Genomic DNA, 143155 nt, shown 5'->3' on the forward strand with positions numbered 1-143155 from the left:
GCACAGTGGGAGCCTAACTGAAGTCTGGGCTCACTGGATAGATCCATGTGGTAGGATTAAAAGGATAATGAAATTATGTTATGTATATGGGTTCTGCTTTAATGGCATTGTTGCCTTATTTGTATTTTGACAGATGGAAGCATTTAAGAGCTGGTTTGGTATTTTTATCTATTTCCACAATTTTTTTTAAGTCTCTTAAATAATGGTTCTTCTCTGGTTAGTGATCACTTTTAGGAGCTGTCAAAGGTGGACCTCCAACAGTAAGATGTCATTTTCACTTTATATCACATTCAATTTGCTGAAAATCTGTTTCTGAACTCTTCCCTTGCAGGTTGGAGTGGGTGGAGATCATTGAGCCCCGCACACGGGAGCGTATGTATGCGAACCTTCTGACGGGGGAGTGTGTGTGGGATGCTCCGCAGGGTGTTAGAATTAAGCGGACTGGTGAGAACCAGTGGTGGGAGCTATTTGACCCCAACACCTCACGCTTCTACTACTACAATGCTTCCACCCAGCGCACAGTGTGGCACCGGCCCCAGGCCTGCGACATCATCCCCCTGGCCAAGCTGCAAACTCTAAAGCAGCACACTGATACTACCACCTCCCGTACTGCAGGAGGAGGAGGGAGAGCATCAGCTGACAACAGCCCGGGACGGAACAGCGGGGTCAGTCGAGAGGGAAGTACTTCCTCCTCCCTCGACCAGGAGCTGTCAGATAAACAGGGCAACAGAGAGGAGACAGACAGGTAAGGCTGTTGGTTGGAACAGCTAATATTAACACTGACTTGGTCCCTACCACAGCAGCACAGGCTCCAGTCTGTTCTGCAACTCTTCGCTGCATGTCACCCCCCCACCCCACCCCCCCATTCTCTACCCATCTGTTCTGTCTCTCTCGTCTAATATGCCTACAGTAAAAATAAACAAAAAAATTTTGCTGACGTGATGCTAATCCCACCAAGATCATGTTCTGTTCCTTAGTCCTGAACTGTGCACTGAGCTGTTTAAAGTCAGGGTAAGAGTTTTAAATTTGTAACTAGTCCCTTATATATCATTATTATATTATTTCCTGATATGTGTTTAGGTCTATGTAGCATCTATTAGAATTATAATTAAAGACTACACGTCCAAAGGTTCTGCGTTAAACTAATGAGTAAATAGATGAAAAGGATGAAGAGAAACCACTCCATTTGTTTCACATCTCTCTCTCTTATCATCTCATCTCCCATCATTTCTTTCACTGTCCATTAATTCCCTTCAGTGTCACCTTCAGAACCTGTCGCCTCTCTATAGACTCATGTTTGTCTCCCTTTCTCACCCCCCAGCATCCTCTCTGCCCCCTCCTCCCATCTGTCTAACCAGTCTTGGTTTGCTGTAATCTGCTGCAGTCTGCAGTGATTGGTGGTAATGCCTTGCTAGGGTCACAGCGTCCTGTAAATGCCTTCCCTGCTTTAGCAAGAAGACACTCACATGAGCACTAGTGCAGATGTGCACATGCACACATGCTTGCACACCCACACACACAGAGACAGGTATGTACACACCGAATATACAGTGTAAGAGCACCCTAGCTTTTCTCACTCTTACTACCTATTGTGTAAAATTCTGCTTTTCAGCAGAGTTTTAACTTTTTTCAATGTTCTGGTGCAGTGTGGATAGCTGAGGCTGCTCTAGTGTCCATGTCATTGAGACACAGTATTAGAAATATTTGTACACACAGTAGGGAAGCCGTAGGCACACTTGCACTTTCTGGAAAGCTAAAGGCAGAACCGTACACCTAATGATAGGGATGTCAGTTGTTTCATGGGTCTGTTTCTCTGTCCAGCAAGGTGGTCCAGAACAACCTATTTGAACCTTTCTGGCCACTCCACCCACTAATAACCTATTGTTATTATTCAACAGATTTATCTCAGCAGGTCAGAGTAATGTACTGCGTCCTCCTGTCCAAGGAGTTTGAACTCTCAAGTAGAACTTTCAGAGTTTTAACTCCAAAAGAAATGAGTCTGAACTTGATGTATTTCATACTGAGAAAGGCCCTTTGTTCTAAGACATCATGACAGCAGAGGTAACCAACTTTATCTCTGGTCATGAGATTGCCAGAGAACTGAGGCATTTCACTTGTCTGGCATTAAAACACTGTCAGTTGGGGCCATTTTAGTTTTTTGTGTGCACACTGACTGACATGGTGTTTCAGTTAGTGTAAGACACAGACAAAGACCCTCATGTGGAGAAAGTGGCTCATCACCTGAACTTGTTGCTCCGCCACACTGGGACAGGTGGACGCCCTCCTCATATGCTATGTGTGAAAACCTTGGAAAGTTACAGTACTTGCTTTCACTTAAAAGTCTTGCTTTCACTTAAAAGGCTTTCACTGTTTGTGAAAGACTTTTAAGGGTTGGTGAAAGAACAGGTCATCAAGGTCACAGTCAGACCAGCTGCAGTTTTAAAAATTGGGAAACCCAGGTTCCCGGTAAATATTAATACAAGACAACATAATTTAGGAATCAAAACATTGAGATTATTGGCGTGAGCAATCTCTGGAGTTATTATTATGCATAACTTACATGTTGCATTTGTTTCACGCTTCATGGATATAATTAGATATTGCAAATAAAACGTTATCAAACAACCATTTAATTATATCACTTCTTGTTCACGTCTTGGAACACTTGGAACACACATACATGTGATGGTGCTTTGCCACAGAGTTTTTTTTTTACATTGGTCATTATGGAGCAAACAGTGCAGTAGGACGTGGGTTTCATTCTCTACTTCACCAAACTCACAGTATGTACGTAGTCTTTGATCTATTTCTGTTTCACAGTACCGTCCCGTTTCAATATGTAGTGGTTATAGCCCACAGCCAAACAGAGCACATGAAGATAGCTGGCTCTTAGCTGGAGCATACACAGAATATTTTTCACATTAATATGCAGATTTAAATTGACAATACATATGCAATTTTGCTTTGTAAGTGACCCTTTAGTTTTAAAATTTATCATAGCAACTTCCTTGAACATCTGCACATACACCTTCTGCCTGGTGATGTAAAGATGCTCAAGCCCAAACTCCAGGAGAAAATCAAGCATTTCTGATGCCTGTTGACCTTGTATTGAAACATCCCACATGAAGAACCTCCTTTCCAATCTATCATCTGGCAGTTTAAGCGTTTTATTCTACAGGTTAGTCATATTTTCTACCTGACTTCACATGGTATTCATCCCATGTCACCATTGACAGCAGTTACAAGAGCAGATTTATACTTTCATTAAAGTGTCTAAACCCCCAGACTCCAGTCTCCAGAAGAATAGTCCAGGATAGGACAGACACATGACTGCTATAGCTGGGTGTATGTGGCATAACCTATATTTCTTCGGGGGTTAGTTTTCCCACTTAGATACCGTGTAGGGCTCTACTCACTGAGTCTGCCAACACTGATATCCTATTTAAGAATAATATGCGTTCATCAAAAAAAAAAAAAAGAGAGAGACTGATAAGTGTCCTTGTCTGGGAATTCAGATTTGTTGATGCCAAAGCAGAACTGAAAATCACTTCTTCTCCTATTTTAATCTAAACTTGACAACCACTTCTCTTTGGGATTAATAGAAAGACACCATCCCTTTTACCCTTCATCAGCACGCATTTGGTGGGCCATTTTCATTTTCTGCCATCAATATTATATCAGCTGCATAAAGCAGATCAGTTTTTATGTCTCCACATTATCCCCACTCCCAGGAATTTAAGTTCTTTTGTCTAAATCATTTAGAAAAACAGTAAAGAGGGTTGGGGATAGGGAATCGCATTGCTTCACTCCTGAGGGTGTGGAGAATCACTGTTTTTGATATGCATTTCACTTGCCTTTTAAAGGAACTGAATGGCAGAGAAAAACATTTACCATTAATTCCTGTTGTAAGTAGGTTAAATAAAAGATCTCTATAAGCAGAATCAAAGGAATTTGATAATCAATATCAATAATCTATTTTCTTAGCTTCTATTTCTAACCACAGTACACTCTGTTTGTTTACTGTGTGTATATACAGGCTCTTGCTTTGTAAAAGCCATTTTGCTTATCTTCTGACAGGTGGTTGTGCTCTACGAATGCTATCAGTCTATGATTGAGGATAGAGGAGTACAGTTTATAAATTGTGCTGAGTAAACTAATACCTCTGTAGTTTAATGGCGCCCTAGGGTCATCTTTTGTAGACTTAAGGGACTAATAATTGATAAGCTAGGTGAAAGGCAAAATACCATGGTCAAAACAACACTTAAATAAACCATATAATACATCAGAAAATGCAGGCCATTTGAGAACTTCAGTGTGTATCTGTTCAATACCAAAAGCTTTTCGGCTCTTGGCCATTCTGATTACTTGCTGAACCTCCTCATTAGTTAACTCTCTATTCAAATTGATGAAGAACTTATACCTGCTTTATAATAATAATAATAATAAACTAAGACATAGCAATATCAGTTTATACAGTATAGGAACTGTGAAATGAGAATTTCCTCTTTTATTTTGGTGCATTTTCAAACAGTCATAAAATTAACATTTTGGTGTTTCTTTTTCTTTCCCCCTTTTTTTTTTACAATATTAAATGTAAAATATTCAACTTATAGCATGTTTTTTTTTAAAAAAAAGTAATTCTGGAATAATATAAATAACATGAAATTGAAATATACTGTATATAGTAATATACATTGGAGGTCACCCCTCTGTAGTGGGAAAGAGCATAAGTTGGTATAGGGGGTTGAACGCTACCAGCTACATACAAGGGTATCATATATAGCTGCATGGAGATGGATATAGAGAACGATAGATAATAATGTGGTTTATTTACCAGTTACGAAGAATTAAGCATAACACATTCCTTCACATACCGGCAGCATTTCCATTTCAGAAGAGGAAATGTTGATGTTAACTTGAGAGCCTCATTAATCGTTGGGTTTTTCTCCCTCATTTATTCACTTATTGACAAGAATGTTTGAAGATTTCCTAATGGCCAGCTGTCTGGATTTACTAGAGGGTAGGCTGGGACTCAAACACAGAAGACAGACAAGTCAAGGGTTAAAGGGTTCTATTGACAAGCAGGAGTCGAAGAGGGGAAAGGGATCCAGAAGGTCCAGGAAGTAGGGCTGGAGGGGGATGGTGCAAGTCAGAGAGACTGAAGAATGATGGTCCAGAAGATGGGAGAGCCAAAGCAATTAGGATGGTCCACAGGAACAGGGACAAAGCTGATGTGGCCAGGCAGGCTACTGGCTGGCTACAGTGTGACTGTAGACACAGGGAGAACAATGTAGAAACAAAGGAACAAAGAAACCAAAGCACGAGGTGAGAAGTCGGCCAAGAGTTAAAGCAGATATGGGAGAAACAAAACTTTTGCAACAATGGAGAGAAGAGGCTGGGTTCTTGTACTGTTGGGTGGATGAGGTGATGAGGAACAGGCGTGGTGATGCACTGGCTGGCTCTAACCCCTAACAGCTGGAGCGCTGCAGTGTGGCCACACCCAAGACACAGACAAGACGGCCAGGGGGAGACAAAGGAACCACAAGGGAAGGGAAATGCAGGAGAAATGCTAGGGACTCATTAAACAAATTTTTAGACATTTACATCCTCTTGGAAACTGTCCAAAAGAACAACCTGTTCTCTCTGCCTCTAAAACCAATATTTATATGCCTCTCTGAAGGGATGTGTACATATATCTGCATTTTTTTAAGAATCCCTAAAAATCCCTAAATATCTCTTTTCTCGTCTGCTCTCCTCTCCTCAGGACTTCTCCCTTCAGGTGGAATACAGGGACCAAGGAACGAATGCTGATCAAGGTGACAGATAGAGAGCCCAGTTTCTTGGCCCATCAAGGAAATGGTTACTCCCCCTGTGATCCCCCAAACACCAGTGCTCCTTCTGGAACAGGCACCACCTCACGCACCCGCCGTTCTTCTGGAGGAAACTTACCCTCAGACCCTGATGGCTCCCCTGTTCTCTACACTGATCGCCGTCAGTCCCCCTTTCTGAAACGTGCTGAGCTTGGTGGAACTGGCACCCACCGCCGTTCCTCAGCTGACTCCCAGCCTCCATCGCCTCGTTATGCTTATGAACCTCCACTGTATGAAGAACCTCCATCAGAGTACCAGCCCCCTCCCATCTATGAGGAACCACCCACCGACATGCAATTCTCTGACTCCTCTTCCATTTATGGCACTGGCAAATCACCAGCTCGTAAGTCTTCAGCTCCACTCTATCACTCTCCCAAGCAGGGCCAGTCACCTTATGGGCAGCTTGTTCTAACCAGGCAGAAGTGTCCAGAAAAGACCCAAAGTCTGGAGTACAGTCCTGTGGGGAAGGAATATGTCAAACAGCTGGTATACGTTGAGCAGTCATCTTCCAGCCCCCGCTTTAAGACTGCTGACCGCCTGCTGCGTTATGGCACCACAGGTGGCTATGGTGGTTCATATGGGGGGTCATATACTCTACAGCATAGCCAGTCTCTGATCAGGGACCCCCGTCTCCTGCTGGACTACAGTAGGGAGGGTGGAGAGGGAGCCCAGAGGTTGCTTTATGAAGACTCCATATCCTGGACGTCCAGCCAGACACATTCCCTCTCCTCCTCTTCAACAGGTGGTTCTGGGGCTTTTTCTCCTGGAGGTAACCGCAAACGCAAGAGTCGCAAGCCTTCCCTCCCTCAGGAGCTGGCACGCTGCATGGACTCAGAGGGGGAGCTGACAGGCACAGCTTCTGAGGCAATGTTGGCCCAAGCCAGGCTGGCGTGGGAGGCCCAGCAGGTGATGAAACAGAGGAGCAGTTGGGACTCAGGACAGGGTGGGGGGGCAGCCCAGAGTGGTAGCTCTAAAGATGGATATGAAAGTGACGGGGCAGTGCCTCTGCCTTTGCCAGGACCAGTAGTAAGGGCATTTAGTGAAGATGAGGCGCTAGCACAGAGCGACAGCCATCACTGGAAACGCAGCACCTTTGACCGGCTAGGATTTCCTCAGGCTTTGCTGGAGAAAAGCCTCTCCGTCCAGACCAACTTGGCCTCACCTGAGCCTTACCTCCATCCATCACAGGTACTGTTATAAGCTGGGAGTCTGGATGTCATTTCTTATGTTTCTTGCAGGACTTTGTGTTGATGTGAGCGTGTTTGAGTGTCTTTTTCATCTCTCTCGCTCCCTCTCTCTCTTCATAGGGGATATATACAGTGTATCTTCCCTCTGACAGAGATATGAGTATAGTTACACCATTTTATGTCAACAAATAAAGACAGTCCTCCACCTTTTATCTTGCCACTAGCTTTTAGCATCTGTCTGCATGTAGAAGAGTTCCACACAGGTGTCTGAGATGTTTTGATTCAGTCAGGTTTCAGTGAAGCACATGATTCTGCACTCACAATAATCTTTGCAGGTCTTCACTGAAATCTCCAATTTATCACTTATGTTTGGCAAGGAGTTGACATTTCCCATATTTACTGATGGAAGGAAAGGGCTTGTAGCTCCATTTCCTGGCCTTCACTTCTGCCCCAGCAAGGCAACCTCGAAAAGGCTTCTTTATCTCAGATGAGATAAAGTGGTGTATTCCAGATTTAGTCAGTTTTACAAAAAGAAGCTCCTCCCTTGTGTAAATTCTTCTTTCCACATGAACTTACATCAGTTTTTTTTTTTTTTTTTAAAGAACATAAAAAAAGACAAACTTATATGTTGACTGAGTACAATTTAAATGTGTTGATGGGTATATTGCCTTTTTTGAACATTGGAAAGAGCTGCAATATAAATATAAGTAAATATAAGCAAAGTCTTGCAGATTGTTACTTTTTTTTTCTTCACCTTGTGTCCTTTTGCTTACCTCAACTGAAAGGTTTGAGATCCATTCCTGCCAAATCTCTGAAATTGACTTTGCTGTTTGAATTGCAGCCTCCTTTGGCCATATGTGGGTATAGACATTTAACACATTGTGACTCACTAATTCTAATAAAATGTCTCTCAATCAATGTATGTGGTTGTAAAGTTAAAAAGATAATATCAGTATTCAATTCAAATCAAATTCAGAATCCTTTATTTGTTGTTTTGGGAAAAATCCATCAAAAGTGGCAGCAAAAATCTCCGTGATAGTTGAGGAGGAGTGAACAAACAGGAACTACTAACCTCTTTCCATGCAGTATCTACCTTAGGTCTCCTGAAGGATCAGGACATCCTTATCCTTGTATGAATGTTTTTAAATAACTCATCCTGTGTAATCTTTGTTGATCCACAGATTTTACTTCAAATAGGTGTTTGTTTGTTTGGTTTTTTTTTCAATCAAGGCCCTCAGGAATGAAGGGCTCTTCCTTACTCTGAAATAACCTGATAGATATTGATGTATTTACACATCAGCATTAATCCTAGCCACCTCCTTTTCACTTTGTCTTCCTTTCACTGCTTCTTCACCTGTCAGTCGGAGGACCTCGGTGCCTGTGCCCAGTTTGAAGCCAGTCGAAATGCCAGGAATATGATGCCAAGTGCCAGCTGTGGCATTTTCCCAGAATTCACCCTGAGAAAGCCCTCCTCGGAGACCGACATTGAGAACTGGGCATCCAAGCACTTCAACAAACACACACAGGTACTCAAGGGGATGAGTGTCATCAGGCATCAGATTTTGATGTTTGAAGCTGAATTCAAAGATACCCTGAAAATCAAAGTGAAGAAATGATGTGGCAGGCTAGTCTTTTTTGCTGAAATCTCAATGCAGCAACTCAAAATGGTAGTCTTTATGTCCCCCACATGCTTGTATGCATTCCCTACCAATGTCAGGGCATGCTCCATATGAGCCGACAGGTATCGCCGCCCAGATCTGGACCAGGCCATGACTGTGCTCCAGGACAGTCTGAGGTGCAACCTGGCCCTTAGAAATACCAGAGGACTACTATGCTCTTTTATCAAATGTGCTCCTCTAACCCTGCATGCTGCTCTCCTCTTTTGTTTTTTGTTTTTGTCCCATCCTGTTTTTCTCAGGGTCTGTTCAGAAGAAAAGTGTCCATCGCGAACATGCTTGCCTGGAGCAGTGAGCCCATCAAGAAGCCAATGATTGTGACCTCAGACCGCACTGTGAAGAAGGAGGCAGTGGACATCTTCAAGCTTATCCAGACCTACATGGGAGACCGTCGATCCAAGGCTGACCCCCTCTCAGTGGCTCTGGAGGTCTGTGGACAGCACTGAATATAATTACTGTGTGCTAGCTCACATCCCCCCTGCATCACAATCTAACCCTAACCCATCTGTATGGCATAGTGTTGAACAGTGGTGCACCAGGTTCAGATGGTTTCAACACCTGAAGCTAAACTGAAGTGTTATGCAGTGTGAGCACATTACAAAGTGAACCATACTCCTCTATGCAATCCTGTGTACATGAGGCATCAGCTCCACTCTTCATATGATTGCCACAACATTACATTTCATCTTTGCATTATGTGCTAAGAGCAAAAAAACACATTTTAAGTGAATGGGACAGACTGCAGTGGATCTACTGGTGATAAAGAATCCTTCGGTCATAGCAGTAATGTAGACATGTTCTGCCACAAAGATCTGTTCTGACACTATGAGACTTTATTTCAATATTCCACCTGAGTACATTGGTTCTGCTCTCAGCCAATGCAAAACAGAATGACTACACATTCTTTGCTCTGTGGCACATAAACCTTTGACAATGCATCTTAGAAATAAACAAAAAGGAGCTGCAACAATGGACCTGAACTCAGCTGAATTAATAGACAATATATTAAATTGCAAGCTGCACATAAAAAAAGTATCGAAGCTAAAATATCAAAACCAATTGCATTAATGAACAAAGCCAAAAAAACTATTAAATCAAACTGCACCATGAACATTATACTATGGAATCATGGGATTGGAGCAGAAACTACCTCATCTCTCTCATTTTCTCCTACTTATCCATCAGGGTGGCAGGGGGTGCTGGAGAAAATACCAGCCAACATTGGAGCCAGGCATGAACAGAATCAAATCTGTTTAAAAATAAATAAATAAATAAATAAATAACAGGTTCAATTAATTTGACCACTACATGCCTCCAGCTATAAAATCACTCCCAGGACCCCCTCCCCCCACCCCACCCCCTTGAGTTACTTATTTGTTGCTTGTATATTGCTGAGGATTTAGTTCAGTTTTCTTTTCTTTTTTTTTGCTTCTATGTTTCATTTATTTGCCATGTCTGAGGGCCTAACTCCACCTAGTTCTCATGGATGTCTATCTAATCTTAAGGCCTTTTTAATGTTATATATTATATATTATATATAAAACACTTTTGTGTTTTTGTTGAAGGATCTGCTCATGGCGGCCAGTGAGGGCTTGCCTGCATCCTTCTTTGAAATTGTATTTATCCAGTTTGTCATTTTTATCAGTGAAGCACTGAACACTTGATGCTTTCAACCAGATTTTGATGCAATGTCAGCACATAGCAACAAGTTAGCATTTAGATGCATCAGCATAGTGACTGGTAATCACCATGTGACATGAGAAATAATGTTGTTCCATGTCTGCAAGTTTTAGCCTTGAAAATTTGTATTATTTTGTATCAGCAGTACAGGATATAAATGCAACTTCTTACCACTTAGTCCCATTATATAATGAACATACTAATAATGATAATGCTAGCCATTTATTGGATGAAGGTATTGATGAAAATTTTAAAAAGCGAATGGAGAGTTGATGTAGGAGAGAAGATCAAAGTGTGACCTACAAACAATAATCAATATCATAGTAGCATAATTGTCGACACAAAATGTATAATCAAAACAGCACTTTAGCATTACTCAGCATTGAGAGTAGGTCACCTAGCTACGTACAATGTGCGTATTGGCAAGTCTTATTGTGTCCTGTGTAGATAACTGGAGTGTGTTCTATCAGATTTTATGCGATAATATGACTGAGACATCTTTGTAGATAAGCCTTAAGTTTCTGAAGAGGAACAGGTACTTCTATAGGGACCTCTGATTAGAATTCAGTACCTCGAATTATTAGACTACCCTCATTGTGACAAATGGGCAAGACAAAAGAATTTTTGCTCATACAGCGAACTCAATGGTTCTTTACCTCTCCCCATCAGGTGGTGGTGCGTGGGTGGAGTAACCAGGGGCTACGTGATGAGCTTTACATCCAGCTGTGTCGTCAAACCACAGAGAATTTCCGCTATGATAGCCTGGAGCGAGGCTGGGAGCTTATGGCCATCTGTCTGGCTTTCTTCCCCCCCACACCCCGCTTCCACACCTACCTAGAGGGTTATATCTACCGACACATGGACCCCCTCAACGACACCAAGGGTGAGCAAGCAACACACTAATACAATAGGTGTTGTCAATTTGAGGATTTCTTTTGACTTCCTTTGTGTTTTGTCTATGTGCAGTTAGCACTCAATAGCTCCAGACCATTTGTTTCTAGCATCAATTTAAACTTTAGATCCATCCAATACTTGTTGTTATATGACTTGATATAATCCATGGAAAGAACATCACAGATTTCTTGTCCATGTCATCTTCAAAAATTAGATTCATGCTTTATTCTTGAATGTGGTTCAGCAGCTAGAAAAACAATCTCAGTGTAGCTGTTCTTGAGAATTTGGATGAGACATTTGTGTTCAATTTGGCATAATCAGCATAGTTTTTCACATGCATTTCCTGAGTGTCAGTGTTTTTTAAATATATCTATGTAAACCAGAGACTGAACATACACAAACTGATACATGCAAATTTTTCACTGAGAGAACCTCCACCACTCCTTTGTCCATTATCCAGTGTTGGATTTCAGTGACAGAAGAGGGAATCGTGACCATATTTCCTGCAACCTGATTGCTGATGGAGGGAAATAATAGCAAGGCAGTAATTCTAGTTTTGCTCTCAAAGTAGCGTCAGCACTTTCTGAAGAGACCGTATTTGTATCCATGAGTCATTTACTGCCATGAATATAATATTGCCTCAAGTGGGTAAAGACTTGGAAATATAACCTCTTACTTGTTGCGTTGCTCTATTCCATCAGTATTTATACTGAAAACAGTGTGTTTGGAACCTAAACATTGAAAATTCAAACAAACACTATCTAAAGCAATTTTTGTCAGTTAGTTTGAATGCATAATGTGCCAGATGACCACCTCATTCTGGAGCAGGGCATGTCAGACCTTAGTGCATTAACAGTCTCCATCACCCTCTCTCACTGCATTTGTTTTCTATTGTTATTAATGCCAGGACTTAATAAAATGTATAGCTGGACTCCTCCTCGTCCCGATTCACTGATAATCTGCTCAGACGTTCTACACACGAGTATATTAACTTTATGGAAGGAACTCTTATGAGAAATGTGTATGAAGTCCAACATGAACATGGCTTCATACTGAAGAGTATTTTGGCTTTTTTAATGGTGCTTTCAGTAGTTTTCGAACAAAATGTACCATGTTCCACAGCTGAAAGTGTTTTTAGTTGGCTGACTCGCTGGACAGTTTTGACCTTTTCAGCCTTTCAGTCTCAACTCCTTCTCACTCACTAACAGATGAATTAATATCTTATATCAAGTTTACCATTGCAATGACATTAATTATGCATCTTGAAATTGTTTATGGAGGTGGTCAAGTTTTTATAGTGTGGGGAACATTGATCTGACCAAATCTCAAGCAGAATGTCAGTTGCAGTGGAAGGATTCATGTTGAATGCCAACATATAGGCTACCAAATATCATCGTCATAATTTAATCAAGAGACGCCATATAAATACAGCATTTCAGCACATTTTCATGGTGTTCCTGATGATATTTTGTTTTGAAATGTCAGGCAGAATAACACTGTGCTGGTACTCTACTTCCCCCTGCAGGTTTACAGGATAAATAACATGTTTAACCTCCTACAGGTGCTGTAGAAGTAATGCTGGGTTGGTGCTCCTTTGCAGGACACTGAGGGAGCTCTCCAGTGTTGCCACAGAATCAGACTGTTTAATGAAAAATCTGGAATATCTGGTAATCCAGCCTAATGGAAAAAAAAACAAACAAAAAAAAAAACCTCATTGACATTGCTTCTCTTCCAATTATTTCAACTTTGTGAACTGAAAAAGGGGGAAAAAACGTCAAACGAGCATATGTATGTATGAATGACTGCTTTTGTAAATGTATCTCCTTTTTTCTGCTCCAGGAGTGCCAATCAGCAGCTATGCGAAATACTGCCACAGGAAACTGACAAAAGCTGCACTGACTGGAGCAAAGAAGGTAAGAAATTTCTGCCTATCTTTGTGTTTTTGTGTTCTTTCCTTTGGAACTTTGGCACCACTGAATTATTACTACACTAATTTCCACAGGGACCACTACGGCATGGAAAGCACGAATACAACATGATTAATGCAGCAGACTAATCCACATCTGTTGCTAGAGTCAGAACGAACACAAGAGATCAGTTCATTGTCGGGTTGGATTTGGATTTAGAAATTTTCCATCTGACTTTCTCTGTAAATAAATTAATAAATGTCTCCATATCTATAAATAAAGGACTTTTGAATGACGTTTACAAAATCCATGCTATGAAACTAAATCATCCAGCTTCAAGGTCGTTCAGAACCACACTAGCACTTGTGGTGCTCTCCTGAAATGTCACAACTTGGCTCACTTAATCAAGGATACAAATATATCACTTCATTACAATTTGACATTTTATTTAATGAGAATGTGACCAAGTAAGCCCGTAGAGTCCCTCACTACTGCCTGAGCTCATCACCCCATTCAGCTGGGTTGCTGAAGGTTTCCTCGGGGCCAGTGAACCTGGTGCCCATGACGGGTCTGACCAACAGTGTGGTGTTGATCTCCCCAATCTCCCAAGTGCTGTGTTGTGCTCCAAAACCGGACAGGAAGTTAACTTTAAAAATAGGCTCAAATTAATACTAGGTCCATAATAAACAAACTTAATCCTTTACATTTCAAATAGCTGTGCTTTAAGCTCTTGACTGAGACTTGGCTCACTTTATCTGTTATTATTATTTATTTTAGCACTCAGAGCAGTGGTAAAGGTGGAGGGTTAGCCACTGTGCTTAAATCAACGTTTAAGTGTTGTCAGTCTGTACGAGTCACTTCCTCCAGCTTTGAGCTGCAGCTTCTTCAACCAAATGTCTTCTCTCCTGTGTTACAGGCAGTGGTATACTAATCACCAAAATTCAATAAGGATTTTATGCAAGAGTTCGCTGCCTTTCTAGTAGGAATTGCATTGGATTGTGATCATTTCCTGATCTATGTTGTGAAACCATTCCTATGGCTACAGACCTCTTATCACTTCATCCACTCAGTGTCTGACCCACGCATGAAAAGGGGTGCAGCTAAGATGTTGTACTGTCTCATGGCCTATGTGTTAATATCACTGAAGTAAACAACATATCCATATCTGACCATTGCCCTTGTTCTACACTGTGTGCACAATTATTAGGAAAGTTGTTTTTTTTGACGGTTAATTTTATTATTGAACAGCTACAGTGCTCTTGGTCAATCATAAATGTTAATAACCCTCAAAAACTTGAATATTTAAGTAAAAGTGGGGGTGAAAAAAACAAAACATTGACCAAATAACCACGATTCTTTTCAGTTACAGCCACCAGCCTCCCTCCATGGAGTTTCTTGGTCTGTTGATGATCAACTTATTATTGAACAGCAACCACAGCCTCCCAGACACTGTTCAGAGAGGTGGACTGTTTTCCTTCACTGTAAATCTCCCGTCTAAGAAAATCCGACAAGTTGTCAATAAGGTTTAGGTCAAGTGAGGAAGGAGGCCATGTCATTATTCTTTCATCTTTAAGGCTGGCCAGCTATGCAGCGGAGAACTTCAGTGCATGTGAGGGAAGTTTATTTTCTTGAAAGATGCAGAATTTTTCCTGTACCACTGCATGAAGAAAGTGTCCTCTAAAAACTGGCAGTGCATTTCAGAGTTGATTTTTACCCATCTTCTACCCGAGAAGGTCCAAATAACTCATTTTGAATATTACTAGCCACTTGCACTACTGACTTAGGCATTTCCTCAAGATGTCTCCTGCCGCTGTGGCTAACTATGCCCTGGCCTTTTAAACTGTTGACTGATCATTAGCTGGGCCTCCCCAGCTTTGTGGCAGTAATTGGGGGTGGCTTGGTAGCTCATCAGAGCCAGATGTTGGTGCTAGCTATTACAGAATCTGATTATCTCTGAAAAATAGTGGGCTAGATGTTGCATATTCACTGTAATGGCTGAGCAGCTGTGAATGGTGTCTATGGCAGGGGGCTCAGGACACATTCTTCTGGGGACCCGGTGTTGAAAAAGAGAATCTGCTGTTGGAGCACTATTACATGCCACACAAGCGTATATGTGCATTTTCTCTGTGCCTGTGTGCACATGCGCATATTTGTGTGTTTGTGCGTGTGCGTGTGTGCATATGTGTGTAAGTCTTGTGTAAGCAGATCATAACTTGGCTCGGACCATGTGTACTATGTTGTGCCAGAGTCTCAGCAGGTCACTAGTAGCAAACACTTGTCACTGTGAGGCCTCTGACTGGTGTAAATCTGCTGACCTGTCACAGCATGTAAACGAGCTGAATGTTTTGGATAGAAGCATGTATTTCTCACTGCTCCCACTGCTTCATGACCTTTATCCTTCATTTACTCTGCTGTTTAAACATCTAGGCCTGTTTGTTTGTGTGTCTCTTTTCAGGGTCTGCAGAAACCGTCCCTGGAGGAAATAAAACATGCCCGAAATGCCATCTTCAGTCCCTCAATGTTTGGCTCCTCTCTGGAGGAGGTGATGGCACTCCAAAAGGAGCGGTATCCAGACCGGCAGCTACCCTGGGTGCAGACTCGGCTTTCTGAAGAGGTTCTGGGTCTCAATGGAGACCAAACAGAAGGAATCTTCAGGTTAGTTGCTTAAAAGCAAGAGTAGAATAGAACTGTCTGCAGATGATACAAAAGACAGTGTTTAGAAAGTCTGCATTTCAAGAGACCAAACAAAAACTACATTAACAACCACAACAAATCCAGCAATACAGGAGCGACTTGAGTCAGTTGTCACGCTCCCATCACAAACCAGAACAAGTCATTTTCATCTCATTTTCTCAACAGCCAACCTCCCACATTCAAGTTGTTGTTGAAACTTACCAAAGAATCTTACCTGAAAACACAAATCACTGCTACAAACAGCAAAACAAGCAATTATATGATGTGACAGTGACAAACTGAGTAAGGTCCTTTCTTTTAGCACTGAAGAGACAGCTCTTGCAGGAACTATAGCACACAAAAAAGAGTGGAGCAGGTCTGCTGTTATTAACTAGCTGTGTGTCAGAAATGATTCAGCTCCCTCACTGTCCTTCAGGATTTCAGGTTTTACACAATTACTGAGAAATACAAAGAGGGAAAAAATGAGAAAGGAATGATAAATATAACCATCATATGACCTCTGTCCACAGAGTGCCTGGGGACATTGATGAAGTAAATGCCCTCAAGCTGCAAGTGGATCAGTGGAAAGTCCCCACAGGACTGGAGGACCCGCACATCCCAGGTGAACACGCTAACATCACTCCTGGACCTGTGTGAATACCATCAGCAGTAACAAGCAAATGTTCAGTGTGTGTGTGTTTTCTTGTGTGTTCCCAGCATCGTTGCTGAAGCTCTGGTACAGAGAGCTGGAGGAGCCGTTGATCCCTCATGAGTTTTATGAGGAGTGTATCACACACTATGAAAACCCAGAAGCAGCTGTCAATGTGGTGCTGGGTCTGCCACACATCAACAAACTGGTGCTCTGCTACCTCATCCGCTTCCTTCAGGTATCACAGACAATTATGATACGAGTTTTTCACTGTGTCCTCAAGTTTTGCACTTTGGTCACACATGGTCCAAACATATTACATGTGGGCCTCCTCTTATTACAAAATGCTCTTTATTTTTTAAACCATATTTAAAGCTACTGTGACTGGAATACCAAGGCAAATCTGAAATTCCCATCATGGCATAATTGTTGTTTGAGGTACTGATTTAATCAATGTACTTGCACAATAATCAGTCAGTTGTAGGAAGCAGCAGGAACACATGGAAGCATAAACAATGGTCATACAATGCACACACACCCAAAAAATAATAATATTAAGTCTGGGGTGCCGGTGGTGTAGTGAGGAGAGTTCTTGCCCCATAAACAGGAGGCTAGAATGTCAGACCTTGTAGACATAAAGCCAGAAAGAATCTTAAATAAATGGGTTTTATTTTATTTACTATACCTTGCCATTATACAACCCTTTGTTTGGAACTGCTGGTACTTATACTGATACTTGATTTAACGGAAACAATCGCTTCAAGACTCTTATACTCTGCTGTAATCCTGTGTTTACAGGTGTTTGCCCAGCCCGCCAATGTAACCATCACTAAAATGGATGTGAACAACCTGGCCATGGTAATGGCTCCCAACTGTCTGCGCTGCCAGTCTGACGACCCAAGGGTGATCTTTGAGAACACCCGGAAGGAGATGTCCTTCATCAGGGTGCTCATCCAACGGCTGGACACCAGTTTCATGGATGGGATCCTATAGCCTCGCCCTACTGAACACACACTCAAGTCCATCCGTCACCCCCAGCCTCCCCTGTGCTCCCTAATCCCCCTCAAGGCAGGCCTCTACACACCCCTCAGCACTGGAACATCATACATACATCATTGCTGCTCGGTGAAAACCTTGCATCTCCAACATGATGCACAAAAATAGAGATTAATGAGTAACACAGCTGATCTGAGTTTGTCCACTGTTCTGCATTTTCTGTTGAATCAGATGTGTTTACTATTTCTCTAGATGTAGTCTTTTAACTGAAATCTACGACTCAAAAATACTTGCATTGGAGTTATAAGATTTTCATAGAATAACAGTACTGTGTGTGCCTTCACATATGTTAATAGACTGAACACATACAGTATGAAGGAATTAGCAGGGATCTCATCATTTCATTGGATTTATGTTAGTTTCACTGGCACACTCAGGACCTCAGAGGTTCATTTTAAATACAGCTTATGTGTTTTAAATAAGTGTTTTGTTTTTTTTGTTTGTTTGTTTTTTTTTTTCCCTGCTGCACACGTCAACACACACTCAGACATCAGTAGGTGCACACATGTACATACAAACCTGCCCTAGGATTCCACCTTCTGGAGTGAACGATGCCATCAAGACACAAAGCAAGAAGTCTGCCACAGGTTTGTCACACATACAAACTAATTAACAAATCCACACATTTCAACTTCAGGATTTCACAAGATATACAGCACCATTCTACTATATTTTATTTTATGAGGATTGCCTTTGCTAGATTTACAGCTCGGTGTTAAAGGCAAATGTTTGACACTGCTGCAACTGGGAGCTTGACTTGTCATGCCGCCTTAAGATAGCAAACTTGCGCTGGCACCAGGAGAGAGATACGAGACAGGACATTTTGTTAAGGCTTCAGATGCCTGTCAGAAGCCAGACTGTAAAAGCAAACAGTGATGAGGTGATTTCTCATCAGGGGCAGAGAACATGGATTCTGAATCACCTGTAGTTTCATTTCAACACTTCAACATGATGGATAGAAACAGAAGTATAGTCTGTGTTTGAACTATCCTATACATTCTACATTTTAAGTATGACGTGAACACAACACACTGAACTCATGTCATCATGCTTTGGGGCTCGCTGCACATGGATCACTGGCTCAAAAAGCTGTTTCTTACATGAATACAACCACTCCTGAAATACATTGTGGCGAAGAAAAAACTGCAACCTGGCTGTTTTGCTAAATGTTTACAGCAATATCCCAACCACATACATTCTAAGTACTGCTGTAATGTAAGCTGGAAACACCAGATATGATGATGATACGGCTTCTTTTTGAAATATTCCACCTTAACAAGCAAACTATGTGGTCATTTTCCTGGTGCGGCCAGGTGACCAAGAGAAGTCTGCCATGAATATAATGATGCAGAAGAGCCAGTCTGAGTCCAGTCAGCATGAGGTGGTGCAGCTGAAGGGGCACCCATAAAAACAGTGAAGGAGAAGACACTAGAGTCTACAATGATATAAAAAGTGAATAGAGTTCCTGAAATTTTGTGCAGCTCCAAAGCATGTGTACTAGAGTACTGACATCCATCCCGCCATCATTTTGAATTGGATCGGCCTTATGTGCAGTTTCTTATCCTCATTCTACCTCTGTAAATGACACATTTTGCTGAGCCTCTCTTCTGATGGGCTGACTGTTGTCAGAACAGCAGATTTCAGGCAAACACTCAGAGAAGCCAAATCCCACAGCGCAGGATGGTTGGTCCAGGTGGGCTGGACTTGGTGCATGGCTGAGGGCAGTTACTGCTTTGTTGTAACATCGCAAAGTTACACAAGTTCTTTTTATTCAGCAGAATGTAATGTAAAGGCCTGGAAACCCTTCATACGTAACCTTTAAATTGAATTTACAAAACTTCATTTCAAGTTCAGTATTCTCCCTTGTCTGAAGTACCAGTAGTCTTTTATTCTAGCTGCAGGATAGTAATAGCTCAGAAAATAGCTGGAATTAATCATTTTCATGTGGTTATGAATCCATTCATTTGCGTTATTAAGAATACCTATTAACTAAAAAAACAAACAAACAAAAAAACTGAAAAATCTTTAATTTATTCTATATGACCCTTTTAATGCCACCAATGCAATCAGTCCAGACCATTAAAAATAAAAAGGCTGTACACTGCTTGTTGTTATCTAGTTCACATGAACAAATTTGGCTGCAGAGGGTTCGTTTTTCTTCCCCTTCATTCACTCTGGCATTAATATGGCTTTATTCTGGTGCCAAGTAGCCGGCCCTGGGCACTGAATGGTTCAACAAAACAAACAAAAACAAACTGTTTAATAGTAAATCAAATGGACAGGGGTCATACAATCAGTGATTCTCCCTACACCAGGGGTTTACAAAGTCCGGTCCAGAGGTGGATGTTAATTCATTTAATCCCTAACATGACGACTGGTCGTGCTACAAATTCTCTTATCTTAAAGTAAGAAAAGGAGCGGGAACCACTGCCTTATACAGCAACGTCTGTCTTAAGTGTGAATCACCATAACACACATTTGTGTATTAAACTTAGCAAATGGGTTTGTTTCTGACTTTTCGTTTTGTTAGTGTTTTTCGTGTAGACAGATCAGAAAACTAGCGTAAGGCAATCTGGATGGAATATAGCGACCCCCCCATCACTTTGGCTGTTGTAACACTCCATGCATGAGAAACAGGTGCAATAGCACGCCTGATAGCAGCACTGCCAGTAAGCTGGTACTTCCTTGGAGGGATTAGAGAGGAGCCAGCCAGCCAGCCCGCCCCCCGACACTGCAGCAACAGTTCACCGCCACCACTCAGCTCCAACAGGCCTTTCAGCTCACTAATGATTTGTGAATGTGACTACTTGTCTGCGTGCTTGTCCATCTATCTGTCCGTCATTGTTTACAAAATGTGCCGTCTCTTATATGACCCTTGTCTTTGAGCAAGTAGTAATTATTGATTTTATTTGACTTTTTTGCTGTATTTAACAGAATTTCTATGTTTTTTAACCCATGGTTTTTATATGATTTAATTTATTTATATTTATTTGAGATTTCCTTCATGCCTACTTACGCTATTGTATTCTAGGCCGTAGTGTGTGTTTTTGTTACATCACATATGATTGTGTGGATGTGATTTTCAAATGGTAGGGCACATATGTTGATGTACAGTATGACTGTATGAATCTTGCTATACCATTCTCATTCATTTGGGGCTTTTTTGTGAAACAGATGACTGAGTGCGTCATGGAGACACACACGGTCATTCTGGGAAAACATTGACTTCCATCTTGAAGGTCAATGATGCTCAGTTTCAGTACATTTCTGGCTAAAACAAGCTTTTCTTTGTTGAGAGACTGTAATGAGTGTCACTGTGTATGCGTAATGTGCCGTTCACCCACTCTAACATACACACTGCAGATAGAAATTGTGTATATTGACACTGTACAGATTATGTAAAAATGAGTATATACAGAAAGAATGAGGAAGCACCATATGTGACAGTGGATGTTGTGTGTGGAAATTATTGTAAGATGGTTTTCGTTTAATTTTCTTTTTTTACAATGCTAATTTTCTTCCAACTGGTGGAAGTCTGGTCTGTGGACACCCCAGGCTTCCACCCATCATATATTCAACTACCAGAAAGTGTTTTCAAGCCCTGATATCTTTAAACATGAAATTGATTCATATCCACAAAGAACTAATTTGTCAGGAGGAACACTTCCCATTTTTCAGTGTCTGGAAAAAAAAATTGGTGTCACGTGTCATTGAGATGATTGTCCACAGAAGCTGCATTATTATCTCCAAACCGGGCTGCTCACAAAGAGAAAACTAGCTACTAAGTTCAAGAAACACATTATGCCCCACTTGTAATTAGAACAACACCTCACATTTTGCGAAGCACTGAAGTGACACACAAAATGTATTTTAGAAACACCCGCAAGGGCAAGTGTGGAAATGATACTTCATCCTTACCTGCACTGATGTAATGTACAGGGTTTGCTCTTTTTTTGGTCAGGTCAGAATCTGCCTATGTGAAGAATTTTGTAGGCTTTTAGCCGTCAGGCAAACTTTCACAGCACCTCAAAAAAATGAAAAACGTAGACAGAAGTTCAACTCCACTTTCCATATTTCTGGACCCATGAAGAAAACGTCAAATGCAGTCCAACAGTATGGAGGAGTATCACACTGTTCAATGGTCAGACAAGCACTTTGTTTAAAGCAGACTGACAAGAATCACAGTCAGTTCAGTTTATATTTGTGGATTCCTTTAAAAATATGGATGGATTGGAAAACTATTCAGTTAGCTTAGCTTAGCTTTGCCAAAAAACACATTGCACTTTCAATTTTCTTAAACGCTGTCTTATTTACAGCTTGTGCGTTATTTTACATGAAAAGAATTAGAAACCTAAAATGGTTCCAACAGCTGCTCACAGTAGCTGTACATCGTCCTTATGACTCCCATTTCTACCCAAACCCCATGTGGTGTCCAGCACAACTAAAATAAAATGTTTCAGCTTAATCTTGTGCTCTGGAACATGCTGCCTTCTCCAGCCTTCATGTTAAGTCAGGAAATGTTTTGTTATGATGACGATCAGAAGATGTTTGATACGATGGTATCTCATGTTAGCTCATCTGTCCTTACAACCAATTACTTCAGAATTCTACCAGATCCCTCATTGACAAATTGACTTCTTTATGAGGTATGAGTGGAACACATTTTAGCTTTATTTCCTGTGAAATCACTTCAGAGAGAAGCAGCCCAGACTGAGATGTTGCAGCGTGTATGACTGTGAGAGTGTCTTTGTTTCATGTAAGTGATGGTTGTAGTAAGACCCAGCAAATCAAACAATTAGCATGCAAACATTGGGTCTCCATTCTCTCCAACTTGAATTTACTAAAACATGAGAATATAAAAGGAAAAAATACAGAATTTACAAAAAGGAAGTGTTAGAGTATTTAGGATTAAACATCCACTAAGAAAAAGTGTGAGCTCTTTTTAATCCGTTTTTCTGATTGTTTTTCTACTTGATTCCTACTAATGATGAATTGGTTGTTTGTGTTGATACTGTTCGTCCAGTGTAAAAAACGACAATGAAGAAAAGGTGTAAGACACTCGCTGCGAAAACTGCTCTTCACCTTGACGTCAACCCTCCAACTTTTTCAGTTGTATCTTTTGCCGTCTACTGTTATTGCTGTCAGAGACAAGTCTGGGAAGTGTAACGGACGTTGGTTTAATAAATTATTCAAATGTCAAACTAACAGCAGATGCTTTTTTTCCCCCCCACTGTGGACAACAACAAAAATTCAATGATGATGTTCAATGTTCAACTTTGAATAAATAGTTGTGATGCAAACTCTCACACTACTAATTACAAAACAAAATTTATTGTGCCATCATTTACACCATATTCATGAGCCAGACAGTGGAAACTGTATTTACAGAATTTTGTATGAGGATGACATTGAGTCCAAACTGACTACAGCTGTGAAAGACTAAATTACAAACTTTCCATTAAGTTCCAACTTTTTTCCTGCCAACTGCATTTCACTCAGAGGACACTTTAGTCTCACCTTGTTCACATGTTGCTGATGTGATCGACCATTGTGTCCGTGGATTTCCATTCTTCAACCAGCAGAGCACAGAATGGACGGAGTGTTTTCAGTGCTGCCTTCCACGTGTTAGGGTCTCGATCCCCCGGGTTCTTCCTGAGGTCAAGGGTCAGTCTGTGTCTGGGATGATCAGTCCGCAGTCTCTCAGCAAACTGCAACAACTCAGCAGGCTGAATGAAGTTGGAGCTGTCCGGAGCCAAAGACAGCGTGGGCAGATTTTCAGTGCATTAGTGTAACAATATTGGGACAGTAATCTAAGATGGCCTTACATTTTTGGTTTAAGTGAAATTTGTGTAGATTTTTAATGGACAGATTTATCACCTGTATTTTTGTGTATAGAAGTAACTGAGAAAGTGCCAGTATTTTAACCTTGAGATGAGACATGTCCATGTCCGCTTACTGTGCTGTGCAGCTCCTACCTGATGTTGAGTTGCTTCACTGAGCTTTTTGAAGATCCTGAGAACAGCTCTGCCAGGACACAAACATTCTTGGCTGTTGACAGATAGAGCGACAAATAATTTTATTTTAATATTTCTGCTTAGAAAGATTAAATTGAGACAGTCAACAAGAAGACATTTTTCTAGTAACTTTTCAATTATTTTTAATTCTCTTCTTTAGGTTGATGAAACAGACTCAGTACTCAATGATGTAATGTGTCATTTGCCCAGGATTGGCCAAACATCTGCAAATATCTGAATGAACTTCCAAGTGAAATTTTGATTATACTTTTGCACAATAAGGATTTCTTTACTCTTGCCTTTTGCAGCGGTGTGGTTCTCTGAAGAGAGGAGGAAGGAATAGGGCACCCAACAAATCAGTCAATTTTTAAGAAACAATCTTCATCTGGTACTCACTCATCTGTTTAGGTTTTAATTTTGATGAATGTGCTAAAAATGTGGCTTTTGTAGAGTTTAAAGCATAAGAACCCAGTTTAGAGTTTTGATTTACGGACAGATATCCCCAAGTCAAATCCTGAGACATGAAGGATGCAATTACCAAGCCGATTCTGAGCCAGGCCGAGTGTGTGGAGAGAAGGCACGGACTTTACAGCAGCCACCAACTCCTGCAGACTCTTCTCCTTATCGTCCCACTGCTCAAGAAGACGGCAGTCATTACAGTGCAGCTCTGAGAGATGGAGAGGAAAAAGACTCCACTGATGCCCGTTCTGTGTCATGAAAAAGGAGAAGAGTCTAATTTGTCAGACACGGCTTATTCTCCTTTTCTTACCTTCTAACTTGCAATCCTTCAGTAGGTTTAAGATCTCTGGGAGACAATCTGAGAGCTTCATGTCTTCCAAGGTGAGACTTCTCAAGCAGAGCGTGACCTCTAAAATGTGGTCACATATCATTAATGGCAGCACTTCATGGTACATTTGCTTTACTGTCAATTTTTTTTTTTTTTTTGGAAAAGACCAAAAACAAGGTGTTGGTTCATCCCGACCCTGATTTCTAATGAGTAATTTTAGATTTTACAGAAGAAATATTGCATCTGCTGCTTCCCCACTTTACTTTTTATCATCATTACATTGTTAGTCTGAAATGGTACTTGATTAATTCAGGATTGTTTCATTGACTTCTATCCTCTTACAATCTATAATGCCCTATTCTTTGTTTTATTTTCATTTAGGCAGTCAGACATTCAAAACGACATGGCAATACCTGAGAGAGTGGTGAAGAGAGGGCTGAGAGAGGAGCCAGTTGGTAATCTCATCCCGGTAATATGAAGAGAGGTGAGATGAGGAGTACGTCTCAGCACAGATGTAATGATTTGCAGATCTGTTTGGAGTTCAGTTAGTTTGACTGTCAGCTTCTGTAGTGGCAGCTCTGCTGAAAACAGATCAGAACACAGGTTGGTATTTCATGAACTACACAGCTGTGGTATTCATTCATCTTCTGGCATGGAACTGTGTTTTGCCTGATTGTCGTTCACCGAGACCTTGAAATGTTACGCCAAAAGCAGACAACCTACTACAGAGTCAATATTTTCAAATCAATGGTATTGCAGCAAAATGTTTGATCCCTTGTTACACAACACTCACATCTGGAAGGTGTTGCCATGTTGTCTCTCCCTGTCTGTTTTCACTTATGGCTGTAAGCAATGTTTGGCCTTCATTGGTTTCACACCGCAGGAAAAGCCTATTAGTGGAGCAGCTACAGTGAATAAGTGAGTTGTGTTGAAGGTAGATATTGCCAAAGTTGCCTTTAACATCACAATCTCTCAGTGAAATGACTAAAACCCCAAAATCTTATTAATAAGTTCATTTTTTTGATCCAGCACACAATGAACAAAAAAAAAAAGAAAAAAAAAAAAAAGAAGGTGAAGCCTGCAACTGCTAAGCTAAAGTAACGAGCAAATCTGTGTAAATAAGTGTTTAATATTAAAGTTAAAGGTTTGGACAAGGATGCAGATATTACATATACCCCTCTGTCTCCTCCACCTCAGATGACCTTACATTTCTCTGGAATGAATGGAATTACATTACAAAATTTGTAATTATTTCACTTGAACTACGATTTGTAAACTTCCCACCCAAGATTTATCCCAAATCTTAACACTCAACAGCCGCGCAAACAAAAGCAGTCAAGCATTTTGATGTGGATGCATATATTAGCCTGGAACCTCAAATAACTAAATATAGTTTAGCTCATATTTAAAATAAGCCAATATCCTTTTATCAGATCAATATTACAAACAAATACTGTTAGTATGCCTGTTCACTTCAAGTGTTACTTTACTTTGAATGAAGATTGACAGCACCTGAGTTTTCTGATTCAGCTATCCTGGGATGATGAGGTGGAAAGTCCGGTCGGCAGACTACAGTCTGGATCTCTACATGCAGGGACATCACTTCTGGGCTTGCATTGAGCAGAGTCTCCATGAGTTTGGTGTAAGGCAGGATGCCAATGTTGATGTCACGGAGAGAGCTGTGGGAACTCTCAGACAGCTGCTTCAGAGCTCGAGCCAGGCCCAACACGTCACTGTCCCTAAAGGTTGCTAGAGAACAAACAAATAATTGCTGCACAACTGAACAAATTCAGTGCATACAATATATTAGAGTTTACAGTGGCCTTGTACTTTAATTTCTGCGCATGCGATGTATTCATTCATCTCCTGACAGTTCCAATCTGTAGTCAAGCTGTTTTTATCAGTCCTAATCCCACTTTCAAAACAACAGATTCATTATTCCGCTTATTTGCAGATTAATAAACAAACTTACATAAACTGTGAAGAGATAGAGAGCAAAGGCAGAAAAATGTGGGCAGAGCAGAATTCAGCACTCGAAGAGAGTCAGAGCCACAATATCTCATTTCCAAGCGATGAATCTGTCCCCATTGACACGCCCCAGCTGAAAGACCATCACATGGAAGGTAGATCTGACAGAGAGCCTGTGGATCTACAGTCATGTCTGTTTTTCCAGATTCTTCCTGCATAGAATCCAAATCCATCTTGGAGCGTTTGTGTGGAGTAACGTCATCGTATTCATCTCTTGAAGTCCTGGTGTCAAGACGGGCACCGCAATCTGCTGTATCTGCCAATGCTGAGGCTGCGTGCGAAACACAGCCTTCCTTTTTGCTCTGCATGAGGTTCTTAAATTCAGGACTTACATGCTGAGATCCCCTTCCATGTAGGAGCCATGCCAGCGTGATGGGGCAATCAACGTCTATTACAATTTCTTGAGCCACCCCGTGGTCCAGTAGGCGATGGAGAACATACAGTGCAGTTTGTGTGATACTCTTTGATAGATCAATGGACTGCGTTACACCAACACTCCTGATACGCTCCTCTAGGAGGTTCAGAAGAGGTCGCTGGTCAGCAGTTAGACTTTGAAGGGCCACACTTGGCGTGAGTAAAAAATGTTTGATACATTTAGCTGCAGCGATAATGAAAGATTGGGTGTTCAAATTTGTGCTGTTTCTGTTGACGAAGGGGCTTCTGATGCCGTAAAATACAAGAATAAAAAGCATCCTCATAACTTCATGCTTGGCATCTTCTTCTGTATGAAAGTCGGCTGCCTGAAACGTAGCACAGACAAATGTCCCAAATGTGGTAAATGTTACTCTATATTATATTTTTCATTAAAAAAGGAAGCATTACACTTACTCGGTTGGGTCCACACAAATCCCGCAGAATTCCAGCCCATCCAGACAGAGTTGATATCCCTGAGAGAAAACAAAATATGAAATCCTCTATTCAAATTAAACCCGTACTGTCGCTACAATCCTAACTCTTACAGTTACCTCTCAGATTTAGCTGCGGTTGTAGTTCATCCAGCTGACACACAGTCAAATGAGGAAGGAGCCCTTTAATGAGAGGCACTGGAAGATCTGTGACAGATAAGTTACAGCATCTCAGCCATGGACACAATCTCCTTCAGCATCAGTGATCGACCATTAAAAACACTCAACAAAACGCCATCATTAGGAATTATTAAAACTGACTGCACCCTGCTTGACAAACTAATCAGTCACTTGTGTGTAAAGTACAGGTCTGGAATAAAAGTTTTCATATGAACTCACTTTTGAGGTTTCGGGGACCTGATTCGAAATAAATAGCATAGTGAAATGTTGTCTGGGCATATTTGCAGAAAAGGATAGCCGGTCGCTTTCTAAATGATCAAACGAGTTGAGTGTGACTGTGTCCTCACTCTGAAGTCGTGTTAGCTACATGAGCTACATGAGCTACATGAGCTACAGTCAGCCTCAGCGCAAATATTCGACACGTACCAAGAACAGCGTTAATGTCAAGAGCAGCAAAATGTTTCCTGACAGCATGATAACAGATCTCCTTCAGGCACATCTTCGGCTCTGTCGGCTTTGTTCTGTGGGCTGTCTCACACATGGTTCGTTCAGTTAAATTGTTAGGACAGATGTCCCCTCTCACCAGGTCCAGTCAGTGCTGGTCGCTGTCTTATGATGTCAGCGCTCTTACTCCACAGTAAACCTTTTATACAATTTTACAATAATACAATATTATACAGTTAAAAATCGAGGCGGGTGAAATGACTGCAGTAATCACTATTGTTTTATCGGCCCGGTTCAGTTTAGACCTGAATAAAACCACGTGACCCTGCATTTTTTTTTAACTTGTTCAGTCGCGACAGTATGACGCAGGCGCGTCGTGAGAGAGAACGTGTTAGAAGACCACGGACAGATTCCAACAGCAACTAACATCATTAATAGTTTTAAAGTTACATCGACGGAAATACAAAGAGCGGCAATACATCAAGAGCTGTTGCACCCGTTTCCAAAGCCAGTTTAGTCTGACCCAGTACAGTGAAAACACACCCACACTGGCTCCAAATCTGAGGCCAAACACTTTTTTATGGATTTATCTGAATTAGCAGGTGTACATATGTTAAACAGAGATTAATGCATACAGACTGAGCTCCTTTCAGCCGCCACTGACTTTCACTGACAGTGGACTGTGAGGAGTGATGGCCACACTTTACAAAAAAGTGATTAGTTATCCTTAGTAGTTGTCTTCGTGTGAGTTTCCATGCTCAGGAGAAAATCCAGTTTTTGGCCAAAGTATGTCTGACTCCACAACAATATGTGGGACTGTAACATTTTCAACTGGTGGGAATAAAGCCACATCTGGGCATCCCTTTTAAACAGAAATCTGTCACCAATCATTCATACATATCTAATAAAGTCAGTCCTTTATTCTTTCTGCTTTGATAAAATATTCAACAGAAAATATAGATAATAAATAAATATCACTATATACACAAGGGGCAGTATGGCAGGCAGCCTGGAGCATTTCTCCTGCTATACTGCACCCTTCTGTTCCTCATGAGAGCGCTGGTAGAAGACAAAGGACACAGCAGCATCCCAGGAGGCTTTCAACACTTGGTCCTTAAGGCCCTTCTTGCTGAAGCAGTGGTTCCACTGGGAAAGGTCACTGGTGCAGTCAGATTCATCTGCAGGTGGCCGAACTTCTCTGCCATTTACACAGCGGTGGCAGTGAAACCTAAGGAGGGCAACGAAGATGCTTCAATGTACGATGTACATTATGATCATACATTCCCGAGATGTGAAATATTTGAAACTGTAGATAAAATACTTCAGCAGTACAGTGTGTGTACGCTGTGCTTGGTGTGAATTTTATACAGGTTTCACATGCACAAGTTTCTAATGTAACTTTCTCTGACGTTAAAACATCATCTCTCTTTTTATCGTATCAGACATATTTAATGTCTTGCTGTAGCAGTGCTCTCTGCCATTATGAAACTGTGGGTTAGCTTTGAATGTCTGATTTCAAAGTTAATCCTGGATATGTCTTTTACTCAGGGAATGTCGCAATTCTCACCATAAACATTTAAGCACTGAATAACAGAGGTTTCTCTGTCATATTGGTCAGATCATGAGGTCCGATTGTTGTTATTTTCGTGCACTAGATATTGACCATGCGAGAGCTAGAGGAAAAATCCTACTGAACTTTGCTGTGTCATATTAATTTGAATTTGAGGGGTGAGTTTAGATTTACTGTCTATACTTATAAAGTTAATCAGTTCTCAGCAATCACATACATTTCTTTTACCTGTCATGTGTGTCACTAATGGTCTCTTCATTAAGAGTAAAGAGTTCTTTAAGTACACCCAGCGAGAAGTGACGCTCTACATCCGTCTCCTCATCCACCACACAGCTGCTCAGGGCTTTCTTATGGGCCTGCCTCTGCAGAATCTTCTCCTCAATTGTTCCTGTCTGTAAACAAAGATGTGCAAGTTTGGTATGAAACTATGCATCGTCCAACATGTCCTTGCTGCCCTGGCACATCTAATATGATAATGCATTAAAAGTCATATATTAATTTATTGAACTGACAGAGAGCAGTCTGTAGATATAGCATGTCTTTTTCTGGCCGTCTCGCCACACTCGTGCCATTGCTTGCTCATCATTGGCTGGATTCCAGTCAGGATCAAACATCACTAAGCGATTGGCACCAATCAAATTCAGACCACATCCACCGGCCTTGCTGCTCAGCATGAAGATGAACTCTGGGCTCTGAGAAGTAAAATAATTCAGATGCTAGTTAACTGCTTCTCAAAGGTTATACAGTCATTTAAAAGAAAGAAAGACTCACAGTTGAACTGTTGAACCTTTCCACAATCTTGGCTCTTTTCTTAATGGACATGGTGCCATCCAGTCGAACATATGGGTAGCTGTAAAAGGCCAAGAGAGTGTTGTTTTTTTATTTAAAGGGATAAATCATATAGCATACCCAATTAAATGGTGGTTTGCTAAAGATCACCTCCTAGCTCTGCACAGCTTTTCAAAGAGATCCATGGTTTGAGTGTAGTTGGAGATGAGCACCACTTTGTCACTTGTTGTTGTCCTTGTTAATGCTAGGATGTAATCAAGAACCAGCATCTTTCCTGGAAAAAGAGGGACATTTTCAATGAATAGAAACATGACAGTTGACAGACAGACACCTGAGTGTTTCAAAAGAGATGCCAAGTTGTTACAACATCAGCCTGGATGCAAATTCAGCCCCAGTTACCCCTTTGTCTGCCCCCACATTTACTTTCATTCTCTGCTGTCTTTATCTAGTAAGGCTGAACTGCTACATGAATAAAAGCTACCAAGACTGGTTTCGTTCACTTTGGAGGAGAAAAAAAAAAAAACCTTTCTAACATTGATCATTATAATTTGTTATGGCAAACTTGCAAACAATTGGTACTTGTTTTAAATTTCAAGTCCAGGACTCCCTCTTTTGACTAGGTTTCAGTCTTCACTTCCTCAGAGAAAATGTTTAAATCCCCTACATGCTCCACTGAGTGCAGGTGCACTGAACAACAAATCTTCAGTGAGCACAAAGATGATTCAGAGCTATAATGTGGGAACATAACGTAAACGACTTGTGTCAATAACTTAACGGAACATCAGGTGAACACAGTAGCTCCAATTATAAACAATATACATGGTGTTTTGCTATGGTTTTGTCTCTGCTCTTTTTGGAATCCTCCTGAAAACAAAAGGTTCATCAGTTCTGTTCTGTGCACTTAAAAAGCGAAAGGAAGAACATGGGAAAAACCTTATAATTCCCAGGGGATGTAGTGCCCTTGCCACCATTGGTAGGAAGACGCCGTACCAGCAGCCCCATCAGGTTTAAATTATATTTCAGCTGAACCTTAACTACATATGTCATGAAGCAGCAGTAGACTGTAGTATTTATACACCATGAGAGCTGGACTGAGCTCTGTTGTGCATTTTCTTACCAGACAGCTGAGGCTCCACAACTTTGGTAGAGTAGTCAGGTGGAAACAGATTCAGAGCTCCCTCAAAACCCTCCTCGCCCTCAACACACTTCTCATAGATAAGTGCAGGATCTGGGGGACAACAAATTAGTGGTTTCGTCAAGTGGCAGATGATTTTGAACGTGTGTGTGTGTGGGTACTATATGATTGATGATTGATGAAAAAATATATCTCAGCTTCATTTTCCCTTCAAGTTTTTTATTGAACTTGTGGGATAAAATGTTTCTTGAGAAACTGACAGTTAGGACAAACTTATGTTTATATCATCATGTTCAGGTTTTACTGTGTTTATTGCCATCATGTTGTTGTTAAAAGGTTTAAGCACTTACGATTGCACAGTTTCTTCAGTGACGTGATGGAGGACAGGGCAGACACACTAATTTTGCCCTCCTGTAATGTTCTTACAGATTTGGCCTTTCTCAGGAAGTGTTTATAGAGCTCTGTCTGCAGAGGAGTTAGCCTGCAAGGACACAGCCACGGTCATGTTTAAATCAAAGCACTCTGCAAATGATATACCGACAACATTATGAATTCTAGCTTAAACTTGGAATGTTTTTAGGTTCTGCTGCTGAAACTGGAACATCTAAAAAGTATGTACATGTGTACGATTTGTGACAAACACCTACAATATATTGTCATGCCAACAATTTAACAAGAAACAAACAAACATTACAGCTTTCTTTTTTCTTTAAATCTTCTCAGAGAAATGGATCAACCTACCTGCAACACACAACTTGCTCAATTTTCACTGGAAGATATTTGGACAAGATATCAGATGTTCTTCTTATCAAACACCTGGTGAGGCAGAAAACATCAGTTTTACAGAGGGAAAGAAATCCCAATGAGTGAAAAATCTGGGAAAAGTCTGCACTCATCACAATTCAGTGGATAATATGGAGAAAATCTTCATAATGTGAGCAATTCAGAAGGGACCAGCACCTGTTGACAATGCTGATCAGCTCTTTGAGTTTCTCCTCTCCAACCTCTCGGTCTCTTTCACTGGCATCTGCATCTCGACCCCTAAGGATGGGAAGCTCAAATCGTTTTTTAAACTCCTGTGCCGTACCTGCCACAAAGGTAATAAATAAATAAATAAATAAATGCGGAGAGTTTGCCTATTTTGTGCATCTAGATCAATGCTTACCGAGAATCCCAGCATTCACAAAGTGGACTAGGCTGAAGTACTCCAGCAGGTCGTTCTGGATGGGTGTGCCTGATATCAGCACTCTCCTCTGGGCTCTCATGGCATTTAAGGCCTGGTATGTCTGATTGTCTGAGTTCTTTAGCCGATGGCCCTGCACACACACAAATATTAAAGTTACACTACTGAGAAAACAATCAGTGAGACTTCTACAGTGTGATGAAGAGGATGCAGTACCTCGTCACAGATTACAAGTCCAACTTGGCCTTTGTGCAGCACCTCAGCATGGAGTCGAAATGTCTCATATGAAATGATCAGGACTGGTGTAGGGACTCTCAAACCATGCTGAGAGATGAAGTTCACTACAAGTTGAAGGAAAACAATCCAATTAACATTTTCTTTTTACTGTATTATAAATAAAGACACTGGTATACACAAAAAGCAACGGCCAATGACGACTGCTTATGATTTGTGTGACCCTGTGATATTTAGCCAAATTTCAAAGTGCCCACTGACAGGAACACCTGTTAAGCACCAAAGGAAGGTCATCAGATTAAGATGTCCAGATCAAATCAGTGGATTTTAAAGATAGACCCAAGAGAGTTTCAAGTCTTGAAGTCTTTTAATTAAGTGACTGAAATCAAGTTTAGATTTGATTATTTTCATTTGATGCATTATGTTGGAAACAGAGCTGGTATTTGCTTTGTTTTTTACTTTTGGCTTAATATTAGTGGTGATATAATGTGTGAATCAAAGAACAACACAGATGATGGTTTGATTATTAAAAGAGGCAATTATCCAATAGGACATTGTGCATGATGTTTCAAAATGTAAATAAAAGAAACATTTTAATTCCGTATACTTGTTTGACTAGCCATCGCATTGAAAAAGACATTAAAATGAGTAAAACACAAAGATCAGGCTCCTTCTGATCAACCTGTTGGTACATTACAAGGTACAAAGATCCCCAGATTTGTATGATCTTTTATGTGGGCATCAATACTGAGACAGGAGGAGAGGTAATGTACCTAGATCTCTATCGATGTTTTCCTTTGAACCTCCATCGATGGCAACTGGCGTAATGCGTCCTCCCAACCACTTTGCTACTTCATTGTACCAGTTGCGAACTAGACTGGAAGGTGAAACCACAATGGCCTTGTCTATCTCTGGCTTAGCATCAGGGCTTTGGCGCAGCAAAGTCCACATAAGGGTGATACATTGCAAAGTCTTCCCCAGGCCCATCTCATCAGCCATGATGCAGCCATATGATCCTGAGATGCGTCTGCCCGTCACACACTCCCAGAGGAATTTCACCCCCTTCAGAAATCAAAGACATTCAGGTTTCATGTGAAAGAAATATATTTTACTTTATGTACTTGCTTCTCATGGTTCTTCGTAACCCCTCTTACTGATGAAGGTGTTTAGAAGTAAGAGCTTGTGAGAAGACCATAATCAGCACATTATGTAGCAGATTCAGATCAGTGTTGATTTAGCATGCCTTGGTCCTCGCTGGCAGCATCCTGATCTAATGCAGGTAATATACTGACTATGCAAGGCTACATCCCAAAACCTCTCAATTAATGACCAGGGCTATCACTTCTACTTGTGTTTGTTTTGTGTTTGTCTACTATGTTGAGGTCAAGATTGAACTGGCCTCTCATCTTTCCAGAGATACACAAGTGTAGATCTTAATTAAAGCAGATATGGAAATTCTATTCTCACTTGGATCAGTAAAGAAAATAAATCTTTTACCTCTCTCTGGTGGGGTCTGAGCACTTTTCCTAAAACTGGATCCACAACAACATGGACTGGTAGTTTTTCTCTACACAGGAAAAAGACAGGTCCTGTTAAACATTTTTACCATGGTCAAGTCAACTACATATGGTCACTTCTGTTCAAATTGCATATGCTGGTGAATTTTGAAGTATAAAGCCATTCCTCTGCTCTGATACTTTCCATTTTTGTTCACTTAAAAAAAAAAAGAATGCAGTTGTGGTGTGTTCAAAGTAATTCCTTCCTCACCTCAGTGATCTCATTTTGCATACACACACACACACACACACACGTATGTCAGTGCAGCTGCATTCATCTTAACTATGAGTATTATCTAATAGCCGCACAACTTATTTTCAGAAATACATTTGATCCGCATAAATAATTTAATGGGACTGCTCTTAACTTTCTCTTAAACCAATGTCATTCATTTTGTAAACTCTTTCAAATTGTACTGAAACAAGGTTAATAATTTCTACTCAATCACTTGCTTCTATTTGGGGAGAGTTAACCAAGTAAGAGATGATGAAACCTATTGATTTGAACCTACTTGTCAGCTTTGATTAGGTCATGAGCACTCAGGGTTGGGGGATCATACAGAACCAAAGCATCCTCTGCATAGGGATCATGAAGGGCTTTCCTTACTCCTGCACGCTTGAGACCAAGCACCCTGATTCCCAGCGAGCCTGTGACAGATTCACCAAGAGAGCAGGTGAAATAGTCCTTGTAGTATGTAGTAATCACAACACAAAAGGGGAGCAAGTGATAAGAAAATTGTTACCTGTGTAATTTGGAATGGGTATCTTAAACGGCTTGGAGAGGATACTTCTAATAAACGCCTCCTGTAGAAAGGATTTTAAATATTTGACTGTGCCAGTGGCATCGAATTGTGATCATTGGTGTCACCAGCAAAGTGTATGCAAAGGTTAAACTTGATAGTCCTCAACAATGCTTACATGTTTGTCCCCATCCATAGAAGCGGGACGGTTGTGGAGCTGAGTCTGAGGCTTTCTGAAGGGGGAGATATGGTTTTCTCTGTCCGCTCCATCACCCTTTGTTCTTTTATCCTGTGAAAAATGATTAATCCTTTAGAGCAATTATTACAAACATTTGTTAACACTCGTGATTTTTTTTTTTTTTTTCGTTTTCAAAACAAACCAGATCTGGAGAAAGTAGTTTTCTTGATATTATGAAGAAAACCCATTTGGGCCTCATTTATCCATTCCCTATATGTTGGACCATTTGGACCAAATCAGCGAAAAAGGAAAACACATGATTTCCGATGACAGCTGAATTGTGCTGCAGGTGACAGACACGTAAACATGTAACGCGGTTTCATCTGTGAATGGCTTTACTCACACTCCTACATGTCCACTCTTCGTCTTCGCCGGAAGTCCCTGCTTGCTTTCGTTTAGCGACTTGACTGGGAGCAAGACTGCGTCTCTGCGAAAAGCATTTGAAATGTTTACCCTAAAGGACAGTAACAGTCGGAAGCGTCGTGGAAATCAACCATCAAACTTGGCTTGCCCACCATCTTTATTTTGCTCCCTGATGAATCCGTCTGTTGACTCGGCAGGTTACCCAGAAACAGGCGCAGGCTCGACCGCTTCACGGCCGGGAGGAGACGCCCATGTCCGTCTGTGAGCTCCCAGAAAGAGTAAGTGAAGGGTAAGCTCGGGTGTCAGGCTAAAGATTTTATTCACGCACTACCGTAACTTCCCCATGGCAGAGATTTACGCCGGGTTGCCATTCAAATTCGCGCTAAATGTTACACAAACACGGAGCTACGGCAAGTCTGAAAGGTCAAACAGACTGCCGCGCGGTTGCTGTGGCGTTCAACGTACTGCGATCTTATTCATTATCTTTTTCATGTTACATACTTTTTCACCAATATCAAGTCAAAGAGCTAATATTTTTTAACATCCAATTGGATAAATGATCTAATAATAATTTACTCAAAAATCTACATACATACATGTATATGAGGAAACATTTTTGACATTTCCATTTAGACCATTTATAAATATTAATTGGTTGCTTATATTTTTATATACCAGTTCCTTATTTATTTATTTTTTTAGCACAGAGAGTAAGCTTCGTCACTGTAGAACTGGGCGCCAAGGTAATGCCTTACAGAGAGATTGGTCTTAAAGCCAAGTACAACCTTTACCTGTCTGAGATCAGTTATGATATTGCAGCAGTATGCACATGTGCAGACGTGCACATTAAGGAATCCAGAGAGGGATCCCTGACAGAAACAGCACTCTTCATACTAAGTGCATCATTCCAATACTACAGCACATCGAACATTATTGGACTGTCTGACCTTAGTTCAACTTGAAGTGTCACTGATCTTTGAGAGATGTCTTATGAATTTCGTATGTCTTTATATATTTTTTAACTTCTTTTGTTATCTAGAGTTATCTAATTCTTTATTTATTGTTTTGTTCCGCTTTAATTAGAAATTGTATTTTCAGATTGCACATTTTAAATGTTTAAATTTTTATCTTGAAAAGATACTAATGTGCACTAGTGAACTTAAAAATGTTTTCATTTCACATTTTTTGTTGATGATTTATTATACAAGTGTGATGAATGCTGAGTGGATAGGCTCCCTGTGAACTTTTGCCTAGAAGACAGACTGCTGATGATAATCCATACTTTTTGACTATACTCTACTTGTGTAAATAAAGAGGTCTGTAAATAAACTGTTAAATACTAATTTTAAATCTGTCATACTTTTAATTGTCTTATACATTTGTTAATTTCACATGAGTGCTGTGCACCAGTTGTGCTGGAGGCAAAATACACATCCAGTGGTCACAGGATGGAGTCTTGAGGGATCCTGGTAGACTGTTGCCTCACTCTTACAAACATGGTCCAGCTTTTCTGTATCTGTGTTATTAGCCAGGTAATTCTGCTCCAGCTCTGTAGCTTCATATAGATGCTGATCGAACAAACCATGATTACTAGCATATTGCTTTGATAAAAATATTTACCCTCCAGCATGAGAGACAGGTCAGAGGCAGCTGACTTGTATCATGTAGTATTCATCATGTTTAATGTAGAAAGATATAAAGATGTAAATCAGCAACTAAAGATTTGAATACATTCAGATATCCAAGGTGAAGGACACTTGTAGAGGTATTCTCGGCAAATGTTAAATTTTCAATGTCTCCTCATTGTAGAGGTTTTATGAGGTTTGATTTGCAAAACTAACACTCAGCCAGGGCACCAAATCCATGTTTATTTACACTGCAACTAGGATAAGCAAAATTCTGTGATACAAGTGGTACAATGCAGGAGCCAACAGCGATATGTCAATATATGTGCGACACTGCCCACCTGCCCTGGCCAATAAGCATCACATGCATCTGGTCTCTCTCCAGTGACCGTACTGCAGTAGAGCTTTGGTTCTCTGCTGACAGAATGGTCTTCAAAGCCTTGAAAGCCTGTCTTCAGTTACTGAAGCAGTACAGTGTTGTAGGCCAGGAAGCCAGGCTATCAGCATTTTGCACCACAGATCCCATTGGTCCAGTCTTGGATAACACCACCCTTCACCAGCTTCACCAGGAACTCCTTCTCTTTAGCTATATTGTGAGTCCAGGACTGCAGAGGGGGAGAAGAACAGAAAGGAGATTTGGTGTAGACCGAACAGTACACTAAACAGTTGAGCATCAAAAGTTTGCTGCAGATAAAAAGGCCTATTGTACTTCAGCATAACATAACAAAAGAAATAAACATATGATTGCCAAAGCCCTTGTAATAGCAAGGATTTTTTTATAAATATTTATATATATATATGACTTTATATCCTACAGAAAACTGCACCGATAAAGTGTGGCATCTTAAAAAATCAGATCATCAGGTACCTTTTTTATGGCTGACATCATGATTTTCTCATAGTAGTGCAATGGGGCATGAGGAGTGCTCAGGTTGTACCCAAATCCAACCACAGCTACTTCATCACAGATATGAAGGGCCATCGTTATGGCAACTGTCCCCAAGGTTGGGATATTCTGAATAACAGACAAATTGAAAAGGTTTGTACAATGCATGGACCATGATTTGTAACCCAGAACAATGACTCTGCTATCTGTTTGCAAAGAGCCGATGCCGGAAGCTGACCACCTACATTAAACCTAAAAAAGTCTAAAAGCAAACACTGCTTTTAATATTATGTTATCACAAATACAAAAATGCTTCAGATCTGATGTGAAACACACAACGAACAGCTGTGGTAAAGCTGTCTGCTACTCCTCCACCTAAACTGAATAGAATGTACCTGCTAGGAAAACAATGGTCTCTCACCCCTCTGCCCATCTGTCCATTTTTGTAAGGTAAGCCTATCAGATTGAAAGATGCTTCCTGAATGAAGTAAGGGTTCAGGATGCGTATGTCAGCTGGCTCCCTTGGAACTTTTAGGGCCACCGACTTCCAAAAGCCTTCGGAGCTGCTCTGAAAGACAAAGCGTGAAAAAATTCAACCTGTTTTGACTGTGTATTAACTGCTCAGTACTTTGTTTCCTGCAGCAGGTAGCTGGTTTAATTGAAAAAGCTAATAAATTTACTTTTCCATGCTCTGCAACAAACTGCAGACAGACCCAGTTAACAACCTGCTCACCAGCTTTATGGAGCTTTTCATGCATGGAGACTGTTCCAAAGCTGAGGAGAATATGCCAGCTCACCATGTGAATGCATTATTTTGATTTAGATGTCATTTGGATAAAATACTGAACACTGAACTTTGAGGTTTTGTCCAGTTTTGTGTGGTCTGCATGCTTCAAATGAGTAATTCAGTGATCAGGGACATCTCCCACTTTTAAATTGAGCTTTGCATTTATGTTGTTACTAATGTATTTATGCTGCAGTGGCAAAACAAAGTGTTGAGCTACGTTACCGGCGTTTGGTTGAACACCACTTGTTGAAGCCATTTGAGGTCTACAGATTTAAAGGCAGAAAGGACGAATAAAGAATGCGCCTCATAGCGCTCTATCTTTTGGATGGCTCCCTCTGGATAAGTGATCCTCATGGTGGTCTTGGAGCCAACATCTTTCTCAAAGCCCTTCACTGGGGCCGCATTTAACCTGCAACACAAACCTGGAAAATCAATGAATCACAAAATGTTTTTGTAGAACACAAGAAAACAAAATACCCCGCCCCCCCCCCAAAAAAAAAAAAAAAAAAAATCAGACACACTCCTGGACTTTATGGGGAGTGTGCATTTTCTCAATATATGATTTTATCCTTTGGAATTTGAGGCTGTTCCTTTTAGTATTTGTGCTTTCACACTTGTATGGGACCAAGCCTTAGCCTTAGGTCACCCAGTGGTAGTAGTATGGATGTGCCATAATATACCTGACCACCACATCGTACTGATCAATCCTGTGTCCCAGAGACTTGTTGGATAGGATTCCTCCATTGCCTACAATGATGCATGTCTTACAGCTCAAACTGTAACACAGAGAAGATACACCATTTTGATTTGGTACAAGATTTCTTTGCAGCAAAAAACACATGTAAAGAAAATATTAAATTAAAAGTCTGTTTTTATGGTGGCATTAATAATGATAGGAAGAAATGTTGAAACATAAATTCATGGTTCAAAACCATAAAGTAATCATAATTAATTCCTTAAACAAAACAAGCATGTTTCCTAAAGCTATATATTGTGGAATATGCAGCATTCAATTGATTAAAATAGGAACAATACAGACATTGTAAATGTATCTAGTGTCTGCTGCCTTATATGAATGATGAACCCGATAGGTACTCAGTCTTTAAGAGTTGTGTGTGTGTGTCTCTGCGGGTGCCTGAGACCACAGTGCTTATGTTGTCAGAAGCTGCACTATGCACACACTCTGAATACAGATTACTTGATTTTATGAGGAAAAAAAAAGATTGGCACCTCAGCATCTGTACGTTCTAAAAAGTTTCAGACTGACTTGTCAACAGTATACAAGTACTCTAAAGTCCCTGTGTGTATCGGAGCAAGGCTAGATTTGCACCATTGTACCTTTCAAGCTCCTCTCCAAGGCCATAGCTCTTAGTTGATGAAAGAACAGTATCTAAGATTTTTCCTGCAGATAAAATAGAGAGGAGAAGTAGAGAAATGTAAAAAGTGAGGTGAGGATTACAGAAATCGCTCTCCTAATGCAATCAAATTCAAAACTAGACATATTGGCAAATGAGGCTGCTCTAGGTAAGCAGACATGTTACAATGCTATACAGCTATTAAAGAGAGGAACATGGGAGCCTTTATACACGTCCCTGGCTCTTTTGGGGCATGCGAAGAAATTGACAGCTGAGGGAAAAACTTAACCAAATGAGAGAGCGGATATAACATGGCTTTAGGATAGAAATCTTGTTGTCATCAGGTTTGACTTTGGTCTCTCTGATTTTTAGGGACGTGTATCATTTGCAGTTACAAAAAAAAAAAAAAAAAATCCTGGGTCACACTCTCCCTCTAAACTGTATGCACTTCACTTGGACAGCATGCCACCCACCGCACGAGTACATTCTCAAACTAAGCAAAACACTGAACACATGAGTCTTTGGGACAATTGGCTCTTCAAACAGCCGAAAAAGGAGAGGGGAACTGGCACTGTTGAAACAAATGAGATGCAAAAGAATGCTTTATCCAAATTAGTCAGCGTTTTTTATCCTTCAGTACGGTCAGATGCCAGGCCATTCAAATTAGTTTTGCAGCTAGTGGTTAGAAAATCCAATCGTAACTAGAGAGCAGTGGTCCTTAATTTGGGTTGATCAACTACAAAGACGCAAATGTGTAGACATACCTTGAGATTTTATTCCAAATGGAAGTAAATATTCACCAATCTTTGAGAATTTTTTGTAATTTGGATCAAGGAATATGGGTACCGGTTTGGAAAACCTGTTAATACAAAAGAAAAATATGTTACAAATATGCACAATTCATCTATTACAAATGTGTTTAACTGACTAGTATTTCTGGTGCCAACTCATAAGGGTAGCCAAGTTCAATTGCTAAGCTGATTAATCATCAGATCCTGATACTGAACAGAAGCTGTGACAAATTGCAAGCAATTGGTTTGACAAGTCTGCAGTGCCAACAACATCACACACATAGGGCGTGTATTCTTACTTTGGATAAATAGCAGTCATCTTGGCAGCAGCAAAACCAGGCTTACAGGAACCCTCACGGGAATTATTGTACTCGTAGATCAGCTCCAGAGGACTTCAGACATGAAAAAATTAAGTCAGACAATGATCTACGTTATGCCATCACTGATACGATGCATAAACACAGTTGCTTAGCTCCAAGACTTTGACTTGGTAGTGAATCTTATTAACAGTACAATGAATACTCACAGTTTACTATCCAGCTGCAGAATGAATCCTTGCTTATCATACACTGGAAAAAACAAAAGGAGGTAAGTAGGTAAAAAGAAATTATATGCCTGCATGTCAAGAATTTGAATCATCCAATAACAGTGAAAGTTGTTGTTTGAAATACAATAAAAGTGGGAATAAATGTGGCAGGTATCCTGATTTATTCCTCACCAGAAATTGCATTTTTTTAGAATTACATTTCACATGAATATTTAAAAGTCTTTTCTTCAGTTTCTTTGTTGCATTTCACTGTGTTCATGTGGTTGAAATCATCCGTGACGCTGATGCCAACACATTTTGTAATTGCCTGATAGTTCATATGAATAAAAGGAACTATTAGTAAAAATTACATATTGAACAGCCAAATCCGCTTCACCTTACAAAATTATAAGTCAGATAAAGCCCTGGTAAATGGCAAAAAACATCACCCATACCACTCCGCTATTAACCTCTGGATGCAAATAAACTTCCTCAAACTTCCTCAAATCTGAGCTGATCTTCAATGGCCCCAAATCTCTCACAAAGCCTGCCCACCTGTCCGCCCAATGCTTAGCCCTGTGTCCCCCTGCCCCCTTTGCCTCCGCAATACTGCCCATTTCTCTCCTTTTCAGCTGCTGAAGCTCTGATTCAGGCATTTCACTTCACCGCCAATACCATGACCACATCACCCCGGTCAGCTGGGCCTCCACTGGCCTTCAAATCCCTCCACAGGCTTGCTCCCTCCTACCTCAAAGACCTTCTCCACCCATACACTCCCTCCAGTAGTCTCCAACCATCGGACGCCAACCTCTATTCCACCCTCTCAGGACTAAGCATCAGACCTAAGGGGAACAGAGCTTTTTCAGTTGCTGCCCCCACCCTCTGGACCCTGCAATAGTTTTTGCTCTGATATATAATGTCAGGTTTAAGACTTTCTATAGAAAGGCATATAACTTTGCAAAGCATGCCCAAACAGCTGAATTTACCACCTTAATCGAATCGAAACAAATAAATTAGTTGCCAGTCTGCACTTGGTGTTACCTTATATATAGGTATATAGAAAATACAGAAATAAGAACCCTCTTTACAGTGCATCATCACACCCACTCTGTCCTGGTTTACCGTGTTTACTTTAATTTCCAACATATGGACGTTTTAAGGAGGGCAAATAATCAGATACGTGTCAATAGCATATTACACAGTTCACTGTGGCCCTGCATAAATATAGCATAACACACAACATCAACATCAATTACATCAACAAACCAGCCATGTTGTCAATCTTATTTGCGTTAGGAAGAAGCGATAGGTAATCTTTATTATTATTTGAGTAACGTTTCAGCTTACCATGAACACAGAGGATCTCGAGTCTCATTGGCTTGGCCTATTGTAATTTGTGTCATGTGCACTGCCAAAAATTTTGTTGCGGTGGGCCCTCTAGAGCAGTGGTTCTCAAATGGGGGTACGTGAGATTTAAAAAAATATATGTTAAATATAGCAATCAATTCAAATGCCCTTAAAAATGTTTTAGGGTTTTTTAGCTGAGTACCTCTTAACTGTTAGGGGGCACTGAACAATGAATATACATTCATTCATAAATTTATGTCACATTTATGTCACTTATATCAAAAATAATAGTCACAAAATAACACTTGCTAAGTAAGGCTTTAAAATTAAGAGATTTACATCCCTTCTAAACGCCAGTCCTATTCAATATTACCAATATCTTTATTGACCGATCCTCTCTCTCAAAATTGATTCGTAGGCAACTGGACTTGTATTTGACCAACCTTATTATATTGTTATATTGTTACTGGTTCCTCACTGGTTCTTTATCATGATATAAGACTTAAATTGCAATGAAAAACAATTTCAGAAGAGGAGTAGAATTGATTTTTCTGGCTTTTCAAAGCAAGATGTTCTGACTATAGATTAAGATTCATGGAAAATTGAGATAATCAAGCAAATTTACTGTTTTCGTCTGTTTTTAAGCATTATGCCTATTTATCAGAGGAAAACTCACATGATATGTGGCCCCTGCCTTGTAAAGTGATCCTCCCTGGTGCGTAATAGAGGATTCCTAGGGCCAGCATGGAGCACAGGCCCACGAGCAGGTTGCAACCAAGTTTTGCTCCCATCTCTAGCTAGCACATATGGCACATCCAACACAGTCTGTGTGAACAGGATATAAAACTGGAAAAACAGGACAAAAACAAATTAGACCTGCACACATACACACCATCTTACTACTTAAAACAAACACAAAGATTGCTGACTTTGTGATATTCTGCACCAGTCAACAGGACTATCAAACTCATCTACAGTGCAATTTTCCCAGACAGTGTCTTTATTCAGAATGATCCAAGCTGAGAAGTAGGGAGGCTATTTGTCTCCTGTCATGAGATGACATAAACACAACACTTGAACAGTGAACATGCTAATTTTCACTTCTTTTCTTCCTGTAATATCTTTCCAGCGATGCACTGTTAAACCAGAGACGGCTTGGCCACGGCTTCCTCTGAGAATAAGCATCAGTACAAATGTCAGTTCAGATGTGGGAAGAAGCCAGGCCATGCTCCTAAGCAACTGGAATTCTAACCTTAAACCAAGAATTGCACTGGACCTGTCTTTATTCAGTAACTGCTCATTTGTGCTTCGAGACAGACTCATTCTTCAAGTGAGAGTGTGTCAACTGTCGTGTTTGGATACAGACACACTCACGACAATATTTTTGAAAGCGATTGGGTCCTGTAATGATTAAGTTTGGGGTCATGGTGTTTAATTTGGTTCATGAATTTAAAATCAACTGCAAAAGTGAATGATCAAAGGCCTTGCTCAGCCCTACTGTACCATTGGGTCTTCAGTGAGGTATGCAAACTTAACAGCTGGTTTCAAAACGCACATCCTTCATCTCAAGTGACTCCTTTTCCACTTTGTATTTGTCGCTTTTAACACATCCTATTCCTTGGTCTGGCATCACTGTGCTTGCGAGTGAGAGAGGTGGAGTGGACCATGACAAAGCTGAAGGAATGATATTCATTATGAACAATATTTTATACAGTACATTTCAGAAATGATAATAATAATTTCCACCATTTCCTTAAAACTTTGAGTGGAGTTCTGTTGTGTGACAGAATTTCTGTCCTGGCAAAAAAATAAATGAATACTGCACATTGCAAGGTAATAAGGACCCAAAACCCCAAATCAAGCAAATATGTAGTAGTTAGACTGCAGCTTTGTTTTTCTGTCCTCACAGTAATGATCATTAGCCTGCTAGCCCGGATAACATTAGCTAGTCAGTTTTAGGATGCATCCTTCGACACACGCTATGAATGTGACAACGGAGATACCAAGGAAACGTCTGGATGTATAACAATAATAATAATAATAATGGTGATAATAATAATAATAATAATGATGATCATCATGAGTCGCTGCTAGCGGCTGTCCGCTGTCAGCCCTTTAAAACGGGTACCGTTGATTTTCAGGCTGACCTCGGACACGTCGGTATTTCCTGTAAACACGCCGGCCACCGAGCTTTTGATACACATTGCTCAATATTAGTATTAGGTGAAAACATCCTGCTGCTCTTTTTTTTTTTTAATCTCTACATTTAATCAACATACGTTTGGGGGGCCGATCATGTCCGTGTGCTCCATGAGGCTCAGGCCAGTCCGGACTGACTGCGACCCGATACTGCCGGAGGGACGTCACGGTGGTAAGAAATAAAGTTCAGCCTACCAGGACACGGCTGATGGTTATATTTAGGAGTACGGTTCTTCCTGTCATAATGTGCAGTATTAGAATACATCCAAAATATTGAAATGTCATTTTCTAACAGAGTTATGACTCAATTATATTACTAACTAAGGTGGCAGAAAAGCTGATTCCTCCCTCCGTCACCAAACCAACATTATTTTATTTTGTGATGTGAAAATTACATAATTGCCAAATCTTATTTAATAATAAAAACTAAATATGCTGATTCCTGTTTAATGTAGGCTATAGCAAGCTCGACTTATTAGATCATCAGTCAATTTGTATTTTCTATTAGAGCTGCTTATGACTGGAATGCTGTTTCCACCAGTATTAGAAATCAGAAAGTGACTCTTGGTCCACAAATACTGCAGCAACTATACAAAAGGCACAGCAGCTGCAAACCTAAAAACCTGAACCTTTTTTTTCTTCCTTACATTTGTGACATAAGAAGAACTTGTCAATGATATTTGTCAAAGACATTTTTTTGTGAAATATATTTTTTTATCGAGTATTAAAAATCTGCATCATTACGTTTAGAAACGCAACCTGCGCCAAAACTTTGCGTCGGGGTGCTCGGCAGAGTTGGTACCAAACAAGAGATGCTACTTTTATTTTCAGCTGGTGAAAGCGCTGAGTAAAATACTCAGTGGCATCCTTTCTTTTGTTTATAACTGTTAACATCAAGAGGCGGAAAATACTGCATTTAATGTTGAAAAGGACAGCAGGAGAAAAGACTGAGTGCGTCTGCAGAGTGTGTTGTGACAGATTTATTTTATTTACTTCCTTTTGCTCATGGAGAACCTGTTGATGAAACATCATTAAATACTGCTTGATTGTTCTTCACAAAGTAAAAAAAAAACAAACAAACAAACAAAAAAAATACATTTGTATTATTTCTCTGCTGATCTCTTCAACTAAAACGTATATGAGGCGTGGTATGGAAAACGTGGGCTGGCACGGCGCGGACTGGCTCTGTGATTGGCTGGGAGCTCTACGGAAGCCCGTCCTCTCCCAAGTCCATGTAAACAAACACACACTGAGCATGCGTCACTGGAATAATGGTGGACTGTCTTTTCTTCCCGGACTGATGATGTCTGTATTTCTACTCTACTACCCGTGATCTGAGAAAATAACTCGCCCATATTTCAACAAGTGTAAGTTCGCGTTTGTTACTTTGGAATGACTTCGGTTGTAGGAAGGAGGGAATAACTGTACGGATGTGCACAAGAAAGCGACAGTCAGCAACAATCCGTGTTTGCTAGTTCGTTAGCTGAGAGCGGAGGCAGCTGTCAGATCTCTGAGTCCGCTATCCAGCAGTTATGTCTCATTTGAGTCCATTACTTTCCCTTTTAACAGGGCAACTGTCGCAAATGACAACCAGTTGCAATTTAATAGCAACTATGACGGTGTCCTCAATTTTGTCGATTACACTTTTAGTCCCTGAGATGCATAATGTGCTAGCAGTTAGCATGTAGCTAGCTAAATATATTTTTCGAGGGGCAGTGTTGTCAGTGGGCCACGATATGTGGTGGACGTATTATTCACCCAATCACAGATCAAGGACCAGAATCTATCTAAAACCCTCCCGGCAGACAATGTTGTTTACTAACTAAAAGTTCCTCTGGTTATGAACCGGACAAAAAGGGATTGTTGTTATGTAGGGCACAGAAATAACGCAGTCGAGTTGAATGTTTACAAGGTGAGCGTTTAGAAGAGTAACAGCCGTGGTAGTTACAGAAAGTTACTCTTCTCTATAACTATACGTTACATAGATGTTTACGATTTTGGATGAAAGTTTTCTCTTTCCATCAGTAGATTAAAGGATTCAATGATCTGAAACCGGGTTTTAAATGGATATGAAACATTGGACAAGGTCTAGTAAGAACCACTGACAGCAGTGTCAGCGAAAATTAACTTCTCAGCTAATGTTACGTCGATAACATTAGATTAAACTGTTACTAAACAAAACATTGAATAACGTTCACAACATCCCATCATAACGTAATTTAAAGTAGTTTGTAAGTCTAGACAGGATCTTCGTACATCTTGATTCTTATAATGGTATTATAAGAATGACTGATGCAAGGTAAAACATACAAGCAAGTGTTTTTACTACTTACTACTTACTTACTACTTACTACTACATATAAAATGAAGGTTTCATAAAGAGTTCTTTTTTCAGTCAGTTTATTTATTTTGTCAAGGTTTGATGATTTCCAAACTCAACATGGTCCCATTTTGGGTAAGATCTGTATTTTTCTGGATGCGGCTTCTGGTTGTCAGCTTAAGCAAAGATGGATGGATGGATGCAGATGTGGGAACTTTTAAGTTGCATGTTGTTTGGCTGAAGAAAATAGCTTTTTTTTAATGATTAATTTATTTATTTATTGACATGGAGCCTAACAAAACTAATTCTAACTGCATCAATGGCCAGGAATTATTAGCCCTTTACTTTACCCATAACTCCATAATTGTAGACAAACTTGAGCTCAAGACGTGATTGTAAGATAAATTATGCAGATATGGACAAATGCTGAAAAATTTAAAGTTACTGTGTTCAAGTGAGTTGGACTGTTTTCATGATCATCTCCATGTTATCAGTGTTTAGGTCAAAGTAACAACCCTAAGACGAGATGACCACACAGGCTCAAAGCATAGCCTCCAGGATAATGACATTCACCCCCTCTAAAGAGGAGTTCAAGGACTTCAACCGGTACATTGCTTATATGGAATCGCAAGGAGCACACAAGGCTGGAATGGCAAAAGTAAGTAAGTGCTGTGTTTTGTCAGGTTGTTATGTGACATTGTGGTGACTTATTTTGGCCCGACTTTCAGGCATTTGAGGTCAACTTCTGCCCATTTTTATTACATGTTATGGAAATATGTCTTGCACTTTTTGTAATATGCCAATCTATTTCTCTGCTCCTTATGTGTGAGCAGAGGAGAAGAAGGAAAAGACACTTATTATTTATAAGGGATACTTTTAAGGTGACTTAATCAATGCACATTTATATTGCCAATCAATCAATGCAACTTAAATGTATGATTAATTTGGGCATCACCACTGTTGGATCATCATTATTTTAGTGAAATGGTTCTATTTAAGGTTCTGATCATACAGGATCATAAAATACATCCATTGTGAGGCTTTAATTTAGTTTATCTTTGTTTGCATGTTTTGATTTTTGTCACACTGTGTATTTTCAATTTGTCTACTTTTGTGGGGCGGATGAGTGAGAAAGAAAACTGTGCGAATCATTACGGATTAAGCTTGTGCGCTTAAAAAGAATGTATTAGTGCTTCTTGTCAAGTGGGGATTTTTAACAGTAGCATTCATTTTCATATTTTGACAGTACATTGGCCCATCATTGTGGGAAAACACTGGGATTTTCCTTAGTATGCACAGTAGGCAGTTTGACTAAGCAGGGTTTTATTACACCTGGAGGGTATATGTACGTAGTATACAGCCAGTTGTAGTTGAATATCAATATGCAAAAGGTCTATCCAACTTAATGATGAAAATTAATCTCACTTTTAGCCAGGTAAACCTTTTCCTTTTCTTTCTTGTGTAATCACTTGTCTCTACTTCATCTGTTGGCACAAATTAAAAAGGTCGTTGCAGTTATTATAATTTCACGACATTGCAGCAAAGGCAATAATGCAAAGCTTTTATACAAACAAGGTTGCCAACTGCTTGGAACCTGAGCCCATGGGCTGACAGACTTAGATCCATAGCGGTGTCTCAAAGTGAAGCTTCCTCCCCTTTTCATAACTGGTGGACGATTTGAAAGGAATTTTTTGGAGGAAAAATCTTAGTCACCAATGTATTGTGAAAGATAACAATGTTCCATATTGAGAACCAAAAGTGCAAATACAAAATGCACAGCACATTTAAAGAGGTTAAAAAAGAGAAAATACCCCAAAACCTTTTGGAGTTTTGTTTAGTTTTTTTTTTTTTTTTTTTTTTTTTTGAGTAAAATTGGTCACTGCCATGACGTTAGGAAGAGGGAAGCTGCTAATAGTTAAATGACAAGAGGGTGTTGCTTTGCCTTGGAGGGACAAAATATAAGCATGCAATGAATGCAATTTAAAAACAAACAAACAAACAAGCCCCCAAAAATACCCCAGACATGTTAATCGTGGCCTTTTAATCAAATGTGATTAACGTGTTAATGCTGACAGCCCAAGATAATGTCACAACATAGAATCCACGATACGGCATTTAACAAGATATTTAGAGGGTGGAATAAAAATTACTGAAAGAAATTCTTGGAAAAAATTTTATTCTATATTAATGCAGTATACAGCATGTACATTACAACTATAATGTGTACAAGATTTTTGTAATTTTATAGCTCTGTGGAGCTTGTGAAGTCCAGGTATCTGTTGTTATTGAGGTGCACTCTGCTTATTTGATGCACTGTCACTTTAGCTTTTGTCTCTTTATATAAAGGGGTTAGCACTGGGCCGCTGGAATGTGCCCGTGATGGAGTTGCATACCTGGGCTCTAGTATGTTCACCAGTCTCCTAAAGCCATAATTGTTCACCACAGAAATTATCTCAATTCCTTGGTCATGTATTCAGCAGTAGATCTAGTAATCTCTGGAGCTATTGTGCTGTTTGGGAGCAGTTGGGCTGCAAATGCTGGTTTTAGTTTTTTTGGCATGGCTGAAGCTTGCTAATCCCAGGCAGTTCTTGTAGATTTTGAGTGATTATGTTCTACATCGCTTCTCATATAAGTTGCATTTCTCGTAATGTAGTTTAGCATCATCCAGCAGTGCTTTCATATTGTTTGTCCATTTCCTTTTCACCATCTGCACTTTATGAAACAGGAGAGCACACTGCTGTAAAACTCAATAGAGCGTCACATATTCTCCTGCTCATTCGTTTTGATCTGCCATTTCTCTCTTGTGCATTGTCTTTCTCTCTCGTTCTGGTAGGCTTGCATGCAAAGAGTGATGGAATTCTATTTTTCACCTGATGCTGTCTCTAACATGGTGGAAAAAAAAAACTTTGACAATCTGCGAGTACAATGCTGCTGCACAAATGATCTACCCTTAATCTCAATTTTTTGCTTATTGTTTATACAAATAATGTATTTTAAACTTCAAGTCATTAATATTGAAGAAAACCCATTCAAATGTAACTAAAACACTCTCTACTACACTCTACACTCTCTAAAACATTCTCTCTGTTTCTCTCTCTGCCCAATACCAAAAAGATACAGGAAAAAAGAAAGCATGAATACAAGGAGACATGCAGAAAACAGTTCTTGATATCGGCAAAGGCATAAGTTATCAGCAATTTGTGCAGCTCTTCTTTAAATATTGTTGTCAATATGCCTATGCGGTCCTCATTTCTTGCAGATCATTCCACCCAAAGGCTGGAAACCTAGACGCACATACGATGACATCGATGACCTTGTGATCCCTGCTCCCATTCAGCAGGTGGTGACTGGCCAATCAGGACTGTTCACGCAATACAACATCCAAAAGAAACCAATGACCGTCTATGAGTTCCGCAAGACCTCCAACATGGATAAGTCAGTTTACATATTCAAATTGTTGTCGATTGTTAACCAGTTGTTTGAAAAAAAAAAATAAAAAAATTATATTGCAGGCAATCTGGTGAAGTATATGATGTCTTTATGCCTGCCAATTTGAAATAGGCTCTTTCTGGAAATGTAAGATTATTTTCACCAACAATCTCAAAACAATTCTTCATGCAGGTTCTGCAATCCCCGATATGTGGATTTTGATGAGCTGGAGAGAAAGTTTTGGAAAAATCTCACCTTTAACCCACCCCTTTATGGAGCTGATGTCAGTGGAACACTTTATGATCCAGTAAGTTCAGATACGTTGAATGATGACATCAAATAGAACATAAATCTCCTAATTGAATTTGTACAATAGTTGCAAGCACATCCAGCCATCACTTGTAATATACACAACCAGTGAAAAGTTTGGACAGACTTTCCTGTTCATTTGAATGAGAAGTGTGTCCTAATGTTTGACTGGTAGTGTATGTTAGTACAGTAGTCCCTCGCTATATCGCGGTACACCTTTCGCGGTCTCACTGAATCACGGATTTTTAAAAATATTCAATGTAAATTGATATCGCAGATCCCTCAGTACGTTGTGGGTTTCTGCGGCTGATTGAAATTAGGCTTACCAGATGATTTCGTGCATGCTGAGTGGCTTAGTGACTGCAGCCTCAGTTCCCAGCATCCTACGCTCAGTTTACTTAGTACGCACGCAAATCACTTTGGCCAATCCTGTTTCTACTTTGCGGATTTTCACCTATTGTGGGGGGTTCTGGAACATAACATCCGCGATAGTCGAGGGATTACTGTAATTAGTTAAAGGTGCTACATGTTGCATTTTTACTTCTATGTGATTGTGACTTACAGCTACGGAATACTTTATTTTCAGGATGTGACTGAATGGAACATTGGCTGTTTGAACACCATTTTAGACACCGTGGAGAAGGAGAGTGAGATCAAAATTAAGAGTGTGAACACCCCATATTTAAATTTTGGGATGTGGAAGAGTGCTTTTGCATGGCACACCGAGGACATGGATCTGTACAGCATCAACTACCTGCATTTTGGAGAGCCTAAGTCCTGGTACAGTTACTGACACATCACACTACGCTGGACTGACATATCAGCTTTTCAGTTTCTTGTTGCTGCACAAGAATAAACGTCATCTTTTTATACTGCCTAAATATAAAAAAATCTTGCACAATCTGCTGCTATCATCATAATTTGAATAACTTTTGTTACTACTCAGGTATGTTGTCCCACCAGAACATGGCAAAAGACTGGAACGCCTTGCCAAAGGTTTGTCACAGGTTTCTGAAAAATTACATAAATGTGCCACAACAGGCAGTTTTTTTTTCTTATATCCCCCATGAAAATGAGCTTTTACACTTCTCTTATTTTACTCTCTTCAACACATAGTGCTGAAGTGGTTTTAAAGAGGAACCCAAAATCCTACCTCTGAACAATACTGACCACAACAGCAAACAGTGTATTTAACAATCATAATTAAATGTACATGGACACAAGCAAAGAAGCTCAAATGGGCTGAAGTAAACAACAGTCATTATTTCCTGTATTTCCAGGTTTCTTTCCAGGGAATGCTCAGAGCTGTGAGGCCTTCCTGCGCCACAAGATGACATTAATTTCACCCTCAATCCTGAAAAAATATGGCATACCATTTGAGAAGGTAACCTTTTTTTTTTTTTTTTTTTAGTTTGTGTTGCTGTCAAGACTTTGCGGACTAAAAAGAAAATAAACCTCGTGATTAATTAATTATAAGGAATAGATCAAAAAGAGAGAAAAATTGATGAATTAATGAGAAAATAAAATGATGGTTGTAATTCTGTGTGTTATTTTTTTCCCAGGTAACTCAGGAGGCTGGGCAGTTTATTGTGACGTTCCCATATGGGTATCATGCTGGTTTCAACCACGGCTACAACTGTGCTGAGTCCACCAACTTCGCCACCCAGCGATGGATTGACTACGGCAAACAGGCGACCCTGGTACAGATGAACAGCTGTGACTCTAGATATCATGATTTAACACACGCTCAGGCTCTATGCTGGGTTTTCCTCAGATAGGCTACTTTCTTCAGCTGTTAATGAAAACTGCTTGTACTTCTATACTGCACACTCTACTTGGTGTACCGGATCCTTATTTATTCCTTAGCCTCCTTAAATTATAATAACATATGTAATAAAACCAGGGCTAAAGTGAGGTCAAATCTATATATCAATTCATTTAAATTTGTGGTTTAGAATTATTTATTTTGCATGAAAATCAGTTTTCTCTTTCACGACTGACGTGCCCCATGGGCTCCCGCAGTTAAGAGTGGGCTGAAATTGTCATTGCCTAGTGTGAGTTGCTAGTCAATTACACATGAACATGCCATCTTGGACAGCTACGAACAGCAACTCCGCCTGGACAAAAATGGCACACTATGCAACTGCGATTTACAAGAAAAAGCTAAATAAGATATTTTTGCACTTCAACTCAAAATCCCAGAAGGGATAATATAAACAAAATAAAATTAAAACTTGGTCAGAGATTGGACTGAGATTTAATTTTTAAACTATATTGCCCAGCCCTAAATAAAAGCAGTTTATTTGCTATAACAGGAGGCGCCTTGGAACAGTGTAGTGGAATGTGTGTAGTATGTAATCAGGGTATTGTCTAAACCTACCAAACTGGATGATTGTCTGATGCTGCTACATATTCTGAACATGATCAGTCTGCTCATAAAGTCACTAAAGACATTTAATTATGTGACCATAGTTGACAGGTAAGTGTAAACTTGCCACCGTAGGAACACAGGAATATATTAAGAAATCAAGCAGTCATACTGTGACTGCTGAAGTGCAGGGACTGTACATTCCAATGGTAACTTGATGATCTTGGATAATTATAGTACATAAACATACCGAAACAGTATTTTCTATCACAGAATCTATGACCATAGTTGACCCTCAATCTATTATTATTATTATTATTGTTGTTACTATTATGGTCTAAAAGCTTTACTAGTAGTAGGGCTGAAATCATCCCGAGGTCTGCAGAGGTTCAAATAATATCCAAATGTATCATCTCTTTTTTTCAAAGCACTGTTTTGCGTTGCTCTGGGTACAAGATTTCAAGCCCAGACTAAAATCTTGATTCATGTTTTCCTTCCAGTGTTCATGTCGTCAAGATGTGGTGAAGATCTCCATGGATGTGTTTGTACGCAAGTTCCAGCCCAACCGTTATAAGTTATGGAAGGCAGGAAAAGACAATGCTCCCATCGATCACAACAAAATCACCCCGGAGCCTACTGAGTGTCCGAAAGAAGACAAAACTGAACCTACAAAAAACATTCCCAGTGAAGTTGAATCTGAGGAACCCACTGCTCCTGTCCAAGAGAATGCAAGGTTTGGATTTACAGTAAATACTAAAATATTTCTCCTACACCTAGTGCAAATTCTACTGTGTGTTTCAGTTGCATATAATGGTAATCATCAATAATGCCTGAATTCTTAACAAATGCTTACATTTACTTACTCACATTTACACTTATATTGAACTAAAGCATGTGCTGAATTATCCAAACCTAACTTTTTTTTTTTAACTGCTAATGACTTTTCACATAAACATTAAAATATTAACATGTCCAGTACACACACATTTGTCACAGGAGTAATAGTAGTAGTAGTATTTGAATCTTGTCAGTCTTTATGAATGTCTCAATGTCCCCCATCAGTCCAAAGCGTCAGCTTGAAGCTGTTGAAGATGTTAAACCAGAGCTAATCGAGAAGGAGGCTGAGGAGGTGGAGCCAAAGAGGGCCAAGCTGTTGTGCAAAGGGTCTCCAACTAAAGTGTCTGTCAAACCAGAAAAAGGTACTGTACAGTTGGCAGAGGCCTTTGTTTATGCTGATTGTGTTAAGCAAAAAAAAAAAAAAGAAGAAGAAGAACTCACTGAACAGAAGTTAGTACTTGCATAAGTAAATAAGGCATAAGTAACCTAAAAAAATATATGGTATTGGTCAATCAGGGGTTTATTAAAAGGTAAAAAATTACCTTAGTTTTGCTTTTGGGGCTCTCTCAACTCATGGCAGGGTATCCCAAAGAGATTGAATTCTGATTTACAATGTCTCAATTTGGTTCAATTCAACTCGATGTCTGGGATATTTCAGTCACAATACCAATTTTGCTTAAATATGAAAGAAGTTCTCAGAGGACTAATTAATGCACAGTTTCAGTTGCATTGGAATATTTATGTGTACTTTTTATAGAGTAGATACCACAACTGGTAACTTTAGCAAAGTACTTACCAAATTATATTAAAGATAGACTATAATTAAACAGTTTCAGTAATGGATGTTTCTGCTGCCTAATAAACCAGGTATATTTAGTTCCCTTTAGAATTGCTGCGCTACCATAATACTAATATAATATATAATGTATAATACTAATATGTAGCATTAAGTAACTTGTTTTCTATTCTAGGTATAATAAACAGGGACGGTGACATATTTAGCCAAACAATGCTGCAATGAATGAGGACTAACTGCGGCAGTAGTTGTAATAATGTTTTCCATCTATGTGTTATTATTTCAGACAAAGGGAAGATTGAGCCTAAAAAGGAGAAAGACACCAGGCCCCAGTCCAAATCTCAGTCCAAAGCTAGCGCAAAGAAAACTTCAAACAGACGAAGCCCATCAAAGAAAGAGAAGAATGGTGACTCGGCTGCAGGGGTGTGCCCTCCTGAGCCTGTGGAGAGCCAGGTGGTGGCGGCCCTGTGCTGCGAAGGAGGGGGCAGTAGTGTTGAGCCTCAGCTAGGCAGCAGCTGCAGCCCGGCACAGAAACTATTTCAGAGAACACTGAGCCCTGCAGACGTCCTGCATGTCCACAGCTATGCCAAAGGAGACTATAGCGAGGGAGAAGTCCTGCCCAAAGAGGAGAAGAAGAATGAGAAAAGTGAAGACGAGACGGAGAGAGACAGACCTGTCAACAAAACAGTGAGTGGATGCAGATGTTAAACACCCCGAATACTGTTCTTCCCATGATAGCTATGGGTTTGTTTTTTTTATTTAGATTCTCAGCAACAGCAAAAATTTTCTGAATGTTTTCACATTTTCTTTAACCTTCAGCCACTGCCTTCAAGGATTTTTTGGTTTGGCATTGCATTCATAAGTGACGCCAGTTAGAAACATTGATAAGCCAACAAACAAATCACACAAACAGTTTAGTTCACAGACGTGGAAAGTGTGAATATGAATTTGTGGTCTGTGGCAGACATTGAAGCACAAGAAAAAATTAATCTGGTGAACATCTTTCTATGACGGACACTATGTGGTGCAAGGTTTGGGGCTTCATGCGAAAGAAATACTAAACTTACGCATGTTCTTCTGAAATGTTATGAGCACAGATGCTGACAGTAAGTGCTTTTCTCCAGCAGGTGGCAGAAGCGAAGGCTGAAGATGGAGAGCCAGAGGGTGATCTGGGACAGCTGCCAGGTCACCATCCACTCATAAAGGATGGCATGAGTGATGACGGTCTGTCATATCACCAGCAGCATGCCTAGAATTGGCACTTATTATGATTGACTAATATATAGAAATGCACTAAAGGTCTTTAACATTCTGCATGTAATTGTTAATTGAACTTAACTGTGTTTTTGTGCAGAGGCTCCAGAAGAGCCCCCTCCAGTAGAGGAGGGTGGTCTGGAAGGGGAGAACTGGGCTAAACCTCTTGCTCATCTGTGGCAAAGTAGACCTCCCAACCTAAAGAAGGAGAAGGAGTACAACCAGCGCATGGGCTCCAAACCTCCATACTGCTCCATCTGCATGTTGTTCCACACGTACCAACAGGTAATCTGCACTCACCAGTTTTTGCCACTCATCTATTAAACTGCACCAGCATGTGTCACAGAGAAAAGAAAAACCACTGCACTAAAATCCCGACAAAGGTCTAATGAAATTTTATGCAAGTGAAACTATGCATTTTATAGAAGAAGCCTGTGTTCCAGTACCCGTAATTGGAAACTGTTGCATATCTGGATTACAGGGCATGTTTAGGTTAATTGGTGACTCTAAGTCTGAGTGTGAGTGGTTGTTGGTCTCTGTGTGTTGGCCCTGTGATGGACTGGCGACCTGTCCAGGGTGACCGTGCCCCACCCAATCTTAGCTGTGATTGGCTCCAGTAGCCCCACGACCTGGAAATGGATAAGCGCTAGAAGATGAATGAGTAACAATTTGTTACATTACAGTAATTCAGAACATTAAAGAGTTGTAATGTCAGGATTGCAGCCTATCAATCAATGTATAATGTATTCAGATTTTGCATCCGGCAATACATACAAGCTTATCAACCAAGTGAACTTTTGCAACAGCAGAAATAACTGTTTTCAGTCAGTTATTCTTGGAGAAAAGTTTAATTTTAAAGATACACCATACTCAGAGGATATAATTTATTGTACGGTGTTGGAACATTTATATGTCTGTGTGCTGTGCCTGCTGTCAGACTGAATGTGCAAAGAGCATAGACAGTCCTGTCATGGTTCCTGGTGGGCGGATGCGGACCAAACCTCTGATCCCAGAGATGTGCTTCACCACCACCACAGAAATGGATTCTGAGTGTGAGCAGCAGCCGGAAACGCCTCATCTAGAGGAAGATGGAACCAGCCTCCTCATCACCTGCTCTCAGTGCAGCATCCGGGTCCATGCCAGTCAGTACACCCTTGAACTAATTAGTTACAAATGAATATAAACAGCCAGAAATTCCTCACATGTCTTTAAGCACATCAAAGGTCCCAGGATTCTCCTCATTGTGCAAACCTCCTGATTTAGCTGCTTTCCTCTCTGCTTGCCAATCACCAGGCTTTGTTATGGGGCACTGTTAGACCTGTGAAAATTACAGAAACTGTAGATGAAACAATCAGAAGTCAAGCTAGTTTTCAGAGAAAATACCCTGCGCCCTCCGCAAGTGATGACATAATGAATACAAACAGGAAGCAGGGCTGTTATGGGCCAGAAGGTTGTCTTGAAATCAGATGTAAGGATGCTGTGCAGTGCAGGAACCACAATAGATCCACAATGTCCCGGCTGGAATGGGCTAGTTGTTTTGCTGGCTCTCCTTTTCCGCCTTTCTCAAAACCCTGTTTACTTTTTCCAAACCTTCTAATTCAAAAATCCTCGTCCTTAACACTCAACACTGCACTTTTGGTCCTTAGGTTGAAGTCATTTGCATGAACAGCTGTCAAGAAGGCAGACATTCCTTCCTTCCTTCCTTCCTTTCTCCCTCCCTCCCTCCAAGCCGCCTGCTTCTTGTTACAGTTAGATGGTAGTGAGTCTCTTGGTCAGTGCACCAGTTTGTCAGGCTGCATTTTTTTTTTGTTGTTTTTATGTTACAGGCTGTTATGGTGTCGCTCCAGCTAACGTGAGCAAGGACTGGAAATGTGCACGCTGCAAGGCCAACGCCATGACTGAGGTCAGTGAACACTACAGGGATGACTTATGCCTCATTCCATATTGTTGTTTGAGCAGAGCCTTCTCAGTAATTGGCAGGCCAATTTGCTTCATTTGGTCATTTTTTCAGGGTCTCCGATGAGGTTTAATTGTACTGTCACTGACCTGCATCTCATCAAATATAAAATATTCCAAAGTATACAAAAAAAATGTAATCCACAGTTCTGTATTAAAACATAACTATTATCTAACTCACACCACTTGTGATGTACTTATGAAGAGCCTTCATGCATGAAAATGTAATAATTACCACAAAATAATGTTGCAGTGGACATTATTTTATTTTATAGTTACATACAGTGACTGTGCTGTTGACTGATAGACCGTGTGAGACAATTGCTGGTGAAGCAGATTGAGAACGAAAACATCATTTAAAAATGTAAAGAGGCAAATAGACTACATTGTTGACTTCCTGCTAACCATGATCGCCACTCTGTAATTGATAAGATAAAAACACATTAGTTGCATGTAACTCTTGTTGCGTTAATATATAGATAAAATCAACTGAGGTTGACCACAAAAATTTCTGTGGTGTAATAGATGGTAATTAAACTCTCGGCTGAATTTAATAGTATGTTTTCAGACTACTGCATGTCTGTTAGTCTAAATTCACTTTCCTCTGGAAGTTTACTGTTTCTGTACTGCTATTGTGTGCAGCAGAGATGTATCAGATGTAAAATCTGTTGCATTTGCAACAGTTTAACACACATAAGCATGACAATGACAAAGTGGCCTTTTAAGGCCTATAGTTACATATGTAACTAATACAGTCTTTCATAAATAATGTATTTGCATTAACTAATAAAAACTGCAAATATGGTTGACTTTATCTTGACTCATTTCATTGCAGAATTGCTGCTTGTGTTTGCTGAGAGGTGGAGCCTTGCAGAAAGCCAACAACAACAAGTAAGTTGCTTCGGAGATGAAAAAAAAAAAGGAAAGTATGTCAAGCTATTTCAACACATGTAGGGTTTTTCCCTGATAAGGTTATTTAGATCAAAGAATTGTTGAGTTTTTAGACAAGCTCTTCACCACCAAAATATATGGAAGGTAAGATTCATTATCATCTAATAAATAACAAGGGATATGACTGCTGATATGTTTATATATAGCAGAGAAAATGAAACTTCAGGCTACCCCCTTCTTATCACGTCCATTTTGGCCAAAAAAACGCCTATTTTGCCACACCCAAAGTAAATTGAATGCTATCCCTAAGTTTTTCTCGTGTATGATCAGGGCCTCATTAGAAAGCTGCTGAGGTTTGTATCACAAAGGTCAGATTTGTTACATATATACAGTGAAGCACTCGAAAATGAGGAAATGACAGTGCGAAACAATCAACAACACAAACTTCACAGGAGATCTGTATGTGACAGTGTTTGCTGTTTAGTTTCACATTAACCCAGCAAATGGACTGAATACGCAGCAGCTTGTCAGTTGTTTGTTTGCGTGTGTGTGCATATTTCAGGTGGGTGCATGTGCTCTGTGCTGTAGCTGTACTGGAGGCACGCTTTGTCAACATCACTGAAAGAAGTCCTGTGGATTTAAGTGGAATTCCTTTGCAGAGATTTAAGCTGGTAAGGGGATGAGCTACTTTTACATTCTCTGTGGAGAGTTGGTGTTCAAATAATCAATGCCTCTCAAATAAGCAAATAAAGATTGATAATAAAGGTGAGGTGGAGTGAAATTGCTTTTACTGTTCTACTTTGCATGATAGATAGGCTTGTGCAGTATCCAAAATGGAATATCTTGATACAGTCCAGCCCAAAATGTAATATACTGCAAATCTTTTAAGTTCTATCGATCTTACAAGATGTAAAGTTATAAAATGTAAAGCAATCAGCTGTGCTTCAAGCAGTCCCTGTTGGGTCATTTCCAATTTGCTACAATTTCCTGAGCATGACGTTTTTGGGTTTTTATCTCCAACAGAAATGCTACTACTGTAAAAAGCGGATGAAGAAAGCCTCTGGCTGCTGTGTACAGTGCTCTCATGGCCGCTGTCCCACCGCCTACCACCCCACCTGTGCTCAGGCAGCTGGGGTACTCATGCAGCCAGATGAATGGCCCTTTGTGGTCCATGTTACCTGCTGTCGACACAAAGGCCCCACTCAGATTGAGGTAAAGAACTGCTGCTACCACAATGTGCATTTCTTATACTCTTTCCATTTTTTTCTCTGCTTTGAGCAGAAGCTATTAAATCTACCCCACTTTATGTAAACTTTAATGTGCTCTCCTCCTCCTTCTGTGACAGCGGAACAAAGCAGCAATGCATGAGCTGACTGTGGGACAGAAGGTGATATGCAAGCATAAAAATGGCCGCTACTACCAATGTGATGTGGTGCAGCTCTCAAAGGAAACATTTTATGAGGTCAACTTTGATGATGGTTCCTTCAGTGACAATCTCTTCCCTGAGGACATTGTGGTACGTTTCCTTCGATTATCTCTATCATGATATTTAAGCATACCTATAACCTTAAAGGACAGAAGCTGGCTCCAGGTAATTTCCCAACCCTCAATTTCTTTGCTTTCATTTGTAAATAGTGTTTACTTGTTACTTGTTACTTGTGCAGAGCGTTACTTGAATATTGGCTTTTCAGAATTTATGGTAAATATTGGATGTTCTGTAACTAATATTGTTTTACTGAAATACCACAACATGAGTAGTTAAATCGAATCAGCTATCACTATTTTCCGCTCAAAGAAATTTAAGATAAAATAGATTTTACCTTGATGCACAATGTTCCCATAACATTAATATCAAGTGCCTTTGCTCATTTTGCTGAAAATAATTTTTTTTTTTAGAGCCAAGACTGTGCTCAGCTTGGGCCACCGCCCCAGGGTGAAGTGGTTCAAGTGCGATGGACAGATGGCCTGGTGTATGGGGCGAAATTTGTGGCAGCTCACGTCATCCAAATGTACCTGGTAAGAATGATGTGTGACATCACAATGAGCAGCACTTGGCAACAGGGAACAGAGGCTGAAATGACAGAGAGACAGGCCAAATTAAATATCTAAATATATTCATTTGATAAAGATATGTTCAAAATTCGTAGGTTGTACCCTTGGAAAGGAGGTGAAGTGATGATATGTACCTTTAAGTGCTGTCTATGTCCTGACTGTATTTTTTGCTTCTTTCTGGACTTGAGGTTGAATTTGAAGATGGATCACAGCTAACTACTAAGCGAGACGATGTTTACACTCTGGATGAGGAACTTCCCAAGAGAGTCAAATCCAGACTGGCAAGTGCAACCCCAGCCACTACATTTCACATGATATTTTCTGTCTAATCCTGTGTGCTAAATTATCAAAGAAGTAATTGTAACTCAGAATATGTACATGCCGCCCTAAAATGATGTTGATGATGATTTAAGCTTTTGTTTGTCTCTGCAGTCCAAAGCATCAGACATGAGATTTGATGGGATCTTTGAGGAGAAGGAGATCATCCAGGAGTCAAAAAGACAGAGGGTTATCAACTCACGTTACAGGGGCGACTACATAGAGCCTGTGATTTACAGAGCCATCATGGAGTAGCCCACACTCCCTATCTGCTCACCTACACACCACCTGCACTGATAGACTAAACTCTGCTCACTGTACCTTAACATAGCAGCTAGCCACTGAGAGTTTCACTCTACTTGACTTCTCTCAAGACTTGCTTTGGACTGTTCTGTTTTTTATTTCTCATTCATTCAATTTTGTAAATTCAAAAGAAAAATCTATATACTTTGTTTGAATGTGATAAAGAAAACTGTTTTATATTTTATTATTTCCGTAGGACTCCATGGACAGTGCAGTAGGCCACCCTACAACCATGGCATTACGTAACAGTAGGAAGCAATATTAAATTTGACATTCAATAAAGTAGCATACTAAAGCACCACCTAAAATGATGAGGCAAGCATCAAACTGGATGTTAAATTACCTGTTTTTTACTGAACATGACAGTGAACTGCCACCTGCGTTGTTACCTAAGCTAAGGATAATATTAGCATCATTTTATTTCTTTCCTGCTGCCATCAGTGCCTATGATGCAGAATGCAACAGGTATCAAAAGCTAAACTTTTCATTGTTTTTGTTTTACCCTCATATTTGGAATTTGTACATTGGTTAAGTTTTGCTATGAAATGGCTAAATTGATTAGCTTCAAGCGTTACCATTATTTGCAATTATTACTTAAGTTCCTGTCACCTCCACATTCTCAATTTTCTGTATTTTATTTGCCCAAATTATTCAAGTATTTAATTGTATTTAGCGATGAAGTTGCAGATTGTAGCATCGTTCCCTTTACCCCTGTCCTTCCAAGTGGAAAAACATGAAATGTTCTTTCTAGAGTGAGTGCTAGGTTTGTCCATTCTGGGCCACTGTGGAAACAACTAATAACATTGAAAGTGATTTTTAGTTTTCAGGTGATTATAGACTAATAAAAACATAAATGTTTGAAAGAATATTATATTACATTATTTGCTTACATTATTACCCATAAAAAGGAAAGAAATAAAGCCCGTTAGTTTATATCAATTTGCCAAATTTTATACCTGCCAGGCCTTCATCTCAGCTTTGCCGTTCTGCCGTTCGGAAGGTGTATTTGGAAACGTTACAGTGATGACTGTAGGATGAAACTTTCACACATTTAAATCTGTGGTAAAACAAACAAAACTAAAGTCAGTGTTTTCTCTCCATCCCTCCTTTTCTGTTTAATCACCTAGAAAGAGACAGACCAGTAGGTTCTTTGACAATCGTCTAGTCAGGAATGTGTGTACATCTTTCCTGTAGGAGTCATATGGCGCTACAATGTGAAACAACGACAGGGTTAATGACAATTATCAGATAATACATCAATGGAACACAAGCCAGATACATTTGCAACGGCATGAGCTGTCACAAATTGCTTTGATGAAGGTTATCTCTGTAGATCTCTGCCGAATGGGACAATGACATTGGCTCACAGAATTACCAAAAAATGTTCAGCCTTCACTGTACAAGGCAGCACCCTAATATTACTGAGTAGGACCCAGAGTCTGTGTGGTAGTGTAGTGGACCTGGGGGTCTGGGTTTCAGGGTTATGTCCCATGTTGCCCAGCTCGTAATTTTGCCTTTCTGACTTGCACTGCCAAATTTAAGATAAAAATCTGACTCGAGAACTTCATTACTTACGGTCAGATATCAAGTTAAATTAGTCATCTTTTTTCTGCACATCAGATTTCACAGCCAACAGGAGGGCCCCATGTCATATAGAAAAAGTTCTGTATGCAACCAAAACGGTGCTGAACAGGTCCGATCATCAGTCACATGCAGTTCCATTTATTGAAAATCATATTGCATACACATGTCAAAAGACTTCATGACGTGTTTATGGGAACTGTGTATTTCTTTAGACAAGAGTTGAAAGAGCTGCTTTTAATTTCATTGACAGTTGAAGTTACATTCTGTAAAATTATAAATCAGGAAACAAATTTGCACTGATATGATCCTTTCATTAAAGGAATAGTTCATCCAAACTGTTTGTTTTAGTTAGCTAGCTGGCTTTGATTGGCTAGAATGATGCACAGAATGATTTTACAAGTTATCCTTAAATAAAGAACAAAAGAGACGTTTCCTGCGACAGTTAAGTTGCAGGTGTTCAGTAAAGAATTCAAAGTTTAGAATCTTTTTAAAAAAAATTTTTAACTCAAGTGGATGGATCCTGGTCAGCCAATGTATATGGACATTGGCTGACCAGGATCCAAAGGAATCAGGAAAAAAAAAATTGCATCTTGGATGCTGCCAAAAAACTAACATTTCTGATTAGGGTTGAACAGAATTGACTTTTGACCTTAGCACCACTAAGACAGAAACTCTTTCTCTGTGTTTTCAACAGCAGCTTGAAAAGTTCTACTCTGTGGCCTTTGAGTTGGGATTATTCTGTTAAACAACCATTTGTCATTTACATTAGAATGACAAAGAGTGTTTCCAAGTGTTTTGGAAATACTTAGCGTAGCAGTATTCCCGGCTACATAAATGTAACAAATGGATACAACAGTGACAGTTTGTGGATGGATTATTTCTTTGAGTGGGACTAATGCCATTTCATTGTTACCCTAGCTAACTATTTAGCATTCCTTTTACATTTAAAGAAGTAGAACTGAGTATAGGTTTTACATGCTGACTTGTTTTACCAGCCTATTTATTAAGGTACTTTAGAAAAGTACCCTCTGCATTGCAAACACTAGTCTGAAGTAATACTTTAGATGTTTAGCTTGATGTTCTATTTTTTCTACGGTACATTGATGAATTTTCAAGAATCCATTCAGATTTTTAATGCGTGTTGTCTCTCCAAGTGTTTCCTCACTTGTCTACTGAAAGTTGTACATTGCACTTTTTAAATTAAAATTTAAAGTCCCGTTTGCATAGTTGTCCATTGCTAAATTGTTATAAGTCAGTTTGAGAATGTTAATTTTACATTTATGGAATGTCTTAAAGATTGTGAGCCCCTCCCTTTTGGCCAAGCTCATTTAGCACTTGTTACTGTGCTCTGGTGGCCTTCAGTTTTGTTTTGGTTTTTTTTTTGCCTGTGAACATTTTCTCATTCTGTGGGACTGCAGGGGAAAGCTAGTTTTCCTATCCGTTGCTGTCAGTTCAGGCACCCTGCTTTCATCAGTCCAATAGGAAATCACTTAATTTTTTCCATAAGGTAACAACATGATGTAAATGGGATGGAGGATTTTTGTATTCTATTTTATTGCATCGTTTTGTACAACATGTTTTGTGTATTTTCACAGAAACGTGTGAAGTGTAAATGTCATGTAGTCTATTTGAACGTTACCTAGACACAGGAGACGAGCTATCTGTTACTTGTCTCCTCCTGAAGAGATATAACTGAATTTCCAGATTATCATTCCAATATTTTGTAAAAATTGTTTGTTTTTTTGTTTCAGTAAAGAAATTTTCATTTGTAATATTCGTCTGTCTTCATTTCACATTTAACCTGTTTTCCTTGGTACCATTGTGTAAACGCAGCCTTCATACAGGGCTAAGCAGTTGTAATTAGGTTACCAGTCAAATCATCAACTGAGTTCTTAGAGCAAAGAGTTAATTCAAAGAATCTATTTAGTACAAAATACACAAGGCTCGTGACATTTTATCATGGTACTGTGATTTGTTAGTGATGATCAGTGATGTTTGACTGCTCACCTGGATATGTGACACTCTGATAAACGCAGCTTTACACCTGTGAGTGGTTTGAGAAGAGAAGATGAGATGTTTTACTGACCATTCTGTTCTGATGGCTGTAATTACTTTGCCTCAAACTTTGTTATGAACAAATGCCAATTATTTTTGGAACTAAAACCTAATTGACGTCAAGCAACTCTTTCAGTTTCCAGATCTTCCTGCCATTTATACAGTTCTTTCACAGCTAACCGGAAACACAGAAGGATGACATCAACTCTTACAGTTGTACAATAACTAGATAGAAATCCTGTTGGATTTGCTGAACCTCTCATTGTGTTCATCTGTGCTGTAGAAGCTGATGGACCCTCCTCCTGCTGCGCCATGCTCTGTTGAAAAGGATTACAGGGTCCACTTATACTTCAGCGTAGGCATGTCACTATATTTCACACAGGAATGTAAGGAAATGTGAATGAGGAGATAATGTACAATACTAAAATGTTACCTCTGTAGGTTTCTTTGGATCCCTCCCTGTGTAGACCAACCGCTTGCTGCCTCCCGTTGCCATGGTGATCATAGCATCAGGGCTCCATGAATGTTGGCTTGGTGCACGAGCCGGGTTAACCTACTCAGAGTTGATGGCTATAAGCTACAAGTCAAACATCATAGTTCCACAATGGCACAGTTTGAGAACCACTCAGCTGCCCTTCAGTTTCTTCATATACTGTGTGAAATGCTGATAATCTTTCTTTTAACTGGTAAGCAGAGAAAAAGGGGCATTGTATGTGTATATTACATACACCCTTCTGTCACCCTCAGAAATGCAAACAGGGCTACTGAGTGCCAGTGAAAGAAATCTACCATTTCTATATTACAAAACTTTATTAACATCAACATAATCAAGATTTTTTTTTCAGCTTTTTAATAACAAATAGAAAACAAGTCAGGTAAACAACATGTAGGACCGCTATAGCATGGCTTCATCCAGAACCAGTTCACTCTGCCATCTCTTCCAGTTAAAACCAAAGACCAATGCCGCTTGGAGTTACAAGTATGTTAGTCTGTAACACTGACAAAAGAGTTGAGCTTCATGTATGATGAAATGAGAAGATATTAAATGAAAGATATTAAAATATATATAATATTTATGATATGTTACGTTACAAAGACAGTAATGGGTCACTTTCCTGTGTGATGTCATGTTATACACTTTGCGCTCCCTTTACCTAAAAACACTGCATTTTTTGTAAAAATATAGTAATAACATCCAAAAACCTCAGATAATCGAAGCATTAGTACAGAAAACTTGATTTAATGTTAAAAGGAATTTGCATTTTCTAGCCAACGCACAGCTGGCCGACTGCAACGTAAGGTAACAGAGAAAATGCTTGTGGTGTGTGATTTTGTGGAGCTGGCATATAGCATCTTCTTTTCATATCATCATCTCACCAAACTTATGCATTTCTTGAAGACTTATTCTAAATGATCTAAACTTCAGCAAAACAAAGTGTTTATTTGGGACTGAGATTGAACTCTGTTGCCCAATCATACAAAATTGACAGAAAGTCACAGAAAGGGCCGTGGGTTAAAATGTTGTTTTAGGCCCATCTGTAGGTTGAACATGATAACATTTAACATTTACAATAAAGCCAGACAGAGTTTAGCAGTTAAACCAATTGAAGTCTAGACTTCAATTGTCTAGAAGGTTTTTGTATTAAATCATGGTCTTATTAATTTAATCAATATATCATGTGAGCTCTTGTCACGCTTATCTTGCAAAAACTCTGAAGAGGATTTCAGTCAACCTGAAACCCCTTGTGCCTAAAACCTTCCAAACCGATCTTCAGATCCCTGAGCCTATGACAAAAATCAGCCAAAAGTTATTGACAAGAAAACTCCATACTTCAGATGTGAATAGTGTTAGTCTGCAGTTTTATGGCCACGGACTTATTATACACTGTAGTCCACAAGGAGAAGGTCAAAGGTGAAGTAATCAGCAAAGACGCTCTCCAGTATTCAGCTTTTAAAAAAGTGAACGTACATGTCTATTGGGCTAGTAAAAATAAAAAAATATTCATAAAATCAAAGTAAGCATGTCTAGAAATGAAAATGGCAGAAAAAAAATGTTTTTGCTCTTGGGAGGAGGCAGAATTTGGGGAGTGATGGGAGCACTATGAGTCTTTTTAGGATCGTTTTTTTTTTTTTTGGGAGGTTTTGTTGTTGGGCAGAATGGCACCAGTCAAGAAGGAGGTCATGTTGTCCTCTTTCGTCTAATCTTCTGTGTTTTGTGCTGTGGTCACCTCTTTATCAGTCCTCCTGACAACCTTCTCATCGGGTCACAGGGACTGCAGGAGCTGAGCGGACACGGCTCAGAGGAGACTCAAAACGTGTCTCAAAGGAAGTCTTTCTGGGGGGGTTATGTTGCATAGTGATCAAAGCTTCCCAGGTATTCCAGAGCAGCCCGGTAGCACAGTAGGTACTGGTCCTAGGGTGAAAAAATTCAGTCTGTGGGTGGACAGCCATAAATACAAAACTTAAAAGTTTTTTTTAAACTTTGACGTTACATTGGGTTTAAAGTGTACGATACATTACATGTGAGGAAAACTAAACAACAGCATTACTGCCAGTAAGTTCTTTGATCTACTTTGTTGGCTTTTTGTTCGTTCATCTGGGTTTATTTGCATGTTTTAAAGATTCTTCGAAAACATGTTACATGCTAGAATTATCCCTATATTTATTATTCAGATTATTATTATATTATTATTTTCTTTGGTTTTCTTTTATTTCCTGTTTTTTGTGCACTCCAGCAGCAAGGTGCCATACCTCTGTCTGCACCATCGCTGGCCTCTGAGTTCGAAGCATCTTCACGGTCTGGAAGAGGTCTACCACTCCTTCATACCTCATCCTCTCCAGGACGATACTCAGGGTGATGAAGACGCCCGTCCTCCCGACACCAGCACTAATTAATACACATCATTGGAACGCCATTATGAACCCCCACGCCAATCTCACACACACACAGACACACACACACACACACACACACACACACACACACACACACACACACACACACACACACACACACACACACACACACACACACACACAGGCAAACACAGGCACACAGAGACACACACACTTACCTGCAGTGCACAGTGATTGGTCCCTCTTGTCCAAATTGCTCCTTAGTTTTATGAACTTGCCCAATAAAGTCAATGAATCCCTCTCCGGTTTTTGGCACTCCTTGCTCTGGCCAGTCAGTAAATTGAAATTGCCGAATTGTCCTGGACTGACCATCCTGACAAACACACAGAATTAGTGATAGTGATAAGTTCATCATTTTCATTTTCAACACTATTTATAGTGTTTTCTCTACCTAAAAGCCATTTCTTGGAATTGGAAAAGTGGTTCGAGTACATATTTGAATTCTGAGAAGCCCTCACTTCCCCTAGTTTATTTTATCCAGCTGTAGATAAAAGAACAACAAAGGCTATATTTTCATGAACCAATGGTGTCTGGTGCATCGTAGGTATATAGGACACAGCAGATTTTAGGGATAAATGTGGGGAAGGAAGCATTTCAGGCACCATCCACATATGTTGTATACCAGATCTCAGTCATTACCACTCACCTTTGTTCTTTACCAGTTGGAAACTCTGTTTCCTGTGTGAGGAATGCTCAAACCTAATCCTCTTTCTTTGTGTCTTTCTCTCTGTTACTGCCTCTTGCAACAGCAGCATAGATTTGCTTACCCTAGCATCTGTCACTTTGAACTCTCGCAGGATGTACTGAGGCATGTTGTACTCAGCCATAGGGTCCACGACGAAGTACTGGTAACGTGCAGAGCGCTCAGCAGGCCAGTACTGATGGCACTTTTCCTAAAGAATGGATGGAGAAGTTGTCTCTAACAGTGTCAGACTTTTTTTCATTTAACCTTTTAACTTATATAAAATATATGTATGTATGTGTGTGTCTTACCCGGCCCATCTCACGCAGTTTGGTGAGCATGACTATAATGGTAGAGTTGTACTCCCACAACATTCTCCAGAAGTCCTCTGTGGTCTCAGGTAAGGGGCCTTGAGTGGCCATGTATGCTTTCTTCTGCCTTCAAATTGAAACAGATTGTGTTCACTCTTCAGGTGGCAGCACTATTGTGATTTGGAATTTGACCTCTGTTCATTCCTTGTCAACTTTAGTGGTAATTGGTTCAATATTTAATTATTGGCTATTTTAATACATATAATTTGGTGATGCCACATAAATAATGGCGCTGCGTTTCATTGTTTTGCTGGGACAAAACAACCAACTCTTTCTTCTTTACTTGTGTAACTCTGATCTGATCGGTGAAGTTCTAGTTCACTAACTTTAAGGAAACACTGACTGATGACTATGTGGTTAGTGGCAAAATAAAATAAATTTCCCTTCATCTCTCAGTTCTTCTCAATTTATTTCAACTCACCTGTATCCATCAATGAAGCTGGCATTAATGTAGTCAGAGCCATCCACCCCTCTGATTGGCTGCAGACAGACACGGGTGGACTCAAATGGCATGATGTTCACCAGGCGGTTTTTGAATTTGTTACACGGAAGGCTGGCACTAATGAATCTTGAGGTATGCGCTTTGGAATTGGCAAGTTTCTGCAGAGGTCAAAAGGAGAACACAATCAAACTCCCAGTCCCGAGTCCAGAGGTGACTGCGCTGCAGCATCATAATTCCAACCACATCCTCCACTGTCCGCCTCTGCTCTTTTTAAGTGCTAATACAGCCTGGAAAAGGATGGTGTGGGAACGTTGGTGGAGGGCACTGGAAGCCTTATTGACACACAGAATTTATGCACTTTGAGCTGACCCTATTTGGTCTTAAAAAAAAAGAAAAAAAGACTGATACTGTGCTAGAAAACTTTCTGAAAACATTGATAAGTCAACACAAACTTGCGTGAAATTTATTAATAGCTGAAGTAGAGAGGCTTGCGTCATCAAAGGAACACACATCCCACCAAAGAGAATAAATCTTTTTCTGCCCAGCTTTTCTGGCAAAGATTTGCTGTGAGTTTCAGGTTTAATTACACTGGATTTACAGCAGTATGGCTGCAGAATTTTGGTTAAGTCACTGTTGAATTGCTAAGCACAGAGAAAGCAGCTGAAGATGGTGAAGGACTATATAGCACTCAGACTGTCCCCGTCTTCTTTCCTTGACTTTCTTCCTCTCTCCTGTATTTCCTGCACTCTCCCTCTCTTTTGGCCTATCATCATGAAGCTGAGAAGTCAAGCTCCTCCTCTGCGACAGAATTAATCTGTATTACACTGGACAAACACGGAAATTTTTCACTACATCTTGCAGTTAAAGGAGTACTTCAGCGATTAAGCATTGCAGTCTCATACGACTCTGCTCGCCACAGAGATAATCAAAATATGAGAGATCGTATTCCATTCACTGGTCAGAATGTATCGTGAAAATGGCCTACCAAACACTTCTAAGATTACTCTGATGAATTCAAGGCTGCAGACGTGAGGTCAGCAACATTAAGTGAAACAAGATGTCAAGTAGGAGATAGGCAAGATTTTGAAGCAAGGAAAAGTAAAATTCTTACATCACTTTGGTCTAATTCGTATATGAAGAAGCCTGTCTTGTCACTGACAGGACGCGCTTGTGTGATTTTAGGGTAAAAACATTTGTATTTTGGACATTCAATTTTCCCGACTCCTTAAGTTACTTGTTTCTCCAATCATATATTGCCAATCTGAGATAAATAGACATTTTAATTGGTAAGAGCATGAAAGTGAATCACATGAAACTTACAGTTTCATAAACTTTGTTTCAGTTTTATACAAAAAGCTGTATTTCCCCCACAAGCTAAGATAAACACAGCAGAGCCATCAGAGGACTATCAAGCTTTTCAATCCCAAACAAAAGTGAGCTACCTTAAACTCCAGTTCGACGGTGGTGACCGTGTCTCCAGGTTGAATCTGGGTGAGCTTCTGGATGTGGGTGTAAAGGTTGCGGGTGGGGATGTCAGTACTGCTACATGTTGCAGCTTCCAGCAGGACCTCATGGATGAAGATGTACTGATCCTCTGTCTGCACCATGTAGTTCCTCTGAGCCCGCATACATGTCACATGACCGTAAATGTCTACCGACTTCTCGTGTCTCATCCTCTCCAGCATCGCATCAATCACGATGAAACAGCCTGTCCTGCCCACACCAGCACTGACAAAACACAACGAGAAAATATGGATGACACTTGCATGCGGAATTCTTAATAATCGTGGGTTAAGTATGTAGTGCCCTCTGATACCCCTGTGTCTGGAAATACAAAACACCTTCCACAAATGAACAACCCACAAATTCCCTTAAACTCTTAAAAAGACGTTTTCGATCAGATTTCTTTTTGTAAACCCCACTAAGTACTTTGTGGATCTGATTTATAGGCTTTTGAAAATGAATTCTATGCACCACCTCCTCTGCAGGTCTTTTGGCTTACAGTCAAACTATCAGATTGGTTTGCCAGTAGTTAATTCACTTTGCAGTGGTTTTAGCTTGTGCTTGCGGATTTGTATAGCATATTTTCATCTGAAGCCAGTAAGGCCCCAGATGATGGCAAATCATAACAACACACATCATACGCAAACATCAGATGGTCAGGTTATATATCGGACAACTGTTCAGTAAATGGATGTTCCTTCCTGCTTTGTCAGATGTTTGATTCCCCAGTCATTTTCATTTGGCAATGGTACTGTAGTGTTTATGCTATTGTGGTCTTACAGTGTGATGACCTTTAAAAAAAAAAAAAAATTATACATTCATATATCCACACAAGAGATCTATTGACCAATTTTAACTACCTGTTCGTTTGTCTATATCAGAAAGTTAAAGAATTGATTATCGCATTGAGAAAAAGGCCTTATTTATGAGAGCTTATATGATATGATATATGCTTTCACTTTTAAAATATATCATATGACCCAATGCTTTGACTTCTGAAATATAATTATGGCTTTGTGTTGATGTGAGAGCTGGTTTACCTGCAATGGACCACCATGGGTCCAGCATCTGGAGGGTTGCAGGCTTTGACTCTGCGCAGAAAAGCTAGTGTTGGGGTGGGATACTCTGGCACTCCATGATCAGGCCATGCTGTGAACTGGAACTGACGAACCTCTCTCTTCTCACCTGAGCCATTCTGTCCAGGCACACATTCAGGGAAATTGCTAATATTTGGCCATAGATATGTATGTGGTATACCACAGAAAATAAAATCCATTAAACGCTTCAAATAAACCATCAATCAAAGTGTTCAATTGGAGATGCTGAGTGAGATGATGCATTTATTACTATCATGTAAAAATGACAATGACACATGATGTCATGATTTAATCTCTTCCGTCATGTCGACTTGATCTAAAGACAGCTTTTGACACGATCCTTCACACCATTCTTTTACATAGATTGCAGCACAGTCATGTTTTAATAAGCTTCGCTGCAAAGATTCAAATATAGAGAGAGGTCTTACCTTATAGATAGCAAATGTGCGTACATTGTACGTGGCCAGCTCCACAGCGTCCAGCGTGGTCACATGAATCATCCCATATGTGATTGTGCCACGACTGGGCCAGTACTGGTCACACTTCGCCTGGACACAAAAAGAGACAGTATTACTTCGGAAGTTGTGATGCTCTGACACCTTCCTATCACCTTCTTTAGCAATTTGAGCGCCAGCAGACCACATGGGCCAGCCTTCGTTCCCCGTGTGCATCAATGAGCCTTGGTGACCCTGTCGACGGGTCACCAAGGTTTTTTTCGTTGGACGGCTTGCGATATATCCTGAGCTCTGCAGAGCGGGAACACCGCACAAGAGCTGCAGTTGTGGAGATGATCTGACAGTCGTCTAGCCATCACAGTGTGCCCCTTCTCAAACTCACTCAAATCCTTCCACTTACCCATTTTCTCCTGTTTCTAACATCACCTTTGAGGACAAAATGTTCCATTGACAATGTATGAAATAAATTACCGGTAACTGTAACCATGTACCCTGCCACTGCTGCTGTTTCTATTCCACTCTTGGTTGTGGGAGGGATGGGCAAACAGGAAGAAGGAACATATATTTGGAAATCAGTGTCGATTTGAAGGGACTACTGGTTAAAGGCAGCAGGTGCTTGACATAACAGATGGCATGATCACGCCTCATAGACCTGGGTCAGTAAGGGGGTGGCAGTATGGGCTGTTTGGTGATGCCCTTAGGACCTTAAGTCAAAAAAAAAAAAAAAAAAAAAAGGACTATGTCATATTCATGTACTTTCATGAAGTCATGTTCAGGTTCCACATATCCAACCATGCAGACATTTTTCCAGAGATGGGATTTGAAGACCCCACAGACACAGAAACTGCAGGCATTTCTGATTAACCATTACTTCTTGTTTGGGTTGGCCAAGTGTGCATGGCCACCTCCTCCACCAACTGAAAAAGTTGAAGGTACATTGAGCCACACTACCACTGCTGTTTAATCAAGTTGTCGAAACAAGTGCAATTCATTTACGCAATCCAGACTAGATATACGTATATACTGTACAACCAAACAGCCAATCAGTCAATCATCTGATATGCTGAAGATCTAAAAGTTTAGGAGAATCATAATTTCTTGTAATATCTTAAAATGCCTTAAAACATCAAGTTTATGTTTTTCTTCAGTTCAACTTTATTTTTTTTTGTTTGCTTCATAGCAAACATTTGTATGAACAAAGTTGAAAATAAGTGACAAAGGTTTGAATGGTAAAACTGAGCCTGATTTATTCGTTTCTGTCATTGTTCAAAGCACTTTGAATGTAAGAAACTATCTCAATTGTGTATAATTTTTGTTATTTTTCATTATGACAGGCTCACCCGTGACTTCTCCTCTAGGCGGGTCATCATAACAATGGTGCAGGTTCTTTGCTCCCACACCATCCTCCAGAAGTCATTCAGTGTCTCTGGCAGGGGCCCCTGTGTGGCAATGTAAGCATTCTGCTTCCTGTATCCGTCTATGTAATTGGCATTGATGTAGTCACTCCCTGGAACTCCTACAGCAAGTAAATTTAGCGCACAGAAAACACGGTGATCACCTTATAAATATTTACAGTGAAAAATCAGCCTGTTTAAAATAAAAGAAGAGGAAAAAAGGTTTTCTGATGCATCCGCCCAAGAGAGAAAAAGTTTTCCTGTCTTTGATGCATCTGTTTTATGCAAATTGAGTTAAGTTAAGTATTTGGATCATCTAGCTCAGGATAATGGAAATTTCGTATTGTACTAAAAGGAAAATGGTGCTACTTATTTATATGCAGTAATTATCATCCATTCATTCCCAACTTTTTAAAAGGCTCTAGTCCCAGATCCACATGAGGATTTGAGAATTTGTAATATGTAAAGTCACTTCTCTTGAGATGTAGCTCACCATCTACGGGCGTGAGGATGACCCTGGAGTGGTCGTAGGCAATAACATTTGCATAACGGTTCTTTGGCTTGTTGACCTCCAGGTTGGAGTGTTCCCAGGTGAACTGCTGTCCTGGTTCAATAGACTGACACAAAGGGAAAAACAGACAGGCATATACAGAAGGCGAAACCATTTATTACAAACATGCTCGTACTTTTCACTGTTTTAAAGTACTTGCACAGCCTCACAGAACCCTGACATGTTGTACTGAGTTGTACGATATGTACACACAGCAATATTTTAAACTTCTACACCTATTGCTTCTTTGTTCCTGTAATTCAAAGAACTTTTATTTGAATTATTACAAGGTTGGAGTTATATCTGAGTTGGCTCATGCTGAGTCCAAGGAGTTCTACATCAACTGGAAGAAGAGCAGTATCCAACTCTGGACACGTATTCACAGCAATTGAGAGAAAGGATGAAGCCAGTTCCAAATCAGAAAGCTTGTTCCTACTCGCTGCTGCGATCAGTAGTAGCAGCTTTGGTGATGATTGACTACTAATTGCATGTCCCATACAACAGTGGCTCCATCTTCCATCCAAAGAAGCAAAAAAGATTGTTACATGTGGGGAACTTTCCTCATAGGTGGTATGACACAGAATACGGCAGCATCATGGGCTACACACGTGCATTTCCAGTCGGCAGCAACAACTCTATTTGGTTCAATTCATCTATTTCCTATATATAATTTAGTTTTATTCGATTTTCATAGTTTACATTTTAACCAGCCTCTCTTTTCTTGTCTTTATGGTATCCCCAGCTCACACTGGGTGAGGGCGTGGTCGCCCTGGACAGGTCGCCTGTCCATCGCAGGGTCAGCACACAGAGACAGACAGAGACCAACAACCACTCACACTCAGACCTATGGACAATTTAGAGTCACCAGTTGACCCAAATGATGGTGGGAGGAAACCGGAGTACCTGGAGTAAGCCCACACAGACACAGAGAGAACATCTAATGTCCTCACAGAAAGGCCCCAGGCTGGGAACCGAACCTGTGACCTTCTTATTGTGAGGCAACAGTGCTAACCACTATGTTGCTGTGCTTTCTATGCCCGAACAAACATATCTTCAAATTAATCAAAAGACTTTAAATAAAGTAATACATAGTATTTATGGCTTCATCTGAAAATGAAATATAAAGCAGGAAATATTACCTCGTATTCCTGAGAGAAGAGCAGGCCATCATTGACCTTAAGTCTCTCTATACTGTCTTCCAGGTCAGAGATCACAGTGGGAGGGTGTTCCCTCATCCCTGCAGTGACAGGTTTTATAAAAAAAAAAAAAAGGGAATAGTTCATCAACTCTGAGAAAATTTCCTCAAAGATAAGTGAACCTGGTTTTAAACGTTTCACCTGGAATGAAAGGACAGCACCATATCTCTTCTCAGGAGATTGAACCAGTTTCCAGCCTCATGTGACACCAATGATAGTTGTTCACACCCGACCTTGGGTGACTTTAATTACTCTGATCACAGTTGTCCCAACAACCAGAAGCACTAACCAAATAGTATCAATAACATGATTAACAATCCAGCCAAGGCAAGATATCTCCACTCAATCAGTCAGAATTAAGGAAGCCTCTGGGATCAGAGGTGAAGTGAAAGATCTTCAAGCAAACCCATTTGGTCTAGATGCACCATTTTCAGAGAACTCTGACTTGGATGACTGACAGCATTCACAGATTTCTATAGCAGTTCATCAGCATCACACACACACAACCTAACACGAATTGAACAACAAGTAACCAAACTGCAATGAAAACTGAAGGCCACAGTGTTATGATGTAACAGTGGGGGCGTTGTGTGCTGAGCAGACAAATGATACCCGACTGCAAAGCTTTTCAACAGTTTGCCATAATCACAAGCATGCTGTTGGTTGACAGGTGACAGGTGGTTGTTATGTACAGTAGGGCACCAATGTCCGGCCAACCAATTGAATCGTTCGCAACTGGACTTTGATTTGTCCGAGAAGCTGTTTCGTCTCTTATCCAAGGGGCTTCATCAGTTCTCAACGCATCCATCTGACTAGTCCAGTTGCATACGATTTAATTTGTTGGCTGGATATAATCGTGACCTGGATGAATGTGAATATACACAGACAGGGCACCAATGTGCATACACTGATACTCATTATTGTGTCATTTGATTTATTGGTGTCTTTCTACAGCATTTAATTTCAACTCACATTTCTTGAGAGTTTTGTGTGAAGGACAGACCATGTGAAGAGAAGGGAGGAGGAGGGAAAATTTGCAGAACACAAGGAGAATGAAATCTAGCTTGGATAGCTCAGACAACTCAGGGCCCCCTGTGGGGGAAAGGGGCACAGGGGTCATTGAGAAGACAGAGCCCACTGAGACGGGAGGTAAATGTCATATTTAAAGCCTGAAAATCATGAGATCCTGACTTTAATCCTGACTTTTGTCCAAATTCAAACTCTTGCATATTATATTCCCTAGATTGGGCTCTGTTCTAATTTGCGTGTTAGTAAATGGTAATTTGTTACTGCAAAGATGGGGCATGAGGTATAAGAACCAGTTACAGAAGATGTTGACACTTGTTGTGTGCACATTAGCATGACAACCACCAAGGATGTGATATAAAACTGCACATTTTGATTAATTTTAAGAAGTTTTCTCTTAATTTTCCTTCCCATCATAACTTTTTTCTTTGAATTAAAGAAAAAAAAAAGTAGAACGATAAGCTCTACTCACTGTTGTGTTCAGCTGCAATTTCATTTTAGAGGTTTGGCATATTTATAAAACATATGTTTTACAAATGAAAAACTCCAACACCAACAATTCCTGTCTACCATTGCTCCTGTAGCAGCCTTAGCTTCATTGGTGATGCAGCCGGTGTGTGCACCAATTTCTGCTTCATTCCGGTCCCTTTAAAAAAAAAAAACTAACAAAAAAAAAAACAGCCCAAAGTATTCTGAGGAGTTCTGCTGAGAGCCTGCTGTTACAGCTGCAGATTGCTCAATAGATGAAAAATTTTGATTTTTTTTTTTTAAATTCCATTAATAATAAAACCAGTTAATAGTACTATCCTTTAACCCTAACCCTAACCACTGAAGAAAAGGCCCAGGATCTATTACTAGCAGCAAAATCAAACTCTAAATGTGTTGTCAAGCCGAGGGCAAAAAGAACAAAACATCTAAATTAAGCTTTGTGTAAGGTCGACTAGGAAGACTCTTCACAATTCTCTCCTTTTCTCCCTCTTTCAACCCACTCATCAGTTAGCTATAGGTGTTCTAAAACCAATCAGGTTTCACTTCAGTTTCAACCAGTAAAAAGGTGTCACGCTCTCTCCTGTTGTCAGCTGTGAACACTTACTGATTGCATGTCTGTATATTAATAATCAGCGTATTGGAAGCAATTCTGTGTTATTGTTCTGTGATTCTACCTTGTGTCTGATAGTTGAGTCTCCTCATCTCAACGGGGTCCAAGGAGTGGGCCATCAGTGAGTCCTTCATGCCTGCCATGTGCTCCTTCTTGGCTGGAGAAGTTCGTTTCCTGCGAGAAAGAAGTGTCGAGAAGAGAGAAAATGACTACGGATGCAAATTAAAATGGGTTATGATGATGAACTCTTTCAGAAAAATAGATAAAGCATAATGACATTTTAAAGCGCTGTTGCAAAAAGCGTTTTAGCCATGGCTTCAACACAAGTTATATTGATGACTATTTGTGATTTCTCTAGCAGAAAATACAAAGTTGTTGACTCACTAACCTTTCTTGTTTGCTGCATCCAAAGGAAGCAGGCCGATATTGAACAATGGGGAAGAATGACAAAGGATTATTTAACAAGTTGGACAAACCAGACAGTCACAGTGAAAATGAAATACACCTGATGGAGCATATTAAAACTACCTGACACACCTACAAACTTTATGTTTTACCAACAAGCGTCACATTTATCAGTTTAATACATCAATATGGTCACACGACCAAGCACAACGCGAGAAGCTGCATTCTGATTTGTTGACAACGCACGTGAAATTTTATTTGACAAAAGCGGAATGACTGCATTGAAACCATACCACCATTTATTAAAATTTATCATGTAACGTTGCGGCACACATGCACATGTATAACCCAAAGTGTATGTGGGTGTCAGGGTTAACCCTAGGGCTACAACTTTTGTTATTATTTTCAGTGAGAAATGTTCAGAGTCTCATTCTAATGCGATTGACTTTCCCCTGACTCAATAAAAAGTTAATCAAATGTGAAAAATAAAGATTATTTTGGTTTGCAAGAATAACGCGCCAATAAAGTGCCCAGAGCCAAATGTCATCATAACACATGGTGCTGTTTTGTCATACTCACCTCTTGAAGAATAGAATAGCAATAACGATGAGGATGATGAGAATGACAGCCAGGACTGGACCCATCACCCACAGCATCTCTTGGTCCTCTGTGCTTTGGATCACCCCACTGTGACTCTTCACCAGGATGGGCTCAGAGAATGGGCTGGCAACAAATGTTGTGTACTGCAAATGATCAGACACTTGAGCAGTTAGTGCACATGCCACCTTCCACTGCAAGCTGGGAACCTGTGCGGGATGTTATTCCCCTCTCTCTCTCTCTCTCTCCCTTCTTACTGTTGGCCTCTCTGCCACTTACTGTTGTGAGATTTAAGGCAAAAAAGCCCCAAAAATATACTTTGGAAGTGTGAAATGAATGGCGGTGCTCTTAAAACAAACATATCCCTGTATCTAATTTTCACTGGTCTTATTTCACATGAATTTATATTCAAATGCTCACCGTTCTCCAAACATGCCTCACTGTATTAGTGAAAAGAAAAAAAAACAAACAAACAAAAAAAAACCCAAACGACAGTAACATTCTCTTTACTACGATTTACCCCCATAAAGAGAAAGTGACTTTGAAAAATAAGGCAAATAAGTGGAAAAATCATTATTACTTCACTATAAAAGTTTTCTTAAATGTGCTGCTGTGGCTGTACCTTCACTTTAGTTATTACATCACCGTTTTCTGTGAAAAAAACTTTTCTTTTAAGATCCATTCCCTCTCTAATTTTATCTTTTGTCCTACAAGTCTGTAGTAGCCAGTGTTATCCTGAGTGCTGATGGTTGCTGGTAGCAGATGCCAACAAACTCAAACTCATCTGTAAGGCCGGAGATGTTGTGTGGGTGGAGATGGATCGCCTGGCTGTGGTGTCTCCAGGGAAGGTGCTGGCTACAGCACAGGCTATTTTGAACAAAATGTCCCATCCTCGCCATGATGTGCTGGCAGAACACAGGAGGAGCTTCAGTCGCAGTGTCATCCCAACAAGATGCACCGAGTGTCACAGGAAATCCTTCTCCACCCCAGTAGCCTTCAGACTCCATATCTCTTACCTCTGACCTTCATAGCCCTCCTCTAACCCCTTTCATTTTCTATTCCTTCCGTCACAGCAATCAAAGCTATCTATTTTTCAATCTGGGCCCTGCTGCTCTGTTCTTCAGACAATAGTGTTAATTATCAACCGTTTGATGGATGTGCAGTTTGAGAAGGGGTTGCAACTTCACAGTGTGCTGCATGGTCACATACACATAACAGTCACTCACGGCTTCATGGTCCGTCAGGTCAGCGAGCACAAAGCAGCGATAATACTGCTGGCCGACGAGTGGTTTGTTGTTGTAGCCATCGTATTTCTTCTCATCACCCAGAGTGAAGGTCTCAGGCAGAAAATCCAGCTTGGCAGCAATGTAAGGCTGTCGCAAGTCATGGCTCAGTCTCCTGTCTCTTTGCACACTGCTATCAGCACCAGCCTCCAGGAGCTGCCAGAGGGATGCCACAATGAGAACGTTTGGAACGGGCATATCATGAAAGAGGGCATGGTAAAATGATGAAATTACATTTTAGAGGTTGTTTTTTTTTTTCTTATTTTTGACTTCAAATCAAAGGAAAGTGAAATATTCATATTACGATTTTTAATTTTCATTCATATTTTTGCCCAAAATATCCTGAATCTCCATTAAAAGTGGGTCATCCATTTCACTTCAGCCTGGTAGTTTCTTGTCAATAGTTTCTCAATCCTTATTTCTACAGCAGACTTGCTTGTGCATGAGAAGACAGTTGTTCCTCTTTGTATATAATATAATTGAAGACTGTTGAACAACGGGAGGAAAGACAATAGCTCAAATTATTAACTAAATTAATACAAATAAATAAGGCCAGCCAACATTGAGATGGAAGTCAACACTGTTACAGTGTGATGCAGGTGGAAGTTAATGGATCCTTTTTTTATTTATTTATTTTTTATGTAACACTACAGCAAAATTGGCTTTTACCTGTACAATCATGGAGAAAGTAGCATTAGTACAACATTACATATTCTCACTTTTTTATTGTGCACGTATTATGTGGATGAAAGTGCTTAATGGTACTCTATCTGTTAGAACGAATGAATTAGCCTTTCCTCTCCAGCACGATGGACAACATGGCATCATTGTTACCCTTGAACCACTGTTTTGACGTGCATCGTTTCAACTGCAATGGGCTCAATGGTCGAGGATATTCTTCAAACCTGTCCTTTTTTATTAAGCTCTGAGATTTAGGAACAAAATCTGCTGGAAAAATAGTGCAGGAAGTGTTTCAGTAGAGGGGAAAAAAAAAAAAAAAAAAAAGAAAAACTGCTCAGACAGCATGACCAACAAACAAATACACGTCCACTCACCTCATGTAAGTCCATGTCTTCGGGATTCTCCCATCTGGTTGGAGAAGCCACAGCCGGCACAATCACGATGTAGTAACACCTGAGCCACAGAACACAGAAACACAACTGCATCATGGGATATTCCATATTTGTATTCCATGTCTGCAGGAATCCCAGGACACACAGGGCCAAGAGACCATTATGTTTTCTTTCTACGATTAACATTCAATCATGCAGTTTTGCATGTTGAGTGGCTTCGGCCACTGTTGAGTACAGTAATCAAAAAGCAGTGTCAAGAAAAACTCAAGTGTCAGCCTCAACGCCCCCTTTTCAGGACAGTACATGCCCATAATGCTGTGCTCTTGATCTGTAGGCAGGCATCTATTTCTTACCACTGGTTGTAAAGCAAATTGACCCCTGGGGATAATAAAGATGCCTTGAGCCTTGAAAGAAAAGCCTATCTGAGGAGTGTTTATCAGCTTCTGGTCTTGTGTATATTGCCAGTAACTGTAAAGCAGCTATGAAGTACAAAGAAGTGATAAGCATCTCTTCACTACACCGCACCAACTCTACCTTCCCCATCTTTGACATCACAAATGGTCCATATTTTTTCAGCATGACAGCACAGACCTAGCAGGCGTTCCCGCCGTGACCCTGGGCAGACTGATGATCACTTGCCCCTCCTCTTCGACATCATACTGGTATTGAGCAGGTTTCATCTTCATCAGGTCTGGAGCTGTTCTGATAGAAACCTGCTGCTGGAGGCCACCAGCACCGTTCTCCCGGCTCATCAGCACAAAAGAATAATCAGTATCTGGCTGCAGTTTTGTGATTAGCTTCCTCCCCAAGTTGCCTTGGACTTCCACGCTCTGTTGGCCATACAGGATCTAAGACGGATTCAAGATTACATTTCTTTAATGAAACACCACAGTTTAATTAAGTACCTACAGTTAAGTACAATGAGAATCACAACTGATCTTTGAAGTTAAAACACAGTAAAATGAGATTAAATAGAAATATTTTGCTTAAGAAAAATGTGTTCAGAAAACTGAATATGGTACACAGTAATGAGTTTTTCCTTCTTTTGTGCATTGCACCCTCTGCCTTTAGATATACACTGTGGTTAAAGTGAGCCCAGAACCAATCAGCCTACTGATTGTTTACTCTATACACCAGTGAACTACGATCAGGGCAAGGAAGGCAGGCAGTGCTAAACAAATTATAACCTGCCTCTTAGGTCTGACAGAAGAAGAGTTTTCTATCCCATCAAGAATTTTAAGTCCATTTGCCTCCATCAAGTACTGACCAATCAGTGTTGTCCCTGCAAGTTTGCTTGACCTCCAGCTGTTTGATGTGTGACCATGGTGCACTCAGAAAGGCTGGAGCGCAGGAGGCAGTAGCCTTCTTCGGAGGTTTGAGGATGTGCACTGAGGGTAATCCTGGGATCTTTGATTAGTGATTTGCAATAGAAAAAGTGTCAAGTGCTTCTTGACTCAGCTTTGACCGTTCACTTGTTGTATTGCATGCAAGAAGTGTGCAGCCGCTTGTGAAAGCTACTCTGTGATTTATCAGCCCTGTGCAGGAGCTACAGTAAATTGGGTGTGCAGTTGGTTGCCCAGCTCTCCTAGCTGATTTGTAAAAGTCACTACACTGCTGTACACAAATGAAATGAACGAACCATCTCCTAGAAACTACCTTTAGCTACAACAGCGAATGTAAATGGAGAAATGTTTCACATTAACACCCAGTCTTGCTGTACAACATCCAGTCGCAGTGGCTCCATTACTATCAAAGTGTTCCGTTTAGATAGAGCTGTCAGAGCAGGGAAAAGATCCTCTACCTGTTCTGACAGATCCTAACCCTAACCCTCATCATCATCGACCTTAATCAATCTGCAGTTTTTCAGTTTGCATCCATCCAAGACCTTTGGTTTGTGGCTAAAGATAAAAAAAAAAAAAGGGCGTTGGTGTATATATTCCAGGCTAGCTGTTTCGTCCTGCTTCAAGTCCTCATACTTAATAATGAGTTCTATTTTAGTCCATATTCAAATAAATAAATAAATAAATAAAGCTATGAAAAAAATCCTAAACGCATTTAGCTTACCTTAAGAGGCACTTCCACTTTGTAGATTTCTGGCACTTCCCAAGTCAGGAGGACAGATGTTTTCGACACAGCTTCCGCACCAAAGTTCTTGGTGAACACTGCGGGAAGGTCTGGATAATTAATCAGTGGTCATTTCAAGTGGCTGCGTGTCAAATATATCAAAGTTGATGAATTGGTGCAGAAAGGTAAGAAAATGGTTGTGTATATCAGTTTTACGTAACATCTGAATGTTAATTTATTTATTTTAAAGGTTTTAAATCAAAGGAAGCAAAATTTTGCTTCCTTTGATTTAAAATGGTATCTAAATGGTATCTTTATCGTATATTGAATAAATCCTGTTTAAGTTTCCCTCTGCCAAACCTGCTTAACTAAATTACCTCTGGGATCCTTTTTCAAGGAAACATCTCTCCTCCAGTTGGGGCATTAGTATAACCTAACTCTCATTTCAGTAGTACAAATATTTAATACTTATTCTGCTTTGGTAGATGGAGGTTGTTCTGATCACAAAAATACCAACTAAAATTAAATCTGTTACTGGCTGAGAGACAAAAATGTATTTAGGTGTTCAAGATTTCTACTAGAAAGACTAAAGGTTTTTCTACATATCACCCTGGAGCAATTAATAACAATTTAAGAGAACACTAATGTAACATGGCATTGCATACACTTTGCTTCATCTGAACAATCATTGATAAATATTTGCAGTCGTAGGTCCAGGGCAGCGAAGCATATCCAAAGTATTGAGAAATTTTATGTCTCCATTTTTTGTTTTATCTTGTCAGCAGACTTTCACTGCAGGGAGCTTGGAAGAACTCACATAGAGGCAATTGTAGAGACACAACAATAAAAAGTGGTTTAAATATAGCGTGAAAAATTACAACCCGATCTTAACCAGATCATACAAAAAGGGAATATTTGTCATGAAATGAAATGTTTGAAGAGGATGCAGATACATAGATATATACACAGATATATCAGAAGATGTGCCATCAGTTGATGGTGATGTAATATACAGGTGCTGCAGCCATAGATTACATTAAAGTTAGCTGTCTTGAACAACAACGCAGGACCGGCTCTTACCTGGCATGGAGGTGGGCATGGTCCTGCTCTGGATACTAGGGCTGAGGGGACCTCCGCCCTTACTGGTGTGAGCTTGGACTCTGATGTCATATGTTGTGTCAGGCTGCAAACCATGGATGGTCACCTGCGCTTCTGTGGTGCTGTTTGTGTTGTTGTGAAGACTATTGATATCTCGATATACCACCATGTACTTCACAATCTTCCCATTCCTCTCAGCCAGAGGAGGGGGGTCCCAAGTCAACTGGGTGGACGTGGCAGTCAAACCTACCACACTCAGATTTAGTGGGTAGCTGCTGGGAGTGTCTTCAGGTGTGCTGATCGTCTTCATAAATTCCTCCCCATTTCCTGCTCTGTTTTTGGCGCACAATTTGAAGAAGTAGGTGGCCCCCTTATGGAGACCAGTCACTGTGAAATGATCATCTGTCTTTGCGAAGTCCTTGACAGTAAAAGCGCTCTCCTCTGCTCTCTTGTATTGCAGCTGGTATCCCACATGTTCGCCCACCATCTCCTTCGGCGGCTGCCACTGGATAAGTGCAGTGTTACCTATTGTGCTGATCATCATAGTTGGCTTACCAGGCACTGGAAGACAGATAATGTTCTCTAGCATTCACACGTCCAAAGAACGCTGACCGCATCAAACTGATGAAACAACAAACAACAACAAGCTATTTTTTTTCTGTTCAAATTTTACTTTATCAGTTGGGCAGTAAAAAGTGATAGTTTCTTATGATTCCACTTTCTTTGAAGCTTCAACTGAACATGGAAAGCTCCACAATAACCAAGTAGATTCTGTGTGAACGCACAAAAAAACCCCCGCTGTTTCCCTTTGCTTTCTCCCTTTTTCTTCTCAGTACCACCACTAAGAGAAAACATTATTGGGTGTCACTGCTAGGCTTGTTCTTCAGAGACCTTCAATTTTAGAGTAACATTAATTCTTAAAATGTTACTATTTTATTAAATTCTGATCATTAATTAATAACCTACCTACCTACCCAACTGTGTCTTGCAAAAAGGGATGCAAGGTAAATCTTAGACCTGGACATGTCAATTAAGGCCAATGAAATTTGCCAGGAAAGTGTTTACAGTGAGCAAGGTTCTATTTTTCTTATGAAAGACTGACATAAACTTTCAGAAGCAAAATATAGTATTGCGTCAAAGTTAACAACTCTGTTGGAGTTGGCAAAAATAAGAAGATTGACTCAAATTGTAAGGTAAAATGGTCATTTTACGTTGGGTGTAACACACCTGCCCCCATTGTGGTGACCCTCTTAGTTTTGCTGGGAGCACCACTGCCTTTGGTTGTATATACAGCCACGGTCAGAGAGTAGGTAGTCTCTGGGAGCAGACCTGCTATAATGGCATCCTGCAGAGAAACACAGAAGAAGAGAGAGAGAGAGGGAGTGGGGTGAGGGTGGGGGGTATATATATATAAAGAATGAAAAACAGAGGCAGGAGAAGGAAGAGAAACATTCAGGTTGATCCTCAGCTGTCACACATTAGGCAAGTTCAGCACACACAACATGTTTAGGCTTCACATTTCTCCACAGGCTTCACAGGTACGCCATTTACCTCTCGCAGTCTAAAGACATGCATGCTTGGTGGAAATTTAATAAGACAACCCTAAACGGTTAAACAATAAGAATGGATGGATGATTCTCAAACACACAGACACCCAAACGCTTAAGAATAAGTTAAGTCAATTTAAAGTTTTATGGGAATGAGTATTCCAAATATTATAAATTAGCATTTTATATCGGGTGACCGTGGCTGGCATCAGGTTGGGGGAGGCACAGGGAGGTGGCTCAGGTGAGCTGACTGACACAGCCAATCATACTCTCCTGCTTCAGACAGCAATCTCAATAAACACGTGCACTTCTTTTTTTTTTTTTTTTACTGCTTACTTTGATAAATTTTTTCCCTTAATGTGCCGTAAGAGTCCGATTAAAGAGTGACAGTACCTGGGGTTCAGTATGCGAGACATCCATGATGATTGGCTGGCCATGAGGTTCCCCATTCTCTATCCTGGAATAAACCAGCTGGTATCCTATGATCTGCCCATGCTGCTTTACAGACAAAGGAGGTTTCCAGGTCACCCTGAGGGCAGATGAATTTAGGGCTTCCACTTCTACCTTCCTGGGAGGAGCTGCAAGCACTGCAGTACAACAAAGCACACAAATTCCAATTAAGAGTCTTTGGAGATAATCAAGAGAAATAACAGGAGGTTGCACACAAAGTTAAAGCACGATAATCATAATTTATTTGGCCTAAAATCAAAAATGGTATAAGGAGCTGCAGTCGGTAAATCAGTGGTGTAGGTTTGTGGAAATGATTGTCAAACTAGTGAATGATGTGTGAAGGCCAATAAACAAAAATAAGGAGTATGGAGCTGCTGAGGTATGCCCTCCACCAGGTCCAGGTGTTCCCTCCTGCTGGGCATCTTCAACACACCACAAAAGGCACAGGCATGGCTGATGCAACAGAGAGCAGTGTTCTTTTTTTTTTTTTAACCTTGTTTGTCGAAACTAAAATATGCTCGCACAACAGTAAGCTGTTCGACTGAACACGGTTGAACACTGTTTTTACAAAATGACCCAAAGCATTGTTTTACACAGATTTTACATGAGTATCTGATAATCTACAGATGTCTGACAGTTGAATAGCTTTGACAGCAGCAATTGCCACCTAATCATCATGATTTCTACTTACTGTAATGGCTGTAAATATGTGACATGAGAAGTTGCCCCCCCCCCCCCCCAAAAAAAAAAAAAAAAAAGGACTGAAGCTCCTCTCTGCTGCAATAGAAGCGACACTGAAAACAGAAATACATATCACCTACTTACTGGTTTGGGCGGTCCTGCCTTCAATAGCTGGAGTAAAAAGGCCTACACCCGCCTCAGAACGTGCAGCCAGGGAAAACATGTAAACTGTGTCTGGCTTTAGACCATCTACTGCATAGGAGCCTGCAGGTTCGAAAGTGACATGAAGCTGGAGAGAGAAAAGCACATGACTATGAAGACAATGGTACATGATCATATAACGCACATGCATGAAAATGTTTATACAATTTACATGTATACAGTACCGTTGAAAAGTATGAACACACTTTCCGATTCAAACTAATGGAAAATATTGTTCCAGGATTAAATAGCTACAGCTGCTTCCTGAGATAATGATACAATGTTCACACAGAACCTTCAAATTCACCAAATAAAGAAACATTGACAGGAACTAAAATCCATCCTGCAGTGTTTCTGAGCTGGGGTTCACCTTGTTTGAGGGACTGTTAGCCTCCCAGTAGAGCAGTTCATAGCTAATGATGGGGTCTGTGACAGGCCAGTGCCACGACAGCATGATGCGTGAATCTAGCTCAGCTTCAGCTTCGAAATCAGTTGGTTGAGCTGGAACTGGACACATAAAAGAGGCGATTTAAGAAACAGACAGTGAAGGCTGTGTTTCCTACGAAAATTAACTGCATAGCAGTGTGGAGATAAGACTCTTGTCAATCCAGCCAACACATTTCCAGACACAATTTTCTATCCAAAGATCGCATCCATCTAATTTCAAGATATTTTAAAAAATACTTCCTGCTTAACCAACAAATTCTGTCTAGTGCATATTTTCCATGAGCCTTCGCTCATTCGGCAACACTAGTAATAGTCAACAGCAGCTAATCTGCTGGATCGGACCACTCGGGCCAGCTTTCATTCTTCACGTGTGTCAGTGAGCCTTGGCCATCCGTGACTGTGTCGTCGGTTCACCACTGGTCCTTCCTTGCACCACTTTTCATAGATACTGACCTCTGCAGACTGGGAGATGCTCTGACAGCTGTCTGGCCATCACAACGTGGTCCTTGTCAAACTCACTCAAATCCTCACTCGCCCATTTTTTTTCTAGCATCGACTTTGTGGATATACAAAGGCAGCTTGCGCTCACCTCCCTGCTGGGTCTTGATCTGAAGAACATCGGAGAGAGGTCCATCTCCCACAGAAGTGAAGCCCAGCACTCTCAGACTATAGGTGATGTCTGGAGTAAGGCCTGAGATGGTGGCGACCTGGCTGTCATCCGTGTTGTGCTTCTGCCAGGTGTTGAACGGGGTGTCATGTGCGGAACTGTAGTAGACCCTGTAGCCCCGGATTTGGCCATTTGGCTCCTCTGGAGGTTCCCACTGGACCAACATTGTGCTGGAACTCAGCATGCGTGCTTGGATGCGCAGAGGAGGTGATGAAGGTGCTTGCTCACTTGTACGGGTGTTCACAATAACACTGGGTGGGCCCCGGCCGACGTTGTTGACAGCCATGACACGAAACGCGTATTCAGAAAAGGGGCTGAGTCCCCCAATGCTGTACCGGGTGGTGGCTACTCCATCTACCTCCTGGAAACCATTGTCCGACAGTTTGGGACGGTAATGAATTATATAATAGAGCACCGGTTCTGGATTGCCAGAGTCCCAGGTCAGGGTGACACTGGTTGCTGTGGTTTCGGTCACGGTGAGGGAGGCTGGTGGCTTAGGCAGTGCTTTTAAAGGGCAGAGAAAGACAAGAGAATCACACAACCCATCCTTGCAGCAGCCTGTTCCATCTATCAGACATAAGGGACACTGACTGAAGCGCCTCACTGAAGGTTTCTGTTCTCCCCTCCACACATTAAGCTGAACCTGAACACCTTGAATTCAGTTCACAATTTTTTTTTCCAAATGAAGTAATCAGTTTCAGCATGCAAATGCGTTAGTACTGTAGATGGCGTGTGCATCTACTTAACACAAATTTTATCATTTAGGATTCATTTGATTTTAAAACATTATATTCTGTTACGACAAAAGTCAAACATTCATTTTATTCCAGTCTTATGTGTGATCTAACAATAATTCTATTGGATACTCCTACGAACTTTCAAATTCAAATCATTTTGTACCTTTGACAGTGACCTCTGCTGTGGTTTCAATCACTCCATTGGAGGAAATGGCAACACAGGTATAGTTGGCAGACTGGTGGATGTTGGTGAGCTCCAGGATATTGCGGCCAATAGGCATTTCCTCCTTTCTGGTCAACTCCACTTCACCAGTCATCCATTTGACATAAGGCATTGGGGCGCCAACTGCCACACAGGTAAGGTTGACACTGCCGCCAGGCATCACCTCATGATTTGGGGGTGGGATGGAGAAACGGGGAGCCACACGACGAACTACAGGGGTAAAGAGAGATAGCATGACACAAGAAGGGGAGTTTCGGTGTCAACTGAGTTTTTTTTTTTTTTTTTTCCTAAATCAATATGAAGCCATTGAAGACTTTGCACTTTCAGGCGATACATGTTATATTAGAGAATGCTGTTAATCAAAATTGCCTTTTAGAGATTAATTAGAATTTAATGTCAAAACATTTTAGTATAAAGACCTTTTAGTGTCAGAGACACTAGAACGTTTTCAATGCTATTGATACCAATAATTTAACTCAAGCATGGCTACCTGTTTGTTACTGACCATTGTTACCTCAGTTTGTAATCTCTTTACAAACTGCTTTTTAACATACTCAATTACTTTCATCTTCTCTTGCAGGAAGTCTTTACTACAGTCAATTATTAATACGATGTGGATGTTTCATTATCTGATATTATGCCAGCTCTGTTATTAGATGTTAGTTAAATTTGGCTGTACCTTTATCACACGTACAGTAATGAAATAAATTGTCAGCCTGATTTCTCTAAAGAATCTGTGGCTTTCTGCCAGGCTGCAGGACTTAAGTTGCATGTAGAGTGGCCTGCTCTGTTAATCAGGAGAATTTCAGTGGCATTTTGGCTCCAGCTGGGCTGCCAATACAGAGAGATTCTCCTCTATTGTTAGCAGAGTATTTGTGCAATCTAAGTAATGGGCTGCAATATGAGTTTGGGGATCAGAGACTTTTGGAAAGTTTTTAGCTTTCTAAAATAAAGAGGAGCAGTCTCAGTTCTGCACAGAAAAACCTGATGTGAGAGGTGATTGGATAGTTCAGCGTGACTGCACATTGTTTGAATAAACCATGACTGACATCACCCTCTGCGGGCTAAATGTTACTTTGCTGCAGGCATTAAGACAGACTCCAATGAAAACTAGAGAGCATGGTGAGGAGGGCATGATGGCATGAGAAGAGGAAGCACAGGGCTGAGAAAGGAGAAGTGTGAGAGGGGAGATTCAAGAACAATCTTGCAGGTCAGCTAAGCGAGGCCTGAGGGGAAATATATTTCACTGTGGCTCGTGAGGTGTTTGATATTTAAAAACATCTACATTGAGGCTTTGGTTACTGTAAGGGTACAAAAAAAAAATCCGATGAGAATGTTACGACCTCAACGAAAATACTGTATATAATTTCAGGGTGGACATTATCGACGATAGTAAAATTTCAATGTTACACGACTGTTGCTTATCAGAAGTTTTGGTTTAGTCTCTGTATGTTAGGTTGCATCACCAAGGGGAAAACACAGACAAGACCAATTACAGGTCACCTCACAGTTAAAAGTCAAAGCCGTTTGTTTCTTCCTTTCCGTGCTTTACTCATTACCCAACATGATTGTTTGTGTCATAATTTAACTCTTTTTCAATGTTGTTGACTTTAGCTAAAGTTGCTTTTGCTTCAATTAAATTCAAATAAAAATATATCTTATTGAGTTGAACCAAATGAGCCTACTGCAGTGGATTATTCACTATGGAATATGGCTTGGTCCAAAATTTTAAGTCTGGAGTCAATATCAATTAAATTCTTTTGCACATCAGACAAGAGAAATGTGGTGTAAGGTATGATTATGTCATCAGTGTGTTGCTTTATCTAAAGAGTCAGTGTTGTGCCTATGTTTCAGCAAAATGGTGACATGATCTCATCTTGACATCAAACCACCAGTATTCCATGAAGCCTTCGCTACTGCCTCTATCTCTACGCTAAAGCTGAGTACGTCACAGATATGTGAAAATGTATGCATGTCGAAACGGCGGCCTTTCTGCAACATTTTCTGTCAAAAAGAAATCAGAAATTAATTTATAATGAAGAAACATCCAACATTCAAAGCAGACATGCAGCTTTTCTGCAGCAGTTCACTGATGGCAGCAATGATGCAATGCAGATAGCGTGCTGCAGTGCATATGAGGCTTACCTGTATGTTTCTGTTTACAATAATGTGCAGTTCATACAAGAACCTGATTTCTAATCAACCAAAGGACAAAAGTAAAAGTTGATTTGGAAAAAAAAAACAAAAACAAAAAAAACAAACAAAACAAAGACAAAAGGGAACTAAGAAACTTGCCAGTAATTTGAAAGAATCGCAAACGATGTACAATGAATCCATATCACATATTGTCTCAGATATAGTCACAGTTTCAGTGATCACCCACTTACGCAACATTATGCAGGATGTTGTACTGTGACATTTTAGGGACTCGTGACATCACTCAGGATGGTGGTCTTGATGTGACGACAATAGCTTATTGCTACTTTTTTTTTTGTATCACTCCTGTTGTTTACTGCCATCAACACAAGACTGCATTTGACAATAGATGCAAATTGTAAATAGAATAGACAAACCCACATCTTTGTTGGCATGGCAGGGAAAAGAGACAGAAGATGGAGGGGTGGGGAAGTAGTGTTCAGTAAAGAATAAAGAGCGAGCCAATTTGAAGAAAGAAAAAGCTGGAGTTGCCAGAGAAGCTTTGATGGGTGGGAAAGCAAAGATTTGCATGCACTACCACATAGGTCGTGTGACAACATGCTCAACTGCAGGCTTCACAGACAGGGGGTAAACACGCACATGCAAAACATACTGTGAACAGGCTCTCTTCCAACTAGACTGACAACGTCAGCTTGTGGTTTCATGTTATCTCCCACTGAGTTTAGAGTTCTCTTCTTACAGCAGGTCCTGCTCAAGAAAGCAACACTCTAATTTTAATACTGTATCGATGCATATTACATTCAAAATGTTTCACTTGGCACGAGAGGTTGAAAATTCTGCTTGCTCAGATTCTAACCACACAGATAAACTGGAGCATGGATGTTTTTCCGATAACCCAAATTCATAGTTCAATTTACTATTCAATATCTCCAACAATACTCGTTTTAAACTTGTATAAGTTTTGTGTAAACATAAATTTGGATGCAATGCTGTCTGGGACAATGCACCTCAGGATTCTCTGTATTCAGCCAGGTAGTTTTGGAGTGAGCTCAACATCAATAGCTTTTATTGATATAGTTGCGCAAAATCATCGGTTGTTTATTTGCTTGTGTTTCCTCCAAAGAAAATCTGGTGAGAGCACGCATTGTTTCATTACAAGTCTACTCACAAATGTTCTGCTGACTCATTAGTTGAACAGTTCCAACCCTTTTCTGGCATTAACATCAGGACAAAAACTGTCTGGAGCTTCATGGCATGTGTTTACCTGCATGCAAACCTTATATCAGCAAGCACAATGCACGTTGCTGCCATAACAACTCCATACTAATACATATGCACTTAGATTGGGGTGTCATAAAAGCTCCTGTGTGTGACGTGTAGGCAGCCCAGTATTTTTGTCCGTATTGTGTATTTCTCTCATACAGAGTCCACCCTGGAGATGCAGCAAGATATTTGATGGTAGAACGGTGAGCAGTTGAAGGCCAGTAGATTAAGGAAGATTTGGTGTCCCACAAAGAACCTTCCATGAGTTGATCTCCCTCGCTGTACAGATATATAATCCAGGACAAGTACATGTTATCTGGAAAATATCAGGAGCAGGCCTGCTTGCACATCATCAAAAGTCCCCACAGCCTGCTGTTATTGGGTTACTTCATATTGTCATATTTGCTCTAGTTCCCAAATCAGCCCAGTCTCCTGAATGATATAACAACCAGGCTCCTGTTTAAAGTAAAGACCATATCTTTTCTTGCCTCCTCACCACCCATGTGATTGCTCTCTCTATTCTTATGAATAAGATAAAATATCAAATCCACATGTCAAACACAAATGTTCACTTGACCTCAATTTCTGAGCTACTCCACATTCCTCTATTACTGATACACCAATAGTTAGTGTTCACGCAGAGAAACTAGTTTTCTAGCAGACAGCATAGTGAAAGCAGTGCGAGCCTGTTGCTTTGTAAAATGGTAGTCAGACAGCAGAGCAGAGCTTAGACGAGTCATGCCTTTAAATTAGCCAAGACAGTAATAGCATGCTAGAGAAGATATCATTGGACTGAAACAGCTGCAAAATTTTGTGAAGTGAGCACAAACTCTGAACTTTGACTGTGTTGTCGATGACAATTTTCTTCATATAGAAAAATATAACATTCATTGTTTTCCTGCAAAATGTAAAAGAGGAGCCAAATGTTTATTTGTATTTAAATTAGATTTTCCCAAGAGTTCCCAATAATCACCACAGAAACCAGTGCAGTGTTCCTCCACACAGAAAAACAAAAGCCTTGTTGATTATTTAGATTATGTTACGGTTTAATTACATCATGTAAATTATATCTATATCTCCAGTTGGTATAGCAGATGGCATATGCCATCCCCAGAAGTTTCAGGTGCCACACCTGGCCTCCTGTTAACTTTTTTTTTTTTTTTTTTTTTTAAACAGGCGCCACTACTGCCTCAACCACTGATCTGATGACTAATATCATGAAGCCAAGCGCATTCCACTTTACATCCGCTCCGTTGTCACCGTTTTGTGTACTTTATCAGAGACACTGTTAGAACTATCTGTGCTTTTCATCAACCATCAGTCAGAACAGAGGACACATTTGTTGCTTGTGTGAAAATGTACTCTCAGCACATTTTTTGGAGATAAACGTTGGTCTCGGCCTTGAAGTGCCCTTTATAGTGCATTAATGTAATACATTCACTAGAATAAGTTCCAACTCTAAATCTACAGACCCTAGAGCTAGAACGCTAACCCTAAATCTGTCTGATTTACAACTCTTGCAACATCGGGGGTTTGGTCACTCTTGTTTAAAATAAATAAATAAATAAAAATTTTTTTAAATAATACACTCTTTTACTCATGTGTCATATCCTTTCCTGGTTAAGACCTGTATTGAAGATTTTTGGTATTTATAGCCTGCTCATTTCACAAAATTTCGGAGAAGCATGCTGCACTGGCCAATACATGATGAGGTGCAAGGCACCATATACTATAGCTGTAAGGGGTGTGTTAAGGAGGAAAGAGGTTGCATTGTGAGGGTTGGGGTACTGAGAGAGAGGCTGGGACGGGCCTAAGGCGCCGAGCGAGACGCTGGCGCAGCATGGCTCCAGTCTGCCAGGCCTTGGCATTGCGAGGGAAAAGAGTGAAAGAACCAACCTTCCCGTTGATCTGAGTGGTGAGGTTTGGATTGTGTTTTTGGATGGTGGGGTACAATGATAATGAGGAGATTTAAGATAAGTGAAAAATATAAATATCAAGAGGGGCAAAATAAGGGGTGAGAGGGGGAAGAAAGGGAAGAATAGAGAGAGTAAAACAGGCAAATATCTGCTTATCCATTAATGCTTGAGAAACACACACACGGCACAAGCAATGCAACACAAGACTTTCAAACACTCAGACCTAGACGCCAGACCATAATCAGCACGCGTCCAGTGTATCCAGCTAGCAATCACACTAAGGGACACACAGAAGCATATACACACTCTTTCACCTCCTTATCGTCAGCCTGCCTAAAGTTTGGCCGAGATTAGCCACAGAAAACGTTCGACGTCTATACTCCTGTCTGTGCAGTCTAAAGTCAGTTTACTCATCAAACCAAGGCAGAGTGACTACCTGGTGGTGGCGCCATGCAGACTGCACTAGATAATGTCTTAGCAGTAAAAAAAAAAAATACACCCGCCAACTTTCATTTTTCTTCAGAGATATCTGACAATTTGCAAAGCAGTTTTTGCGGATGTTGTGTTACAACTTATTTTAGAGCAGAGTCATATTCATTCTTCATATTCTCACATTTTTCTAATTATGTTTCATCATAATACAATGTTAAACACAGTAGTACATGGAACAACAAGAACCAATAAGTAAATAAATTGTGTACGTACACTGAGACTGACTGAGCTGTCGTGGTGAGACAATGGAAATGTGCATCTACTTTCACATATGCATCTCCAAGGCATGCGGGCACACACACACGCACACACACACACACACACACACACACACACACACACACACACAATTTAACAACATATGGCATCTTGTAGTGTTAAAAGCCACAATGAGGAATTATTAATTAGAAATATAAGATACCACCACACCTAGAAATGTAACCTTAGAAAGAGAAGCACACACACATACTTGACCATCGGCTCTGTCTGGTTAATTGGTAGTGTGTGTGTGTGCATGTATGAGAGGCTTCTATGGAAAACATTTATTCTTAGAAATGCAATACTTTGATTAAAAAACAACAACAACAACAACAACAACAACAAAAAACAAAGCATGCATGATTACATTCTGGTTTTTAGCTCTCAAAGGCAACTTTTCTCACATGTGTAGTCACTACAAACTGTTGGTGGTGTTGACAGAGCTGTGTGTGTTGTGATGTGCTGTGAAAATAAAAACGTGCACATGCACACACAAACTTAAGTCTGTGTGTGTATACTTCTGCGTCCATATTTTGAGGGAGGATAGCAGAAACACGAAATCTAAATCTAATCTAAATCTCTATATTAAACTTTAGGGCAGCCACAAATGTTTCTTTCTTTTGTTATGTTTGGTAAAACACTTAAGGATAAAGTAGGAATTGTACACAGCATGCACTGACGTTTTCTCTCTCTCTCTCTCTTTTTAAGGTAAATTATATAAAAGAGCAATGTCAAATGAATATGAGATCAAACCAGCAGTAAGTAAGCCCATGTTTCAAAAATTGCCTTTGAGACCAAGATGATATTGATTTAAGAAATTTGTGCTTTTTGCTGACAAACAGCTAATAGCAACTACCAACAGCCATAATGTTTTGGCTGAAGAATGTGAATCATCCCTAAGATAATACAGAGCACAGTAACAACAGGTCGGATTTTCACTGCAACTCAATCCAGGAAACCACTGTTTTGTTTTATTTTTTTTTAGTTAGCAATGACACAATGTTGATGAAAACAGAGGATTTCACTGCTGGAGGCGGTGACCTGGATGACAGCAGGGAGCGGTCAGTTAGGGACAAGAGGGACCTTACCTCGGACGTAAAGGTTAGCTGGAGCCGAGTAGCGAGTCCCGGCTCTGTTGACTGCTACGCACTCGTACTTGCCCTGGTCTGACTCATCGCTGTTCTCAATCTGGAGTGCTCCTGATGAGGGAGGCCAAAAATGTCACTGTTCAACAATCTACATACAGACATGGTGGCAGAGTGACCTGATTCAGACACACTAACACTGATCCTGCACACAACTAACCCCGGTCTGACCTTCATTTTATTCTGTACACAGCAAAACACTAATCGATAATACATCTAATATTAATTATTTACAATATATACGTACATGCATAACAAAGTCTTAGCATTATTAGGCTTATTTGCCTCCCCTTTGTAACATGCATAATTCATAGCATTTTTACAAATATTTAGCAGTTGTCAATAGATCAGCTTTAGGACTGAAAACCTGAATATATTTTTGGCAATTACACAATATTATACATTGACTATGAAGGTGACACATCACACACAAGAAATGCGAAAAATAAATGTTTCATTATATAGTCCTGAAATGCAGTATGGGATGGGTTTGTAAAACAAGGTTAAATCTAGGGAAGGCAGTTGAAATGACGTGTGTAATATCAGAAAGTAAGCCCAGAGACAGAGGAGGAACAAACCTCCGGTTGGGATGGAGTAACACACAAACACACACACACAGAGAGACACACAGACGCACACACACACACACACACACACACACACACACACAGAGACACACACACACACACAGAGACACACAGACGCACACACACAGACACACACACACACACACACACACACACACACACACGCACAGACACACGCACAGACACACGCACAGACACACAGACGCGCGCGCACACAGACACAGACACACAGACACAGACACAGACACAGACACACACACGCACAGTATGTCTATCCATCCATTGTCTATTTCACTTATCCATCAGGATTGCAGGGGGCCTGGAGACAATCCCAGCTAACATTAGGAACCCTGGACAAGTCGCCAGTCTATCATAGGGCCAACATATAGACACAGAGACAAACAAAATTCACACTCTCACACAGGCCTGCAGGAAATTTAGAGCCACCAATTAACCTAATCGTGCCTGTGGACAGTGGGGCGAAGCCGGGATACCCCGAGGGAACCCACACAGGCACAGGGAGAACAGGAAAACTTCACACAGAAAGGCATCGAACCCAGAATCTTCTTGCTGTGAGGCAACAGCATTAACCATCATTTCACTGTGCTGCCCCACAAACTATGTAGGTAAGCCTTTTAGCTAAATGGGGAAAGGCTGCTCAACAGGCAATTTCCAAATCATCAAATCACCGAAGCTGCATGTGCTTGGAGCGTGGAGGAAAGCCAGAGTATGTGCAGCATTACTGCATCAGCAGTTTGTCCTCTAACATTGTCCATAACAATGAGTTGTCGGGCTTCCATTGTTCTCAGTGTTGCATTCACACAGAAAGAGCTCTTCCTGCCAAAGAGCAGGTTTGTGGTACAGTAATATTGGATAAGCCAAATGTGATGCAGCACTTTCATCGACTAAACTCGTCTCCTGGACTCTAAACCACAATTTACACCTGGACCAGAATAAATATGACCACAGATTAAATATGTACATGACTTTGGTTTCCAAGCATATTTAATAATATTCACACAGGCAGGTTTGGTGTCTCTCTTCCAAGACCATGAAAACTACTCAAAACTTCTGTGAAGGCAGAGGAAGTGTGAGAACAAGTCAAGAGGCCAGATGGCTGGAAATGGAGACATGGTGTGGTGACAGGAAAAGGAGACAGAGGCGATGAAGAGAGGGGAGCAGTGAGGATGAGAAATTTTTTTTCTTTTTTTATATCCAGCATTCTTACCTCTGATTGGTGTACCACCTGGTGAGGTAATTTGAATGCAAATAAGATTAAAGATAACCATTAGTCTACAGAGAAAGACAAGAATGGCACGAAATCATAGAGAGGAAAACCAGCAGTGAGACGAGCCACTGTTATCTACCCAGTATAAAAAAAGAAACTCACCAATATTATTATTTATTGTGGAATAAGTCAAAGCTGAGAGAGAGATAAGCTGAATAATTTCTAATGCAGCAGAAGCAAGGAACTGTTTCATGCATCATGCCCCAGCTAGAACTGCCAGTCTGTTATTTGTGCTTTTAGTTATTATAATTTTACTGATTTGCATTACACACCTGATAATTTGCTCCACAGAGCTGGTAACCTGCATCAGTGCTGGAGTCCTAATAAACACTAAACTGATAACGCTGTACCTGTGGTATTCAACTTATTATTTGGGTTATTTAATCCACCTGCATTAATTCTGACTAATGGGGATGAACAATTAAAGATAAATATCTAATTGGAATTATCAATTAAAAATCCCATTATCTTCTCAAAGTTAATTGTACAACAAAGTGTAAAAATGTTAAAAGTGGTTCAAATATTGGAACTGTTTAAAAAAAAAACAAAAAAAAAAAAAACAAAAAAAAAAAAACATTGTAATTTTTTATAACCAGGTAAAATATTGCAGCTGCTTGCGGGTTTCTAACAGAATATCTGATCTTGGACTTTATTAGCGTGTTTTATGTTAATTCTGTTTAGTTGAAAGTTATGACTGCTGTGTCCTGCTGCTTGTGGATATCAGAGTTTTTAGGCCCTCATTTGAAATGTTACAATCATTCAAAACGGCAGATTTTTTTGTTTTTATTTGTCTTCACAAGCTTATGATCCAAGAATGATTTCTCATTCAGCCCTTATCCTGCACAGTTTAAAAAAAAAAAAAAAAAAAAAAAGTTCCCTTCTTTAATCCATTTGCCGTTTGGGGATATCAGGTGACATGCAGCCAAGAGATGAGAGAGGGATGGTTGCTATGCAGATGCCAATGATCTGAAGAACATGCCGAGTTGCTCTTGAGTCACCAGGAAGACGAAAACTGTAAAATAGGTGGTGAGAGAAAGCAAAGAGGGGAGGCCCTGGAAGCTGTGTATCCTCTGTGAGCTGATGAAGGGGATATCAGCAGCCTCCAAAGGGCGAAGCGATGCTAAACCCTGCCAAGTCTCTCCTCCTCCTTCAAATCCAACATCTAAATGACCATCAATTGTGTATATCACTATCAATTGTCTTGCTACAGAGTGTACTGTAGTATTCAGCCTGTGCCAACAGTAGTTTCATATTTCTCTGGTTCTGAAGGTCTGACAAAGCTGTCGTCATACTGCTTTAGACTCAGCCTCAGACTTCAACAGCGTAAGAGAAAGAGTGCATTCCCACCCTCCTCACCACCCTTGTTTTCATAATATAGCCAAAAACCAGTGATTTTTATTTCTTCATGCAGCATCAGCAATGTTCAATATGAGTCATGCATTCAGGTCTGAGCTTTCTAACGTGGTTTAGTTCATAGAGAGAAATATTTTGACTGTGAGAGATTTCTGGGTAGAACAGTTGTTTCCTCACACATTCTAAATCTCAGGCTTACTGGGCTAAAGGGTCATAAAGTGTATTAAAAAAAAAATATATATATATATATATATATATCAGGACAAATATCACGGCAAATGTTACTATCCCGTGTTAGTCAGACTATCTCTTCCTTTGCTCCTTCCATTTTGTGAGTGTCAGTGTGGATTTCCAGTTCTACACGACATTACTAACACAACCGCCAATGGGCATAAACAATTCAGCTAGGACCAACTTTATCATCTTTTACACTGTTTTCTTTTTTCTTTTTGCCATGGACATTGGACAGCCATCTCACAGCAATGTAGAATGTGAGAGAGAGAGAGAATGCTTAGTAGCAGTGATTCAAATCTGGTGAGCTCGTTTTACAGAGAAAGATGCTCCGTTTTCTGGACACCTCTCTATGCAGCTCTTTCATAAATCTGCCAGGGTGTCTGTAGTGTGTTAAGCACTGCTGACACACAAATAAGCCTTCTTTTAATTCAGATCTTAGACATTCAGAAATCATCTAAGTATAAAATGGTTTGACAGTGTTACAGTTATTGTGTGTTCTGAACAGATGCTGTGGGATGTGTGCTGCGACTGCTCTACCTGAACGCAGCTGTTTTATGCGTCCTTTGCTGCTGCCGATGTCCACAGGAAGGAAATCTTTGAACCAGTAGATCTCTGGGTCAGGGTTTCCACTGGCTGCACAGAGCATCGTCGCAGTACGCGTCCTCTCCACCACTTTGAGCTGGGGTCCCATGTCTATGGTGGGGAAACCATAAGGGATTTCATCCTCTGTGGAAAAAAACAAATATCCATTGGTACTCTGACTGCAGGACACGACTAGAAGACATTTAAGATCTCTGCAGTGTAAAATGTCCCTTTGTTCACACTGTGAGGCTCATGAGAGATCACTGCTACATACTGATACCGCCAAAGCCTCTGATTCAAAAAAAGTAAAAATGATCAATCATTGAGAAAAGAGATTGATCAACTGCAAAGAAAAACATTTATTTTCTGCCTAAAACTAAACACATAAAAAATAAACTAACCATTTCTTTGATCAACTGCAAAGAAAAACATTTATTTTCTGCCTAAAACTAAACTAACCATACAAAATAAATGCAAATACAAGTGCCACTGTGCAAAATTACACATTGAATCAAGTTTCACCAATGCAACATTTGAATAAAATAACTATATCCAGATTGTCATTTTGAAAATGTAACCTTTTTGTTTCTTCACAAATAAAAAAAATAAACGCAAATAGCCTTAGTGCAAACTAACAATGACTTGTCTTTTAACAGTGAATAATTAAAATAACTGTGTGCAAAAATAACCCTCTCTTCATGGAAATGAATCCTGTTCACATATCGGCATTCAGAAAAAAAAAAAAACAAACCTTTTGAGGACTGAGCCTGTTTGTTTTGTCAGTTATAATTTGTCATGCCTTGGAAAAGATATAAGCTGTAACCATGTCACGTATTAGCCAGTGGATGGAAGGAGCTCTCTGCCCTTTTCCAATTTCCCCCTCTTCTAGGGCAGGTGCTTGTAGTTGAGGATTTACTGAGGCCACGGAGGAGATGAGTTGATCCTTGACTTCTATGATCCACTTCAACATGTAAGAGGTGGAATTCAATATTTTAAAGTGAATTGACCAGTTACTGAAATTATATTGCATTTCCTTAAAGACTTTTGTGGGCTAAACAACATTAGTTAAAAATCATACATGATTTGATCTATTGCTGGGGACTTAAGTTAGTGTGTGCATGCGTTTACCTTGGTACAGTATTAATCTGACTCTCCTACCATGATGTGTGTGTGTGTGTGTGTGTGAGAGAGAGGAAGAGGTTTAATCATTCTATGTCACAACCAGTAGAAAAAATACAAAAACAAAACAGAAGCGCTGCTGTGTCTTGACCCAAAATGGAGAGGAAGACACAGTATATATGCAGCAAGCGTCAGAAATACATGCAGCACACAAACAGTAATTTACAAATTCTCGGAGCCTGGCAGCCTTCACTCCACTCCATTCTACCAGCACCGCCTGATTGCCTTCGCTTGGTCATTTTGTCTCGAGCGTCTGTCCTGGATTCAGTGTGGTGCAGCACTACCCTCCCTGCTTCGACGTTAATTTCACTCAAAGAAGCTTACAGGTGAAGCTCCACAAGGCAGATATTACCATCAAAATCTGTTCTGGACAAATGCAAAATCCAGGGAAACGAAATAAATATTTAAAAATGTATTTAAAAGAAAATGTATGAGCCTTGGCCTAATATATACTATATCTGATGAAAGTGCTTGTGTCCAGGGAGATGATTGGCCTATAGCACCTAAGCCTTACCGGTTTTCATTTTAAAATGCTTCCAAATCCTGTGAGATTACCTATAAATGAAAATGGATTAAATTCAAAACAGTTACAGTTTTCACCTAATATTACAAGTGTGATTAAAAATGAAATGACATTAAAACCTACATATTGACTCAAGCAGCAGTTTTTCACTAAATCAGTTCTCTCTCCTTTCCCACTGCAGCCTCTCTCATTTATTTTTTATTTTATCTGTTCAAACATTCAATAACTAATTCCAGACTGCAAAAGCCTCACTTTCACCTATTTCCAGAGTTGATCTACGGTACTCACTCAACTCAATCAGCTGTTCTGAACTGGGAACGCAGAGCCCACACGCTCTCTGTAACATGAGCTTGCCTGCTGCTGTGCGTGTTTTAAAATCTGTTATGGTCTTAGAACAATTGCGATGACTGTTGGATTTTTATTCATTGATTCTTGTTATTTCATGGTCTAATTACTTTAGATTTAATTTCAAACCATTCAGGCAGAAAGCCAGGACCATTCAGGCTGGTCCTGGGAGAGGTGCCATTTCAGTCCAATTCCTTTCCTCCTGTTTATATCTTTGCCGAGGAGTCTTTATTTGGTATTACACTTCAGGCGGATTTGTTTCTGCGTCGTGATTCTTTCGTTTTGTTATGTTGGCCTTGGCTCTTCCGGATGCAATTTGAAGCTCCACTACTGGCAATACACAAATTAACTACTGCAGCCTTTGACTCCTCATATTCTTCATCTGGCTTTATGTAGCTCCCCGCCCCTAGACCTATTTGAAGATGTAACATAAGGAATTTCATTGTTTCTGTTTCTGTCTTAAAGGCCATGTCTGGGCAAATAGGAAAATGTGTGATGACTCATGTCTTTTCTTACACCTGCTCCCAATCTGCTCTCCTGCTACAGTTTCATCTTCTCCTCTCACTTCTACTTCAGATATTTTTTTCTGTTTTTGCCATTCTTTTTTGAAACTTTCTTCCACTCCTTCTCTTGAGAATCCACATTTCCACATTCACTTCTGTCCTCTGCTCACAAGATCTCCTTTTCTATCTTCATCACATATTTTAGTTTCTAACTTACCTCCCCTCCTTGTGAAAATCATGCTCTGCTGCAAATGTAAGTGAAATGCTCACAGGCATAGGAGAACAGGATACAGTCACCATTTCTATGCCATGGAAACTATGATAGCTGGGTCCTGGAAAACACGCTAAAGCTAACACAGTGTCTATATAGTACCATTACTGAACACAAACAGGGATGCGGGAATCAATGAAAACCAAAGAGTGCTGAAGGTCATTTCTATTCACACAAGGAGAAGTTGCAATTTCATGGCAACATGGTGTCACGTGGATTTAATTGTCATGCTGGAAGACAGCAGGGGTGGGGGTAAATCCACCAGGGCATTTGGAATGACAGTTCACATACAGGGAGGAAAGGTAGCTGAGGCAGTCGGATCTTACCCTCTAAGACAGTGAGCTTGGCGCTGATGTTGATCTCTCCCACTCTGTTGGTGGCTGTGCATTCATAGATGGCTTCGTCCCGGTGGGTCCTTAAAGGCTGAATACGCAGCACTGAGCCTGAGCCTGAGCCATTATCAAACTCAATCACCTGGTCACACAGCAGCAGAACAGAATTAAGACTGTTATCTGTGATGATTGGAAATGTGTTTTTGTCTTCTGTTGCAGAAACACATCAGTTTTCAGGTAGAAGGACTCGGCACAAGGTGAACGTTCAGGTTGTTTATCTGGGAAAAGGTCAGCACATGGTAAGGCAGAGGTATCTAAAATGCTGGGCAACAGTTGGTGGTTGAAAAAACACAGGTCTTGCACAAAGGGCTGCACTCGGAGCACCCACAGGAATGGACACGGGAACACTTCAATGAGGACATTCTGGCAACAAGGGGGAGGGAAGAGGGCGAGGAAAAATACAGAAGAGGGCAGGGACACAAGACAGGTGCAACACATTGGGGCAGGCCAGAGTAATCTCAGAGGTGGGAAATCGACAAAGGGAGGAAGTAAACAGACGAGACAAAACAAGATGAGGCTATGAAAGGAAATCAGGAAACAGGCAGACATAACATAACTTAAAAACCATGTAACATGCACGTTAGAACAGGAATTTCAAGGTACTTTTCAGGACACTTGTATGAATCATTTTAAATGAGGTTATTTGTATTATTATGTTTTTTTCTTCTTCACTGTCCCCCATTAAAGGGACCAATGTGTGCGTGTTTTTCCCACAGTCATGTATGAGCAAAGGGAACTACATCGACTTTAACACTGTGCATGTGTGTCTGTGTGCAGAGCAAAAAATTTGACGATTTTTGGCTCAGTGGAGCCCTGAAACTTGGGATATTTATAACAAAATGATAACTCTTACAAGAAACTGACTAGATGGTGATCGCTACAAGTGCACGTCTCTCTAGAGCCTAAAATGTGGACAAGAGAGCGATGTAAAAACAGAGACAGTTCTGATATTCTCCCAGCAAAGTGTATTGGAGCGAATGGGATTGTCTGGAAATCTGTCTTGCATTGCCACCCCTGTCGTTTTCAATTTTGTTGTTGTCGCCTTGATAGTGCAGACCTTTCTCCTTCTCTCTGCCATATCTCAGAGCTCATACTTCCTTACTGTCCCAGGAGGTCACGTCGCTCTATAGATGTAGGTTTACTTCAGCAGTCTGAGGGTCGACTCTTTCAAGCTCAGGCTTAAAACTTTCCTGCGTGGCACAGCCTGGAGTTAGATCTGTATGCTGCTGTAGGCCAAGACTGCTGGTGAAATCACACCATTCCATGCCGCTAGTTTTAGTCTGTTTGTCCCCATCTTACAGGTGCTGAGTCATCTCTGCTCCACAACAGTTACCATCAGTTACAGTTACATACAATAAATCAATTCCCATATTCACTTCTTCTGAAAACTCCACTTTCAGTTACTCTTCATATTTACTAATGCACATTTAGCAGCATCGGTATGCTGTGCCCGCATTTTTATTATATCTTCGCTCCTCTCTCTAAGGTTTCTGCCTGTCAAAGGACGTTTTTCCTTGCTACTTTCTACAAGTGCTTTATCATGGACAGATGTGTTGGTTTTAATAACTCCAAAAATATTTTGGTCTTGACCTGCTCTATATGTAAATTGTCCTGATGTAACAATGATTTGGTGTTATATAAATACATTTTATTTGCTTTTGACTTGATTTGGATTTCCTTTTTTTTTTTTTTTTTTTTTTCCCAAGACACGAAACATTGAGAATAGCTCCCAATACCTGAAAGCGCTGTGAACTGACTTTCTTGCCTTTCTTCATCCAGATGATGCGAGGGCTGGGCTCACCTACTGCCTGGCACACAAAGGACGCCACTCCCCCGGATATCCCTGTCTGATCTTCTGGGGACTTGATGAAGCTGGGCATTCCTTACGGAGAGAGACAGCATGACAAATGTCAGGGAAACATAAGGGTACTAAACCCTCAAAATAAAATAAGTTCGTTTTTTAAACAAGTGTGTTTCTACCATTTCTGACTGACCTGGCAGTCACCACCGTTCACTCATCGAAGCTTACAGGGGACAATATTCAAATGAATAAACTTTTTTGTGGTCAGTTCCAACCAAAACTGATCCAAGGATAACCAGTGACCCAGCGCAGGGTCACGGCTCTGAGGAGTGAGACCTGGCACGTGTAGTCTGATCCAACGGAAGAGCTACTGCAGCGCAAATTATAGGAGCTACATCAGGGGTGACAACAATTCCTCTGCCCTTCTACCATTGATTTATAATAGCTGGGGACTGACACCAAAGAATGTGAGATCCTTTCTACAGTACCTCTGTTGCTGATCAATGATAACCACTGATTGGCTTTATTGATATCATGTCGCCATTTCTTTTACTGTTCTGCTCTTTATGAGCAGAACAGTAAAAGACTATAGTTCAATAAGTTGTCACCAAATAATTCCTGTACAGCTGATTTATAATCCATTACAGTGTGAGCCTGAGGGTGCCGTCCCTGGAGTCACAGCTTGCTGCAGATGGGAATCCCCACTCACTGATCTTTCTTGGTGATTAACAGATGGTAAGAAGGAAAAAGCACCAAGGTCGAATTTAGCATTACTAAGGTATACACTAGAAGTCAATGAAGCCAGAAAAAAAATATCCAACCAGACAATTTTAATTTCCCACTCTTTCCTATATTACCCCGGAGAAGGCAGTTGGTTCAGCAGAGTCAGTAATCTGCTGATTTGTATTTGTTCTGATAAATATATTGTTCTCACCTGCTCATCTTATTTCTAACTTGCAAAATTGCCTCCCTCACAAATATAGTATACACTATATTAAAAAAAAATTGGTTGTCAAGTCAAGAATTACATCAGGACAAGATGACACCATTTTTTTGAAGAATTGCATATTGGATTTTAGAAATAAGGAGCGGGACCTCCTCTCCTTTGGGTAATTGCCATATGACTTCAGAGTCTGGTGTGTTGTGCAGAGTGTACAGGAAACCCTGTTATCAAAGCTTCATTGAGGATCTGGAAACAATGCTTGCACCACTTTGGGCTATGACAACCCTTTTCCTTAACAATTAGCATAGCTTTGTTGTGCAGATGAAACGACTACTCACTGTCTGCATGAGAGAGAGAAATAAGTCTGGTCAGCAGCAGGAGTTGAAGCGATCCTATGGCCAATCGGTGGTCCATTCTGCCTTTTACACTCCTCTGGTCCTGACACTGCTGTTGAACGGCTATGACTTCATGCAATCACAAAATGACACCTGCAGAGAAACAAATGATGTCAATATATCAAGGTTTCATCGTTTCATTGTCATTGCATAATAAATACACAACGACATTTATGAGTGCTACTCAGGTTGCTGGGTGCTTAAAAACACACATCAATGTAAACGCAGTTCTTCACAAACATGCAGACACTCACACACATGCTGATAAATTTAAGAAAGTGTTGAAAAGGTATTTCACATGAGATGGGTGGGGGGGGGGGTAGATCAATGTTTTATTGTTCATTCAGAGCCTGTATCGCTGTGGGGAAAGAGCTGTCCAGGTTTTGAGCGACCTGTAGTGTTTTCCAGAGGGCAGACTGATCAACAAGTGGTGGCCAGGATGGTCACTGATGATGGCTGATGCTCTGCTGAGGTAGCGTGTGGCGGTGATTTGTTCCAGGGATGGAAGGGGCAGCCTATAATCTCTCCTGTGGCGTTGGGTCACCCTCAGCAGGGCCTTCTTGTCTGCTGCAGAACAGGCGGCATACCAGATTGTGACACTGTAGACCAGGGCACTTTCGATGGATGAACCTCAGAAAGCGTAGGTGTTGTTGGGCCTTTTTCACAGTGAATGAGGTGTTCGCAGACCAGGTAAGGGTGTCGGAAATGTGGGTGCCAAGGAATTTGAAGGTTTCAACCTCTTTACCTTGTAAAGACAGCAGTGGGAGGCTGGTTTTGGGCTTCCTCAAATCAATGACCAGTTTTTTTGTAATTAGCTTTACCTCCATTTCCTGTCTGCCTAAACACAGCACAGAGCTGGTCAACACATGCAGTAGTTTTCCAGGTTCTCCGTCAGGTTCACTGACCCTTCATGTTCCTGGAGAGCGAGAACACAGGAGCCAGTGGTCTGAGTCAGGGGTGTTTGTCTCAAACCGAGCAAAGATGCCGTTTAGCTCCCCTGCTAGTCAGACATCCATGGTGACGTGTGTGTGGTGTTGCTGCCCGTGTAGTTGGTGATGTTGCCATACCCGTCTTGGATTATTGTTTGTGAGATGGTCCTCTAAGGCCCGTTTAGTGCGCCTGATCCTTCTCTTCAGCTCTGGAAGCTCTGCACTGGGCTATTCTAAGGGTTTCTAAGTCCTCTTGCATGAATCAATCCCAGGTGGTGAGCTCAAAACAGTCCTACAGCTCTGAGGGGGGACCCTTGGGCCATATTCTGGGAGACTAAGCTGCAGCTTTATTTCTCCTCCAGAAAAAGGTGTTGCTGGAATCAGAAATAGTGAAAGTCAAGTCTAAGTGTGGTAGGGGTGTTGCTCTATAGCAGTGGTTCTCAAACTTCCCCCACTTTGAACAACTGGGGATTTTCAAGCCCCAGTGGACCCCGTCACCCCAACAAAAATTTGGACAAATTACATTTCATATTATTGAACTGCAACCGTGAATCCTAGACCATGCTAGCTCTCATATTTTCTTTTCGGTTGGGTTTTTGGTTGACTTGGCCCGTCTGTCTTGTGTGCATGTGTGTGAGATGGTGCTGGCTCTTTTATGGTCCGCCTCACAAATTTATCCATGTGGCTCACGGCTACCTGCTAACTTGTCCCGCTGCAATTATCATCCCAACGTCAATCACTGTTTTTGCACTTCAGTCCCAGGTTGCATTTTTCTCCGGGTCTCCAAATGCTCATTAATAATTTTAGCCATTAATTACGACTTTGTTTGTGTGTGGGTGTTTTGTTTAGAGTGGATTATCTTTATTGTCAATAAAGAAAAGCATTTACAGTAAGATAGGCATGAAATTGAAAATTTCGAAAGTTTGTTGCGCCCCACCTGTCGTGTCTCCCTTCCCCACACTTTGAGAAGCACTGCTCTGTAGGCATGCTTGACGTTCTATGAAAAGGAGAAATTAAGTGTACCTCTGAGTGAGTACACACTTATCTCTGGATATTTTGTGTATTTAAAATTGTTACAAATGTTTTAACTTCAAGTCACTTACAAATAAGAGAAATGTATTATTCAGCTCCCTTTACAGTAACACAATATTGTTTCAAGAGGCACTTTGAATGAAGCACGCAAAACGAAGCACTCTAGCAGGAGATGCTGAGCCTCAGCCTGGTAGCTTTACCAGCAAACGAGTACCATTACCAATAAAGTTACACAAATGGTGACAGGAGGAGTATGTCAGACTCCTCCTTCGCAGAGTAAAACTGTTTCAGCACAGCAAGGCACCTGGAGCATTCATACTGCCTGCCCCAGCTGATGAACAGGACGGGGGGGGGGGGGGGGGGGGGGGGATTTGCAGTTTAACACCTCTGACATAAAATGTCAGAGATACATGTAAACCAGATGACATTATTCGCATTGGTCATCCAGATACCCAAAGCTGACAGTATACAGCAGGGGATATGAACTTTAATCACTGAAAAAATCTCAAAAACATAAATGTAGACACATGGTTTTCATCAGACAGCAAAGATATAATTACTGTAGTGGTTGTAAGAGAGTCCAAAAAAAATAAAATTAAAAATAATTGGTATGTCGGGTCAAAAATATATATGTCTATATGCATACTGGCTCTTCATCAAGGGTCTGGGAAAAGAGCTTGTCATTGCTGTGGTCAAAAGCATAATGCCAGAGGACAGTTAGAGATGAGAAACTGCAACCGCCGGCTTTAAACCTAAGAAGTCAGGGAAAAACCACTGGGAACACCACTAAGTCTGCCGTTTATCATCAAAACAATGCACTCCCTCAGGATTTATTAGCTGCTGTAAATTTTTATTGCAATGCTCTACTGTCTAGTCTCCTAAAAGAGAATATATGTCAGCTACAACAGCTCCAAAACTTAGCTGCAAATGCACTGACAAAACCTCTGCATTGGCTACCTGTTTGCTGAAACGCTTCCTCGTTTTGGTTGTACTAATCTGTCACGCCAGCTTTTATCCTACTGGACAATATTCTGTCTCATTTTTCTTTTTATTACTGATTATCTTGCAGTGATCTGATAAACTAGTTTCATTGGATTGCACTTAGTCTACACACAGGCCTTCACATGTGCATGATGCCTGCAACATCACAGCTGATCTGAGAACGGTGGAAGCTGAATCTAAAGCAGTTTTACTCACTTCAGCTGAAGCCATGAACCAGTCAAAGATCCCAGATTTATTTCATCTATCCATCAAATCCTCTAAATCAATGATCCAGTTTTTATTTATATTTCTTTTCCACAAGAGCCACATTGACAGAGCAAAGTGAAGCGGCGGGCCAATTTTATGGCAATATACAAAGTCGCACACACAGATGAGCCTTTCTACATTTGAATGTGAGACTTCGCTGCACACAAAGGGAAGCAGAAAGCTGTTTTTCTTTCTGAGTTTACTGTCATAAGGACGGACTCCTTGAATTTTGGCGCTCCAAGTTGCCTTGTTTGAAACAGCTGTGGGGTTGTTTGCACATTAAGCACTGAGGTTTCATGCCATGAAAAACAAATAAGAAATTGTCAGTCCGTTTCTCTTGAAGTTTCCTGTGCTAGCTGTGTATGCCTCGTATCTTTGTTTTTTTACTCTGAACACCTGCTGTTTGCCTGCTTGCGCCCTCTCTGGTGTCTTCATGTAGATTTTTCATTTGCTGCATCTTCAGACTCTCTACCTTCACTTTCCTCCCACTGCTGTGTGTCTGTCTGTCTGTTTTTTGTCTCTTTTATTATTACCATTAGAAATTGATCTATTTTGTGGTCTGAGCATGTCACTCTGGCTCGCTCAGCCATAATGACCTGCAGGAGTGCACTGCAGTCAGGTGAGCCGCTGTTGAAAACAATGCTGTCAGCATGCTGCGTTGCCAGGTTACCCCCTTTTGATGGTTGTGTGTTGCTAGTGCATGGTTTAAAAATGCATTGATTGTGTTATTTTGATATAAGCTATGCAGGGGCCACCAATTAAAGCTTTAAGAGATGCACAATGAATAACCCTTTCTCCTAGAGACAGTGTGGGAAGAAATCAGAGTTCAATGCAATCTAAGAATCAGAGTTTCAGATAATAAATTGATTATTTTAATTCACCCAGTTAAATAATTCTTGGATTGTTGGAGTGTAATGAAAACATGAAATAATTAAACTACTTTCATTCTGTAGATCCAGTGGGTTTGAAAAACAAGATTTTATTTATAGAACTCATTACTTTTTCTACTATAAAATATTTTTGGCTGTCCACTAAAAATACAAATATAGCTCTGACAATGTTAAGTGAACTAAGGGTGTGGCCTGGGAGAGAAAAAAAAAAAAAAATCACTGACTTATTTAAACAGTATTTAATATACTGTTTATCGGCTTTTTTTCTTGGAATGATATTCCCCTGATACTGTGACATACACTTTGTTACGCCATATCCCTACCCATAAGTATCAAGGGGAGCAGCAGATTGCCAGGGCCCGGGGCTCTGCCAGACTCAGTGGGTCACATCCCCTCAGAGCCTGGGCCAGACTGCAGTCAAACTCCAAAACCAAACCTCCCGTCATCAGGGACATCATGCCACTAAAGGAACAGGGCCAGCGCCCTGCCAGCCCCCTCCTTGTTCAGCTCACAGCATACTGCATGGGCACATCATGTACCGCATGCATGGACATGATTTATTTCAAACAAGGAAACCGTATTTCTGACATTATAATCGCTCACAGACAATAGACAATTGTGACTAATACAAATGAGCTCTGCCCTTTGCCCTTTGTAATGTGTGCTCAAACATCTGATTTTGTTCATAAATGCATTTCATTCATTACGCAAATAAAATCCATTTAGCTTCAGGTTTGACACAATTTGGATTTGTGAGACTTGGATCCTACAAATGTCGCAAAATTCCAAGACCAATCAACCAGTCACGAGCTATGAACTAGAGCAGTGCTTCTCAGACGTTTCAGTCCAAGGACCACGAAGATAAAACTCATGAATGCACTATGGCACCTAACTCCCAAACATCCCTAAACCCAGCATTACTACGTCAAATAAATGTGGAAAAATGGGGGAAATGGAAAAGCATTGGAAAACAGCAAATAGTCCAGGGGAGCTGGAACTGGAGCAAAAAATAAAAAGTTGAATACTTTCTCCACTCGGCTATCTACTCACCGCTGTGTGAGACAGGGCTTATGCCTCGAAAACTGCAAGAGCAAAGAGCAGTGATCTTCATGGGGCACAATACTTGGTAGCCCAGTTTCACTCCCCTTCACCAACCTCTAATCACAGCCAGATAAAGGACACCTGTTGGCAGAGAGGAAACTCTCTTTGCCTTCACAGTGTGTGAACGGTGTGGCCGTTGTGCTGTTGTTGTGTTTGTTGGAAAATCCCCTGAGCCCCCGGGGCCTGTACCGCAAAGCAGGATTCACCACAGTAACCTACACGGCTAACGTGCCCTGGAGCAGGTTATACTGGAGATTGAAATCACTGAATATAAAAACACGGCACTCTGACCAATCAAGTCTCAGAAAATGACCATCCAAGGACAAACCCGTGGAGCTCAGACTGGCTTGTTTTCAGAGACTGACGAAACCTGTTTGGTCCCTCAGGGGAGTTTCTATATGAGAGATATCTGTTGATCAGATGGACTGAGATCAGTTTATCAGCTTTTGGAGAAGCACTGACAGTCTGTCATTAAGCTACTTTAGCTCAGGAGAGAACTGAGTTCTGTGGCTGGTGCAGAGATCAAAATGAGAACACTGCAGCTCCCCACAGTTCCACAGATAATGGTGAGGTTTGATGTATTCTCAGGATACATGTCATGTGAGAGGATATGCAAGTGGTCCCTTTCCAAAGAAAGTAAAGAATCTGACCATTAATTTATATTTTCATGTGTTTTGCAATGAAAATTGAATTTTGATTGAAAAAGCAAGAACTCTGTTTCCCTCCCAATACCTGAGAGCCTGACAAATAAGTGGAATGTTCAGAGGATGTTTTGCACTTCTGAAATTGCACTCGGTTGGAAAGAAGATATCCCCCCCCCCTCCAAAGAGTCGCAGAGTTTGTGGCCTGCTGATGACATTGCCGGGAGAGTTTTACAGGCAGACTACATTTATTGTAGGCTGTATTGGCATTAAGAGGACCATTTCATAAAGATTGCAACATCAAAGATTATTCATAAAAAAATAACAATAAGCTTTTAATGATACAATCATGGGCATGTCAAACTTTCTAGTTTTAAATAAGCTAAGTAAGAGTTACAGGGTCCCTGGGCCAATTCACTGACATTTAATTACATGTCACACTTAAAATCATAAATTGTAGGTTATTAATGGCCATTCTAGACAAGACCAAAAAAAAAAAAAAAAAAACAATTATTAAAACAAAAGCGCCGTCTGCATGAAGCAATAGCTTTCTTGATAAAGTTCAACATTTCCATTTATTGTGTGATTCAAGGGAGAGAGGCCAGCCCATTGTAGCAGCCTTGAATGGACGGCTGACGGTCGACAGTTGGCGACTGGCCATGATGGGCAGTAAACGACAACAAAACGTGGCTCCATTCTCGTTAATCTCTCAGCGATGGAGCCCAATAAGCACGCAGGCCGCCCTCACATCAGTAGCCTGTCACCGGCATAATTTAAAAGCTATCCAGGCCAGCATCCGAGAGCAGACCAACAGCAGTGCTGCGGTTGGTGTACGCCCATGAAAGACCCACCTGAAAAGTATAATGGTAAGAATGTTTCTATAATATGATGAATAAGGGAGACAACATATACTGTCATGCATAATTGTTCTTTGATTGATATGCAGATTTCTTCATCAGTACAAATATAATCACCTCTTAACTGATTTTTGTTTTTTACTGTTTCACTTTGTCAGGTAGTGCACACCCTTCAGCTCCTGGCTGTACTACACATCAGAGTTACTGTGATAATGAGCTTCAGATTGAGGTGGAAGGATTTAGTGTCTGGCGGACGTTTGCACACATATTTCTTAAAATGGACATAGAGGATCCTGCAGCCTGGCAAACCTCTGATGTTGAGTTTCTCTGGGTCACGCGGGTCCTTATGATTCTTTGTTTCTGGGTTGTGCGTCCAGCTGACATAGTCCATCCTTGCATTCTGGAGGATGAATGACGCCTGGCTCAGCTCCTGCTTTCCCTCTCTGCCTTGTCGGACAAAACACAACCTAACGTCAGCGCAGACCTTTCTAACTAGACAAAGGGGGGTATCAGGAGACGGCACTGTGGACTTTATCAGATCGAAATCAAATCAAAATGTTTTTATATTGCGCCAAATCATAAGAGTTACTTCAAGGCACTTTATAAAGAGTTTGGTCTAGACCTGCTCTATGTAGAGTTATTTAAAGAGACCCAACAATTCCCTCCAGCAAGCTTTTGGCGACAGTGGCAATGAAAAACTTCCTCTTAGAGGCAGAAATCTCAGGCTCAGGGTAGGCGGCCATCTGCCTTCCCTTGTGGGGTTGAGAGAGAGAGAGAGAGAGAGAGAGAGAGAGAGAGAGAGAGAGAGAGAGAGAGAGAGAGAGAGACGGAGAGAGAGAGAGAGAGAGAGAGAGAGACGGAGAGAGGAAGAGAGAGAGAGAGAGAGGGACGAATAGAGAGCGAACAAGAGCAAGTCGGGAGAGAATACAGTAAAAAAGCAAGTAAGCCATACAGACAGATGTCTATATGGATATACAGACGATTAATGTCTGCTGCCACAAAAAGTGCATCAGTAAATATTAGCAGGAAGTAAAAATAACAGAGTAAGCGATACTACAAATTCTAAATGAAGGCACTTAATGATGACTAACAGTAAGTATTGCAACAGCAGGTGCTGAGCAGGAACATGGGGCAACGATGATTCAATCCCTGCAGGACGAAAGCAGAGAGGGATAGGAGGGGAAAAACACAAACTACAGAAAAGAGAAGGGACAAAGTTACTGACGTGTAATGGTGGGATTGTGTGTGACAGAGAGATGCTCCGTGCACCCCCCTCCAGTAGTCGAGGCCTACATTATGAATTCCAGGTGGGACTCCAAAATCCATGGGTGGGGGTGGGCATTTTTACTCAACCTGTTGGGATTAAGGACGGCTTGGAATTGCATAATTGTTAGACTGGAACCTAGAGTCTGTTTTGACATTGAAGTCAGCTAGGTGACGGGGGATGCCAGACCGCAGTACAGGTCTCTGTGGCTGGCCGTGCTGTAACAGCAGCGTGTCATTCAGAACACTGACGGTGACGTTTTCAAAGTTGGACATCTGTTTTTGTGTAATGACGTCTCTTAGTGTTTTCATTGCTCATTGAGTTATTTTCTCTGTGTTGATTATCATCCGTCTCATCTTCAAGTTGAATTAAATCCTCTGGTATTAACTCTTTGTGCCCTTTCCTCAGCAGTATCCCAGTCATCAAAGTTTTCCTATTCATTATATAAATTAAATTAAATTATTATGTTTCCCATTGTTGCATCTAATTTGCTGGGGGATTTTTATACACGTGTCCCCTGAGAATATGACTGTATCCTGTTGCTATGGTTACTTACCTTAAATTCTGCCTGTAGCACATTCATTTGTAACAGTAAACAAGTTGTTCAATTAGAACTACGTGAGAAGTCAGCAAGTAAGTTCTTTGACACCCTCCAGCCAATCAGGATTATTGATTATTCACCCAGACCATTGCATAATTAAGTTAAGCCATTGACAGAGTAGCTTCCTTATTGGACAATGATCCTAAATATTTCAACACCTGAAATCTGTACTAATTGAACAAACAAAAATGAATACACAAGTATTTGGTCATTACCATTATGTTGCTCAGTTTGTACAGAGTTTACACAGCGGTCAGATAATAATTGTGCTAGTGCAATACCTAAAAAAATTTAATTTCATCTTTCCCTCTGTCTTTATTTTGTTGTTTAGTTAAAACAGGTTGTTGAGGCTGGATGTTGTGTACTCCATAGCCACATGATGGTCAGTAAGGGAGTCAGTAAAGAGCGGACAAGTACACTGGCCTTTTATGACTATCGGGCAGTCAGTTGACAAAAATGAACAATGCTGTGACAGTTGCACTGGTACACTTGGCACAAAACAACAGAGATGTTGTATTTAAGGGGACTGTGAAGGAGGTGTGGTGGGTGGAGTTCAGCACCGATTGAGAGGAGGCTGGTCAGGGCTGATTACTTGACATATGGTCAGAGCTTCATTACAACAGTACTGGCTGGAAGCCCAGTGGCTTCCAAAATGGTGGAACTATATTCTGCATTGCGACTGTTTTTAGCGTAGGTTGCTGTGCATGAAAAAAAAAAAAATAATAAATAAAATTGGATCAATATCATAGTTTTTCTGTCTGTACCGATATCGCTTATTTGCATTGTTATTTATTTTGATATTAAACTATTTTAGAGCACTCGCTTTATATTTAGTTAGTACATTTTCACATATTTCCATTTTTAAATGAATATTTACACTGCTTGCATTTTACTATGTTGGCTGTCAAATGTTATAGAAAATTCTTTTCAAAATGTATTTGTGTTCTTTTCACATTGAATCAACGGTATTTGTGGTCTATCTCTAGGAATACTATTAAATCAATGAGGAGTTCTCAAAACAAATATGAATAATTTTGAAACTTAAATATACTGGTAAGATTCACTAAATAATGCTACACCAAACATTTTGCGCTGTCGGGATAGGTTAAACAATGACTTGTTCATTCAGTAAATTAAGGTTATTATTTCTAAATAAATGTTTGCAAAATGAAGAATACTAAATCCAGTTTTGTTTTTTGTCACACCTTTTTTTTAATGCATGTATTTATTGTTTAACTTTTTCATAAATGATTTCTGTTCCCTGATTAGCCTATAAATAGTCAATGCTAAGATTGTCTCTTGGCAAATTAATAATTTTGTTGAAATACGTTGAGCATTAAACATCTGCAAGCTTAAAGGAACTGAAACAAATAAATGTGTGAGTAACTTTATTTATTTACTGCTTTTGTTTTTCATTAAAGGGCTAGTTTAAAAACTGCTCTGTTAGCCACTGCTTTCATTTAATGTATTCATTTTACACTTTAATTAGAAATTCTGTGTTGTTATATTGTTTGCATATTTTTTTCACTTATATTTCCATGCTTCTTTTAGTTCTATTAGGCACATTGAATATATGATGATGTGTTACAGAACAGTGTCATCTTCATCTGCTTCATCTGCTTTTCCACGACATGAGATTTCTCTAAATAATATCTTGCCATGTCTTTTAATGCGTTTATGTTAGAGATCGTAGTAAAGAGCATTACGTTTCTCCTCATATATGCGATGCCAATATGAAGATCGATCAGGATTTTAGAGCTCTGGTAGTTTGAGCCTGTAAGGAGCTAAGGAATAGATTATATTCAACAAGTACCCTCTCATAAAACGGTGAGCAGAGCAAAACACACATCCACATCCTGCTTTCCATCATATAGTCACAATGCCAGTGTTCATCTGATGCATAAATCAAGATACATGGACCAAATGCAGAGCAGAACGCACTATTTTTCCTGCCTTTATCTGCAAGCTGCATATATGCTCCCATTTCCCCTCCAGGCCATGTCCTCACTCCTTTTCCTTCCATCTATGGCACTTTCACTACCTGAACCCTCTGTCCTCCTCCCACAAGTATTGTGGCTCTGTCAAATCGTCAATCCTAAAACAATAAAGTACGGACAGCTAAATGACTCACTCATAATGAGCATGTAAACTCCACACAGACAACAGGGCAGAATTTAGGATGAAACTGGGGTCCAGAGTTCAGTGTGCAAGTAGGCCACAGTAAGATTGTTCAAGTCAACAGCCGACAACATTAAGTAATGCAATACTGATATTGAATTAGAATTAGAATTGAAACAAAACAGGATATAAGATGAAATCTATTTCTTGCATGAAACCAAGTCCCGTTTTCAAATTATTTTTCAGACAGACAGACAGACACACACACACACACACACACACACACACACACACTCAAGCATTTCATTTTGAATAAAAGTATGCAAGCAAGAAAATGATTTTTCTCGTGTTGGAATTGTTTTATCGGAGCAGAATCGTACTCACCATGAACAGAGAATCCGAAAAAGAAATCCACATCTTACTAAAATGCTTCTTTATATTAAAAACAAACGGCCAGTTCTTCGACATCCAAAGACTGGTAAACAAGCGAACCATCTGCGTATAAGGCATCTTTTTAATGAAGTCATTTTTGAGCCCTGACAAAGTCACAGAATGGAAATAAAACTGAGCCGAGGGGGAAAAAAAGCTGCATTTAAAACTGCTTCACAGAAATCGCCAGAAAAAAAAAAACGTGCATTTGCCAACGCACAACGGGTGCATTAATAAAAGGGTCTGATGTGAATGGCACTGGTTGTCCATTCCGACAGGTGCACGCGAGTGCTGGTGCTGAATGTGTCATTCAGTCTGCTGTGAAGTTCATCTGACTGCCAAAATGTCATCACACAGCATCACACAATATTATTTCAAAAGCGGTCCGAACTCACCATTTTCTCCGATTCCACGTTTGCATTCCGCCAAAGATGTTTCAGACCGGAGCGGCATCGATGTACTTGGATAACGCGGAGTTTAGGAAAGAGTCTCCCAGTCTTTAGTTCCGTCTCACGTCTCGTTAATCCTCCGAGGTAAACAGGAACAAGAAAAGGCTCCGTGCCAGCACACGAACCGGTGTTACTTGAAGGCACCTGGCCGGGTTTCCTCCCTCGGTGTCGGTCAGTGTTCCCGGTGAGGTCCGTCGGTGGTTCCTCCTCTCTGGGAGCGCAGCACACAACGCTCTCCTCAGTGTGCGCCTTCGGGCGTCATCGGCCCGACTCGGCTGTTTCCGGAGCCACCACAGCCACGTTCGCGTCCATTTGAGTTATTTATCTTTGTTTAACGGTTTATGAACACGGCCGCCTTACGTTTTCACAGCCACAGCCTTCCCTCACCCGGGCACGCGTGATTCCCTCGTTATTTCACTTACAAGGAGCACAGAAAAGCTTTCGACTTCATTTCAAGTGTCAGTGAAGCAAACCATCATTAGGCCGACAAATTAAAACAAACCCAGCAAAATTTAAAATGAAAGAAAAAAGCTCTGGTGAGCTCAGTCACACCAAAAGACCCGGGAGACTGCAGAGAGCTAATGTGGTGGATGACAGAGGAACCCTTTCTTAGTCCAGAAAAACAAAACAAAACAACCCCTCACAACTGCTGGCCAGATCAAGAACACGTATCTGTGTCAAAGTCAACACTTCAGAGAAGACCTCACCAGAGTGAATACAGAGGGTTCACCACAAGAGGTCAGCCATTGGTCAGCGTCAAAAACAGGAAGGCCAGATTGGCGTTTGTCAAAAAAAAAAACAAAAACAAAAAAAAAAAACAACAACAACAAAAAACAACAAAACATTGACAGGTGAGACAAAGATGAACTACCAGAATGACGAGAAGGAAAGATCCAGCTGATCAGTGACGCATGGTGGTGGTAGTGTCATGCTGTGGGCATCTACGGCTGCCAGTGGAGCTGGTTATCTGCTGACAGAGGCAGCAGGATGAATTCTGAAGTGATCTGGTCATATTCAGCCAAATGCTTCAGAACTCATCGGCCGGAGCTTCACCGCGCAGATGGATGAAAACCTGAAGCCGGCTGGGAAACCAACCAAGGTATTTTTTAAGGCGAAGAAGTTAAATGTTCTGCAATGGCCAAGTCAGCCACCTGACCTGAACCCGACTGAGCGTGCATTTCACTTACTGGAAACAAAAGTGAGAGGGAAATGGCCAAAGACAGCTGCAGCAGAGGCCTGGCAGGGCATCACCTGGGACGGAACCCAGAGTCTGATGGCATCTACAGCTACTGACTGCGAAGGGTTACAAGAGTCAGTTTGATTTATCATTATATTAGTCTCTGCAATTATTCCCAGTCCCTTAAAAAGGTGGAGGGCACACATGAAATGTGTTAATTCCTACATCCTGATGTAAATGAACTCAAATTAAAGCTGAGAGTCTGCACCTTGATTGTTTCATTTCAAATCTATTGTGGCGATGTACGGAGCAGAAATGCAGTCCAAATATTGACGGACCTTCCAGTGTCTTTCTCACTGAACTGGCACTTCTCCTGAACTTTTATTTGGAGGGGCAGCAGGAGTGCCGTTAAAACAGGCAGAAGTAAAAACACAGCACACTGGTCTCTTTTCACTCATGTATGAAGTGTAAAATGACTTTAAGGATCATAGCTGCTGTCGTACTTTTCACTGCGCCTTTCCTGTGTGCTGGAGGCTCCGGTCTTATTTTGAAAGTTTCTTCTTCCGTGTCCGGTCTGGCAGCCCGGCAGAGCTCCGGTGAACCGACGGGCCGAGCGGAAGGTCGACGTCCTGTCGTCCGACTGTTCAACCGGAATGGCGCCGCTAAAGTTTTGCGCGAATATTTCGTGGCTTTTCACGGAGCTGCCGGACTTCAGCAGGAGGATGTCCGCCGCAGCTCAGGCCGGCTTCCAGGCTGTGGAGGCGGCCTGGCTCTACGACACGGAGCCGCCGGAGCTCCGGAGGGCCGCCCGGGCCGCAGGAGTGGAGGTGGTCCTCATCAACACCCCGCCCGGTAAACAGCTGATTACAACACTGAGCCTGACCCACCCACCCGTCCATCTATCCATTCATCCGTCCATCTATCCATTCATCCATCCATCTATCCATTCATCCATCCATCTATCCATCCATCCATCCATCTATCCATTCATCCATCCATCCATTCATCCATTCATCCATTCACACAGCTCGTGCACAGACAAGAACAGATTATACTTCCAATGATGCTCACATAATAATCATGCACTCACATATAGAAGTGCTTCTGTATATACAACTGAAACACATAACTGGAAATCCAATGCGCTTTAAAGTGAAATGTATCTTTGCACAGCCAAAGAAAATAAAGTTGACTTTGACTTTGATGCACAGTTGACATCTCCTTACACATACTGTAATTGTGCGAGATGTGTAAGGGAGAATGTTTAAATTGTGAGTTCAGTCTTTTGTGTGTGCGTGTGTGTGTGTGTGTTATTTGTGTGAAAAGGTTTCATTTGGGTAAATAAATCTCACAACTTTTTTACCTTTTATACCTTCAAATTTTCATTTTAGAACTGCTAAATTTTGCTCACCACATTACTGGGCCTGATTGGCCAACTCGCCTGACCACATCTACTAATGTTCGTATGTTTGGAGTGAGATGAGAGAAACTGGACCCAACCATCCCCTCGAGCCAATAGCCACTATCACAGTGACATGAGCTTCAATAATGCCTCGGCAATGCTGCAGGCTGTTTGCCCCGTGCACACCGCACTTATCCGTGCCAAAGAAGCATATACAAACAAACATACTTTTCAGAACTTGAACATTTCCAAAATGTAAAAATGTTTTTGATTGATCTCAGGAAATATTGTGATATTTTGACTGACAGAGATTTTAGATTTTTATGACCTGAAAGCCGTAATGATGAAAATTAGAACAAAACAATTCTGGAAATATTTCGCACGTTTAATGAATCTAAATTGTATTATGGTTTTTGCATTGAATTACAAAGAATGAACTTTTCTGCGAAATACAACATGATAGTTGCTAATGTGGTTCATCAGAATTACTGGATGGTGTTGACGATAAGCATGTGTGTTCGTTTGGCAGGAGATGTTGAGGCCGGCGATCTCGGCCTTGGAGCGGTACCTGGGAGGGAGTCAGAGTTCAGACAGGGTCTGGAAATGGCTGTGAAGTATGCTAATTCTTTGGACTGTAAAAGGTGAGGTATTTCTCCGCCCACGAGCCTCCTGGGATTATATTTCACTGTATCACACGCCAAGGATAGAACAGGAAATAAGTCTAAGGAAGCAGACAGGGCAGGAATTGTAAAAATGAAATAAATAACAGGTCAGTTTTCATATTTAGGCATGTGCTTTAGTTTGAATGAGCTCTGGGTGGGGGGTTGAGTAATCGCAGCGTTGGGGTGCTATCAGCGGACCTGTGTTGCAGGTCATTCCCCTTTCTCTTCCTGTGTCCTGTCAGCCTCTCTGCCATTTACTCTCTGAGATAAAGGCATTTTAAAAAGCCCCAGAAATGCATAGTCTGTGTGTCTTGCCAATTAGACTGAGCAACTGCTTCTTTCCTCAAGTCATCAGAGCCCTGAACACTCTGGACACCTTCGCCCTTCTTTCTCTTCATAAACAATAGCAATCCTACTGAAACACTTCTTATTTCTGGAGGCCTTTTAAATTAAATTGCCCTTGAAGCCTCCTGGAACTGCTGCTTAAAATTAGCTTTGATCTCTCTGTAATAGCTGTCTGTTCTTTGTTCTTTTTTGTCTCTGTATCATATTTTATCTCATTTTATTTTTTTATTTTGTATGGCTTTTATCTTAATTTATGGCTGATCTGTGGGGCATGATAATCTCCCCTCCATTTATGGAAATGTGTGTATTTTGATATAACAATAAAACTGAAACTAAAAAAAAAGAACTTAACACAAAGTGTGTAGTGTGTGAGGGAAAATACTGGTTTTCAGTTATTTATCCAATACGTGTCCACAGATAATCAATGCTGCAAAGCAAACGTATCTGTTGATTTTAACCTTTTGATTATATCGTGATTTGGCTTGAGGCCTTTTTCTCTGCTTGGCAGGTTGTAATACAAATGGTTTCAGAACAGCAGTAGTGGAAGTATTGTCATCTTGCCTGTGTTCCATTTCCAGAATACACTTGATGGCAGGGAGGGTTCCTGTGGGTGCAGACAGGACAGCAGTTGCCAAGGAAATGGAGGCCGTCTTTGTCCAGAACCTGAGCTATGCTGCTGATGTCCTCTCGAAGGTTAGTGCCTTTTTTTTTTTTTTGTGCAATACAACAGCATCAGCAGGTTGACATTGGAATTCTGCAACAAGATACTGAGAGAGAAAGCTGGGTAGATGATGAAGAATTAACACAATCTCTGACATTTGCAGGTATTTAATGTGTTGTAAGATACTGTATGCACCATATAAATTACTAAAACTATGAGACTGTGTAGACTAAAAAAAACCCAAAAACGTATAACATGAGATATGATTTGATTATAAGAAATATCATCATACGGCGCTGTAACAAAGGTTGTCAGTAAATAATAATAATAAAAAAAAAAACTTGTTGGGCTGCATGTAAGTGATCAAAGAATTATGTGTACGTGACCAAAATAGGTCAACAGAACATTAAACCACTTTCATTAATTGGATTGAATCTCCCCCAAAAATATATTTGTGATGCACTTCACTTTTTTCCTGAATTGTGTAGAGTCAGGACGGCTTGCCTGGTTTTTTGAAAGATTAGTGGTTGACCTACCGAAACCCCGAAAGTGCCAGTTCCACTTTGTCAGCCCTACATGACAGGATGCTGAGTAGCTGTGGGAAAACAGGGATTTTTCAATATTCTCAAACATTTCATATACAAAATGATTAGTTAGTCAAAGTAATTGTCAAAAGAAATGGTAATAGTGATGCGATGACATGCGACTTTTATCTTACTTAATGGCTGATCCGTGGGGCATTGTGCCTTGTCTCCATTTAGGACCTCATTAGTTGCAGCCCTAATTATGTCCTTGCTGTTTTTTCACATCTCTCTGAATTAATCAAAAATGTTAAATGTCACGTCATATTCGGTATTTCTCTCTGCTATAGTACACAATTCAGTTCGAGTTCTTGTACAAGATGTATCATATTGGTTTGCTCAATTTAATGTCACAGCATCCTGAGTAATAATGACAACCTGTGTCAGCTTCTGATAATGATGCTCATCTCAGGAAGGAATCATTGGTTTGATTGAACCTATCAACACAAGGATTACAGATCCAAGATATTTCCTGGACTCCCCTCATCAGGGTAAGACAATGTCTCACTGAGACAACACATTACAGATTGTAAAATCATGAGGCTGAAAATTGTGTTGTAAAAAAAAAAAAAAAAACAACCCAAAAATCTCTTTCCTTGAGTGAAGGTGATTCAATTTGACAACACAAGTGCAACGCATAAAGAAAGTGCGATGCAAATAGCTCACAGCACAATGTAAGTGTTTTCAGCACAGTGCGTTGTGATCCATCCCAGTGCCAATCTACAGGTACACAGCTTTAATTGATTAACATGTAGAAACTGGGGTAGGCCGTCATAATTCAATTTAAAGTTATTTTTTACATTGTTTCATAAAATGAATACAGTCAGCTGTGTTTCCTCAATGGACAGATTTCTATTCCTTAGTTTTAACTGACCTGGTGTAATACTGTAATAATTATGCGCTTTTCTTGTGCCCTGTGTGTTCTCGAGACCAGAGGAACTAAACTGGTTGTTTCAAGACCCATGCACTAATCACATTGTAATCTTTTTTGTTTCAGTTAAACTGTGGAAATAACAATTCAATCATATTTTACAATCACAGTACCTGGCAAAATAATCGCAGTATGGGTTACTGGCTACCTGCTGAGTCCTCTCTCAGTTGATGCGTATGTTTGTGTTTGTAGCAGCAGGAATACTGGAGAAGGTTGGAAAGCCAAACATCAAGCTGCAGATGGTGGGTACTTTTGAAATGCGTCTTCATTTAAATGTATTATTGCAAACCACTAAACTGCGGATGGATAAATGTCTGACCTGTTTCAGGATATCTTCCACTGGCAAATAATGGATGGAAACCTGACACAAAACATTCACAAGTACTTTCCAATGATTGGTGAGTAAGAGCTGATTAAACAGGGAGGCTTTCACCTCCCCACATTATCTTTCAGCAAGATGGGTGGCGGGTGTTCTTCTATCCATCTTCTACAAATGTTATGCAAGAAGTTATGGAGGTGCAAATTGGGCTTCTTTAGCTACTCAGGCTAAGCAAGTGCAGTCCCAATGACGGGAAACTGAGGGTTGTTCACTGAAGAACATCCTCAGTCAAGTCTCTCAGGGTAACATGGATGAAAAACTTCCATCCATGTTTCTCAGGTCACATCCAGATTGCTCAGGTTCCCGGCAGGAATGAGCCTGACAGTGCGGGCGAGCTGAACTACAGTTACCTGTTCAACACCCTGGAGAACCTCAACTACCAGGGATACATCGGCTGTGAATACAAGCCACAAGGTAGGTGTGCTTTTTATTTAACTGTCGAGCCAAGTTAGGAGGATAAAAGATTTATAATCGTCTGTTTTTACTGCAGGCTCTACGCAGCAGGGTCTGGGTTGGATCAAAGATTACTGGACTCACAAACCTGGGCACCTAAATCATTAATGACAGCTGACTTTTACTTGGAGTAATGTGTTTTATGTGCTGTAAAAATGATTCATCACATTCTCATATATCCTACTTGTTTATTGTATAAAGTCTTCTGTACATACATAATATACATACTGATAAAGACAGTGCAGGATTCATGTACAATGTCAAAATGCTAAAGTGCTAACTTCCATTAGACATCTGCATGATGAATATCCAGTGTTTTATATTCAGATTGAATGGTCAAAATGTCTTCCGTCATCAGTCTAAGTGAGCAGAGCTGTGAGGTCTGAATGTCATTCATGTCAACCCTCTGTGTGTGTTGTGATGTAATAAGGCTGAAGAATTACCTCTTCCACATGAAAAATCCAACTCAAACAAAAATAGAGACGTGTAGTATGTTATGTAAGTTTATATGACTGATTTCCTCGGAAAGAAGAATTAGTCACCTTGATCCACATTTAACTCAGGCACCTTCCTGCATTCCAGGAGTGTGTGAGCTGATGGGATGACAGTGATTTTATTAGAAATGTTTGAGATTAAAAAAAGAAAAAATAAATAATAAATAAACAGAAGGGCACTTCAGGGCAGCAGATTCAGCTTTAGAAGTCCAAATATGTAAGCTCTCCGCTCTACACCACGTCAGCTACCTCACACTCTTATAAAACACAAGAGGCGGTGTGAAGAATTACTGTAGCAAAATACTATGAAAAGGCACAAGAGCTGAGGTAATTCACATCAGTTAGAGAAGCAGTGGAGTAAGAAACTGCTCCATAAGCAGGAAATCTTTTTAGAGGTATCAGACTGAGTAAATCCAAAATGCTGATATGCCACTTCCCCGCACACCAGAATCTTCCTCCAGGGTCTTGTCCACCACCCTGTAAGTGATTTCCGAATTTGTACAGTCCCAAACTGTTGCAACCGCTTATTGTGATGTGATCGCCTCTTTAAGTGGTTTAAATGATGGTAAAAGTTACAGTGGTCAGTGCCTGTCTTTAAATAGGTATAAAAGCTGAGCAGATATTTGCATATTAACCCTGATTTTAATCCTGACTGTGTCATCTGAATGATCAACGGGATGACAAAGGTTTTGGGCCAAAACCTCATTCTTCATCAACTGCAGTAATTTGGTTGAAATCAAGATCTCCAGTCAACATTTTTTGAGCTTGCAGTCCTGTTTGAGTAAACTTCTGGAACCTTCAAGAGATGAACCCAAGCAGAGTTCAGTGTTTGTTTAGTGTAAGTGGACATGTGGGTGAGGCGCTTCATATATGCAGAAATTAAAATTACAGCTTCAAGACCAGTTATTATTAAACTGCACAATACCTGCAATGGACCTGTATTTTACAAAGCATATTAACATGTTGCCCTGTTCAGACTGCATTTGGACAGGCAGAGGGTTAGATCGTTGATGGGTCAACATATGCCATCAGTAAATTTTAATTTATTCCAATTCCACATTAACATAACGCGCTGTGACCCATGTGTACTGCTGCCTCCTTTAGGATTTAATTCTTCTTAAGGTGCTCAATCAGTTGTAGCGCACATCAGATCACAGGATAGCTAATGTGATATCACGCTCGTGTGAACACATGGTTGAAAGCAGTCAGACAGCGAACTCTGACAGGTCAGAGCCATTTCGTTTTGTTATGACTCTTGATGCTGCTCTATCAAAGCGTTAGGTAAAGCAGGAACCTGTTGCCTTTTCCACGATGTTTCCGTGTGCTGATTGTCTCTATAACAGCCCTGTCCAGAGGTTGTAGCAGGCAGTGTTGATGACAGACTCCAGGTGATGATACATGGACACCAACTGTGGGGGAGGGCTGCTGCCGGCCTCTGGCTGTGATGGCAGCGGCTCTCGAAACACCACTTTCAGACTCTGTGTGTGGGGAGAAAATACACTGTTGAAGAGTTTGCGTAACTCCAATATGTTAGCAATGTAAAACATACAGATGAAATAACTGACTGTTTTTCTGGCTTGGTTGTCCAGAAAAACCAACACAAAGCAGTCGGTAAACTTCTGGTTCAGAACAGCCTGGAAGAACATGACAAACATGAACATTGATTACAAGGACATTAGTAAAAGACAACATTTGTCTTTATAATTGGATCGATGATATGAAACATGAAACTGTTCCTCTGTGGTCCAATTGTAACTGGGATGGGCTGGGATGCCAACAGGAGGACAAGCCCACTAAACACACATGGCGGATTTAGTGAGTGATTAAATTTTCATAGTTATGCGAGTACAAAACAATAGAAAGCCACATTAGTTGTCTGTTTAGTTCATGTTGTGCTGAAACACTCAACTCTCAGTTTTGAAAATACTTGAATGATCCCAGTAAAATAATTGCACCCATATTTCACATCACACACAGAAAAATCTGACGCTCAGTAAAAAATACATGGTTCATCAAAGGAAATAAAAGAATCTCCTCACCAGGTACTGAATGCTGTTGTCATCAAAGTGTCTGCAACTCTGAGGGAAGCGGTTCAGCAGTACTTTAATCAGACTCTGGTACCAGGCTGGGCTCATCGTCAGAAAGCAGTCCTGCAGCAACACCACAAACATTCTTAGTCATTACTGCGTCCTGCTGGTTGCTGATCATGAATTAGAGCTGAGGAGGGTTTCAATCTCCTCTACTGGAAAAGTAAACGAGTACATGTATCGTCTGATGATAGTCACCAATTTAGATTAAACTAAACACAGTGTCAGTGTCAAAACTCTTTTTTCACCCTATTTACAGTTCATTCAAATGGCATAATCTTTCCTTGGGTATGGACAAGTATGCAATATGCTGTGATCAAATTTAACGAGGCTGTGTGTGAAAATGAAGGTAAGGTGTGAGTCAGAACATCAACCTGTGGACTGTAAAAGCTGCATCACATTCCATTCACCTCCACAGTGTTCACAGTTGTACTTTTAACCTTTTGGGTCTTTAGTGCCTGATTTAATGGGCTTCCTAACACTTAACTGAAACCCAAAGGGGGGGTTGGTCTTAGAAGTCTTAGAACCTCGTGGCAGGGAAAATCAAATATATCATTTTTCACTTCAGTCTTACTGGTCTTGACTTTGAACAAAGTTGGAGCAAAAAGTGGCTCAGTAAACTGAGACTGATGTTTGGTAGCATCAGCTAGCATTCGGTTTAAGCAAGCCAGAGTCTCACCAGTTGTGGGTCGATCTCCCCGACTGAGCGGCTCTGCACAGACTCCAGGAGCTCCTCCAGTTCGCTAAACGACAGCTTGGTCAGCTTCAGTTTGTCCAGAGCCAGGTGCTCTCCGTGGAACAGCCTCCTCCACAGGTTGTCCCGGCGGCAGTGACCCATGGCCTGCTCCACACTGGCTTGGATCTGTCTGTGGGCCGAGGCCACCTCGTTGTTGAGCAGAGGGAAGACTGGGGAAGGGTAGATGAGGCCCTGAGCTTCTGGACCGCCACTCGCCATGGAGTAAAACCCTTTCCCATCACTGGAAGCCGAGGGGATCGCGGCTTCAGAAGATGTGTCCTCCCAGAGGTCCTGCTCAATGCCATGTGACCCGCAAGCCTCTCCTCGATCGGGGGGTAGTCGACCACCCAGCTCACTAGGATCGCGGTGGATCTGGGGTAGCCTCTTGAAACGCCGCATGTCAGCAGTGAGGCGAGGGAAGAGCTCTCTCTGACTGGTCATGATCACATAAAACCGCAGCCTACACATGCAGGTATGTGACGTTAATTTCTATTGCAGGATCATGATTAGAATGATTCATTCGTATATATTCAGACGCAGACACAGACCCACACACATGAATTACTGATAAACTCAGCACACACACACAGCAAAGTATGGTGAGCAGTTAAAAGTGATGGTTCTCTGCAGTGTGTGCTGAGTGTTACATTAATGGCCTCTTCTTTAATCTCATTTTACCTCAGCAAATGTCTCTCTCCATCTGACTGCTCCTCAAATGGAGCAGCATTATGGCATACCACCAGGGACACATCAAAGACATCGTGGTTTTGCATGCCCTCCAGATCCTTGTAAGAGCCTGAACTAAAGCAGAAAAACAGACAAAGGTTGAAATAAAGCATGTCACGTGGGATAAATTGGCTAAAGCAGCTGAGTGACTCGATGGTCCCAAAGTATTTGTACCTGTTCCATAGAGCCACTAGAGCATACTCATGCAGGTCTGGTGTTCCTTTCTTGTCAGTGGTGACTCCACTCCTGGACATGCGTAATGGCTTCATGCTGTAGGTGCTGGCATGGTCAGTTATATAATTGTATAGCTGGTGAGCTGATATCATCCCCGTGGAAATGGACAAGCTCCCTTTTGCGCACACAAAAAAAAGAAATGTCAGGAATTTAAACCTGGCACTTAACTTTTCTGACGTCCTTCATTAATCCTTCAGCACTGGGAAATAGTTTTGCAATTAATGAATAACAACATAAAAATTCCAATTAAATGTAATGCAGTGGTAACTAAATCTTGAACAAGTCAACATTGTCTTAAGATGATAAAGTTATTAGTCTTCAGACTGCGCTCTGGACAGATGGCAAAGCCTGAGGCCGGGACTTTACTGCACCGTGATGGTAATTTGCACGGTTTCTGCACTGTGTTCTGTAGGGCCGAGCCAAGAAGGCATTTCTGCCCTCTTGGTAGGGTGTTGAGGCATGTACGATTTTTCCCAACAGAGCCACAGTACAACAACGTATGTACTGTAACTGCAACACTAAAACCAACCACAAGTACACTGTTCCATCCATAGGATATTGTATTTTGGTCCGAACTGGACTTGGTCTTCACTCCTCAACACACTCCACATTGTTTTTAACACTCACACAGTCTCATCATTGTATGAGTTTCATGATTTATTTATTTTCTTTTTAGGTTTTTTAAGTGTCTCCCACACATAAGATCCACAGCAATTTGAGCTCTTAAATGGATCTTGGTTTGTGTTGCGTTTTGTATGCATTTGTTGACTGATCAATTAAACGTTCAGTTCTTTGTGCATTTATAGCAGTGTACTATAAAACCGATAATACACTTTACAGCTTTCCCCACAGAGTTTATGACATGGTTTTCTGATGCAGTTGATTTGAAATATGATTCGATAATTAGTCACCTTGAAAGACGTGGTTGCGGCCAAATTTAGGAATGTCTGGGTGGTGGGAGATGAAGTCATCCAAAAAGTCAGTCAGCTGGTAACCTTGGCGTAGCGTCATGTGGCAGCCAACCAGGTACTGGTGAACCACTCGTAAATGGAAGTCGTAGCTGAAGGAGTGAATGTGCATCAGGTCCCGCACCTTATCACATTCTTCAGTGAAGAGCATGGAGAGCTACAACAAAGGGATAGACGTAGTCTTTACCAGCACAAGATAACCAGCTGCTTTTCACAGACAGTCCTTAAATTTCCAGTTTGCCCTCCGTGAATTGAGTAGAATGCAGCAGATTTCACTTCATTATGTTCCTTTTATCTGTGTATTGCTTTCCACCTTGCCAGCTGCTCCCGGCTTTGAGCTGTACACGTCCAAGGCCCAGTGACCTCTGTAGAAAACTGTTTGTCAGCAACTTTGATACTGATGTGTTTCATTATAGTAACGAAATAAATTCAAAATAAGCTGCAGTTAGAGGGAACGCTGTGCAATTCAATACTATCATCTGAATTATTTCCCTCCATATACTGTGCAAACTGGCTTTTATCAAATCACAGAGGCAAAAAAAAAAAAAGAAAAAAAAAAAAGTTTTGGCTCTCTTAAGTGAGGGAAAACAATGATTTCCATGTTGGCCAGAAGTTGTTCATCACTCCCCCATCTCAGAGAGAAAGAGAAAATATTCCTGTGTAAAAAGATAATCAATATTTGTTTTTATCTCCCTCGTGGTGTTTGCGCAGTCTGGTAGGTAAATTATTTAAGTCCAAACTTTTAGGATGCTGTGGTGCCAGGCTCTAGTCTCTAGTTACTCCCTGTGCTGTTTCTGGGGTACAATTCCCTGGCCTGTAATCCCCAAATATCTCATCTTCTATCTAATTAAACACCCTATATAACTTTGACAAGAACAAGTTGTTAGGTTGAGTTGTGGGGCTTCAATTTGCCCAGCCCCAATCAGTGGGAAAGAAATTATTGACAGCAGCTCCATCATCATCCATGAGGAAGACAAAACATGAAGCAAATTGATTAGATAAAGACAGAAGCAGTTACAATAGTCAAGTCATATTTCCCTTTTACGTTGAAGCCCTGCATTTTATTGTCCTGGTAAAACAGAAATAATTAATGATGTATTTTTTTTTTCGACGTGCAATACTGACTTTGGTAGAAATATTTCTTTTAGTCTTTTCCAAACAGGTAGCTCAGAGCCAGAGCCGAATGCTGGGGCCTGGAAAAACAGAAACTGAGAGATCTTTCTAAATATTCTCTCCATATTTTTAAGGTAGTAATAGGTTAATTTTCTTCATGCACCAAATTCTGATTTGATTTTTTAATGCTGATGGCGTTTTTCCAATTTATGAAATATAAAAGACAACAGCAATAATAATTTAAGTAATAATGCTACCTTTTGGGCACAACCAAGACCACTACAGTGGGTCACACGTGAAATGGCTGAAAACCTGAAAAACTAAGTTTAAATAGCGTGGGATGTGGTATGATTGTTAAATCATCAATCACATTGTGACTAAAAATACTAGTGCCAGCACATAAAATATCCCCAGTATGTATGTTTTCATCCATAACCTGGAACTCCCCTCTTGTTACTATAGTCAGAAATATACTGAGAACTGAGAACTCATTATCTTCTGATAGCTACAAGATTTAAGGTTACTTCTGACTTTTGATCTGTCCATTTTTTTAGCATGTGAAATGGCTAGTTTCAAGTCAGTACTGCTGCTTCATTTAAGGATGTAGAGTTTGAGCAGGGAGAACCTAAAATTCACCCCCGGGGAACTGCACATCAGTCAATGACACAAGGTAATCTACAACTAGAAAGTTTTGAATCATTTCAGAGAAGCAAAGTCGAAGGCCCAGAAGTCTTAGCTCCAGTCAACCCCACTGTTTCTAAAGATGCAAGAGGAAACACTGTAAGACTATTGGAAAAAGGGCAAAGGGGAGAACAGTAGTTGCACAAACACTTGGTAAATCACAAGCTGAGAGACCCGCAACACCCAACCTGCAAGCATTGAGATAGACAGGTTGATGAAAAAAATCAAGAAAGAAAAGGTGATCATACAGGAGCTGGAATCAGGCCTCAAGCCTCAAACTCAAGAAGTTTTCTTTGCTACCTGACCCTCGTGGAAGCAAAACCGGCCCACGAGACCTTAAATCCAACTAGACTGAAAACTTGGCAGCTGTAGTTCCCATGTTTGAAAGCAGACTCCATTTCACAATGAAACCCATCAATTCTCAAAAACACAGGTTTGGAAAGGAAGAGACCAGGACTGATGACAGCAAGCATAGCAGCAGGGAGGGGTGGCGCCTGATTGGAATGAGACACCCATCCCTGGAGAATGGCTGGCACATACCGCACAGTCAGTTACTGGGGTGGCATCTGGAAACGGCTTGCAACGAGGTTTGGTGAGGAGACTGCCCTGATGAAGAGATGACATGAGGTCGGACTAAGCAGAAATACAGACACAGAGATGGATGAAAAGGATGACTGAAGTGATACTTCGAGGATCAACAAGAACATGGCTTCTCGAACCTTCTCCACACTACAAAAATGTAATTAGAGACACATTACATATACACACATGGTAAACTGCAAAGCGGAATGCCTTTCAATAGTTGCGTACTTTCAACTGCAGACATTCAGTTGTGATGCCTTCTGCTATGCATAATATCACTTTATTTTTAGATAAACATTAAGGAGCACTGTCACTGCATAAGCCAGTCAGCTTCTGTTTTGCTGAGATACTAAATCTAACCTAACGTGAAGCCATCGAATGATTCCTCAGGAGCGAAAATGACATTCCTTTATCGGACATTGGAAAAGGTTAGGTCATCAACGGCTACGATAGCATGGAAAGATCATTTTTGTTCAGTATAACTAATGATGTCCTGCTGCTTTTTGGACCTCTGAGATAATGCTGTACATTATCATCTCTTTAATGAAACAACATGACATCTTGCACATATTTCACATAATCTGTCACCAACTGTGTAATACCTGCCTTTGAGAATGGGTAATGAGTCTTGTTTGCCTGATATGGAACTAGGCTGAAGACAGGAAATGAACCTATGAGTTGTTGGCAGATAAAAACATGAGGATCCTGCACTATTCACACTAGACTTGTGCCTTTTGGCATCATCTTGAAAATTTTAATTAATCCTTAATTATTAATGTTTGCTCTGGGTGCATTGATAGCTGAAGATTTGTTGAATCTTATGTTTCACCACATCTAAAAAGTGCTCCATGTGATTTAGAACTGGTGACCATTGTGGCCATTTGAGTACAGTGAACTTATGGTCACAATCAAGGAAAGAAGCTTTGAGGTTGGTAACATGGTGCTTCATCCTTGTTGAAATAGTCATCAGAATGGGTCAGCTGTGGTCATGAAGGTATGGATGGCCAGCAACAATACTAAGGTAGGGTATGGTGTTTAAACAATTCTTCATTAGTGCTCTGAAATACTCAGACCAGCCTGTCTGCACCAACAGCCAAATCACATTCAAATTCACTTAAAAACCGTGTCACCCCCCCCCTTTCTGATGCTCGGTTTGAACTTCAGCAGACAGCAAATAGGAAATGAAGTGGCGGTCCAGTAATGTAGATGAGTCCTACCTAGCCTGGAAAGAAAGCTTAAAAACATAAAAATTGCTCTTCGCCATGCCAGAAGCTCCTACTATTCAGCACTGCCAGAAGAAAACAAAATCAATCCCAGGTTTCTCTTCAGAACTGTAGCCAGTTAAAGAATCATACCGCAATTGAATCATTGATTCCTTTAGTTCTCAGCAGCAGTTTTAGGAACAAAAAGAGCAGACCACAATAGGTTACGTGCGTCATGGCATGCAGCCAGCGCTCAGCAGTAGTAGGCCAGGCTCCAACGCAGCAAGTGCTAGCTGCTAAATGTGGACCTCTGACTGCATAACAAATGTGAGTGAACTAGCTTCCACAAGTCATAGTAAAGCAGACGAAACAGCTGACAGCAGATGAAAAGACAGTGGTCTGGAAGTGTTTCAGCTGTCGAAGATTGGATAAACCTTTGGTTGCTGCTAAACGTGCTGCAGAGGAGCAGAGTGGCAGCAGGAACACATCACCATCTGAAGCAGTTCACCTTCATTAAATAATTTGAGAGCCTGAAGATGAAGCATCAGAGAAGTTCAATCCAGTGTGTCCCTGAAACAACATCACCACCCCACATGTGTTTTTATTGTTGCTCAGACTTTTTTTTCTGCATTCCTTTGCAACATGGAGCACTTTTCATATAAATATTCTACTAAAACACTTGTGTTACCTTCTATTTAAGGAATAAGATAATCAGTCTATTTTGTAGTTTATATGAATACGATGAAAATATGACAACTGATTTACTTGTACCGTTTCATATCTAAAATATTAGTGTGTTATAGGAGAAAGTTTCATAGACCTGGCAGACTTTTTTTCTGACGTTTGTAGGTACAGGCATCTGTTATGGGCATTCTTGGCAGTTTTTCTTTGACTTCTTTAATGTTCATATTGACATTGGTATGATATAGTATTGACTGAAATTGTGAAATATATTGTGACATAAACTTGGGTTATTTCATCCAGCCCTGCCATTGTCAACATATAAATATTTAGTTTTTGTTATGCCAGTTATCCCTGCTGTACCAACCAAAAAGAGAACAATAACCTTCAAAAAGGAGGCGCATATAAACTGTTGTCTCTATGTTCCTGCCTTGAGGGGATTTCATAGTATGGCGTTTGACAGGAGCGAAATTAGAACATAAATGTCCCAGAGAAACGCCTTAACACTGAAATTAAAGTGAAGCAGCTCTGGCCATTCTGAACTCAGATTTCAGTTTGAATGAGCAGAAGAGGGGGATTAGAGAATGAGAGAGGCAGAGAGAGGAAAACAAGTCTACCATCTGAACTCTGAGGACTTCAGATACCAAGGGGAATTGGCTGAAATCACGGCTTGTCTTTGAAAAGTACTGCAAATACAATCTTCTCAATCTTTCACAATGTGAAAAGATTAAAGAAAAAGAAGGAAAAAAAAATCTCCCAAATAAATGTTGGAAATGGACAATCTGGAATTAAGTTTCGCTTTCACTTCTGATGTAGTAAGAAATCCAGATACTGCTGTGTTCAGAGAAAAACAGAGAAAAACAAATCACATAAGGTTTCAACACCTGTGCGGTCTTCTTTGACATGTACACCTTTAACCTGTAGTGGTTATTGTGTATCTGATTCAGATTTCTTGAGGCCTGGATGATTTATTTTAACTGTACTACATTGCCACCATATTAAAAAACACCAAAGCAAATACGTTGACTACTACACTATTGCCCACTGATTAGGAAAATCGGAGAAATACTATCATGACACATAATTAATGTACTTATTATACACTGTAGAGACATGCTCTTTGTCGATTTCTTTCAGTCCCTCCAGAACCCCAGACATAAATACATACTGAGTTGAGCGTTGTGAATCCCCCCCAGCAGAACCAACATTTACCTGGGAGTTGACAGTCTGACCCATGGGAATGCGTGAACACTCCAGTGCATACTGCTTCACACAAAAGTAACAGCCCTGGCAGGGGAAGAAGCACATTGTTATTTAGCTAAACAAATGATTAAGATCATGGGGATAAAGACATCCAAAGAGAGAAGAGCACTTCGAATACTTAAACCAGCAGCAAACATGAACCTGAATGTAGTTCCAGCAGCGCTATCTGCAACTCAGTCTGCATTGATCAATACACTACCAAATATCTGCTGCAAATAAAAGCAGCCATCTGAAAGCAGTAAAGCACTTTTGATAATATGCCTTGTCTGAGTACTGGGGAAATTGCCAAGATGACCAAGTGGCCTGTACAATTTGTTCGGGTCTGGGTTTCAGTCTTGCTACAGAATCTTGAACTTCAACACACAGACACATAATGACCTAGTAAACGTTAGCAGGGCTAAGTAGTCTTTGTGTACACTTTCCTAATTTTATTGGAATTACCACCTCACAACAATTCCAGTTGCAGTAAATTAGTATGAACTCGAACAGCATGAACAAAAAATGTTATGTATGGCCACGGTTGTTATTGACACCCAAAGTGTGTAGTTGATCTTTCAAAATGAAGTAAACATTTTAACCACATTAAACTTATTAAACAAGTAGTCAAGAAAGTTTACTATGCTGTAATTGTTTTGAGACACGAGATGACATTTTAAGACCCTTTAATGGAAAGATTTTTGATTTTGCCACCAAAGCCAGAGGTCTCTACTCATCATAAAAATCTACAGATGACTTTTCAATCACCGCAACAACATATGCACCTTTAATTGTTTTGTTAGTTGCTGTCAGAGAGCATACCTTGAACAAGTATTAAGACTTTTTGAAGATGATTGATGTCATAAAAACTAACTATAATTCATTACTGCTATACATTAACACTAAGAGTACTCTCATCCTCATTTCACCTGAAAAGCCAGTTCCATCAGAACAATCCCACCTGGCAGTGCCCTCTGGAGGTGATATGCAGTGGTGCCAGAAGCTGTCATCTGAAAAGTTCGTTTAGAGAACAAGACAATAAGAGCATAGTTGGAAAGTTGAAAAGTTTGGTCACCTCTGATTTTTTAGTTGTTTGAAGTAAAGAGCAATTGATACAATTCCCTTTATAAGACATGCATTCAAAATGTGACTGGACTAGTTTAATAAATGTTATGTATATTATCTGCTTGGCTAATCTCACTCAACATTTTCTTCCAGTACAGATAACAGAAAACCTCCAGGTTCTTACAAATGTTGGACTATTTCCTGTTCAGGGAGGAGTTTTGTGTCGCACCTCCTGGTTATGAGTTGTTGTTCATCTGTTTACCAAAGTGAAGTAAATTCTTACTCCTCTATTCTGAAGTGGTTGATAAGAATCTACTTTATACTGGCACATGGAGGCTACAATGAAGCTGCCTTCTCTGCTTTTAGTGTATTTGTAAGAAAACTGTCATTTAAGGATATGACAGCAGCTGCTGTTCAGTTATGAAACTTTGAATGTTTGGTTTATCCTGGGTCAAAATAATACCTGCTAGAACCTCCTAGAACCTGCTAGAACCTCCTCAAATTTAACTCAAGGCTCTGCCTGCAGCCCGCAAAGGCTACCACATCTCAACTCCAACTCTATATCATACCACTTCAGTCAGACTGAGTGTTTGCTTGTAGAGTCATTTGGTATTTGGGGTCAAATGTGTGTTCTACAGGTTAGGACCAGTTTGGTTGTGGGTTTTGAAACTACATCTGCATCATTGAGGGGAACACTAACCTTAGGGCTGTCCTCACTCTTCTGCTTTACATAAGAAAAGGACATCCTCCCTTCTGATGACATTGAGTTCAGCATGGCAGCACGGGCCCGGGCAATGCTGTAACAGATTTGAGGGGGGGGGTTTGATTAAACCAGAGTGGCGCTGGCCAACAGAAGCATGTAGCCAACCCATAAGAGTGAGTCACGGTCTGAACCTAGAAAGTGATAGGACAGGACAGGCATATGGCCTACGTTTGGTCTAGTTACTTAAGTTGCTGCTGCAAGGTCATAGGTCAGATGAGGGCCATAACCTATGTGAAGACTAATGGGTGAATGTCGCCCCTGTTGTACAGAGACAGGAAATGATGGGCCTGGTAGAGAGGTGGAAATGGGCTGTTGAGATACATGAACATCCTTTTGCTCAACACACACATGTTAAAGAAATTATGCTGTTAAGGGAACTGAGTGGACCGCATGCTGGAGCCCAGGATGCCTTCTGCTGTGGACGATTATTGAAGCTCAATTAGTCATGCAAACTGATGGTTGGATCAGTATGATGTGACATACGTTCAACTCTAAAAACCTCCTAACATACTTCAAACATAGAGCAAAGCCACATGAAAACAGAATATACAAAAACTAGATAAAATAAATAAAATGAACTTTTATTGCAGACACAGACCTGCGAGCTGGAGACTGAGGTCGGACCTGGACTAGGATGAAGCCCATGCTTTGCAGGTACTGGACATACTGCTGGAGGAAGGTGTTAGAAATCTCCATCATCCATGGTTCTTCCTTCATTCGGCTGGGCAGCATATCAGCTGAGTCAGTGCTATAGCTCCGATCCCGACTCGATGCTGTGGAGTCACTGGAGCGATGCCGTTTCTGGCACAAATATCACAATTTCAGAAATATTTACACATCAGTTAATATCATTGAAAGACACACTTACGATCTAGCCAACCTGTGCCACTAGCCCATAACTGTCAGCTGACAATAAATACATAATTGCCATCTGTCATTTGTTAACTGAAAGCACTTTACCCTGAACCTGTCAGCGCTGTATGAGGAAAGATGAATATCCACCCTATTATCCCATTCATTCTGCTGCATTACAGTTTCCCCACAGAAAGAGAAGATCATCTGTTGGTGGTGAATCTTCTCAGAGTGTCTGTCTTGTTCCCTGTATATTTGAAGTCATATTTAAAGTCTTCATTGCTGATGTTTAGATGAAACTGTAGCCTTAAGGCACTAATGCCTGCCCGGGTGGGAAATCAAGACCTCGGGGTGGAGTGATGCCTGAACCCATCATGAGGCGCTGCCAAGGTGGGTAAACTATACATAAAACTACCACCAGCTAACAACATTCCTTCTCCTGATGATGTGGTTCTTCCTCAGCATTAAAAGCTATTCCTAGCTTACTTGGCTCTTTGTTGTTATCTATTGCACTTCCTAAGTATTTGCAGAGGAGAAACAGGGGAAGTAATTTCAAGCTTATTTGTTGCGATTTTTGAAATTTGGAATGGCTGTCCCATGTCACCAGTGTTGTTTGTTTGTGATTTTCATGCGAGACCCCAAGACTGATGGATTGCCTCCTGCAGTTTGGAGGGTTATAGCCAAACTGAAGGAGTTCATTTACCTTTAGATGGACATGTGTGGCATCAGCAGTGACCTGGACATTGTCATGACACTTTTTACATTCTAATGCTAATTTATGGTCTGAGCTGGAGAAAAGATCATCTGGGGGCTACTCCACTGTAACGTCAACTTGGACTCAGAGGAACAGCAAAATCTCACATCTACAAAGATCTGTTGGTTAGGGCAACATGTGGACTTCCTGTAAATTTACCTTTACCAGAGGCTGAACAATCTGCTCCTCTTGGATCTGCTTCCGGAAGATGGGGTCAAAGAGGAGGGGGGTGGCACAGTAGTGGACCAGCCTGGACGACTGCTTCAGGGTCTCCAAATCTATCCACTGTTCACACATCAATGGTTATTGTCACTAAAATTCAAGATGATGGTGCTGCAGACATGCTCTCCAATATCAAAATGTTTTATATCAGTTTAAGATGTGCATACAGTACATTTTAGTGTTTGGCATTGAAATATACCTCAAAAAGGTGAACACAAGCTAGGACACAGGTTTGTAAAAACTTGGCAAACTCTACTTCCTAAAAGGACATGCAAAGCATCTTGATTGTGTGTAAACCGTCTTTTTGAAATCTGTGATTCCTGGACTGCCAGTGCTTTGCAAGTCAATTTTTTAAAATATAATGTTTGTTATACTGCCTGTTAGTGACCACAGAGCCTATTAGTGAGTGGTGTGTATGTGCTGTTTTCAATATTAAATCAAATGTGAATTTAAGTACATTTAATTGAATTGGCCATTTAAAGCGCTGTTAGATGTACAGTATTGTGTACTCATGTAGCAACATGGCTCGTATTTCAGTGATCGTTTGGTGCTACATTATTACTAGTAACTGTGTCGTGTGCAAAACTGCCTCAGTTTTGGGCACCCAGTAAAATATTTAAGAGAATCTGATGTTTTATGGCAAGAGCAGAAGAAACTGCAGGTTTCAAAGCAATATTCAAAAAGATTTAAGCAGACGAAGCAGCACCAATATTGACTGCACCTGCGTTTTGGAGTCAGGTTTTCAAAAAGATAATTTTTAGGGTTTCAGATCTGAAATTGTTCAGTTAATGTAAAAACATTGTTTTTCTCACAATGAACTCAGAGCACAACACATCACAAAGCATATTTAATAGTAATGTGATTTCATGTGGTGTTGTTGTTTGGACTTACTGAAATGGGCATGTTGGACTGTGCTGACCTCTGCTGCCAAGTCACAAACAGGTTCTCTATCTTCATCTGCTTCTCCAGCTCTGTCAGCACAAAGTCAAAGTCATTGACACTCCTCTTTTGATGGATTTAGTGGACACAAAATTATAGTTATCATTATTATTAGTATTAGCGAAAGTCGAAGTAGTAACAGAATTAACCTCTCCGCTCTGCAGCCTTTATGTCCAAGAGCTGGCCGCCATGCCGGGCCACCACATCTCCTTCCATCAAGGATCGGATGCTGCAGATGTCTCTCAGGGCTTCATCAAAGGGAAGGAGCTCAGAGGGGAAGTGTAGTGGAGCGAGACTTCTGCCAGAGCTGCCAAGCCTGCTCTGCTCTTTACTGGGCTGAGGGGGAACTGCACTACGCAATAATGCATCAGGTTCCATGGTGGGGCCAAGGAAAGGGTTCGGATTCTTAAAAGAAAAAAGTAGAAACTCTGGTGAAAAAAGAATGGCAAATGGTGTCTACAGTATAACATCTTAAGCACTTGACTGCTACAGATCCCTCACTCATTGGCATGACTTGCAGCTATGACCACAGGACGAATATGCCCTGTTCGGTTTTCTGTATTATCTCATTGTACATTGCATTTTCACTGCACTGTAAATTAATGTGGATTAGCATCATTACTAGATACTTAATCTTCAAAATGTGCGTGTCCTTTCTGCTGTTGAGAGAAACTTTTGGGCAAGTTTGCTTGATGGAGCAGTTTAGGGACCAGATGCCCCAGTGTGACAGAGCTGGCTGCTGTATGCCCACAGGCTGGACGGTCAAACTGTCCACTGGTGCTCCCTCTGTTTCTCATCAAGACAATGACAGATGAAGCTCTGTTCAGGCAAATTTTCTGCAACTCTGACTGCCTTCTGTCCAAACTTATTAATAATGCAGCAATGAAGAGCTGGGCCATTGGAGGGAAAGTAACAGGCACTTCTTTCAATTCATGTTTTGTAATTGGCCCTGGGGGGGCACTGTAAATTTGCTGCTCTAATAAATCCTTCTTTCCTCCTGTTACACTCAACAGTGTAAAAAAAAAAAAAACTGTTCATGTAAATTTTCTGTGGTTTTTTTCCCCCCTTTGCTTATCAGCATCACTGTTATTAGATTGAAATGGTAGTTGGGTCACACAACAAAAAATGGGATGTTATTACAATGCTGAAAGCAGCTACTTTGTTAATTACTAGTTAATTCAGACATGAGCATCATTCATTTAATCAGCATTTTGCTCATATACATACCTGTGACTGCTGCTGAAAACGTAAAATTTTACATACATGGGATAAATAAACTGCTAGCTGATCAGTGTTAGTTTGTTTGTTAGGTTTTTTTTTTTGTCCACACATACAAGATCTTCCAAGTTTTCCAAGTTTTCATTCAATCGTGTTATTAAAACAAAAAAAACAGGCTGTTCATAAAGAATCTGGGCCCACTTTTTCCTCGTTGGTTAATTAAAGCTTGCTCTGCCTCAAATTCATAATTTCTCAGCATTCACCCTAGAGCATGTGCTGAGTCCATACTGCATGTAACATTTTTGCAACACTCAAGCTGACTCCCTGCTTCTGAACAACACTATTACTGATTTGATGAATAAAAATGAAACAAAATACTGTACTATTTAACTGATGTCTTACATGGATGTCTGATCTCAGATTAAGCAGCAGCATGTTTTCAAACAATGAGAGAAAAACATTTTACTTCCTAAAATGCCAAAAATAAAACTGTTATTTGACTAGACATTACTAAGGAGTGCTTTTAAAAATGCTTCTTCTACCTACACAGATCAACCATAGCATTATAACCGCTGACAGGGGAAAGGAACGTTGATTATTTCCTTACAGAGGCACCTGTGAGAGGGTGGGTGGAAAAATGGAAACGCATAAGGTTTTGAGCAGCTTTGAAGCTGAATTGTGATGGCTTCATGACTGAGTCTGCGCATCTCCACTGCATCACTTGTTGCCAGTCTGTATTGAAATGTGGGTTGCGGGGGTGATCAGTGTTATTGGCAATTGTCTGTGTAAGGTGGGTGACAGAGCTGTGGTTCAGTTCTGACAGGTTTGGTGTGGGGAGGCAGACTATTTTGGATTCAGTGCACATGATTCTGGTAAGGTTATACATCCAGACCTCTGCTCCAGAGATGAGGATAAACAGAAAATGATCCATG

At 40.6% G+C, this 143155-nt stretch overlaps 8 protein-coding genes across 17 annotated transcripts in view; 3 read left to right on the top strand and 5 right to left on the bottom strand.

Moving 5' to 3' along the window:
- The first annotated feature begins 202 nt into the window (after nt 1-202).
- Nucleotides 203-17713, top strand: arhgap39 (Rho GTPase activating protein 39). Its single transcript, XM_029500153.1, has 11 exons — nt 203-216; nt 332-745; nt 5765-7058; nt 8419-8583; nt 8976-9161; nt 11083-11296; nt 13147-13220; nt 15670-15869; nt 16418-16509; nt 16605-16774; nt 17335-17713. The coding sequence occupies exons 1-11, from the start codon at nt 203-205 to the stop codon at nt 17527-17529; spliced, it is 3018 nt and encodes a 1005-aa protein (XP_029356013.1). The 3' UTR covers nt 17530-17713.
- Nucleotides 17714-22901: 5188 nt separating this feature from the next.
- On the bottom strand, nt 22902-28115 carry lrrc41 (leucine rich repeat containing 41). Of its 2 annotated transcripts, none has more exons than XM_029500435.1 (10): nt 27873-28115; nt 27387-27473; nt 27250-27308; nt 26366-27161; nt 25906-26142; nt 24807-24974; nt 24376-24474; nt 24145-24273; nt 23568-23640; nt 22902-23334 (listed from the first exon to the last, which is right to left on the bottom strand). In XM_029500435.1, the coding sequence occupies exons 1-10, from the start codon at nt 27985-27987 to the stop codon at nt 23115-23117; spliced, it is 1983 nt and encodes a 660-aa protein (XP_029356295.1). In that variant the 5' UTR covers nt 27988-28115; the 3' UTR covers nt 22902-23114. The 2 variants fall into 2 exon arrangements, with proteins under 2 accessions (XP_029356295.1, XP_029356296.1); XM_029500436.1 differs by having other exon boundaries at nt 24807-24971; nt 27873-28114.
- Nucleotides 28116-28486: 371 nt separating this feature from the next.
- Nucleotides 28487-36028, bottom strand: rad54l (RAD54 like). Its single transcript, XM_029500378.1, has 18 exons — nt 35851-36028; nt 35679-35762; nt 35276-35386; nt 35101-35161; nt 34870-35005; nt 34299-34368; nt 33575-33863; nt 32784-32908; nt 32550-32700; nt 32345-32471; nt 32126-32200; nt 31735-31865; nt 31367-31477; nt 30400-30523; nt 30232-30310; nt 29973-30152; nt 29689-29852; nt 28487-29118 (listed from the first exon to the last, which is right to left on the bottom strand). Exons 1-18 carry the CDS (start codon nt 35851-35853, stop codon nt 28917-28919), a joined length of 2223 nt encoding a protein of 740 aa, XP_029356238.1. The 5' UTR covers nt 35854-36028; the 3' UTR covers nt 28487-28916.
- A 1115-nt stretch (nt 36029-37143) lies between these two features.
- st3gal3a (ST3 beta-galactoside alpha-2,3-sialyltransferase 3a) lies at nt 37144-45378 on the bottom strand. Its single transcript, XM_029499679.1, has 11 exons — nt 45295-45378; nt 43692-43861; nt 41669-41711; nt 41442-41534; nt 41116-41210; nt 40335-40398; nt 39677-39772; nt 39219-39405; nt 38631-38777; nt 38192-38338; nt 37144-37928 (listed from the first exon to the last, which is right to left on the bottom strand). Exons 2-11 carry the CDS (start codon nt 43804-43806, stop codon nt 37824-37826), a joined length of 1092 nt encoding a protein of 363 aa, XP_029355539.1. The 5' UTR covers nt 43807-43861; nt 45295-45378; the 3' UTR covers nt 37144-37823.
- Nucleotides 45379-46468: 1090 nt separating this feature from the next.
- Nucleotides 46469-65403, top strand: LOC115041881 (lysine-specific demethylase 4A-like). The gene is made up of 22 exons (XM_029499742.1): nt 46469-46581; nt 48029-48192; nt 50794-50969; nt 51156-51270; nt 51859-52052; nt 52219-52268; nt 52553-52656; nt 52835-52972; nt 54141-54373; nt 54703-54839; nt 55560-55960; nt 56398-56497; nt 56628-56812; nt 57465-57669; nt 58354-58430; nt 59319-59374; nt 59937-60045; nt 60398-60586; nt 60720-60890; nt 61271-61390; nt 61615-61707; nt 61859-65403. Exons 2-22 carry the CDS (start codon nt 48061-48063, stop codon nt 61997-61999), a joined length of 3126 nt encoding a protein of 1041 aa, XP_029355602.1. The 5' UTR covers nt 46469-46581; nt 48029-48060; the 3' UTR covers nt 62000-65403.
- A 2142-nt stretch (nt 65404-67545) lies between these two features.
- Nucleotides 67546-107572, bottom strand: ptprfa (protein tyrosine phosphatase receptor type Fa). Its single transcript, XM_029500016.1, has 33 exons — nt 107461-107572; nt 106115-106260; nt 104313-104460; nt 101121-101309; nt 99976-99984; nt 98937-98954; nt 97065-97175; nt 95207-95218; nt 89831-90100; nt 88853-89434; nt 88187-88323; nt 87760-87904; nt 86878-87071; nt 86165-86282; nt 84920-85498; nt 83840-83937; nt 82367-82623; nt 81758-81836; nt 80646-80858; nt 79402-79565; nt 78482-78591; nt 76236-76333; nt 75040-75163; nt 74493-74668; nt 73126-73245; nt 72641-72795; nt 71540-71825; nt 70077-70255; nt 69596-69722; nt 69370-69495; nt 68761-68915; nt 68438-68573; nt 67546-68099 (listed from the first exon to the last, which is right to left on the bottom strand). Exons 1-33 carry the CDS (start codon nt 107534-107536, stop codon nt 68031-68033), a joined length of 5406 nt encoding a protein of 1801 aa, XP_029355876.1. The 5' UTR covers nt 107537-107572; the 3' UTR covers nt 67546-68030.
- Nucleotides 107573-120835: 13263 nt separating this feature from the next.
- Nucleotides 120836-128355, top strand: hyi (hydroxypyruvate isomerase). Of its 3 annotated transcripts, none has more exons than XM_029499283.1 (8): nt 120836-121105; nt 122185-122296; nt 123241-123355; nt 124317-124395; nt 125028-125077; nt 125164-125233; nt 125494-125628; nt 125705-128355. In XM_029499283.1, the coding sequence occupies exons 1-8, from the start codon at nt 120907-120909 to the stop codon at nt 125773-125775; spliced, it is 831 nt and encodes a 276-aa protein (XP_029355143.1). In that variant the 5' UTR covers nt 120836-120906; the 3' UTR covers nt 125776-128355. The 3 variants fall into 3 exon arrangements, with proteins under 3 accessions (XP_029355143.1, XP_029355145.1, XP_029355144.1); XM_029499285.1 differs by having other exon boundaries at nt 125716-128355; XM_029499284.1 differs by having other exon boundaries at nt 125031-125077.
- Nucleotides 125845-143155, bottom strand: part of szt2 (SZT2 subunit of KICSTOR complex) — a 55253-nt gene continuing 37942 nt past the window's right edge. For 5 of the 7 annotated variants that reach the window (XM_029499279.1, XM_029499278.1, XM_029499280.1 and 2 more), the window contains 14 exons: nt 141155-141410; nt 140958-141037; nt 140004-140129; nt 138837-139039; nt 138176-138272; nt 137340-137420; nt 136384-136458; nt 133247-133312; nt 130856-131069; nt 129885-130059; nt 129663-129785; nt 128928-129444; nt 128201-128311; nt 125845-127795 (listed from right to left, as the gene is read on the bottom strand). In XM_029499279.1, the coding sequence (XP_029355139.1) occupies nt 127496-127795; nt 128201-128311; nt 128928-129444; nt 129663-129785; nt 129885-130059; nt 130856-131069; nt 133247-133312; nt 136384-136458; nt 137340-137420; nt 138176-138272; nt 138837-139039; nt 140004-140129; nt 140958-141037; nt 141155-141410 (2424 nt within the window). In that variant the 3' untranslated portion in view covers nt 125845-127495. The remainder of the gene's footprint in view (nt 127796-128200; nt 128312-128927; nt 129445-129662; nt 129786-129884; nt 130060-130855; nt 131070-133246; nt 133313-136383; nt 136459-137339; nt 137421-138175; nt 138273-138836; nt 139040-140003; nt 140130-140957; nt 141038-141154; nt 141411-143155) is intronic. The other 2 variants (XM_029499282.1, XM_029499281.1) reach the window with 2 other exon arrangements.

Source organism: Echeneis naucrates, chromosome 4 (assembly GCF_900963305.1).
Source record: "Echeneis naucrates chromosome 4, fEcheNa1.1, whole genome shotgun sequence".
In the NCBI taxonomy this organism is placed as follows: Eukaryota; Metazoa; Chordata; class Actinopteri; order Carangiformes; family Echeneidae; genus Echeneis; species Echeneis naucrates.

Excerpts from the sequence above, each read along its gene's own strand:
- hyi (XM_029499285.1), top strand. The coding sequence starts at position 120,907 with ATGGCGCCGCTAAAGTTTTGCGCGAATATTTCGTGGCTTTTCACGGAG. Across the intron at positions 123,356-124,316 it reads CTGCTGATGTCCTCTCGAAG|GAAGGAATCATTGGTTTGAT; the intron begins GTTAGTGCCTTT and ends TGCTCATCTCAG. Across the intron at positions 125,234-125,493 it reads CAAGTACTTTCCAATGATTG|GTCACATCCAGATTGCTCAG; the intron begins GTGAGTAAGAGC and ends CATGTTTCTCAG.
- LOC115041881 (XM_029499742.1), top strand. The coding sequence starts at position 48,061 with ATGACCACACAGGCTCAAAGCATAGCCTCCAGGATAATGACATTCACC. Across the intron at positions 54,374-54,702 it reads CCTGTCCAAGAGAATGCAAG|TCCAAAGCGTCAGCTTGAAG; the intron begins GTTTGGATTTAC and ends GTCCCCCATCAG. Across the intron at positions 57,670-58,353 it reads CAGCATCCGGGTCCATGCCA|GCTGTTATGGTGTCGCTCCA; the intron begins GTCAGTACACCC and ends TTTATGTTACAG.
- arhgap39 (XM_029500153.1), top strand. Across the intron at positions 8,584-8,975 it reads ACTTCAACAAACACACACAG|GGTCTGTTCAGAAGAAAAGT; the intron begins GTACTCAAGGGG and ends TGTTTTTCTCAG. Across the intron at positions 11,297-13,146 it reads CCCCCTCAACGACACCAAGG|GAGTGCCAATCAGCAGCTAT; the intron begins GTGAGCAAGCAA and ends TTTCTGCTCCAG.
- ptprfa (XM_029500016.1), bottom strand. The coding sequence starts at position 107,536 with ATGGACCACCGATTGGCCATAGGATCGCTTCAACTCCTGCTGCTGACC. Across the intron at positions 79,566-80,645 it reads ACCTGACGGACCATGAAGCC|TACACAACATTTGTTGCCAG; the intron begins GTGAGTGACTGT and ends GATCATTTGCAG. Across the intron at positions 72,796-73,125 it reads GCACATTTGCTATCTATAAG|AATGGCTCAGGTGAGAAGAG; the intron begins GTAAGACCTCTC and ends GTGCCTGGACAG.
- st3gal3a (XM_029499679.1), bottom strand. The coding sequence starts at position 43,806 with ATGGGAGCAAAACTTGGTTGCAACCTGCTCGTGGGCCTGTGCTCCATG. Across the intron at positions 41,712-43,691 it reads AGGCAGGGGCCACATATCAT|TGTATGATAAGCAAGGATTC; the intron begins GTGAGTTTTCCT and ends TGTTTTTTCCAG. Across the intron at positions 39,773-40,334 it reads CTTGGAGAGGAGCTTGAAAG|TTTGAGCTGTAAGACATGCA; the intron begins GTACAATGGTGC and ends TCTGTGTTACAG.
- rad54l (XM_029500378.1), bottom strand. Across the intron at positions 35,006-35,100 it reads ACCCATTCCAAATTACACAG|GCTCGCTGGGAATCAGGGTG; the intron begins GTAACAATTTTC and ends AATCTGTCACAG. Across the intron at positions 34,369-34,869 it reads GACCTAATCAAAGCTGACAA|AGAAAAACTACCAGTCCATG; the intron begins GTAGGTTCAAAT and ends TTTCCTGTGTAG.
- lrrc41 (XM_029500435.1), bottom strand. The coding sequence starts at position 27,987 with ATGTGTGAGACAGCCCACAGAACAAAGCCGACAGAGCCGAAGATGTGC. Across the intron at positions 24,475-24,806 it reads TCTCTTCACCACTCTCTCAG|AGGTCACGCTCTGCTTGAGA; the intron begins GTATTGCCATGT and ends ACCACATTTTAG. Across the intron at positions 24,274-24,375 it reads GAAGGATTGCAAGTTAGAAG|AGCTGCACTGTAATGACTGC; the intron begins GTAAGAAAAGGA and ends TCCATCTCTCAG.